This window comes from Strigops habroptila, chromosome W (genome assembly GCF_004027225.2).
Source record: "Strigops habroptila isolate Jane chromosome W, bStrHab1.2.pri, whole genome shotgun sequence".
In the NCBI taxonomy this organism is placed as follows: Eukaryota; Metazoa; Chordata; class Aves; order Psittaciformes; family Psittacidae; genus Strigops; species Strigops habroptila.
In genome coordinates this window covers 25832806-25976984 of record NC_044301.2, presented here as the reverse complement: position 1 = coordinate 25976984, position 144179 = coordinate 25832806, and the positions used below count along the sequence as shown (strand labels likewise).

The 144179-nt window shown below is 41.6% G+C and overlaps 1 protein-coding gene across 1 annotated transcript; it reads left to right on the top strand.

Moving 5' to 3' along the window:
- The first annotated feature begins 49701 nt into the window (after window positions 1–49701).
- LOC115618937 (nuclear factor of activated T-cells, cytoplasmic 3-like) lies at window positions 49702–136903 on the top strand. Its single transcript, XM_030510902.1, has 11 exons — window positions 49702–49911; window positions 64230–65361; window positions 87462–87624; window positions 110697–110896; window positions 112088–112260; window positions 113052–113192; window positions 115523–115578; window positions 116187–116313; window positions 117628–118680; window positions 127436–127537; window positions 136777–136903. Exons 1-11 carry the CDS (start codon window positions 49812–49814, stop codon window positions 136899–136901), a joined length of 3372 nt encoding a protein of 1123 aa, XP_030366762.1. The 5' UTR covers window positions 49702–49811; the 3' UTR covers window positions 136902–136903.
- Window positions 136904–144179: the final 7276 nt, after the last annotated feature.

Here is a 144179-nt window from a genome sequence, read left to right as displayed (position 1 = left end):
TATTGCCGCCGGTGCACTGTTGTGGTCGCAATTGGCACTTGTTGTTCTTCGACCTTCAGCAACCCCACAACAGAAGGATCCTCTGAGAGACCGGGTAAGGTGGACAGCTGCTTAATTTCCTCTGTCTCCAAGGCAGCGATACCAAAAGCCCATCTATACCCTTTTGGGTCTTTGAAATACCCTTTCCTGAGATAGTCTATGCCAAGGATGCATGGAGCCCCTGGACCAGTTACAATGGGGTGCTTTTGCCACTTCCTCCCAGTCAGGCTGATTTCAGCTTCCAGCATAGTTAACGCTTGGGATCCTCCTGTCACTCCAGAAATAGAAATGGGTTTCACCCCTTGATACCTTGATGGCATCAGAGTACACTGTGCACCGGTATCTACTAGAGCCTTATACTTCTGTGGGACTGATGTGCCAGGCCATCTGATCCACACAGTCCAGTAAACCCGATTATCCCTCTCCTCCACCTGGCTGGAGGCAGGGCCCCTCTAATAGTGATCACAAAATTCTCCACTTCTGTCTTGTAGAAAGGGATTAGTATTCCTTATCACAGGAGCTGGAGTAAAATCAGCTCTTTCGCTCCATCTGGGAAACTGCTCACCAGAGACTGGAGCAGCAGCTTTCCTGGGAGGATCATCCTTGACCATTGTTCTCCTCTTCAGTTCACGCACCCGTTGCTCCAGAGCTGAAGTAGGTTTTCCATCCCACTTTCTCATGTCTTCTCCATGATCCCGCAGGTAAAACCATAGGGTGGCCCGTGGCGTGTACCTCGTATATTTTCTTTCTCGAGCAGTAGGGCGCCTTCTGTTGATAGCTGAGACATGGGTTGGTACGCGTGGAGAGCTGGATAGATCGGATAAATCGTCTCTCAATTGTTTGAACTCCTGGGACAGTTTTTCCACAGCTGAAATGATGGAAGGGGTGAGATTGTCTTCGAACTCTCGGAGTTGACGAATCAGGAAATCCACTGTTGGTGATACTCCGTCATTCCAGGTCATTGATGCCAATGTGTGGGCATACGATGATGGCACACTCCGTGTAAGTTTACGCCACATGGGTCGTGTACATTCGACTTCATCTGGGTCTACGGATGTGTTCCTGGAATCCGGCCTACGATAGATCATCTCTATAATGGCTGATTCCCTCAGGGACTGGATGCCTTTCTCTATCGTGGTCCAGTTGGCTGAGCGATTCGTAATATCGTCTTTGTAGGGAAACCTTTCCTTCACAGCTGCCAGGAGCCGCCTCCAAAGACTGAGGGCTCGCTTCTCTCTTGCAATCGCTTTGTCAATTCCTCCTTCCTTAGCAAGTGATCCCAGCTGCTTGGCTTCCCTACCTTCTAGTTCATGACCGTCGGCCCCATTGTCCCAGGACCGGAGCAACCAGGTGACAATGTGCTCCCCTGGAAGACGGGTGAAATCTTTTCGCATATTCCGTAGTTCGGTTGAGGTCCGGGGTCGAGAAGTGACCTCTTCTTCTTCTTCCTCTTCCTCTGACCCACGTAGTAGTAACTCTTGTTCAGGTGCTGTTGCATATAGTAATGGCACTGGGTCTTCATCTTTCTTCGCTTCGCGGGTTGCTCTTTGTGCCTTTCGTTTGCTTTTGCTTACAGGGGCAACAGACATTGTCACAAACTGGACATTTGGTTTAGCTGCAGTGTTTGTCACTGTGGTTGGAGTGGCTGCAGTGTCTGCCACTAGGATTGGAGTGGTTGCAATGTCTATTGCTGGGGTTGGTGCAGCTGTTGTGCTTGGGAGTTGAGTAACACCAACAGCTGCATTATCTGTTGCTGTCGGGGTTTGAGTAGCTACTGTGCTTGTCACTGGGGTTGGTGTAGCTGCAGTGCTTGGAGTAGCCATATTGTCTGTTGCTGTCGGGGTTTGAATAGCTACTGTGCATGTCACTGGGGTTGGTGTAGCTGTGGTGCTTGGAGTAGCTATATTGTCTGTTGCTGTCGGGGTTTGAGTAGCTACTGTGCTTGTCACTGGGGTTGGTGTGGCTGCGGTGCTTGGAGTAGCCACATTGTCTGTTGCTGTCGGGGTTTGAGTAGCTGTTGTGCTTGTCACTGGGGTTGGTGTAACTGCTGTATTTGAAGTTGGAGTAGTTGCGTTGTCTGTTGTGGTCAGGGTTTGAGTAGCTGTTGTGCTTGTCACTGAGGTTGATGTAGCTGCTGTACTTGGAGTAGCTGTGTTGACTGTTGTGGTCAGGGTCTGAGTAGCTGCTGTGCTTGTAGTTGGCATAGCTGCGTTGTCTGTTGCTTTGCCATCAGATCCAGAGACATTTTTTTCCCTTTGAAGGTGCTGGATGGTGTTGAGCAGGGCTCTGTAGGCATAGGCCAAGCCCCAGCACGTTGCCAAAATTTGTCCCTCTCTGGTATAACCAGGACGACAGCACACCTCGTTTAAGTGTTTTACTAGTTTTTCCGGATGTTGCACTTGTTCAGGGGTGAAGTTCCAAAGCACTGGAGGGGCCCACTGGCCTAGGTACTTGCCCATACTATCCCACACACCCTGCCACTCATAACTGTCCAGCCTCAGGGAAAATCTCCTGGTGGTCCTCCTATATCGTCGTCTAACCCTAGACCAGATTCGAACCTGATACTGCTGAATTTTTGACATTAAACGAAATAGGATGTTCCTACGACGGGATGGCCGTGGGTAAAACACACTCCGTATGTTTGCCAACATGCTGATCCCCAGCACAATCAGCAGGCAGGTTTCAAGGGTACTCAAAGGCCATCTAAAACCTTCAGAACTCTCAATTGCTGTTGCAAATAGGCTGGTGGGGGAACGGGGGGTGAAAGAGAATGCTTCCTTCGTAAGTTTACCCCCCGAGGAGAAAAAAAAAGATATGCAATTGCTAAAATATTTCATTATATACCTCCCAATGTATAGTGGTGATGGCCACGCTGGAAGCACAAACCAGACCAGTTTCATGATCAATGAGTCTATTGTATTACAAGTCATTACCATGAAGTACAGTGAAACAAGAACCTTAGCCCAGGCCCCCCAGCCGATAAACGCTAAAACAGCAAATAGTGGCTGTAAGTAAGGTACAACATGCTGAAACTCTGAGATCAAGCGCAACACGTCTGAGAGCCAAATAATCACCATTGTGACGAGTAGTAACAATGAATGCTTATCACAAATATGATTAAACACACTCTGGTCAGATCTGTCGTTATCTCAACCTTTCGTGCCCCACGTTGGGCGCCAAAAAGAACTGTCGTGGTTTGAGCCCAGCCGGTAACTCAGAACCACACAGCCGCTCGCTCACTCCCCCCCCCCCCTTCTTCCTCCCCCCGCTCCCGGAGGGATGGGGAGGAGAATGGGAAGAATGCAACTCCCACGGGTTGAGATAAGAGCAGTCCCACAACTAAGGTATAACACAAAACCACTACTGCTACCACCAATGATAATAACGATTAGTGAAATAACAAGGGGAGAGGATACAATTGCTCACCACCCGCCGACCGATACCCAGCCCGACCCGAGCAGTGATCTGGGCCTTCCGGGTAACTCCCCCCGGTTTATATACTGGGCATGACGTGCTGTGGTATGGAATACCCCTTTGGCTAGTTTGGGTCAGGTGTCCTGTCTCTGCTTCCTCCCGGCTTCCCCTCCTCCCTGGCCAAGCATGAGACTGAGAAAGTCCTTGGTTGGAATAAACATTACTTAGCAACAACTAAAAACATCGGTGTTATCAGCGTTGTTCCCAGGCTGAAAGTTAAAAAACACAGCACTGCACCAGCTACTAAGCAGGAGAAAAAATGACTGCTATAGCTGAACCCAGGACAAGCATGTAATTTCTGTCTTGGGTCATAGAAAAGCCCACAAAAAAAATCAGTTGGGAGGAAGTCTGCCACTGCTGATGTGGACCTCTTTCAGAAAAGAGAGAGGATCATTCAGTATAGGAGCCAAGGCCTTCATGATGGTATTTGTAACTTTTTTTTTTTCTCTCCTCATATTTTGTGATGCAATGTGAACATGCATCTTTCCTGCCTCCTTAGTGAGGTGTAGCCCGTGTAGACCTGTTTCCTTCCAGCAACTGACTTAAAATGCATTTCAGAGCACATGTTTATGGTGAGAGATAGGTGACTGCAGTGGCACTTGAGAATATGCAACACTGGTTTTATGTTGAAGAGCTGAGCAGATTTCTGCAGCATGCTGTCAAAAATTCAGATGGAACTAGAGGTGGACAGATACCTAAACAGAAGTAGTGTAAATGCTCTAGCAGGTAGCTGCTTTACTAGTCATCTTATGTTATAGAATATGTGCCTTGGTTTGGTTGATGGAGAGAATTGGCTAATACTGGCTATATAGTTCTCTGTGAGCTGAAACAAATACTATGGTAACACTAGCCTGTGAAGCATATGTATTTATATTAAACGGGTGCTAAAAGTTTCAGGGGGTGTTCTGCTTTCTAATGAGTGCATGTTTTCAAATCGTTTCTTAAATTATTATGTGGTCACCAATGCTTACACTTATTCCTCTTAATTGATTGCAATAGTTGTACACATTAATGAGATTGTTTGGTCTAGCTATGGCCATCCATAATTACAGCACAGAGCATGTGAAAATGAGAGTGAGTTGTCACTCTGTTGGAATGAGCATTCAGGGCTAAATATAACAGGGCTGTAAATTCTGGTAAATGGCTAGAAAGCATAGCATGTTTGATACCCTTGATCTGGTTCAAAAAGAACTAAAGATAAGTTGCAGCTGTATACAGGTGTGTGAGCATGTCAGAATGTTTTGGTTTAATTACTTTGTTACATGCTTTCATTCCTCTTCACTCTATTACAACTAATGTGTGACTTATTACCCTACTTTGGTCATTCAGATCATCCTAATCAGTTCTACAGATAGGATAATTGTATTTTCCATGTATGTTCCCTTCTCAGCACTGCTTTTAAAGTAATTACTTCAGTGACCAGTGTTTTCCTTCTAGAAATTGTTCTATTCACATTAGTTTTAAAGAGCAAACCACACTGGTGACTCTTCTGTACAAGTTTCTCCTGTGCTTCTCTTTTTGCTGTACCTTTCATAAACAGAAGGTGGCAGATCGCTCCCCCCCCCAAAAAATGCTGACTTCTGCAGTATTTAACGATCCAGCCACTGCACTTCTGCATTCTTGCATAGGGTGGCAATTGAGACCACAGTTGGGTTGGAGGATATTTAGCTTCACTCTTCAGAAATCTTTCTTGTTTTTAATTTGAATGTGGTGAATGTCATACTTGGTCAATACTAACCAAACCTGTGCTCTATTTTAAGTATTTGCTTAGTGAAAATGTTTCACTATTAATCCTATGGAACTCGGTGAAGCAACTGTGGTTTTCTTCCTGTCACAAGGCTACAGCAAGCAAACAAAAAATCAGTTATATTTTGTTTCTTCGTACTGATGCTGCAGAAATGATACCTGCCAAAAAGTGTGATCCATGGGCATGGGGAGAATGGTAACCTGTCCTCCCTGCAGCCTACATGTATTCTGCTTATTAGCTTTGTGAATGGGAATGCAAAGATATTTTTACTAGCCTTCTAGCATGGATGTGCTCACTGTGGGGCTACCTCCGGGGCCTTGCAGGTTGGAATGCTTCTTGGAATGTCCTGGGGTCTGAGCCCAACCCTGCCCTGGAATGTGAGGTTAAATGTTGGCAGTACAGAGTTTGAATATCAAAATCCTAGAGTTCCCCAGTACTACAATTTCAGAAAGCTGGCAAGTGAACTACATGTCAGCTCAGCTGCTGTCTGATTCAAAGAGTAAGCATGCCTTGGGTTGCTGGGGGAGGAGGGATGATTTTTGGTTTGGTTTGGTTTTTACTTACCCCTTATGACCTGCAGAAGGGCATGCTTTTCAAAGATGTTAACTGGCAAGATTGCAAGAGGTCCCAAACAGGTGTTAGCTAGAAAGAAGTCTTCATTCATAGAAGCATTTTATCACCACTTCAAGCAAACCTACAAGCTCAACATACTTGAGAGCTGTTGCCTTATTAAACAGGAGTCTGCTTATATTTGGACTTCAAGTCCAGAAGCTATGTTGATGAGATGGCCTGTAAGGCTTAAGTTTCTATCATCTGTAGTACAGTGCAGGAGGCTGATGTTTGAAGCTTTTATTCAGAGTTTCTGATGACAAAGCTGATGAAAAACATTAAAAGTGAGACACAAAGCCTTTGGTGAGGAGGGTGAGCCTCGTGTATTGTCAAACAGCAGTTGCCTAGGTCAGTTAAGAATTGATGAGCTCCAAAGGGAGTCTAGTCCAGTCATCCTTACTCAAAGGAGCATTAACGTCAGTGTTTTTTATGAGAAGGCTTAAAAAATACACATTTGAGGTGTTCACTTAGCTCCCAAATGAGACTGTGTTCTAGGAGTTAATGTGAATGTCTGTTAAATATCCATTAGATAAATAAATACTTGTCCCTTGCCCTGGCATGGTGGGAGAATCTGTTTTCCATTTTAAAGAAGTCATTGTCTGAGAGAGAGCCTCTTGTGAGAGTTTACAAAGCACCGTGGTACAAATCTGATGCTTTACTCATTTTAACTTATTTTTCCTTGATAGTCTCCATACATTTGTTAGTGCTTCAGTGTGTCATTGTGTTTGATATGAAAAATGAGTTTCTTGTTTAAATGCCTTTAAAAATTATTGCTTGGTGATTGTAACTCCAATGGCTATAATCTATAGTTGTGAATGTGGATTTTTGATTAGGGGAGGAGTGAGCGAGCAGCTGCATGGTTCTGAGTTACCGGCTGGGCTCAAAACACGACAGTTCTTTGTGGTGCCCAACGGGGGGCTCGAAGGGTTGAGATAACGACAGATCTGACCAGAGTGTGTCTAATCATATTTGTGATAAGCATTCATTGTTACTACACGTCACAATGGTGATTATTTGGCTCTCAGACTTGTTGCGCTTGATCTCAGAGTTTCAGCATGTTGTACCTTACTTACAGCCACTATTTGCTGTTTTAGTGTTTATCGGCTGGGGGGCCTGGGCTAAGGTTCTTGTTTCACTGTACTTCATGGTAATGACTTGTAATACAATAGACTCATTGATCATGAAACTGATCTGGTTTGTGCTTCCAGCGTGGCCATCACCTCTATACTTTGGGAGGTATATAATGAAATATTTAAACAATTGCATATCTTTTTTTTTCTCCTCGGGGGGTCAACCTACGAAGGAGGCATTCCCTTACACCCCCTGTTCCCCCACCAGCCTATTTGCAACAGCAGTTGAGAGTTCTGAAGGTTTTGGATGGCCTTTGAATACCCTTGAGACCTGTGTCATGGTTTGAGCCCAGCCGGTAACTCAGAAGCACAGAGCCGCTCGCTCACTCCCCCCCTTCTTCCTCCCCCTGCTCCCGCAACTAAGGTATAATACAAAACCACTACTGCTACCACCAATGATAGTAATGATAAGGGAAATAACAAGAGGAGAGGATACAATTGCTCACCACCCGCCGACGGATACCCAGCCCGACCCGAGCAGTGATCTGGGCCTTCCGGGTAACTCTCCCTGGTTTACATACTGGGCATGACGTGCTGTGGTATGGAATACCCCTTTGGCTAGTTTGGGTCAGGTGTCCTGTCTCTGCTTCCTCCCGGCTTCCCCTCCTCCCTGGCAAAGCATGAGACTGAGAAAGTCCTTGGTTGGAATAAGCATTACTTAGCAACAACTGAAAACATCAGTGTTATCAGCGTTGTTCCCAGGCTGAAAGTTAAAAAACACAGCACTGCACCAGCTACTAAGAAGGAGAAAAATGACTGCTATAGCTGAACCCAGGACAGACCTGCCTGCTGATTGTGCTGGGAATCAGCATGTTGGCAAATCAGCATGGTGGTATCTAGGCCAGTGAGCCCCTCCAGTGCTTTGGAACTTCACCACTGAACAAGTGCAACATCCAAAAAAACTAGTAAAACACTTAAATGAGGTGTGCTGTCGTCCTGGTTATACCAGAGAGGGACAAATCATGGCAACGTGCTGGGGCTTGGCCTACGCCTATGGAGCCCTGCTCAACACCATCCAGCACATTCAAAGGGAAAAAAATGTCTCTAGATCTGATGGCAAAGTAACAGACAACGCGGCTACTCCAGCTACAAGCACAGCAGCTACTCAAACCCTGACCACAACAGACAACACAGCTACTCCAAGTATAGCAGCTACATCAACCCCACTGACAAGCACAACAGCTACTCAAACCCTGACCACAACAGACAACGCAGCTACTCCAAGCACAGCAGCTACACCAACCCCAGTGACAAGCACAACAGCTACTCAAACCCCGACAGTAAAAAAGTGGCTACTCCAAGCACCGCAGCTACACCAACCCCAGTGACAAGCACAGCAGCTACTCAAACCCCCGCAAGAGAAATTGCAGCCACTCCAATCCTAGTGGCAGACACTGCAGCCACTCCAACCACAGTGACAAACACTGCAGCTAAACCAAATGGCCAGTTTGTGACAATGTCTGTTGCCCCTGTAAGCAAAAGCAAACGAGAGGCACAAAGAGCAACCCGTGAAGCGAAGAAAGATGAAGTCCCAATGCCATCACTACACGGAACAGCATCTGAACAAGAGTTACTACTACGTGGATCAGAGGAAGAGGAAGAAGAAGAAGAGGTCACTTCTCGACCCCAGACCTCAACAGAGCTGCGGAATATGTGAAAAGATTTCACCCGTCTTCCAGGGGAGCACATTGTCACCTGGTTGCTCCGATGCTGAGACAATGGGGCCGACGGTCACGAACTAGAAGGTAGGGAAGCCAAGCAGCTGGGATCACTTGCTAGGGAAAGAGGAATTGACAAAGCGATTGCAAGAGAGAAATGAGCCCTCAGCCTCTGGAGGCGGCTCCTGGCAGCTGTGAAGGAAAGGTTTCCCTAAAAGGATGATGTTATGTGTCGCTCAGCCAACTGGACCACGATAGAGAAAGGCATCCAGTCCCTGAGGGAATCAGCCATTCTAGAGATGAGCTATTGAAGGCCGGATGCCAGGAACACATCCGTAGATCCAGATGAAGTCGAATGTACATGACCCATGTGGCGGAAACTTACCGGGAGTGCGCCATCATCATATGTCCCCTCATTGGCATCAATGACCTGGAATGACGGAGAATCACCAACAGTGGATTGCCTGATTCGTCAACTCTGAGAGTTCGAAGACAATCTCACCCCTTCCATCATTTCAGCTGTGGAAAAACTGTCCCAGGAGTTCAAACAATTGAGAGACGATTCATCCGATCTATCCAGCTCCCCACACGTACCAACCCATGTCTCAGCTATTAACAGAAGGCGCCCTACTGCTCGAGAAAGAAAACAGAGGAGGTACATGCCACGGGCCACCCTATGGTTTTACCTGTGGGATCACGGAGAAGACATGAGAAAGTGGGATGGAAAACCTACCTCAGTTCTGGAGCAAAGGGTGCGTGAACTGAAGAGGAGAACAACGGTCAAGGATGATCCTCCCAGGAAAGCTGCTGCTCCAGTCTCTGGTGAGCAGTTTCCCAGATGGAGTGGAAGAGTTGATTTTACTCCAGCTCCTGTGATAAGGAATACTAATCCCTTTCTACAAGACAGAAGTGGAGAATTTTGTGATCACTATTAGAGGGGCCCTGCCTCCAGCCAGGTGGAGGAGAGGGATAATCGGGTTTACTGGACTGTGTGGATCAGATGGCCTGGCACATCAGTCCCACAGAAGTATAAGGCTCTAGTAGATACCGGTGCACAGTGCACCCTGATGCCATCAAGGTATCAAGGGGTGAAACCCATTTATATTTCTGGAGTGACAGGAGGATCCCAAGAGTTGACTGTACTGGAGGCAGAAATCAGCCTGACTGGGAGGAAGTGGCAAAAGCACCCCATTGTGACTGGTCCAGGGGCTCCATGCATCCTTGGCATAGACTATCTCAGGAGAGGGTACTTCAAAGACCCAAAAGCTTACCAATGGGCTTTTGGTATCGCTGCCTTGGAAAGAGAGGAAATTAAGCAGCTGTCCAGCTTTCCTGGTCTCTCACGGGATTCTTCTTTTGTGGTGTTGCTGATGGTTGAAGAAAAACAAGTGCCAATCGCGACCACAACAGTGCACCGGCGGCAATATCGCACCAACCGAGACTCTTTGAGTCCCATCCATAAGCTGATCCGTAGATTGGAGAGCCAAGGAATGATCAGCAGGACCTGCTCACCCTTTAATAGCCCCATATGGCCAGTGCAAAAGTCTAATGGAGAGTGGAGACTAACAGTAGACTATCGTGGCCTGAATGAAGTCACACCACCATTGAGGGCTGCCGTACTAGGCATGCTAGAACTTCACTATGAACTGGAGTCAAAGGCAGCCAAGTGGGATGCCACAACTGATATTGCCAATGCATTTTTCTCAATCCCTTTGGCAGCAGAATGCAGGCCACAGTTTGCTTTCACTTGGAGGAGCGTCCAGTACACTTGGAACCGACTGCCCCAGGGGTGGAAACACAGCCCTACCATCTGCCATGGATTGATCCAGACTGCACTGGAACAGGGGCAAGCTCCAGAACACCTGCAATACATTGATGACATCATCGTGTGGGGACATACAGTGGAAGAAATTTACGAGAAAGGGAGGAAGATAATCCCAATTCTGCTGAAGGCCGATTTTGCCATAAAACGGAGTAAGGTCAAGGGACCTGCACAGGAGATTCAATTTTTGGGAATAAAATGGCAAGATGGACATCGCCAGATCCCCACAGACATGATCAACAAGATAACAGCAATGTCTCCACCAACTAACAAGAAAGAAACACAAGCTTTCTTAGGTGTTGTGGGGTTCTGGAGAATGCACATCCCAAATTACAGTCTGATTGTAAGCCCTCTCTATCACGTGACCCGGAAGAAGAATGATTTCAAATGGGGCCCTGATTACCAACAAGCCTTTGAACAAATTAAACGAGAGATAGTTCATGCAGTAGCCCTTGGACCAGTCCGGGCCGGGCCAGATGGGAAAAATGTGCTCTCTACCGCAGCCGGGGTGAATGGTCCTACCTGGAGCCTCTGGCAGAAAGCTCCAGGGGAGACTCGAGGTCGACCCCTTGGCTTTTGGAGTCGGGGATATAAAGGATCCAAGGCCAGCTATACTCCCACTGAAAAAGAGATACTGGCAGCCTATGAAGGGGTTCGAGCTGCCTCAGAAGTGATTGGAACTGAAGCGCAGCTCCTCCTGGCACCCTGGTTGCCTGTGCTGGGCTGGATGTTCAAAGGCAGGGTCTCCTCTACACATCATGCAACTGATGCTACATGGAGTAAGTGGGCTGCACTAATTACACAATGAGCTCAAATAGGAAACACCAGTCGTCCAGGAATTCTAGAAGACATCATGGACTGGCCAGAGGGCAAAGATTTTGGGATGTCACCAGAAGAGGAGGTGACGTGTGCTGAAGAGGCCCCACCATATAATGAACTGCCAGAGAGTGAAAAGCAATATGCCTTGTTTACTGATGGGTCCTGCCATATTGTGGGAAAGCATTGCAGATGGAAGGCAGCTGTGTGGAGTCCCCTGGGACAAGTTGCAGAAACTGCTGAAGGAGAGGGTGAATTGAGTCAGTTTGCAGAGGTGAAAGCCATCCAGCTGCCCTTGGACATTGCTGAAAGAGAGATATGGCCAGTACTTTACCTCTATACTGACTCATGGATGGTGGCAAATGCCCTGTGGGGGTGGTTGCAGCAATGGAAGCAGAGCAACTGGCAACGCAGAGGGAAACCCATCTGGGCTGCTGCATTGTGGCAAGATATCGCTGCCCGGGTGCAGAACCTGGTGGTGAAGGTACGCCACATAGATGCTCATGTACCCAAGAGTCGGGCCACTGAGGAACACCAGAACAACCAACAAGTGGATAAAGCTGTTAAGATTGAAGTGGCTCAGATGGACTTAGATTGGCAACATAAGGATGAATTATTTTTAGCCCGGTGGGCCCATGACACCTCAGGCCATCAAGGCAGAGATGCAACATATAGATGGGCTCGTGATCGAGGGGTGGACTCAACAATGGACACTATTGCCCAGGTTAGTCATGAATGTGAAATGTGCTGCAATTAGGCAAGCCAAGCGGTTAAAGCCTCTCTGGTATGGAGGACGATGGCTGAAGTACAAGTATGGGGAGGCCTGGCAGATTGATTATATCACACTCCCACCGACCCGCCAAGGCAAGCGCCATGTTCTTAGCATGGTGGAAGCAACCACCGGATGGCTGGAAACATATGCTGTGCCCCACGCCACTGCCCGGAACACTATCCTGGGCCTTGAGAAACAAGTCTTGTTTCAACACGGCACCCCAGAGAGAATTGAGTCAGACAATGGGACTTATTTCCGGAACAACCTTGTGGGATAATTACTGAATATGATTTAGAAATTAAACTTATATTTAAAAATGTAGCATTGCTCACACATAAAGGAAAAATGGACTTTCAGGGTAAGATGCAGCTGCACGTGGTATGCCAGGAATTCAGTCCACAGCGGTTCCCGTGGCAACATTGCTTGACGGAGGATGGAGCAGAGTGGAGATTCTGCGGCCAAACTCTGTCCCAACACCAGCAGAGATGGGAACTAGGTGGTACTTAAAACTGATAAGCTGCACACTTGCTGCCCTGAGCCAACGGTCTGTCATCTTTTGACAAAATGCTGTCCTTTGTGTGAACTTTGCTTCATTATAATGCATTTTAATATGAAAACACACCTCCACCTCCAATGCTACCCGCCTCCAAAGTGAGACCACCCCTCTTTGAGCATGCTCTTTGAATTTTTTGTGGCATATACCTTTAAAAGCGAAGCGAGGAAAATTTACACCAATAACAATAAAGGTATGTATGACTAGAGTCACTCAAGCTCCACCTTGAAAGTGAAAAATACTATAAAAATGACCCAAAAAGTGGGGGGCTTTAGGGAAGACATCATCGTGGACGAGCCGTGGAAGACCCCATCAGCTGACTACTCTCGACTCCTGGGACCGGTCGACGGGCTGGACCTTTCTTGCCCCCCATAGGGACGCCTTTGGGTAAGACTTGCACTGTATCCAGTGCTTCCCTGGGAAAATTAGGAATCTCTATATAGAGTTACTTTTTACTTTTATACTTTAAAGCCAGGCTGTATTATTCATAACTTTGTCGTGCGGTTGTTTACTTTATTATTTGCACGTGCTTTTGCAGACAGTGTATTTATCACCGGCAATCCACAAGAACCTGTATCTGTTGCTTTAATAAACTGCACTGTTTAAGTAGCTAAACGTAAATCTCTCATTGAACGCGACCAGCTCCCTCAGTGTGGCTGTGCTAGTTCGTGAGCACAATTAGACTGAAGGTGCAGTGCACTATTAGTGCATCCGGAATTGTGATTATTCAATATATTGAATGCGACCGGACTGATAGTGGCAAATTGGGCATCACTCAGAATCTAAGCCTAGCCACACCCAGCCCCTCTAATATCTGAGGACCAGCTGGAAAGCAAGGGGGTTTATTTTCTGCCAAATTATTTTACCCTTTCACGCATCAAACCTTATAGACACTTGGGCCAAAGAGCATGGCATTGAGTGGGTATATCACATCTCCTACCATGCACCAGCCTCTGGGAAAATCGAATGGTACAATGGGCTGTTAAAAACTACACTGAGAGCAAAGGGTGGTGGGACTTTCAAACACTGGGATACACATTTACCAAAAGCCACCTGGTTGGTCAACACTAGGGGATCTGCCAACAGGGCTGGCCCAGCCCAATCAGAACTTTTACATACTGTAGAGGGGGATAAAGTTCCTGTGGTGCACATAAAGAATTTGTTGGGGAAGACAGTCTGGGTTATTCCTGCTTCAGGTAAAGGTAAACCCACTCGTGGGGTTGCTTTTGCTCAGGGACCTGGATATACTTGGTGGGTAATGTGGGATGATGGGGAAGTCCGATGTATACCTCAAGGGGATTTAGTTTTGGGTGAAAACAGCCAATGAACTCAATTGTATGCTGTTGTCTGCTCTATAACATTTTTGTAGCCCACCAGCTAGATATCTTCAGGTTGTCAGCAACTGACCCTGACTTCCCTCCGATCATCACCTCAACAAAGAATGAATTTTGAGGAAACCAGATGAGCTCAGCAGTGACCAGATGAGTTTGGCAGTATCATCAGCAGGCAACAACCCAACACTACACACCGTCCCTCCTGCCCTGAAAGACTATTACAAGAGATGGAGCCTGACCTCATGGACTGGATGAATTCAGCAACTTTATAGGGATTGGTTCATGGACTAAGGAATGATATGTCTCTCTTTGGGTGTGGGTGTCTGTGTGGGTGTATATATATATAAAAAAAAGATAAAAGCGATGGTATATTGAAAAATGTGGGATCTGGGCATGACATGAATGGTATGGAATAAGGGGTGGATACTGTCCTGGGTTCACCTATAGCAGTCATTTTTTCTCCTTAGTAGCTGGTGCAGTGCTGTGTTTTTGACTTTCAGCCTGGGAACAACACTGATTGATAACACTGATGTTTTCAGTTGTTGCTAAGTAATGTTTACTCCGACCAAGGACTTTCTCTGTCTCATTCCCTGCCAGGGAGGAGGGGAAGCCGGGAGGAAGCAGAGACAGGACACCTGACCCAAACTGGCCAAAGGGGTATTCCATACCAGAGCACGTCATGCCCAATATATAAACTGGGGGGAGTTACCCGGAAGGCCCAGATCGCTGCTCGGGTCGGGCTGGGTATCGGTCGGCGAGTGGTGAGCAATTGTATCCTCTCCCCTTGTTATTCCCCTTATCATTATTATTATTATTGGTGCTATTAGTTGTGGTTTTGTATTATACCTTAGTTATTGGACTGTTCTTATCTCAACCCATGGGAGTTACATTCTTTTGATTCTCCTTCCCATCCCTCTGGGTGCAGGGGGAGGAAGAAGAGGGGGGAGTGAGAGAGCAGCTGCGTGGTTCCGAGTTACCGGCTGGGTTTAAACCACGACAAGTTCCTTTAAAAAGGATTTATGCATTTTAGTTTTCAACTTACTCCTAGCTCTGTATTTTTGTCTATAGGTTAAAACACCCCGAACATGCAGGATTACCTAGAGTCATTTCTAACTGGAAAGATTTGGGAGGGGAGGAGCAAAAGAAAAATGTCCCTCTGTTCCTTAAAATAAAAGCATATTCTTTAGAATCTCTTCATAAAGATTCTATATAGGGACCATATACATTGGTCAGTATGTGAAAGGTACTCAGTCCAGTCCCTTCAGAAAATTTACCGGGCTCTGGCAGTATCACTGGGGAGGCAGCTATGACCTGTAAACAGCCTAAGCATTAGGGATCACCTCCTACCTTATGCCAAAACAAGTACTGTATTATATAGAGTAATAACTCAGCCTTGTATTCATAAAAGTGGGGAATGAACAGCTGCTTAACAGTTCTTTTCTGAGTGTTACAGAGCCTTTAAAAATCTGTCTTTGAATTTTTCCTTACAAATGCCTGTATTGTGTAATCCGGTTTGGGGACAGGCGAACATACTGGATCTTGTAAGTTTGTAAATTTATGTGTGGTTATAAAATAGTCTGCATATTTTAATTTTTAATTTTTCAATAAACTGCAAGAGTTGGTAAAAAGCAGCTTGTTCATACAAAAGCAGCATGCAACTTGCAACAGTATCTGGGGTGGGAAGGACGAGGAGAGACCCCCTTGAAGACTAAGCAGACTGAGTTTGTTATAATGTGATATTAACTGTGTGACCCTTTTAAAGTGGATATCTCCTTGGTTCTCGTAACATACATCTCAATTATAGGTGGATGTTCTTTTTTGGAAGAAAAGGGCGATGCCATGTAGTTTGTGCACAGGCAAAATGCCAGCTGAACTGTGAGTTCTGAATACATAACACTGAGAGATATGACCCTTTAAAAATTCTGAAATTCTAATAAGAACTGTCTCTGCCACACAAGCCCTGTGTAAACAAGCCCAGTTTTGCACATTTACTAAATGTGCTTTAGTATGGGTTTGCAAAGAAGCAGCCAAAAGGAAGTTTCCTCCCAGCTTCCCCTCCTCCCTGGCAAAGCATGAGACTGAGAAAGTCCTTGGTCGGAATAAACATTACTTAGCAACAACTGAAAACATCAGTGTTATCAGCGTTGTTCCCAGGCTGAAAGTTAAAAAACACAGCACTGCACCAGCTACTAAGGAGAAAAATGACTGCTATAGCTGAACCCAGGACAAGCGCTTCATCCACAGAGTCCTCTTGATCAGGCGGCCTGTAACAGATCCCCACCGTAATGTCCCCCATTGCTGTTCTCCCTTTGACCCTGAGACTTAAGATATCCTTGGTCTGCATTGCTTATTGCAGCCACTCCACCCTCCCTGAACAGTTGTGCTGACACAGCTTTTTGTGGGGCCACACTGTGGATCAGACCAGGGAACTTCCCTGAGCTGAACAATCCTCCCTCTCTCCCCCCAAATCTAGGACAAGGCTGGGTCAGTTCCCTGGGACTGGCTCACAGGGTGGTCTCACAATTGGTCATGCCAAAACAGCTGAGCAGATGGCACACTTCTATGGTGCAGAGGGAAGGAAGAAACCATTAAGCTGGTATTGCCTAACACCATATTCTTATTAGTCTCAAAGTACAAACAAATGTAAATATTACATTTACTTCATAGAACTTGTTATAACTGCAATTTACCTTAATGGCTAGGTTGCTGATTTTAAGTATAAATGAATAAAGGAGGGGGGGTTGAGACTTAGCTGTTATAATTTATTATGTAGCCTAAATTAATTAATTTATTCAAATTGATTAAAGTGTTGTCAGAGAAAGATCTATACTTAATATACCCAGTTGACATTAATGGTAGTCTGACTAACTGGTGTGGATCAAAGCGTTGCTTCTTTTGCTAATTATTCTTTAATTGCTAAGTTAATATCATCTTTGGTCTGTTATCTGGCACAGTAAAGATACGTGTTTAAAACAGCAACAAAGGTCCTGCAAGTGGTGTCAGGTCTGTCTCTGTTCCCTAGATTAGAGTGTGCTCTGGCATTCAGTCAAGTTGAACCAATTCCAGTGATTTTTGTACTGTACCTGGCTTGGTCTGGCTTTTCCTGCAAGTTTTGTAGGTCAGAAACCTGGGATTGTGCATTTGCTGCCCTGCATTCATTCTCCATAGATTGTTCTTTGATCCAACCTGCAGATACCCCATGTTTTAAAAGCTTTTTTTTTTCCTCTTTGCACTTTAGCACAAGGCAAGCAATCAACAATTTATGTTGAAGCAGCAGGTTCATCCTTATCAGTACCTTTTTTTTTTTTTTTTTGAAACTGGGCATGTTCAGTTGGTACAAATTACTTTTTATTTTATGGGGAAGGTGTGTAGAAGGCACCACAGCAGAGGAACGGGAAACAGGAAAGAGCTATATGCAAAGCTCCGTCTTTCACATGTTTGTTGTGGCTTCATTGCAAAATAGGTGCATAATGAGAGAGCTCTGGTACACACCCATAAAATACCTCAGAGAACTGGCTCTGGGGCATAGGCAGGTGGGTTGTTGGTGAAGAAAACTAAGGTGATAAAGTTATGACCAAGATACAGGTTCCATCCTGATTTTCAAAGGCAATTAAGGAAGATCTGCTGTTTAAGCTGTGTGGGCTAATGTGGCTTATTTTAACTGTCGCTGAGAAGGGAGCGTTCAACACATTGCTGTGTAGGTTGCTGGCAGAGGTAACCACTGAACCTAGCAGCAGTCAGACTAGAATGGGCATTCATAGCCTCGGAGGCAAAGGTGGCAGGCTGAGCTGAGCTGAAAATAACTCCTGCTTCCGAAAGAAAGTGATTCCATTCCCACCATATACTGCCCCAGGCAGAGAATTAACACAGCAAAAGTGAGATGTTTCCATCTGGTTTAGTGAGTTAAGTCAGTTCCCTGAGGGTCATATGAGAGGAAGAATGCAGAAACCCTCCTTTCTGTAATGGGGAAGTGTTAGACTGGTGCAGCTATCTCACTGCACCTTTCCTCCATTGGTTCTAGCTAACAGTTTATAACAAGTCATGCTGGATGATTTGTGACTTTCTGCTGAAAGATGTTACTGTTCCCTTGTCAGAAGTACCAGGTTTAGTGAAGTTTCATCTGTTTAATTTACTATCTGCTGTATTAGTGGAACCTGGAGCTAATTATAGTTCAAGTCACTATTTAGACTGTGAGCTATGGGGCTCATATAAAGATGGTTAACCACTGACTGTTGGACAGCTGATGGTCCCAGGGGTTCTCTAGGACCTTATATCAAATGTGCATGATACTGAGCTTCCTGAGGTCCCTCCCTGGTGCCACTCATGCTACCATATAATGAGCCAGTTCAGGGAACTGAGACAGAATGTTGCTTTCTTTGGAGAGTTAGTTCTTAACTGGCTCAAATCCCTGAGCTGACTTACTGCACAGTGCTTACATCAGCACGAATCACTGAGCAGCTAAGGGTAGGGTGGAGCACCAGGCTATGGCAACTGTAAATTAGGTTGGCTTAAGGTGTTATTAGAAATACACCCTAAACTGAAGGAGGCAAAATATAAAAACTTCCTTTTAAGAATACTGTTTTTCTTGAGTGATTGAGCCACTACTTAGAAATGCAGAGATGTTAAGTACAAAGGAATTTAAACCCTACACAATTCTAATTTAATTTTTAATTTTGAGTCATATTTGGGCCAGTTATGTTATAAATATTGAAGTAGATTTCCCAAAAAGGAATTATTCCCACCCTTCTGTTTAAATATCTGTCATTCTGGTGATGTCATGGGTTAATTTGATTCTATGATTCTAATTCCTTCCCCAGAGGGTGCTCAGGCATTGGAACAGGCTGCCCAGGGCAGTGCTGGAGTCACCGTCCCTGCAAGTGTTCACACACCGTGTAGATGAGGCCCTCAGTGACATGGGTTAGTGGTGGCCTTGGCAGTGCTGGGGAATGGTTGGACTGGATGAGCTTAGAGGTCTTTTCCAACCTGGTTGATTCTATGATTCCATGGTCCATTATTCCATTTTTGGAATGTCATATTTGTCAGAAGTGAACGTGGTTGTAGGAAAGCACATTTGTTAGAACAGACCCGTGCTCTGCAAAGCCTGTGAAAAAGAGTTCCCAATATGTGCTGTTTGACAACATGGAATGCAATGGCCCCATTTAATTTGAACATGTCTGGTTTGCAATCCGAGTTAATTGGAATGAAAAGGTCAAAACTAAAATATGTTGCAAAAAGACTGAAACAAAGATTACAGTCACCCAAATAGTGTTTTTTTCTTTCAATGTATTTATTCCACACATTTTTAGAATTTTGATTATCAGTTTAAACTGGAAAACACTTTGATCCTTGTGGCAGAGTAACTATTTCCTGATTAGTGGTAATACTCAGGTTCATTAATGCATAACGGATCCAGCATAAAGCTTCAGCATTCCTCATCCCAGGCCACCAGACCAGACACAGCAGGGACTTGAACCCAGATCTATTTTGATTAAATGAAATTGGTCAATGAAAAACACTTTCCCCAAAGAAGGTTTCAACAAACCCTAATGAGAATCATCCACTGAGGGACATCCTCCTGTGACCAGAAGTTTGAAAGCTGCAAACCTCTCACAATCGAACAGAAAAGCAATTTTTCCATTGCGGAACCTCAGTTCAGCCCTGCGATGATTAACCCCTCATCCCTGGGAGCCTTTCCCTCTAGTACTCACATTTTATTTCAGCTAAAATTGCTTTCAGCCTTTATCAGCTTGCCTGTCCGAATCTGTGCAGCAGCTGCTGTGTCCATTGAAGAGTGAGATGCACGTGAAGAAAACAGTTTTGACCCACTAAGTCCTTCATGTCTGAGATTAAAAACCCACTTCCACATTTCCTTAGGGATTGTTTTACCTATCTCTGTTCAAACAATAAACAGCACCAAGGAAAGCAGCTCTGATACTGAAGGCAGTTATACCCTTACCTAACGTACTGCCACCTTCAGATGAAATGGTTTCTCTGTTTCTTTCATTCAAATTGCATGGATAAAAGGACCTCTCCGTAGCTGGATCAAGCTGTGTTTCAAGGGGGGCTTGTGTTGTAGCAGGAAAAAACCTTCAAAAAAGCTCATATTCCCAAATTGCTCCATCCCTCATGGGCTCCATCCTTCCCTGAGCACAGCCTCCTCCACGGCTTGCTCTCCCTTTCTTCCTTCCACTGTCAGCTACAGCCTTCAACTGAAAGATCAACAGAGCTGCTTCCATACAAAAAGGAAAACTCAGGATGTCCCCTGCAGTTACAATACATCTGATTTAAAACAAAACACAGGAAATTCCCTAAGTAATTATTGGAGGTGGCAGAAACAAAAAAGAAACTCAGCATTTTCCTTCTATTGACATTTTCAATGTTCAGCAAGGAGCTGGGTACATTTTCAGATTCAATTTCTAGTCATCACCACACTGAGACACAAGGGGAACTCAATCTACAACAGAGCTAGCTTTGTGCTTGAAAGCAACCCGAGCTGAGTAAACCAACTTGCCCACAATTTCTTCAGCACTTCACTAAGCCTCTTTTCAAGAGTCATCTCCGTGTTGCTTTTACTTTGTGAACTTTTAAACCAAACTCACTCGATGTCAATTCACACCATGTGGTTTTATCTACAGAGGGGAGAGATCTGTGCTTGTTCTAACAAGATAGTGGCCGCAGGAATCCACATCAGCAGTGGGAAGATAAGCAATACTGTGGATCGTTGGGAGACATGGAGAGAGCATGCTGCCAAACTGCTTATTCTTCACATCTCCTCAACCCTTCAAGTACCTGTGTCACCAGACCCAGAGAAACAGGGTAGACACCTGGGCAGAATCACAGAATGGTTTGGCTTGGAAAGGACCTTGAGACTATCCAGTTCCAAGCCCCTGCCATGGGCAGGGACACCTCACACTAGACCATGTCTGAAAGAGAAGCGGGCTCAGTGTCCCCAGGTATAACAGCAGAGAACAAATCCTCTGCTGGGAGTGACTGGTATAGGACAGCATTGGAGCTGATGCTCAATTGAGACCTAATTGTTAGTAAATAATGATTACCATTCAGTGATACTTAAACCTACTTTGCATGAGAATCTGCTATAAGAATGACAAATAGCAACTGTTACGGAATGAGCTTGAATTCATTCTTATAAAATCATGAACTAACAATCCTATCTATGCAGACCTCATTTACTAGCTGGTGAAATGAGCAGAAATAAAGTTAAGCTAATAGATAAATCCCCTAAATATAAAACTACTGCAAAACTCCACAAAGTAAAAGGCATTATTAGCTTAGACTTCAGTCTGTAACTTTACAGTATGCTGATTCGAATAGTGCAACTTTCCATTAAAAGTCACAAGTTAATGAAACTAAAAATCAATAATAACAAAAACCTGCTCAAATTTGGTATTTTTTGCCAACTAGATTAAGAAAAAAGATTTTGTTTGACAAATTCTGATTTCCATCAGAAGGAATTCTCACAGCAAATCCTCACTATCAATTAGCAATTTCCAACCCAAGCATCTGTAATGGGGCAAGTGTGGCAGTCCTCTAGCGACTTTTTGTTCTTAGCAAAGACAGACAGACAGTTGAGAACAGGCTGAGTCCCTGTAATTAGCACTGAGCAAAGAAAAAAGCAGCAAATAATGAAATGTTTATCAGAAGTGATCACTTGAGCACATCTGCCACAGCTCCTCTCTCTCTCACATTCGTTTCCCTTTTGATTTTACGGCGACACGTTCAAACAGCACTTTGTTCCCTCTTTTATTTCTGCATGTCCTGTAAATTCCAGCTCCGCAGAGAAGGGCCGCTCCATCCTGCGCCGTGGCTATTGAAGGCGTTTTCAAGTGCGCGGCTCTGTGAGCAGTGGAACTAATGATATCTGGCTTCCAGCAGCTCTGTGTCTCCTGGTTGGGTTCTCTGACATCTAATAAGGTGTGACTGCCAATTAAAGCCTTTCCTGTGGCTGACACAGTCCTAACAGCACTGTCCCATGTGGATTCTCAGAGGTCTAATAAAGGTGAGCTCATAGCGTGCTCGCGCTTGTAGTGAAGGAATGCAGGAACATGCTCTCCTCTGCCTGACTTCTTTGTTTTCTCAAAACTTGTTACAGCAAAACACTTTCTATCTTCCAGCAAATTTCAGTGAAAACGGCCACAAAGCTCAAATGACACTGAGGATACTCAAAACGACATACAAACACATACCGAGTTTCTTCAGGAATATAGTCTAAAACCTGCTATTTCTAAATGAGACTACATATATCTCAATAAAAGGTCTTACATCAGAAAAGTGGTTTTTGCCTTAAAATTGTTGGTGGATGTAAAGTGCCATTCCTTGAATCTCATCTTGTATCATTTTGGCGGCCTGCCACCGCATCCAGCAATCTATTCTTCACTCATCAATTTAATTGGTGAGAGAAGAAATAGCCCAATCTTAACTTCTCTGTGTCATGGACAGGTTTGTACAGAATGGTTTTGTTCTTCTACCCCTTGAAGCACAGCCTGCATTAGAAGCTTCATGGTGTCCAGCTGGTGTCGAAGTATATTCATATTTGAAAAATTGTGGCAGTCAGGTGAAGTTCCCGATGACTGGAAGAAGGGTAATATAACCCCCATTTTCAAGAAGGGGAAGGTGGAAGACCCGGGGAACTACAGACCAGTCAGCCTCACCTCTGTGCCTGGCAAAATCTTGGAACAGTTTCTCCTGGAAAACATGCTAAGGCACATGAAAAACAACAAGGTGGTTGGTGACAGCCAACATGGCTTCACTAAGGGGAAATCCTGCCTGACCAATTTGGTGGCCTTCTATGATGGAGCCACAGAACGGATGGACGGGGCAGAGCAGTTGATGTCATCTACCTGGACTTGTGCAAATCACTTGACACTGTCCCACATGACATCCTTGTCTCTAAATTGGAGAGACATCAATTTGATTAGATGGACCACTCAGTGGATAAAAAACTGGCTCAATGGCCGCACGCAAAGAGTTGTGGTAAATGGCTCGATGTCCAGTTGGAAACCAGTAACGAGTGGTGTCCCTCAGGGATCGGTGTTGGGACCGGTCCTGTTCAACATCTTTGTCGGCGACATGGACAGTGGGATTGAGTGCGCCCTCAGCAAGTTTGCTGATGACACCAAGCTGTGTGGTTTGTTTGATACGCTGGAGGGAAGGGATGCCATCCAGAGGGACCTTGACACACTTGAGAGGTGGGCCAATGCCAACCTTATGAAGTTTAACCAAGCCAAGTGCAAGGTCCTACACCTGGGTCGGGGCAGTCCCAGGCACTGCTACAGGTTGGGTGGAGAAGAGATTCAGAGCAGCCCTGCAGAGAAGGACTTGGGGGTGTTGGTTGATGAGAAGCTTAACATGAGCCAGCAGTGTGCGCTTGCAGCCCAGAAAGCCAACCGTATCCTGGGCTGCATCAAAAGAAGCGTGACCAGCAGGTCAAAGGAGGTGATCCTGCCCCTCTGCTCTTGTGAGACCTCACTTGGAGCGAGTCTAGAGGAGGCCCACGAGGATGATAAGAGGGCTGGAGCACCTCCCGTATGAAGACAGGCTGAGAAAGTTGGGGCTGTCCAGCCTGGAGAAGAGAAGGCTGCGTGGAGACCTCATAGCAGCCTTCCAGTATCTGAAGGGGGTCTATAAGGATGCTGGGGAGGGACTCTTCCTTAGGGACTGTAGTGGTAGGACAAGGGGTAATGGGTTCAAACTTAAACTGGGGAAGTTTAGATTAGATATAAGGATGAAGTTCTTTACAGTGAGGGTGGTGAAGCACTGGAATGGGTTGCCCAGGGAGGTTGTGGATGCTCCATCCCTGGCAGTGTTCAAGGCCAGGTTGGACAGAGCCTTGGACCACGTGGTTTAGGGCAAGGTGTCCCTGCCCATGGCAGGGGGGTTGGAACTAGATGATCTTAAGGTCCTTTCCAACCCTTACTATTCTATGATTCTATGATTCTAATTAGTTCATTTTCTGAAATGTATTTCTGGGATATTTTCCCTTTAACTGCTTCAACCCATAACCTCATGTTCTGAGAATTACTTAACCTTTGGTCTTGTACAGTTTACTGGCAACTATTCCTTTCCTGTTAGGATCTTTCTTATTTGTGATTCTTAGTAGCTATATGTGGTTTATATTGCTATTTCCTAAAATGAAGCCTCACACAGTGAATTGATGTTATATTTAATTAACAGAAGAGTTTTAGATATTTCACAAAGTTATTGACAGCAGGAACACTGTAAATTAATACCAAATGTTTGACATCATTTACTGTAATAAGAGATTGTAATCCCAGATTAAAATCATATTAAAAATTGATCCAATTTCCAACTAAAGGACTGCTATAGGAAAGAGTTAACATTGCTTGGATATACTATATGAAGCTCTATGCCTTAACAAGTTTGGATTTCTTTCAAGTTTTACTCTAACATTTCTTGGCTTACAATTGTTTTCTACTCTAATTTTAAAGCTTAATTTTAAACTCTTGCAATCAATTTTATAACAGCCTCAGTATAATTTGTTAGGGCATTCCCAATGAGGAAAAGTCCAAGAAATCCAGCAAGACTGTTTTTAATACTCCGAAGGTATATACATACCAATGTTGAAACTATTTTTAGTTTGAGCTTTTGTCTATTCACTGGTACATACCAGTTGTTCTGTATGAAGCACACAGTCAGAGTCTGGTAGCCAGTTGAACTGGGTTTACAATTTTGGAAGCTGTTAGACGAATAACTTTCATGTACTGTCTTGACTGGAAAAGATTCATTTCCAGTTTATGGTCATACTGTAGCAGACACACCCCTCCCTTTGTGATAATAAATAAGAAGCAGTATTCTGTGATATGGATCTTTAAAATATAGATTGGTTTTGGAAGGTGCTACTGTAAAGATTTTAAAAGCATAAACCACACTTTTCCTTAATCTAGGTAAAACTTTGAGCAAGCAGTTTCCTATTTGGTGCCTCTGGTGCTTTAGAAGGCTTTTCCTCTTAATGTTTCTTGGACAACTGCGAAAACCCAGAGGATTAGTCTGCCTGCAGGAGAGCACCAAGAAGGGCAGCTGTTGTTCCCTTCAGCATTTTCCTGCTGAGCAAAAGCATGTCAAAGTCATCAGGATAGCTTAATACTACTACATGTTAAAAAAGTCATGCATTACAGTGATTGTGGGTACATATAGTCCTGATGACTACTTCCTGCTGAATCCCTGCCCAGCAGAAACCATTTCATGGCTGATCAATTATTACTTCTTTCTTAATTGAGCAAAACTGGAGAAGATGTATATAGAATCATAGAATAGTAAGGGTTGGAAAGGACCTTAAGATCATCTAGTTCCAACCCCCCTGCCATGGGCAGGGACACCTTGCCCTAAACCACGTGGTCCAAGGCTCTGTCCAACCTGGCCTTGAACACTGCCAGGGATGGAGCATCCACAACCTCCCTGGGCAACCCATTCCAGTGCTTCACCACCCTCACTGTAAAGAACTTCATCCTTATATCTAATCTAAACTTCCCCAGTTTAAGTTTGAACCCATTACCCCTTGTCCTACCACTACAGTCCCTAAGGAAGAGTCCCTCCCCAGCATCCTTATAGACCCCCTTCAGATACTGGAAGGCTGCTATGAGGTCTCCACGCAGCCTTCTCTTCTCCAGGCTGAACAGCCCCAACTTTCTCAGCCTGTCTTCATACGGGAGGTGCTCCAGCCCCCTTATCATCCTCGTGGCCCTCCCCTGGACTCACCCCAACAGCTCCATGTCCTTTTTATGTTGAGGACACCAGACCTGTGCACAGTACTCCAAGTGAGGTCTCACAAGACCAGAGTAGAGGGGCAGGATCACCTCCTTTGACCTGCTGGTCACGCTTCTTTTGATGCAGCCCAGGATATGGTTGGCTTTCTGGGCTGCAAGCGCACACTGCTGGCTCATGTTAAGCTTCTCGTCAACCAACACCCCCAAGTCCTTCTCTGCAGGACTGCTCTGAATCTCTTCTCCACCCAACCTGTAGCAGTGCCTGGGATTGCCCTGACCCAGGTGTAGGACCTTGCACTTGGCTTGGTTAAACTTCATAAGGTTGGCATTGGCCCACCTCTCAAGTGTGTCAAGGTCCCTCTGGATGGCATCCCTTCCCTCCAGCGTATCAACCGAACCACACAGCTTGGTGTCATCAGCAAACTTGCTGAGGGCGCACTCAATCCCACTGTCCATGTCGCCGACAAAGATGTTGAACAGGACTGGTCCCAACACCGATCCCTGAGGGACACCACTCGTTACAGGTTTCCAACTGGACATCGAGCCATTTACCACAACTCTTTGCGTGCGGCCATTGAGCCAGTTTTTTATCCACCGAGTGGTCCATCTATCAAATTGATGTCTCTCCAATTTAGAGACAAGGATGTCGTGTGGGACAGTGTCGAATGCTTTGCACAAGTCCAGGTAGATGACATCAACTGCTCTGCCCCTGTCCATCAGTTCTGTGGCTCCATCATAGAAGGCCACCAAATTGGTCAGGCAGGGTTTCCCCTTAGTGAAGCCATGTTGGCTGTCACCAACCACCTTGTTGTTTTTCATGTGCCTTAGCATGCTTTCCAGGAGAAAGTTCTCCAAGATTTTGCCAGGCACAGAGGTGAGACTGACTGGTCTGTAGTTCCCTGGGTCTTCCACCTTCCCCTTCTTGAAAATGGGGGTTATATTACCCTTCTTCCAGTCATTGGGAACTTCACCTGACTGCCAGGATTTTTCGAATATGATGGACAGTGGTTTAGCAACTTCATTCTCCAGCTCCTTCAGGACCCGTGGATGGATTTCATCAGGTCCCATGGACTTGTGCACGTTCAGGTTCTTAAGATGGTCTCGAACCTGATGCTCTCCTACAGTGGGCCTAAGGTCTTCATTTTCACAGTCCCTGCATTTGCTTTCCAAGACTTGGGTGGTGTGGTCAAAGCATTTGCTAGTGAAGATGGAGGCAAAGAAGTCATTAAGAACCTCAGCCTTCTCCAAATCCAGGGTAGCCAGTTCTCCTGATAGCTTCCGGAGAGGGCCCACATTGTCCCTAGTATGTCCCTAGTGTCCCTATATGTTTTAATTCAAATGGAAAACCAAGTAGCAGATTCTGGAGACCTCGCCTTTTCTTGTCTGTGAGTACATTTAGTTCAGTAAAGGGGCTTATTAAGTTAATGAAGAAATTTTCATGAAAGTACTAGCACCTCCCTGCATTTTATATTTTTATGTTCTTTTATAAATATTAAAATATTTTTTCAAAAAAACCCCTTAGTTCCATCCTTTTGTTTAGAAATCTGTCATTTTGGTGATTTCATGAGTTAATTCTTTCCTTTTTTTTCAGCTCTTGCTCTAAGAGGAACTTAACCAAATGCATATTTGCACACTACTGCTAAAACACGTGTTATTCCTCAGGATCCTCCCCTGGGTTAAAATCTTTTTCTTTACATGTTTCAGAAAACATTTTGGAGTATTCATTTGCAGACTGAACAAGACTTGGAGAAGAGGCATGTTCAGTTTTATTTAAATAGGAAGTAGGCTGATATCATCCTGATATTTATTATCACCAGCTAGTGTGCCATGAATGCAGCCCTGCCCATGGCAGGGAGGTTGGAACTAGATGATCTTAAGGTCCTTTCCAACCGTAACTATTCTATGAATCTGTGATTCTATGATTCTATTTACAGTGACAGTGTCACAGTCAAACTACTGCAAGCTTTTGAAAACATGTCCTTTCTTGTCCTATATTGGATCTCAGTCCAGTACCCTCTATTCCTGCTGTCTCAGTAGCTGACCAGGTAAGAGTCTGTATATAAGGCACCAATTTCCTTTAGTTTATTTGCTGTGGTTCTGTGGAGGGCACTATCAGTGCTGCCTACATGCAAGTGCATTTACTCATCTCTTTACATTACTCTCCTCTTATAACATCCTCCTCTTCTAGATGTTTACATAAAATCCCCTTATATCTACAATCTGCCTATTTTCTTTGCTTATAATCATAGAATAATATTTTATAATATAAGTTAGATGTCTCGTCAGCAGTAGATATTTTACCTCAGAAAATTATCCATCTTCTTGAGAATGTTTTGCTTGGCTTTTAGTCTATAAAAATAGGAAGAGTAAAGGGAGACAGAATAGGCAAAACAATAGTCTTCAAGCTTTTTTCCCTTGCAATTAGATGAATTCCCAGTTGGTGGATCTTTCTTGCTGTTCCTTGATTTTTTATTTTTATTTTTTTCTTTCTCAAATGGTCATCAAACTCCCTATTGTATTATCTTTATGAAAAACTTATCTTTAAAACCTCATTATGTCCCTATGAAAGAACATTTTACTCTGTGTCATGAAATAGTTCTGACTTTTTTTAGATATTCAGGGGTTTTGCGTTCCTTTTCATCCAGATACTTGTCACTGCTAAAACTCTGTTCTGTTTTAGTCTTCCGTCTGTAGAAAAGGCCTTGAAGATGGCTTGCAGAAGTCTATGGCATCTTTTAATCTTCAGGATATCGGTTGAAGCCATACCAAATCAGTTCTGACCAGAATCTGTTTCCAACCAATAGTTTAGCGGTGTTAGTCTGCAGATGGCAATATACCAAAGACACCTCCATCTCTGGTATCCATATTGCAAATGTCAGTCTTCCTACTATGGACTGAAGATCACTCGAGTGTACTCATTGGAGTTCACAATATAGGGCACCGGTTCATTTATAATTTGCTGCCTAAACCAGGTTTTGTGCTAATTACTTTTCTTTGGTGTTGTCAACTCAGCATCTTTCACAAACCTTGTCTCCCTCTTGTTTTTGTTTAAAGAAAGAACTTAATTTTTCAAGAACGGAACATCATTTTGCTGTGTTTCTGCTACCTCATGAATATTACATATAAAGTATATAGAGATTTTCTAATATACTTTTGGTCTTCCATTATACTTTCTCCCTAAATAGCTTTTAACTTTGATATAGTGCCTTTCACTTAGGGATATTAAACTACTTGTTACCAATCACCTTTATCATGGAGATGACCAGTTTCCATTACCTTATATTCTTTCCCTCCCAATTGCTACTACCATTCTGGATGTAACTGCTATGCCATTTTTGCCTAACAACAACAGAAACCAGATGTAATTGACAGGATTAGAGAGTAGCCTGCATGCTGAGCAATTTTCCAATGACACATTTTGCAATTTTAGGCTGGGTTTTGATCAATCAACAGATTGCAAGCCTTAGTATCAGCAAATGCTTTATAAAAAAATCAAACTAAGAAAAAATAAAAATGAATAGTTATTTTTTTTACCAGTAACCAGTGCAGTCTTGAACACTTTAAATGTAAAGTGGATGACATTTTAAGTGATAAAGGCACATAACATATTGTACACTTAAACATATCTTCAGTCTGTCAATCCCAAGCAATTTTAATGCCTCAAAAGGATATAATGCAGTGAAGTACATAAGAAAAAAAGATTTTGAACCCTCAAAAGTCTGTATCATGCTTTAGAATGGATGTATTCTTTATTTTAACATGAATCATGTTAATGTCATGGCTTATACAATTGTTTCAGACAAATTTCATTTTATAATGGGAAGATAATCTATTTAAGTTTGGTAAGGACTTCATAGAATTATTTACTGATCAAATAATAATGTCATAATATTGAATTTAACAAGTTTAATCTTTTCTTACCAGTTTTCTTAATCTGAAAATATTTATTCTGCAGCTTATCATTAGTTTACTTCCTTGTGGCTTATTGGTATTATTTCTTTTTAACATATGGGAGCAGCAGGCCCTGGTCTCCAAAGGAGTAAGCAGCAAGTCAAACGTTTTATTTTGCATCTGCAGACAGATAATTTGTGCATATTCAGACATCTGTGGCCTTATTTATAATGAAAGAAAAAGGACTGACCATATGATTTGGTTTTGCTCACCACCTAGATGACATAAATCCTTGGGATAAAATGGATTTTTAACATGTATTCAAATAGAAGTCTTATGTGAGCATTCATTAAAACTCTGCTGTTTTGTTCAATATAAATTAACAGCTAAACCATTCTTATACATCTCTGATGAATTAATATACAAGATCTGCAAAGACAGCAAAAATAAATTAATTTTAAATGGGTGAACCTTTACTGAGTGATATTCTTCCAGAGCTTACTGTGATCACTTCATTAATGGCATAGCTCATTCTCCAGCTTGGAAGAATACTTAGTTATTCCTTTCTGTGTTTTGTCTTTTCTACTTTCCATACATTTTTAATATACAGCAGTACCTTTATCCCAGTCCAATCTGACACATAAGGAGCCAGAGGTTGCAGCTAAGCCCATTCCTGGGAAGGGGTTAGGGTAGAAAGATATGGACCCAGACCAGCACCATAATATCAGATGACACACTGTAATGAGGATTGATTCTGTGACTGAATTAAACCTCCCAGCCCCTGCTCTGTCAAAGAAGAACCAACACCCTTACACACAATCTGGACAGCAAGCCAGGCAGAAACTCAACTAAACAATTGAGAGGCACAAGCTGCTAATGAAAACTACTGCCTCTATTCCAATGCAAAGTTAAAAATAAATGCAAACCACCTGGCTGGCCTGTTTGACTTTATACTGGAATGGATCACAGCAAAAAAGACACACAAGCACCTGCCACAGTTGGGATATGGCAATGCTGCTCAACACTTCTTGCCTCTCAGCTGAAACTTCTTGTAGCCAAATTAAGATGTCGGGTCAGAAAGCTCATCAGGCAAGTGGTGTGAGCATATGTGATCTAATGACTACAAAATGGATCCAGTTCCATGAAGAAAAGGTTAGACGTCTGTGTTAGATGGGTCTAACACTGTGGAATTGGTCCGTGGTGGAACACCCCAATCATCTAGAATGAGTGTGTACGGCAAAGGGCCGGCAAGGCCACTCCTCCTTGTGCAGACTAGCCCCCTACGTTAGAACGAGTGTGCGGGGAAAAAGAGCCAGCAAGGCCACTCCTCCTGACACAGGTTGGCCCCCTGCATCAGGATGAGTCTGCACTTTTGACATATAAAAAGCCTGGGGGTTCGAGAGAGATTGAGAGGGAGGAGGATCCAACTACCTTTTATGGTTGACTTTACCTCTACAGGGATGCCCGCTGAAGTAGTGCCTGCCACCCCATCTCTTCACAAGGCACCTCGGAGCTGGCCTCTTGGTCATTGTATAAGTGTGTGGGTCGGTAAGAATCTGTGCCTAACCTAGTTTTTGGTAGCCTTTAGTTATCTCTCTTTCTAGCTGGTTATATCTCTGGATTTTATATCTATTCTGGATCTTGTAATAAATGTTCTAGCAGTTTGGGGTGTGTGTGTGTGCGTGGCTTATGTCCTTCTCCGCCCGGAATCCTTCGATCCTGGAACATAAATTGGCAACGAGGATGGGATTCCGGTATTGAGAAGGCAGCCACACCTGGGTTTGGTGGATAGTGCGGCCGAGTAGTGGAGTGCACAGCTACCGGATCGCGCCACTGTCGTACGTGTGTTTGCCTGTTGGGGGTTGCGTAATCATGTTTAAGAAAAAAGAGTCCGGCAGCGACCCCTGCCTCTCCACCGGTGGAGCGACCGGGGTGGGAACCGGAACCCTGAAGTACTTTGTGGGATAGGTGGGAAACCTGTACCCAAGTAGGTCTAGAACCCTGGAATGAGCAGACCCCCATGGACTTATTAAAATATTGGGGACAATTCGTAGTGCTGCCCCAGACAAAAACGAAGGAGAGGTTACAGCATGCTGGATGCATTGGGGGGCAGCCTCCTCAGTGCCTTTAAGATCATTTGGGGACATAATCAAGTGTTAGAAGAAAAGATAGGACAATTAGAAAGAGAACTGCAGGCGGAAAAGGCCAAAGGCATTATGCAGCAACAAGCTTTAGTGGCTGCCACCCAGGTGGGGGTGGGGTGGCAGGAAAAATTGGAAAAATTAGCTGCCTCCTATGCGGCACGACACTGAAGAGGGCGTCCCAAAAAAACCAATGACCCCGGACCGTGAGTACGCGCAGTCATCACCCAGCCAGACTGGGATCCAGAAACGTGGGATGGGAATATCTGGAGCTCCTCGGAGAATGAGGAGGAGGAGAAGGACCCAGAGCAGGGCATTGAATCAGTTCAGGCCGCTCCAGCGGTTAAGAGAAGGGGGGCACTGGACCCCCTCTTGGGGCGGTGGGCAAGGGCAGATATTATGGAGGATTTTTCACCAGAAGATGTTAAAAACCTACTGGCCAAGTATAGTCAGCGGCCGGGTGAATGGCCACAACAGTGGCTAGTACATCTGATGGAGGAGGGTGCGGACAGTGTCTTGCTGGACAGTGTAGACGCCACCCGTTTTAATGGATTGTCCAATGATCCCTATGTGCAGCAGGCACTATGAGCATTACCAGCGGGGGCGAATGTCCCCCTCAGTATTGCGATAGCCTAAAACAAGCCAAAGTGTTCCAAACACCATTAGGGAAAGTGAAAAGGGGATTGAGAGGGGGAGAGGTCTGGCAAATTGACTTTATAGGGCCACTACCAGAACATAAGCATCAACGTTATGCCTGTGTAGCAGTAGATACCTATTCTAGTGTTGTGGTTGCGATTCCCACTCGGTATGCTAATAATTATGCAACCATAAGATGTTTAGAAACCATCGAACTATACTATGGAATCCCAGTAGAAATACAGACACTGGCACCCACTTAAAAAATGTTAAGGTAGCCCAATGGGCAAATGAACGAAACATCTCTTGGACGTGGCATTTGCCACACCATCCACAGGGAGCCGGGCTGGTAGAGTGCATGAATGGACTCTTAAAAACACAACTAAAACGTTTGGGTGGGGGAACCTATGTGAAACGGGTAGACCATTTGAGTGAGGCACAACAGGTATTAAATAATCAAATGATATCCCCCACCTTAATGCCCCTAATGTTAACGAAGGGCGAGACCCGCGCGGTGGCATGGGTTGCCCATGGTTCTGTCATGATTGTAGGAGGAAAAGATTATTCAGTATAGCCCGACAAAGGTAGTATTGTATTGGCACGAAAGCAGCCCCTAACACTTGATCCACAGCAGGAGCAATGGCTCCGAACTGACGTACAGGTCCATTTAAAACCCAGTTCAGAGATACTAACGCGAGTCATTGTTTTACACCCAGATTTGAAAAGGCTAAATATACAGCTGTTGAATCCTGTACAAACAGATCTTGAAAAACCCATCTTACTGGGCCTAAAAAACAAGTCCACCAAGCAACAGGTCCTCCCCCTTGAGACGTGGTGTAACATTTATTATGTCACCGGTTTAGGAGAGTTACGATCTCCTATCAGAACCTTTCCTGGCAGTCAGGTATGGTATCAGAAACCTGGAACCTCCGCTCCGGTGGCTGCAGAAGTTATAGCAGCAGATGATTCACACGCGGTCACCATTGTATGTCCAAATTCCACTCAATGGCTTCGAGTCCCGGCTGAGCATTTACAGAGAAGAGAATAATGATGGGGGGGGAGCATAACAATTTTTTGTGTTCTATTCCCTGCAGACTTTTAGCCTGGCCTATGATACAGCCTCGAACCAATGTATGGATCACCCTTGCCAATCTCACCCACCATGACACTCTGTGTTTAAGTACCGCGACACCATTGGATCTGTTTTCGATATGTCTAGTGGGTGTTCCCTTGTCGATAGAAGAACTCTGGAACGTTGTTAATAATTCCCTCTAGGGAGCACACTCCCCACCCACCCACGCTCCCCACCCACACCTCTGTCTCCTCTCACCCACCCACCCCCCATCCCCCCCCGCCACGCAGTGCCGCAGAACCCGTGGTGGCACAGCGCGGCAGTCTGACATCAGGCCAGGCTGGTGCTGCTTGCATACGCTGAAGTTGGCAACTGGGTAAAAAATAAAAAATAAAAAAAATTGGAAACTGAATACTCTCAAGAAAATATAACTGACTCGATGCAAATTGATGGCACCATCATGATTGTCACTGCCCTTGATGGCCGCAAGTGGGTCATGCCAGTAAAATGCCTCCGTGAGAGCAAAACGCTTAATAGATCTGAATTAGGTGCAGAAGCTTCCTGGCATAACCAGGATTATGGAGTCGGTGCACACTTGGTCATAAATCTCCAGGTGTGGTATCGAGGAAGCTTAACCATAGACATGTCCCCTGAGCTTGGAGGGAAGTGGTGGATAGGAGGTCCTGACGGATTTAAGAAGGAGTTTACCATCATTGCTGTCTTATGCTCCTTCCTCTCCAAAAATAGGCCTTTATGTAATCAAGCAGAATCACATCCAAGAGCTATTGACGGGGCCAGTTCGCTTACTGAAGAAAGTGGTGGTGTTTCTATTCACCATCAACATGTCATCCATCAGACCTCACTGCGCCCCCCCTTCCTCTCCATGCTCCACATGGCCTGGCTGGCATGGCTCCACGGTCGCTCCATCCAGGGCACCCGGGCCAGGAGAGACCTGCTGGCCATGACGCTAGAAGGAAGAGGTGCTGGGCTGAGAGTTTTCAACACTATGAACATTGAGGTTTTAGCCAACAAATTAGAGGCTATGGGGCACTGGCTTGTGTTAGAGGTGTTGCCTACCAGGGAATTAACAAATGAGAAAGACCACTAGATGCAGCTGTGAGTGTTGGGCATTTTAAAAATAACATCTCTCTTGCTCTTCGCTGCATCCAGGCCCAGATGTGGATGCAGACTGTTGTTGCAGGTGTCCTGAGAGAGGGGGATAACGGTATCCTCCCCACCGAGATCCGAAAGATCGTGTGAGATGCGGCCACAGAGAAGGCGCGGCAGCTCCAAGCCTGCTGTCGGCTTGTCAACTTCACCCACGACCAAGTCCTCAACGCAGTCATCACCTACATTCTGATTGTTACAGGGCCATGTATCAAAAAGATCTACCCCGTTGGGGCCCTGGGGGTTAACACAAATGGGTCTGTGGTCTGCCCCCTGGACCACCACCTGTGGGCGAGGGTGGGAAATGGTGGTCGGTAGATGGGGAAGCTTGCATTTTGGAAAAGGGGCTGGGATTCATATGTAAAATGATGCCCTTAAGGCAAGCGCCAACCCTTATCGGTATGGATTTGTTACTTGTAAAAGAGATGTTAGAGTATGTAAATTTACCGCAGCTGTTAAACTGTACATCATGATGGTAGTGTTATAAAGCAGATAATGGAACAAATTAAGGAGGTGGGAGTACACCACTGGTGGAAAAATTTTTCTTTGGCTGGTCCCCCACGGCCACCAGCATCCTCAACGCGTTGTTGCACCCTGTAGCAGTTATTTTGCTAATGCAAATTTGTGTGTGCATTGCCATGATAGTGACTTGTTATTGGATGAGGCAGATGAAACTCTGCATTGACAAAGAGGTGCAAGGACTGAGCCTGGCCAAACGCCTCCTACCATAGTCAAGGGCAAGACTGGGTTGGCCTCTGTGTTTGCCACCAAGAAGAACCTTTAGCTCTGCTGCTGGCTGCAACCCAGTAGGCGTTGAGCGGTGGGGACATATGTCATGCCAGACCTTGATGTGAGGGATGGCCCATCCAGGAGGGAAGGGTAGGCCAGGCTGACTGCGGTTGGCACAAATCACAGAACGCTGAAGGTTGGAAGGGACCTCTTGAGAGGAATTGGTCCATGGTGGCCCCCTGCCCAAGCAGGGTCACCTAAAGCAGACTGCCCAGGACTGTATTCAGCAGGGTTTTGACTTTCTCCACAGATGGAGAAGATTGGTTTGACTCAGAGATGGACCACACACGGACCACACGATGGTATGAATTAGAGGGGTCTAACACATTGGAATTGGTCCATGGCGGCCCACTCCCAATACTCCGCTAACTTCCTCTATTTGCTGGAGCGGTTACTGAGGTGATGACGAAGAAGGAAGGGGAGGAGGAAAATCTCCACAGATGGAAATGATTAATTTGACTCGGAGATGGTCCACACAGGGACCACGCAGGGGTATGTGTTAGATGGGTCTAACACTGTGGAATTGGTCCATGGTGGACCACCCCGATCACCTAGAATGAGTGTGTACAGCAAAGGGCTGGCAAGGCCACTCCTCCTTGAGCAGACTGGCCCCCTGCGTTAGAATGAGTGTGCGGGGAAAAAGAGCCAGCAAGGCCATTCCTCCTGACACAGGTTGGCCCCCTGCATCAGGATGAGTCTGCACTTTTGACATATAAAAAGCCTGGGGGTTCGAGAGAGATTGAGAGGGAGGAGGATCCAACTACCTTTTATGGTTGACTTTACCTCTACAGGGATGCCCGCTGAAGTAGTGCCTGCCACCCCATCTCTTCACAAGGCACCTCGGAGCTGGCCTCTTGGTCACTGTATAAGTGTGTGGGTCGGTAAGAATCTGTGCCTAACCTAGTTTTTGGTAGCCTTTAGTTATCTCTCTTTCTAGCTGGTTATATCTCTGGATTTTATATCTATTCTGGATCTTGTAATAAATGTTCTAGCAGTTTGGGGGGTGTGTGTGTGCGTGGCTTATGTCCTTCTCCACCTGGAATCCTTCGATCCCTGGAACAGCGTCCAAGGTCCAAACTACCAGGGAGCCTTTAAAGTTTTCTGCAGCATTAGAAGCTGTTGTTTTATGTTGGCTTAGTCTGAACTAAATAAGGACAAAAAAGTGATTTGCAAAAGGCTCACAGTCCTTCTCACTGAACAGTGAGCCCATCAGGCTTCACAAAGAAACCTGGGAATATGCCTATCAAGAAAAGATTAGTAATATATTTATTCTGGTTGCTTATTAGGAATTATGGTGACAAGCTGTAATGAGGGAAAATGTTATTTTGCTACCTGTCCTGGGTTCAGCTGTAGCAGCCATTTTTCTCCTTCTTAGTAGCTGGTGCAGTGCTGTGGTTTTGACTTTCAGCCTGGGAACAATGCTGATAACACCGATGTTTTTAGTTGTTGCTAAGTAATGTTTACTCCGACCAAGGACTTTCTCAGTCTCATGCTCTGCTAGGGAGGAGGGGGAGCTGGGAGGAAGCAGAGACAGGACACCTGACCCAAAGTAGCCAAAGGGGTATTCCATACCACAGCATGTCATGCCCAGTATATAAACCTGGGGGAGTTACCCAGAAGGCACAGATTGCTGCTTGGGTCGGGCTGGGTATCAGTCTGTGGATGGTGAGCAATTGTATCCTCTCCCCTTGTTATTTCCCTTATCATTATTATATTAGTGGTAGTAGTAGTGGTTTTGTATTATACCTTAGTTACTGTACTGTTCTTATCTCACCCCATGGGAGTTAGATTCTTCTGATTCTCCTCCCCATCCCTCCGGGAGCAGGGGGAGGAGGAAGGGGGGAAGTGAGTGAGCGGCTGAATGGTTCGGAGTTACCACCTGGGCTTAAACCACAACAGTTCTTTGTGGCGCCCAACGTGGGGCACGAAGGGTTGAGATAACGACAGATCTGACCAGAGTGTTTCTAATCATATTTGTGATAAGCATTCATTGTTACTACTCATCACAATGATGATTTATTTGCTCTCAGAGTTGTCGTGCTTGATCTCAGAGTTTCAGCATGTCGTACCTTCCTTACAGCCAGTATTTGCTGTTTTAGTGTTTATCGGCTGGGGGGCCTGGGCTAAGGTTCTTGTTTCACTGTACTTCATGGTAATGACTTGTAATACAATAGACTCATTGATCATGAAACTGGTCTGGCTTGTGTTCCCAGCCTGGTCATCACCTCTATACTTTGGGAGGTATATAATGAAATTTTTTAGCAATCACATATCTTTTTTTTCTCCTTGGGGGGTCAACCTATGAAGGAGGCATTCCCTTACACCCCCCATTCCCCCACCAGCCTATTTACAGCAGCATTTGAGAGTTCTGAAGATTTTGGATGGCCTCTGAATGCCCTTGAGACCTGCCTGCTGATTGTGCTGGGGATCAGCATGTTGGCACACATGCGGAGTGTGTTTTACCCACGGCCGTCCCACCCTGGGAACACCCTATTTCGTCTGATCTTGAAAGTTAAGCAGTATAGGGTTCAAATCTGGTCTAGGGTTAGACAACGATATAGGAGGACCACCAAGAGATTTTCCCTGAGGCTGGACAGTCATGAGTGGCCGGGTGTGTGGGATAGTATGGGCAAGTACCTAGGCCAGTGGGCCCCTCCAGTGCTTTGGAACTTCACCCCTGAACAAGTGCAACATCCAGAAAAACTAGTAAAACACTTAAACGAGGTGTGCTGTCGTCCTGGTTATACCAGAGAGGGACAAAACATGGCAACGTGCTGGGGCTTGGCCTACGCCTACGGAGCCCTGCTCAACACTATCCAGCACCTTCAAAGGGAAAAAAATGTCTCTGGATCTGATGGCAAAGCAACAGACAACATAGCTACTCCAACTCCAAGTACAGCAGCTAGACCAACCCCAGTGATAAGCACAGCAGCTACTCAAACCCCGACAGTAACAGACACTGCAGCCAGTCCAACCATAGCGATAGACACTGCAGCTAAATCAAATGGCCAATTTGTGACAATGTCTGTTACCCCTGTAAGCAAAAGCAAACGAGAGGGACAAAAAGCAACCTGTGTAGTGAAGAAAGATGTAGTCCCAATGCAATTACTACAGGGGACAGCATCTGAACAAGAGTTACTACTACGTGGATCAGAGGAAGAGGAAGAAGAGGTGACTTCTCGACCCTGGACCTCAACCGAGCTGCGGAATATGCAAAAAGATTTTACCCGTCTTGCAGGGGAGCACATTGTCACCTGGTTGCTCTGATGCTGGGAAAATGGGGCCGAAGGTCACGAACTAGAAGGTAGGGAAGCCAAGCAGCTGAGATCACTTGATAGGGAAGGAGGAATCAACAAAGTGATTGCAAGAGAGAAATGAGCCCTCAGCCTTTGGAGGTGGCTCTTGGCAGCTGTGAAGGAAAGGTTTCCCTACAAGGACAATATTATGAGTCGCTCAGCCAATTGGATTACGATAGAGAGAGGCATCCAGTCCCTGAGGGAATCAGCCATTCTAGAGATGATGTATCGTAGGCTGGATGCTGGGAATGCATCCGTAGATCCAGATGAAGTCGAATGTACACGACCCATGTGGCGGAAACTTAGACGGAGTGCACCATCAACATACGCCCACTCATTGGCATCAATGACCTGGAATGACCTAGCACCACCAACAGTGGATGAAGTGATTCGTCAGCTATGAGAGTTCAAAGACAATCTCACTCCTTCCATCATTTCAGCTGTGGAATAATTGTCCCAGGAGTTCAAACAACTGAGAGACAATCTATCCGATCTATCCAGCTCCCCACGAGTAACAACCCATGTCTCAACTATTAACAGAAGACGCCCTACTGCTAGAGAGAAAATATAGGAGGTACATGCCACCGGCCACCCTATGGTTTTACCTGTGGGATCGCGGAGAAGACATGAGAAAGTGGGATGGAAAACCTACCTCAGTTCTGGAGGAACGGGTGCGTGAACTGAAGAGGAGAACAATGGTCAAGGATGATCCCCCCAAGAAAGCTGCTGCTCCAGTCTCTGGTGAGCAGCTTCCCAGATGGAGTGAAAGAGCTGATTTTACTCCGAGTCCTATGATAAGGGATACTAATCCCTTTCTACAAGACAGAAGTGGAGAATCTTGTGATCACTATTAGAGGGGCCCCGCCTCCAGCCAGGTGGAGGAGAGGGACAACTGTGTTTACTGGACTGTGTGGATCAGATGGCCTGGCACATCAGTCCCACAGAGGTATAAGGCTCTAGTAGATACCGGTGCACAGTGTACCCTGATGCCATCAAGGTATCAAGGGGTGAAACCCATTTATATTTCTGGAGTGACAGGAGGATCCCAAGAGTTGACTGTACTGGAGGCTGAAATCAGCCTGACTGGGAGGAAGTGGCAAAAGCACCCCATTGTGACTGGTCCAGGGGCTCCATGCATCCTTGGCATAGACTATCTCAGGAGAGGGTACTTCAAAGACCCAAAAGGGTACCGATGGGCTTTTGGTATAGCTGTCTTGGATACAGAGGAAATTAAGAAGGTGTTCACCTTGCCTGGTCTCTCAGAGGACCCTTCTGTTGTGGGGTTGCTGAAGGTCGAAGAACAACAAGTGCCAATTGCGACCACAACAGTGCACTGGCGGCAATATCGCACCAACCGAGACTCCCTGATTCCCATCCATAAGCTGACCTGTAGACTGGAGAGCCAAGGAGTGATCAGCAGGACCCGCTCACCCTTTAATAGCCCCATATGGCCAGTGCAAAAGTCTCATGGAGAGTGGAGACTAACAGTAGACTATCGTGGCCTGAATGAAGTCACACCACCATTGAGGGCTGCCGTACTAGGCATGCTAGAACTTCACTATGAACTGGAGTCAAAGGCAGCCAAGTGGTGTGCGACAATTGATATTGCCAATGCATTTTTCTCAATCCCTTTGGCAGCAGAGCGCAGGCCACAGTTTGCTTTTACTTGGAGGGGCTTCCAGTACACTTGGAACCGGCTGCCCCAGAGGTGGAAATACAGCCCTACCATCTGCCATGGATTGATCCAGACTGCACTGGAACAGGGGCAAGCTCCAGAACACCTGCAATACATTGATGACATTATTGTGTGGGGTGATACAGCAGAAGAAGTTTTTGAGAAAGGGAGGAAGATAATCCAAATCCTGCTGAAGGCCGGTTTTGCCATAAAACGGAGTAATGTCAAGGGACCTGCACAGGAGATTCAATTTTTGGGAATAAAATGGCAAGATGGACGCCGCCAGATCCCCACAGATGCGATCAACAAGATAACAGCATTGTCTCCACCAACTAACAAGAAAGAAACACAAGCTTTCTTAGGTGTTGTGGGGTTCTGGAGAATGCACATCCCAAATTACAGTCTGATTGTAAGCCCTCTCTACCATGTGACCCAGAAGAAGAATGATTTCAAATGGGGCCCTGAGCAACAACAAGCCGTTGACCAAATTAAACGAGAGATAGTTCATGCAGTAGCCCTTGGACCAGTCCGGGCCGGGCCAGATGTGAAAAATGTGCTCTATACCGCAGCTGGGGAGAATGGTCCTACCTGGAGCCTCTGGCAGAAAGCTCCAGGGGAGACTCGAGGTCGACCCCTTGGCTTTTGGAGTCGGGGATACAGAGGATCCGAGGCCAGCTACACTCCAACTGAAAAAGAGATACTGGCAGCCTATGAAGGGGTTCAAGCTGCTTCAGAAGTGATTGGAACTGAAGCACAGCTCCTCCTGGCACCCCGGTTGCCTGTGCTGGGCTGGATGTTCAAAGGCAGGGTCTCCTCTACACATCATGCAACTGATGCTACATGGAGTAAGTGGGCCGCACTAATTACACAACGAGCTCGAATAGGAAATCCCAGTCGTCCAGGAATTCTAGAAGTCATCATGGACTGGCCAGAGGGCAAAGATTTTGGGATGTCACCAGAAGAGGAGGTGGTGCGTGCTGAAGAGGCCCCACCATAGAATGAACTGTCAGAGAGTGAAAAGCAATATGCCTTGTTTACTGATGGGTCCTGCCATATTTTGGGAAAGCATCGGAGATGGAAGGCAGCTGTGTGGAGTCCCCTGGGAAAAGTTGCAGAAACTGCTGAAGGAGAGGGTGAATAGAGTCAGTTTGCAGAGGTGAAAGCCATCCAGCTGGCCTTGGACATTGCTGAACGAGAAAAATGACCAGTACTTTATACTGACTCATGGATGGTGGCAAATGCCCTGTGGGGATGGTTGCAGCAATGGAAGCAGAGCAACTGGCAAAGCAGAAGTAACCCCATCTGGGCTCAGCATCAAGAGGTGGACTTAACAATGGACGCTATTGCCCAGGTTATTCACGAATGTGAGACATGTGCTGCACTTAAGCAAGCCAAACGATTAAAGCCTCTCTGGTATGGAGGACGATGGCTGAAGTACAAGTATGGGGAGGTCTGGCAGATTGACTATATTACACTCCCATCAACTCGCCAAGGCAAGCGCTATGTGCTTACCATGGTGGAAGCAACCACCGGCTGGCTGGAAACATATGCTGTGCCCCACGCCACTGCCCGGAAGACTATCCTGGGCCTCGAGAAACAAGTTTTGTGGCGACACTGCACCCCAGAGAGAATTGAGTCAGACAATGGGACTCATTTCCGGAACAACCTTATAGACACTTGGGCCAAAGAGCATGGCATTGAGTGGGTATATCACATCCCCTACCATGCACCAGCCTCTGGGAACATCGAACGGTACAATGGGCTGTTAAAAACTACACTGAGAGCAATGGGTGGTGGGACTTTCAAACACTGGGATACACATTTACCAAAAGCCACCTGGTTGGTCAACACTAGGGGATCTGCCAACAGGGCTGGCCCAGCCCAATCAGAACTTTTACATACTGTAGAGGGGGATAACGTTCCTGTGGTGCACATAAAGAATTTGCTGGGATAGACAGTCTGGGTTATTCCTGCTTCAGGTAAAGGCAAACCCACTCGTGGCATTGCTTTTGCTCAGGGACCTGGATATACTTGGTGGGTAATGCGGAATGACGGGGAAGTCCGATGTGTACCTCAAGGGGATTTGATTTTGGGGGAAAACAGCCAATGAACTCAATTGTATGCTGTTGCCTGCTCTATAACACTTTTATAGCCCACCAGCTAGATATCTTCAGGTCGCCATCAACTGACCCTGACTTCCCTCCGACCATCACCTCAACAAAGAATGAATTTTGAGGAAACCAGATGAGCTCAGCAGTGACCAGACGAGTTTGGCGGTGTCATCAGCAGGCAGCAACCCAACACTACACACTGTCCATCCTGCCCTGAAAGACTCTTACAAGAGATGGAGCCTGACATCATGGACTGGATGAATTCAGCAACTTTATAGGGATTGGTCCATGGACTAAGGAGTGATCTCTTTCTCTGTGTGTGGGTGTGGGCGTATATATATATATAAGACAAAAGTGACGGTATATTGAAAAATGTGGGAACTGAGCATGACAAGAATGGTATGGAATAAGGGGTGGATGCTGTCCTGGGTTCAGCTATAGCAGTCATTTTTCTCCTTCTTAGTAGCTGGCACAGTGCTGTGGCTTTGACTTTCAGCCTGGGAACAACATTGATAACACCGATGTTTTTAGTTGTTGCTAAGTAATGTTTACTCCAACCAAGGACTTTCTCAGTCTCATGCTTTGCCAGGGAGGAGGGGAAGCTGGGAGGAAACAGAGACAGGACACCTGACCCAAACCAGCCAAAGGGGTATTCCATACCACAGCACGTCATGCCCAGTATATAAACTGGGGGGAATTACCCGGAAGGCCCAGGTTGCTGCTTTGGTTGGGCTCTGTATCAGTCGGCAGGTGGTGAGCAATTGTATCCTCTCCCCTTGTTATTTCCCTTATCATTATTATTATTAGTGGTAGTAGTAGTGGTTTTGTATTATACCTTAGTTACGGGACTGCTCTTATGTCAACCCGTGGGATTTACATTCTTCTGATTCTCCTCCCCATCCCTCCGGGAGCAGGGGGAGGAGGAAGGGGGGGAGTGAGCGAGCGGCTGCGTGGTTCCGAGTTACCAGCTGGGCTTAAACCACGACCACTTACCGGCTGGTCTTAAACCCTGAAGACAGCTAATATACTGATAAAGAAGCCTTATTTTACTGATAAGCTAGGGCTATGTATCATTTATTAAATTACAATTTAAAAGGAGTGAGAAAAGCACATGAAATTGTGGTTATATCTGAACTAATCAAAGGACATCAAATGTATATATGGAATACAGATAAACTGGTGCACCTTAAACTGCACAGGCATTACATTTGAAGAAAACCAAACCAAACCATATCACAGGAGTATCACATTATATATAGATCCTACAAGAGAATAGCTAAAGGCTCAGAGACTGGGGTTCCATTTTGCTCTAACAGTTGTGTGATGCTTCTCCTTTTCCAGTACAAAGAGAAATATTAGCCCAAATCATCTAGCCAGGCTGCTTGACTCTTCAAACACTGTGTATAAGAAGTATTCCAGACTTGAGAGTTCTTACTTGGAGCCATTTGCAATCTAAGTGAAAAGAGGAACAACAGAAGTTTTATTACCCTCACCTTAGAGGGAAATGAAAGCTGTGTTTTCAGTGTCTATATAAAGCACAAGTTATTTGTGCTGATTTGAGAAAGTCTGAAAATTAGACTACAAGAAATTGGAAGCTTGAAACAGAATCTGTATTTTCTATATCCCAGTCCTGTACCAGAGGACTGTCTGCTGGCTAATGAACAGTCAAAAAAAAAAAAAGTTAAAATATAGAAAAGTAAGTAAAATGCCACCTTAGTCTTTGTATCAAGCCTAAGAGCTTTTATGAAACCTCATTTGAGTTTCCACAAATATTTATCTGATGCAAACATCACTGTGCATTAGAGGAGTTTGTTCTTGTTCTAGTAGCAATCTCAGTTGTCATCTGATTTCACTCACAAACCACTTTAGGCTTTGTAATAAGACTCTAAGGTATCTGTAAAAGCAATAATTTCAGAAGCAAATCCCCATGCCTGGAGAGTCCTTATATATTGATATCAGTAATAATGTAGCTGATAATTTTCTGTTGCTTTCACTTGATGATCTGAGAGCAAAATACTATGAATGTAAATCTGTAAAGAGAGCCATGCAGTTAAGTGCCAGATTTCCAGACCTTCCAGTCTTATTAACATGTGTGATGGGGGGGGGTTCCAACCTGCTCCATAAAACTATAGGAATATAAAGCAGCAGCAAACTTTATGAGGTAATGTCTGCTTTACATGGCAGAATGTTAAACAAACAATAAAGCAAAGCAATGATTGTTTAATGTAAAAATATACTGAAGAAAAAGATATTAAAGTGTACTAATATGACTGCAGTAAGTTTAGGAGAGCAATGAAACTTCTTGGGGAAAACTGTAAAATGGTTAAATGAGACTGTGTGATCTCATTAAGCTTTTATGTAGGTATGGTTTTGTCAACACACACCTTGTAGGCAATCTTTGTTTTTCTCTTTTAAACTTTGTAATCGCTATTACAAATGCCCCATTGATCAAACGCTGAGCACAAGATCTAGATAGGAGTGTTGTAATTAATAGTCATGGCACAGGAAGTCTGAAAAGGATGACTGCAGATTTTCACTGGAAACTTAAAATTCATCCATATTCAGTTACATTACTCCCTTTTACTCTATCTTCTGTTACCATGTATTCTAATGCCTGAATTAGGACAATTCCCAATTTTCCTACAAAACTTTCCAATGCTATACAATCTACTTTTGCTTTCCTTTTAATTCCCCAATGGCCGAAGTTTCATATTTCACCCAGGCACTGGTAATTAGCCAAGGAAATTATTTTAAATGCCAGATGTCACATATTAAATATAAATAACCTATGACCCTGCATGCAGAAAGCAAGCCCCTTTTCTATATGACTGCTCAATTTAACTTTCTTGAACGTAGCCTCTATACTGAAATAGCGTCTTTCTCCCACATAACCCCATTCTTCATGCATAAAAAATGGATGTGCCTCGTTAGCTGTAAGAGACATAAAGGCAGTGATAGTTTTGTTTGTATGCCATTTGCAAATGAGTTGAAGTGTGTAAGTATACATTCACACTGGTCAAAAAAATTCCCTTGTTGTACCCGTGCTTTCTTCAATAGCAGCTGTAAAAGGCATAACCATAGACACAGCCAAGGAACACTATCTGCTGATTCCAGGAGTCTTCCTCTGTGCTTTCTCATATGCCCTTTCTATGCCACGCTGGTATGTGTGGCTTCTAAACAGGTCCAGATTCAACCACAAATGGGAACGAGATCAAGCACATGAAATGCAACATTATGCTTTATATTCTTAATTTGAGGCTGTTTGGTTTATTGAATCATGCAGAACAAATGCCTGACCATGCTTCTTCCAAAGCCTACTCTGGCTACAATTGCACAGCTGGGTTTGATTTGCTACCCATAGGAAGGGGAGAGGAATCCCTATTGCTCCAAGACAAATACAGATCTGGGATGTGGCTGAAGATCCAGAATTCCTAGCTATCCAGCATAGGATGATGTGTGGAAAATGAAACACAGCACAATGCAGCTCTTAGGTTTTTGCAGCCTGTCCTGGGTTCAGCTATAGCAGTCATTTTTCTCCTTCTTAGTAGCTGGTGCAGTGCTGTGGTTTTGACTTTCAGCCTGGGAACAACGCTGATAACACCTATGATTTTAGTTGTCGCTAAGTAATGTTTACTCCGACCAAGGACTTTCTCAGTCTCATGCTCTGCTAGGGAGGAGGGGGAGCTGGGAGGAAGCAGAGACAGGACGCCTGACCCAAACTAGCCAAAGGGGTATTCCATACCACAGCATGTCATGCCCAGTATATAAACCGGGGGGAGTTACCCAGAAGGCCCAGATCACTGCTCGGGTTGGGCTGGGTATTGGTTGGCGGGTGGTGAGCAATTGTATCCTCTCCCCTTGTTATTTCCCTTATCATTATTGTTATTGGTGGTAGCAGTAGTAGTTTCGTATTATATCTCAGTTACTGGACTGTTCTTATCTCAGCCTGTGGGAGTTACATTCTTTTGATTCTCCTCCCCATCCCTTCTGGAGCGGTGGGAGGAAGAAGAGGGGGAGTGAGCGAGCGGCTGCATGGTTCTGAGTTACCGGCTGGGCTTAAACCACAACACAGCCAAAAGTCACAACATGCCTAGAAAATAGCCCCAGTTTGTAAAGGATTCAAATACCACAGGAAGCACATTCCTTCCTTCTTGAGACACATGCAATAACTCCAGCTTCTGACCAGATCAAGGTGTATCCCATCTGGATGCAATAACGCAGCCTAAAAGCAGCAAGGACAGAAACCACCTATGCATATTAAATAAATGAATAAATGAAAGCACCCCTGCTCACAAAACCACAAGTGAAATAAAGTTGCCCTTATTACTGCCACTGTTTCACCTCTCAATAGCAAGCAAAAGCCGAATCAGCCATCCATGCCATGGACCTCAAGCACAGAGTTTGACATAAGTCCCTGGAAATTGATGCAAGTTCACGTCAGTCATTTTAGGCCTTCTGCCAACTCACTCTCAGTCACACCCCAATTGTTCTTTAGCTGTATAGAAAGGGATTGAAAATAGTTTTCTTTTTACAAATTCAAATGGGAAGGATGCTCATTTTGGTGCAGCAGGACAGGGACAGCAAAATGAAAAATAGGGTGAAGACAAGACAAATAGAAAGGTTATTGCTGGCAAGAAATAGAAGTTCTGAACACAGATATATCTGATTTTGATGTAAAAAGCTGAATGAAGATGACTGTAAATAGCTATTAATTGCTCACGATGCCACCTTAACTTCCACATATTCTGTAAATTCTTGATAGCTAGATGGTCATGACATAATCAGTTATTCTATTTTAGGATGTATACTTCTTTTTCTTTTTAATTAACAGCAGTAGGTAGCACTGCCTCATGACCTGCATGTATCATAGTTTTCTGAATGAATACTATCTCAAACAGGGGAGAGAACATTTGTTTTACAGTCAAGGGAAAGGAACAAGACAATAATATACATATTTTTCATGTAGCATTCTGTTCAGAAATATACTCGGAGCATCTTACTAAAGAGAACATGGATCAAATACTTGTCTTCACATTTCCCCTTATGGAGAGAACAAGTTTGGTTGTATTTTTCTCAGGCATAACGAATAATTTACTGCTATAGAAGAGGAAACGGCTATGGTTACTCCACATGCTGTAATCTGACACAACAATTACTTAACAATAAGAAAAATTCTAATATATCTGCTTTAAAAATGTAAAAGATCAGCCAAAAGTTTTTAGACAAAAATAAGCTGCTAAGAGCCATTTTATATACAGTGTATTTTACTGAATTGTTCATCGTAGACCTGTTTTCGTTCAAGAATGCATGAGGGTTTGTCTTAACCATGGTTAATCCAATTACACATTCTTTTCCAGCTTCTCTTGCTACATGACCTTGAATTTAGAGGTAAAAAGAGGCTACGGGCCAATGGGCTTCCTTCAGGAAAGGGAGTTGGCTACCCTAACAAGAGCATCAACCATTACATATTGTAGGAACAGTAGCTGTAGTTGCTCATGCATTTTAGATAAAGAAATAGCTAGTGGTGTGGGGGAAGTGACAGTAGAAAGGACAGTGCATTAGAAGATTAAGTAAAAGATAAACACATGGCTGCTTTGTATTCTGGGCACTAGAAGCAGCTTCCCATTTTCACTTGGGCAAACTCCTCCTGTCCCAAGTTCTACACAGTGTTTTTTAATATGATGCTTTCTGTTTCCACTAGAATTGCAGGGTCACAAAGTAATTTTTCATTTAGGCTTGCTTTCTTCAGCATAGATTACCCATCTTCCTCTAGGAGCGCACAGACAGTTAGAATTAACCAAACTGTTGTAGAAGCCTGCTGGACTGAGAATTTTGCACTGTAGCCAATTTCTCTTCATGTTAGCCTTCTTTTCTCACTTTCATTCAGAGTCTATAAAGAGAACATCTAGATACAAATCCATGCATGGGATTATGATATGCCTAAACAGCAACAAACACAAAAAGACCCTGTGCATAGAAACAATTTGAATTAGTTATTTATGACTCAAACAGTATAAACCGATAAACCTACAATTTCCACATGCCTGTACTCCAGTTAATTTTTCAACCAAGTAATTTAACCTGGTCTTTTGATGTTTAAAAGATACAGCAATGATATTTTTGATTAATATGAGTTTCACAGTCCATAACATAAAGCTGTGCATATCACATAACTGCATATAAGCAAATGTGACTGGCTGTGAGTAGCTTAATTCCTATCAATGCCCAGCTTTCAGCAGAAAGCTAAAATCTCCCCAAATTCCATAACTGAGGATTAATCTTTTACTAATTCCACAGCACTCAGCGATGGTTTCATTAAGTTGCTCTGGGATTTCTTAAACTGCAAATTCCAGACACATCAGGCCAGTTATGGTTTCTGCACCACCATCTGCTGCTGGAAACAGATGCTCCTGCTAGAAAAACAACTTTTTTTTTTTTACCCTTTTGTTTTTCAACCTTAATGCAAGGCAAAACAGTAGGCGATGGTATGTTATTGTGCAAGCATAGTATTCTGAAACATGTGTGTTCTTTGTAACATCTCCATAGCTCCCTTCATCAATGCCACACGTTGCTAAGGAATTTTTTAATTCGTCTCTTCGCAGTTGCTTTAGCACTGCTGCTTCCAAGGAGCCCAGAAAGTAAGTAGCTAACGGCTTAGATTCCTTCAGCTATCATTTGTTATGCAAGCTGCATTCCTCAGCTCATGCCAACCTACCTAATTACCCAAGTCGTTAATTGGCACCAAGAGCACCACCTATTCACACACAATGCTTTAGCAGACTAACACGGAACCCGCGTCCCAGGGAGGCAGGGCCGGACCCACCGAGCGCAATCCCAACAAAACCCCCACACCCCACTCTACTGCCCCGCCCCTTTATGTCAGCTACAACCAACTACAACCCCTAGCGGCCACTGCGGCTCGCTCCGAGGCGGCCTTTCCGTGCCATGTGACCTGCCGCGAGGCGTCGGCGCGGGTCATGAGGTATCGTTGGTGTCGCTGACGTCACCGTGCGAGGTTGGGAGGGGGGGAGGAGAGAGACCGTGTGTGGGAAACGCCGGTGTGGGGTGGGGGAGCTGTCTAGGGGTGCGGCCAGTTATGGCCCGTAGCAGGCGCCCTCCCCGCTGAGTGACAGAAGGTGCTCGGGTACGGGAACTTGCGCTGGGGCCTGAGCCGCTGCTCGTGCCGCTGCCGCCTCCCCCCCGCGCCCCGCTCCCCCCCCCTCAGGCCGCGGCGCCATCCGGTGTTATGAGGCAGCCCTGAGGGGCGGTGGCGGCCACCGCAGCCCGGCGGGGTTCGGCAGGGTGACGGCGTCTCGGTTTGTCTTGCCGGCCAAACCCATGACTACGGCAAACTGCGGCGCCGACGACGAGTTCGACTTCAGGCTGATCCTCGGGGAGGACGGGCAGCCGGGTCCCGGGCCGCCGCTGGGGCCTGCAGGTGCGCTTCTTCGCTGCCGGGGGGGGGGGGTGTCGGCTTTCGCCTTCCTGTTTTCCTCACGACGGGGGGGGCTGCCGCCTGACCCGTCGCCGCGGGATTGGGGGCAGCGGAGGGGCCGGGGCTCCCTAGGCCGCCCGCAGTCGGTACAACTTTCTGTGGAAAAAGAAACTCCAGAGTGGACGTCGCGCGGGAGGAGCCTCGTCGGGCGCGGTGCTTTGGCGGCGGGGGGGTGTTTTGAGTTGGATCGGATCGGGTGGGCCTGGCCCCCTCCCGCACATGGGCGGCCCCGCGTCCCGGCGCGGGTAGCGGTGGGGACCCGCCCGCGATACCCCTCGGTGCCGGCTCCGGTGGCTCCGCAGGGTTTGGGGAGCGTGCCGTTAAACTTGGCACAGGGCACGGAGCGACAAAACTAATGGGGATGTGCTCGAGACTTGTCGGGGCTCTTGCGATGGAAAGTTTCGACCCAACTGTTCCCCGTACGAAAAGCATCGTAGTTACTCCAGTGTGTTCTTACAAACTTCGTGTACGTGCGTGTATATACGTGTGGATGAGCAAAACACGGCGTGTGAGATGTGATGGCTGTTTGGGTCCGTATGGACGGGTATATACACATATTTCGGAGAGTTTCCATTTTATTCTGTTTTGCAGTGTTGGAGCCTGAAAATCCCATTAAAAAACCCCTCATATTTCTTTAAACTGCAGAAAATAAAGTATTCCCTGTGAATCGTGATGTGGGAAATCAATAAGTCAGCTGTGCTGTGTGTAGCTGTACTAGAGCTTGATGGCTGTGTGCTGTTTTTTCTGACCTGCTTGAAATAAGTATTAATCGGTAATGCACTATCTTAAGTCTAACTGGATAGATGATAACGTAGGTCTGGAACATGACTGTCCAGGCTAAATTATGCAGCCATGTTTTGTTCTCTGACTTGGTTGTCTGCATAAATTGATTATAAAAATATTTGATACAGTCTGTGTGTAATCCAATGTGAACACTTGGGATGGATTTCTTACAAAATTACTAACTTTCTTGATGCTGTGATTTAGTTTTTACAGATTTCTTCAGATAAGGAGAGATTTCATTTGCCTGTTTTCTAATTTAGTGGAATAAGAGATGGTGCTGTTGGGAAGGGGGCCTGAATTCTGCTGGCTAAATAAATGCATTACAGGACTGGAGGAAGACAATGGGGAATGTTAACAAATTACAACAAAAGTAATTATGACACCCCTATTACTATTCTTTTAATATAAAACTAGTGGTCTGAGCTATGTTTCTCTGTCAATGATAGATGAGAATGAGAAAACAAGTTGCTCAGAAAACTGGAAATACTAGTGGTACTCAATTCACTTTAATATTTGTATTTTGGTAGCGTTCCTTAACAAGCACTTCAGATTTTACTCTGAATATAGAGAATTTTCCATGCTTGATAAGTTAAAACTATTTTTAAGGCAAATTTGAAAATGTGATCTTTGGACCATGAATGATCTGTTTGCAGTAACTTTCAGTAAGAAATCCTGCATCTGTAACTCAGTAATTCCACTGCTTTGCAGAATACTGGAGATGGTCTCGCCTGCTGTGCACAAATGTGGCTTTCAGGGGCAAGGTTTAGAATAGGTCTCTGTCTTCAAGTATCCTCTTAAAAGGATTGCCAGAGTTTAGCTGTTGATTCTGCCATGTATTTTACGTATGAAGAGCTAGATTGCATATGAGAGGACTTGTATTGGAAATCTTATTAATTTTTTCCCTTTCCCCTTTTCCAAGTATATTAGTTAAATGAACAAAAGTTCCTGTTTCTCCCCAAAGCATATATTGAATAATCCCCTATTGCTTGCTTCAGTGATGATGTCTGTTGTGCAGCAAAGTAAGCATAAGGGCATTTTTTTCTAATGTATGCTAATAATAAAACACATAGGTCACGGGAAGTTGCTGAATTTGAAATAAATAATATTAAAATTACTGAGTCTTCCATGATCATGGAGAACACTTGACACTTTCTCATGCTTCATGCTGTATCTCTAGAAGTTTGGGGTTGGCATCCTTGTAAAAGAGGTGTTTAGTACCAGGTTCTTGTGTAAATAACATGAAAATCTACATTAATGCTTTCTTTTATGCTGAGACTACTTTAGTCTTCCAAGGGTTTTGTTCTTTTATATATGAGCCTATATAAATATATATATAAATCGTTAACTGATTTTTTTAATCAAAAGCAAGAAAAAAGTGAGCTATTCTTTCATTTCCTGTAATATACTTTTGATTTCTGAACTACTAAGAAAATGCTAGTCCCAGGCAGTAGATTACCCTTTTTGTGACATTAAAAGGACAATAAGAGAAATTAAATCAACTGGGATTCTGAGTAGTTATGCAGGACAATTTTAGTGGGTTGCAGAATAGTAGAACTAACATATTTAGTTTTGTGCTAAGTGCAGGACTAATATTCTGCAGTAGTGCTTGTGTGCTTGATCTGAAAGTTGTGGCTTGTGCTGCAGAGGGGAATGCATGAAAGGTGGTTTAAGGATGTTGAAAATCTGTACTCTAATATTGCAGTCTTTGCAGCATCCTTCACTTGGAATCAAAGGGATAGCCTATTTCATACAGTTTGTGAGCTGAAGTAGAAATTTGCTCAGGTGATTGCTAAATAAGAGATCGTCAAAAGTTTTTTGGCTACTTTTAAGTGGAAGTTAGGTACTAAGCACCTTCTGCAAAATCTTGCTCTCTTTTTCTCTGATAGTTTAGTGTCATTGTCCCAAGGAAAAAAGAAATTGTCACTTTGATTTTTGTGGTGTTCAGCACTCAAAACAGGATGTACAGTTCTAGGTACTATAAGCTTGATCTTTTTCTGACAAAATAATTCAGGCTCCCAGTGCCCAAAAGTAAAATGCTGTAGAGCACTTGGAAGGGAGCCAAATCTCTTTGGTCTTCTCTTTCTTGCAAAACTGTTTGGTTAGTTGCAGTAGCATCTTACTGCATCTTGCCACCTTATATCATTTACATTTGAAATGCCTAAATAGGCATTTGAATTACAGTATTGTTCAGGTCCTGTACAGCCTACCAAAATAGACTGTCATGTAACAAACTTTGTCAGTTGTTATATTTAAGATGCCACCATGTTTGGCCTTTTTAATGAAGAGATTTTGGGGATGTAATATGTGACATTGGAAAAATTGAATTTATCTTGAATATTTTTCTAATGATGCCCCCATCCCCTTCACCCCCAGTTTTGCAATACTATACAGTATAATTTTGGGAAGTTTGCCTAGAATTTATTAAGCAAACAAACTGCATTAAGGTCTTCACACTACTTTAAAAATCTCTGCTGAGAATGCAGTGTGCTGTTTAATGCCAAACTGTGCAAAAGAGGAGCAAATACAAGTTGCTGTGATTGTTTTTTTTAGCTGAATTTTTATTTTAAGGGTTCACCTTCTAACTTAACAAATGAGTTTTTACAAGGTATCAGCTTTTAAAGAACTTGGAATATGTAGTACTAAGCTGGGAATTCAGGATCTTGTAAGGTTCTGTAACATTCAAACTTTATTTTTTGTTGGTGTGTAAAATGGGGACTGACTTAAAATTAGAGGCTGCAAACGGTTCAATATTCAGAAAATTATTTAATTGGGAAATTCGGAGTTATGAATTATTGATACTGCCGTTTAGAATCCTGTCTAAAATGTGCCTTATTTCTGATGCAGTAAAAGAAAGACAGTAAAACAATAGTACTGTGTGGAATTTTACCCTTTTGTAAAGGGTAAATTCATATTATCTTTTAATATAAGTAATCATCCATGGTTTATTTTATTTGTTTTCCCATAACATTAGTGCTTTAAAAATACTGATAAAAGTACCCTCCTTGGACTTCTGGTTTGTAATGTCTAGTTTATTTTCTTGGAAGCTATGAAAGAAGCTGAAAACAAGGTTCTGCATATTTCCTGTGACTTAATATTTGGTTAAGTAATACTGTTTAGTAATCTTGTTACAGATGAGTCTTAGAATCTCTCTTTCTTTTCTCCTGAACAGTATGGTATGAAAAGTATTGAAAATATCCCCATCCTGTGATGAATTCAGTGACAGTTCAAAACATCTTTGTGAGCTGGAGCCTCACTCTGGATAAGGACATTTGATCTGGCTTTGGATCTTTAGTTTATTTGAAAACTTCTTATTCCCCTTTGAGTTTTTCCCCTCTAGCTTAGAGCTGTTAGTTTATTGGTTTGAGGTTGTTACTGAACATCGGGATTGAAATATACATTTTGCTGTTGTGACTGTCAAAGTAATACCCGATCTTTTAATTTGAAGGTTTCCCTCTCTGACCCTCTTTCTCTATGAGATTCTGCGAGCTGCTTGGGCTACTCAGCATTTGCCTCCTGCCCATATGTTAAGTGCTCGGAAGTGATAATGGGCACTGTTTTTTTCTTAGTAGCTAGGCAGAGATCTCTGTAGAACTGGCACTACATATGTGTCATTTAATTTAAATGTGTAGTAAAAGTCTTAAAACTAACAATTTGTACTGAAATACCATCATAAAACTAGTCTTTATAGCTTTGCCTTGATCATTAATATGTATTCTTCTTCACTTCTTAAATGTGTGTTCATGATGGGGATTGCTGGTAGAGAATAGAAAACAGTCTAAGCTGTTTACAGAAGTTTGCAGTATGCTTGAACTTTTTGTTGTTTTCCCTAAGATGGCGATTAAGGTAAGCAATACTAAGAAAGCCAAGTTGTGGTAGGAAAGAGAGTAGGCTCATAATTTGAGTGGAAAACTAAGGGCTGGATGCTGGCAGTAATTGTAAACTTCAGGTGTGAGCTGACTGAGGGTTGCTCTTGGTAAAATTCATTTTTGTGATCACATACTTTTGATCCAGAACTGCTGCAAAGTGGGAGTTGTTGCCTAAAGCTGCCCTAGTGGGCCAGAGAAGTATGTGGAGCAGACTTAGCAGAAAGCCCAGCCTGTAAACCAACATCCAAGTCCTTGCATTTGTCTGGGCATGCCGTGAGGGGTTAGAATGACAGTGGAATTTGAGTGAAATGATCAGTAAGGCTAAGTAAAATTGCAAGGCAGGAGCAAGCTTATTAACAAACCAACATTTTCTTCCACCTTTAGTACACCCATCCGTGAGTATTCTTGTGAAATATTGGCAAAATAGAACATTAAGAAAATTGTAGAACTGTTCAAAGTCATTCAGGGAAGACCAGTTTAAATCTGAAGAACTGCAGAACTGGTTGATAAGCAGGTGTTCAGGCTGTGTTGTGGCCTGCACATCTTGTGAGTTAACCAAACAGCTGAACTTAATCATTTACATGGCTCTTCTGATTAAATGTCTTGGTGGCATTGAATGCTTATGGTTTACTTTTCAGACAAAGGATGATAGGTGTGGTAGAAGATACTTTTGTCAGTTTTCTTTGGGGAGCCCAGTCCTCATTTTTATGTACCTGGGGGAAGGAGAGAAGAATCAACTTTCTGGGGATCTGACTACAAACCTATGATCTATCAGCAATAAATTCACGAAAATAGAACTCTGGGTTTAGTTTGGGTTTGTGTTGTGTTGCTGTTTTGGTTCTTTGGATTTTTGTGGGGTTGGGTTTTTTGTTTGGTTGGGGTTTTTTTGGTGGTGGTTTTTTTTTTTTTTTTTTTAGCAGAAAAAAGCTTCATTTGAGGCTGCATAAAACATGTTTGTAGGTAGAAATGTGAGCAGGTACATGCAGCTAATTTATTACTCCCAGAAATTTAGAATTATATTATATTAATCTTTAGATTAATAGGAATTGCTTGTTTAAAAAATGGCTCTCAGACTGCATTTTGAAGATTAATCATCACTTCTAAAAATGAGAAATATTTTTAATATAGCAAAATTGCTGGATGGCATTGAATTGTTCTGTGTTTTTTTTTTCTTTTTAACGGGTTGGTGGAGAGAGTTATTTTTGAAATATAAATATTCCTCTTTGGACTTAACTCTTAGGTCCTTTCAAACCGTTATCTTTCCATTTTCTTATGTATGAGGCTATTCAAGATTGCAGGAGGCAAATAATTTTCAATTCACTGTTTAATGAGAGTCTTCATGTTTTAGTGGCTGCTAACTGCATTTTGGGAACAAATGCTGGGAGAAATGTGGTGTGGTTTTTTATTTTGTTTGGGTTTTTTTTTGTTGTTGTTGTTTTTAATCCCAGATCTTAATTTTTTTTTTTTTTTTTTGCTTTGGTAAATAGAATAAATGGGAAGACTGCTTAAACGTAAATTGAGTGATAGGTAGCATTTGTACTGTGCTGGAGAGGGAATGGAATTGTGACTGTAGTTGGGATAGGGCACAAACTTACCTTCTAACTGAAGTTGTTTTGCAGAGGAACCCTTCATACCCAAAACAAAAGCATACACTAAAAACAGAATGAGAAGCTGAAAACAGTCTGTTTATTAACCATTAGTAACAATGATTCACTGTTTGTGATGGCTGCATAATGGGCTGTAATAATGTCTACGGTGATTTATAGCTACTCACGTGTATCTTGGATGCTTTCTAGTAGTTATTCCCTACATCAGAAACACAAAGTTAATGAGGAGATGGAATAACTCTGTGATTACAAAAGGCTTTAATGGTGTCATTTGGGATAACTGTACTCAAGTGACAAGGCCACAAGAGAATATCTGGTTTAATCCAAAGAAACTAAGAAAATCTGTCACCATTTTGTATGTTGCATAGCTTCTTTAAATCAGGTCAGTGTCTATATTTTGTCAGTGTAATTTGTCAAATTTAGGCTTTTGAGAGCAAATGCTACTGTCTTTCATAGAATCATAGAATGGTTAGGGTTGGAAAGGACCTTAAGATCATCTAGTTCCAACCCCCCTGCCATGGGCAGGGACACATCACACTAGACCATGTCACCCAAGGCTCTGTCCAACCTGACCTTGAATACTGCCAGGGATGGAGCATTTACCACTTCTTTGGGCAACCTGCTCCAGTGCCTCACCACCCTCACTGTAAAGAACTTCTTCCTTATATCTAACCTGAACTTCAAAAAACCTCAAATGACATTAACTCCATTTACTGCAACAGAAATACATAATTTTCTGAAACGTGCTTTATGGCTTAAGCAGATGCATTTGATTTTTCATGTGTGTTTAATCTGTTTTTCTTACACACCAAATAAAATTTTATGACTGTTGCTTCTCTATTTGGAACTCAGTTCTGTTACTTCAGCATGAAGCTGGATGTACACTGACAGCCATTCTAGTTTAAATGCATACCAGGTCACAGCCTAAGGGTTATTTGCATGTTAGGTTTTTATTTGATAGTGAAAATGCCTGCAGTTCCTGGCCTGGTTGGTTTTTCCTCATGTCCCAAAGCTTGCCATCCTGTCAGTTGTATATATACAGGTGTTTACATTAGTGCACTGCAGATCTGATTGCCAAAATCATCTGGGTTAAAAATACCTCCCTTCTCATTTCTCCCTCCCCTTTGCGTGAGAGTGTGTGTGTGTGTGTGTGTGTTAGGGTAGTTGCTGCTTAAAAAAAAAAGTAACATGTAGTTACACCCTGGGAGCCAGTATGTTCTTATTTTATTCCATGTCAGTTGTAAACATTTCTTATGCTGCATTATTCTCTTGCTTAACCTAGTGCAGCTTCATTATTCTTCTGTATTTCTACCAAGGACAATGAATTCTCATCCAGACTAGAATTTGGAAAAGATTCATTGATGAGCTCCCACTGTTGAGAAGATTGTTTTTCTTATATGTTTTCAGTATTCTTGCTTAACACAAGAAAATGAGTCAAGTTCTGATGGGCATGACAGAGCTGCCCCTTGTGTACATGATTGACAAGTAAAATTTATTTTTATCCTCTTTGAGTAATCTGATATGCCCATGAAACAGCACAAAATCATTGAAGAGAGAACTGCTTCATAAAATGACAGTTGTTCTAACTTGTTGAATCACAGACTGGTTTGGGTTGGAAAGGACCTTAAGATCATCTAGTTCCAACCCCCCTGCCATGGGCAGGGATACCTCATACTAGACAATGTCACCCAAGACTCCATCCAACCTGGCCTTGAACACTGCCAGGGATGGAGCATTTACCATTTCTTTGGGCAACCTGTGCCAGTGCCTCACCACCCTCACAGTAAAGAACTTCTTCCATATAGCTAACCTAAACTTCCCCTGGTTTAGTTTAAACCCATTACCCCTTGTCCTATCACTACAGTCCCTGATGAAGAGACTTTTCTGAAAGCATGAACTTGCACTACTGTGTTGTGTGTTGCTAAACTTGGTCTGTAAGGATGTGTCTTCCTCCTGCTCCACCTTGCTACCTAAATTGCTTTCACAATTTATACTTTTTTAGTATCATATTTGGTGGCTTACTAGCCAGTTATACTCTTATAAACTAATGCATTGCTGTGTTTTTTAGGGGGGTTTAAGTTGTGTGTTTTAAGTTGCTGTTTAAGCTTGTAGGAAGTGTCTCTGGAGAACTTACAGCTTGCAATGGAAAAACTGGAGTTAAAATATGCAGTTAGAGAGCTTTAATGTAGTAGCATACCAGCAAGAACTCTGATCAGTTGTCTTTTTAAATGCATAAAAGGAAAACTATGGCTATTAGGTATTTTGGGTTCTTTGTGAGGATTAAGACTCCTCTCTCATCCCCAGAAGTATATGAACTGCTGCAAATCAGTAGGATACTGGAATTAAAAAATGGAGCTGCATATGCTTTTTGTTCTTATTTACAGATATTTCTGTGGCATTCTTAATAATACCATTGTGTTCAGAAAGAGATCATGGTAGCTGTCATGACAACTGAAAACCAGAAGAGGTTGTCATTCTTCTAAAGGTTGGGAGTGGAGACAGATTATATGATTTGCCTGAGAACACACGTCGTCTGTGGTAATGGTCGAGTCTTTCCTCATGCTATTTAAAAGACTTGATTGATGATCCTGTTTTCACAGTAGTATTTTTATAAGACCTAGGTTGTATTGCACTTTCTTAGTACCTTATAACAACTCCTGTTGTCTGAACCTGTTTGCTTATGGGCTCACAAACCTAGAATAATAAAGTGGTTTGGCACAGTGTCGTATTCAGGCATTTGATAGTAATTGATATTCCTTCTGTGGAGAAGTCTGGCTCACTGCACAGCTGCAACATATGCATGTGCCAGTACATCGTTGAGGAGTGAACAACTGGTGGGCAAGCATTACAAGTCCTGAATGTGCAGTCTGATATGGCAAATAGTGAGCAAAATGTACTTTAGGAGCAGTTGTTCTGGATATTATTTAATTATATTCTCCAGTTAGACAGCTTATGTCAAGTGTAGTTAGCAGCTTAGTAAGGGATGAGCCAGTGTTGTTTTTAATACTGAACAGGAGCTTCTGTAAACTAGTCTCTTTCCTGACTGTAGCAAATGTACATTCAAAATGACAGATCTCCTGGTTCTCATGGATTAAGGATGACACAGGTGCCTGATGTAAGGTTGGTGGTCTACAGCTTTATATAGCTTATAGGCACTATGTGAATATAGAGCATCTGCTAACTTTGCGACCCCTCAGCAGTAAACCTGATCTCAGCAGGGTGGGGAAGAAGGACTCAGTGGCTTCTCTTTGCGTGGTAGTGTTAAAAGTCCTAAGTTAAAACAAAGCTTGAGCTTCTTTCTATGCTAGCTATCCAGAAGACCTCCTTTGATAGTAAAACAAAATTTGTTTGACATGGTTTTGTTCTTGGCAAACATTGACTTGTTTTGTTTCCCCGTCTCCTTTTAAATGCTTACTGGAATAAATAGACTATTAATACTACTTCTAAACCTGAAGTTAAACTTACTGGCCCATAATTTTTCAGTACTTTTTAACCTTTTATTTAGTCCAGTTTTCTTGACTCTGCATTGCTATTAACTTTGTAAGCAATTTACTCAGTTGACTTTACTAAAGAAAAAGCATTTAATACACCTGCCTTTTCAGAGTCGTGGCAGGCTTTTGATGTGAATGGCACTGCTTCTCTTGGTCTTTGTATTTTGTTGTGTGCTTGCGGTAGTTTTTATGCTCTGCCTTAGTAATCTGACCTAGTATCTGTTTCTTGAATGTTTCTTATATTTTATGGGCAGTAAAGGCCTCATGACTTGGCCAACTCCATGTCTTCCTTTGCTCACCCAGTAGGATTGTTTGGATGTAATGGTTCTCCTATTAAGTAACCAGATTTCCATAACTCAATTTTTTTCCCCTTTGGCTTCTCCATAACTTTTTTTGCCTTGCTTATCGTGAGACTTGCCTGAATTTGTTTACTCTCTGCTTTCTTGAAGACCTGTGTTGGATTTTTTTTTGAGCCATTCTCACTCCTTTCTGTCTTAAGGGTTATCAGCTAGGTTGGGGTTGGGTTTTTTTGGTGGTCTTTTTTTTCCTTTCCCTTTTTCTCATTTCTTTCTCCCAAGTTACATTCATCTTTGTATGTTTACCAATTCCTTCAAATTTTAGTGCTCTTCCAGATTGGATTCTCTCTGCAGTGTTTAAAAGGGCAAAAATAATTATTGGTAAATGGTCTAGTAGAATTAATGACATGATTTGTAAAGGTCATAGTAGTTAGTGTTTTCCTTTGTATGATCAACTAACAGGTTATTTTAACACATGACTGTAAGGGGGGGGTGGGGGTTGTGTGTACAAACTCAAATAAATCTACCTGTTTAATGATTGTGTCTAAAAATGGTTCACGTGATTTAGACTTCCAAATATATTGTTTCCACAGTCTTAAGCATGCTTTTGGGATTTGGTGTTCGTTAGATGCATAGTTCTTACCCTAGGTTTCTAGCTGCCTGTTTTTTGAGCGTGTGCTGCTGGGGAAGGGTAATGGAAGAGCATGGCGCCAAACTCATTAGACATTGTTTGTCGTGGAGAGGGACCAAAGAAGCCTGAGTCAGAAGAGTGCTCTCCTGCCTTCTCCACCTCTTCCCTAGCTCTTCCCAGCTGGTGTTGATAATTCTGTGCTAGTCTGACCTCTCCACCTCAGCTCTGTGAAACTTAAATTTTGAATGTACATCTGCGTTTTGTAAATCCCAGTGAAATTGAAAGTGGACAAATTGTCTTAAGTATTTTAAGATTTCTTGAATATTGATGCATGCAAAGTAGGACTCTGCAACAGTGAGAGTTTAAGCACAAACAATGTGCTGGTACTGTTCCAGAAGCCATTAATGGCGGTTAATGGTTATGCACAGTTATCCAACTGTTGTTTTCCTATAAGATTTTTATTATTATTTCAATTTTTTGGTACCTATAACCATTTTATTTCTAAGTTTTAGCTGGATAATTGTTGTTATTAGGGTTACCTTTTTCATCCCTTGACCTACTGTTCTGCCGATAGACAGGGTATGCCACAAAGTGACCACACACTAGCTGTATAATATGCAGAGTTTATTAAGCAAGCACACTAATGTGAATTAGGTAAATATCTCTCTCTCTATAGTGAATAAGTATAATAAAGCAAATCAGAGATATAGGTATATAAGTAAAGTACCAAAGAAAGTTAGCAATGCATTAAATCATTACTGTATAGAGAGAACAGAGATTAAGAAGAAATACATTGCCAAATACCACTGAATCATCATCCAGGGCCACACTTCCAGCTGGGAAGCCCTGTTGCAGCCGATGCCAGGAGTCCCAGGTAATTGGGAAAATTCCTACGTGGTGTGTCCACCCATAGGTGAGGCTTCTCCCATGGCCACAAGAGGGTCCTGCTTTTATACCCTTATCAAAACAACTGGCTTTATGCCAGATCTCAACTTGTTTACTTGTGGGCCCGTGCAGTTTCTCATGATCTCACCATTGTCCACTCTGAGAGCATTGGCCAGGTGCCCCAGCGCAGCCAAGTATGAAGGTCATAGAACAGCTGCACACCTATGTTTTCCTGCCTTTCTCTTTCAGATAAACAGTCACAATGAACATAAACATATATACTCTACTGAATACACTGTGGTAAACAAGATACTTTGTTATGTGTCTCAGTCATGAGAGGGAATCAACTCTCAGCTAGGTTTCCATCCATTACATCTACACTTCTAATACTAATAATGAGTTAGGAAACAAGGACATCTGTGATCTTGCACACAAATACACTGATAGATGTGGAAAACCTGTAACTGCCTGCTATCTGCATTTCATGTTTTGTGATGGGAAATGTCAAAAAGAAAGACTCCCAATTAAAGTTTTAAAAAAATATATTTGTTATCCTAGTGAAAGGATAGGGGAATGCAGTTTTGATGGTGTTCAATGTAGTGAGGTTGTATTAATTATTTGTACGATACACAAGAGTCCTTCCTGAGTATCCTGATCCTTTTAGAGTACGCATATTTAGAAATTAACCTATACTGATTTTTTGGTGCTCATAATACATAATAGTAGTTAATTATATAATAATATGGATAACTGTTATATATGACTATGTAATATATATGAAATCACACATTGCTTATAAAACTTAGTACTAGTCTTGAATGCAATTTTATGTCTCCTTTAATAGGTAAATTACTAATAGAGCTGCTCCCTGCCCATGAGCCTTCATCAAATTTTTATTTAAATTCTTTTTAAAGTCTGAGGAACATAGTCCTTTCCTTGGTAATAATATGATTTCTCTCCATTTGAAAATGCTCCCTTGTTGTCTCTGAGGAGATGCTGTTTTGCTTTGTTAATTTTAAGCTGATTGCTATTAGTGAAACTGATAATAGAATGACTTCATCAACATACTAAATTTATTTTTTTGTTTGGTTTTTTTTTTTTGTTTGTTTGTTTGTTTTTGTTATGGAAGACCTAAAATACATGGCTTCCTGTCTGGATATTTTAACTGATTGTGAGGGAGACTGGACTTATTTCAAACCAAGTATTAATATTCTACAGATACTCAGAATAAAAACCATTTTAAAAAGAAAAAAAGAGCTAATACCCAGAGATACAATTAATGCCATTCAGTCTGGGTTTATGGAAAATAATTGTATGGATGTGGTGTCTCATTGTCATATTTGACACAGGAGCATTTTAGTTTGCAGAAACATTTATGCTTCTGCATAGTATTCCCCTAATGCTGAAAAAAAACCCCCTTTAAAAAGTAAGACTCCACACGCAAAACACTAGAAACTGTATAATTTTAATGAAGAAGTTAAATTTTAGTGATGGGTCAAAAGCTCTCAAAGTGATTTGGCATTAAAATATATTACTTGGGTTGTAGAGACAATATTGTTACCAGATTTTGAGGCTAGTTTCAGTGTCTAATGGGGATGGTCCAAGAACATTTAATTTAATCTGCCAAGAGATGATAAACTAGTGAACTACCAGAGGTCTCCTGCATACTTACTTTTTATAATTATAGGGGGAAGACTCTATTTTACAAGGGGAAAGAAACACGAGTGGAAGTATACTGATTACAAAATAAAAGCTGTGTTTTCTACTCTTGTTTCAGACAAATGTCTAATACTGGCAGTTAATTCAATATTGAGAAGTGGGGCAAGAAAATCTGCTTTGGTTCTGTGAGACAAAACTGATTGCATTAACTGGACTTGCACTCCCTCCTCCCTCTCAATTGCTTGTTTTTCTTTGGAATATTTCCTGTGTTCTGGATAAGTTAGTGAGATCTGATAATATTTTTGGGGTTTTTGTTTTGGTTGTGTTTGGGTCCCCCCCCCGAACAACTCGTGCTCAAACTTCGTGAAACTGCACTTGAAAAATTATATTCTGTGGGATGGGCACTTGAGAGTTTCTAAGCAACAAAAAAAGATCTTTGGAGTAAGATTCTTCGTAATATCTTTAATAATAATCTTTGTTAGGTCTCTTTTGAATGTTTTTAGTTGTTTGTAGTCTTCATTGAAGTTTGAGTCACTGTAAGATGCTTTCTGGTGTTAAATTCTGGTGCTTTTATCTCCTTTAAGTATTGCCTAGTGGGCTTGCAGAAAGTATCATAGTATGGTTCATGTCCAAAATATTAATTTTTAATAGATTATGATTAAAAATGTTTATGAATGGAATGTAGTTTTGATATAGAAAGTTTGAATTGAGTGTTCCAGCTTAGATACTTTCAAGATTTTAAACCCATTTTCTGAGTATATTATATTTTCAATCACTGAAGATGTGTATAAACTGTGGAATCTGGTTGAAAACAAGATTTATGACACAAAACTATGCTGTAGTCATATTCAGCTGTAAATATGGCTGGGGAAATTTTAAAATCAAGCATTAGCTTTATTTTGTGTGGCTAATGTGATGGGAAATGCCTAGAATGTTGAAAACAGACCATACCTGGGAAACATTTTTACAAGCATTTTTACAAGTATTGCATTCTGACTCTGTTCTTTTTTTATTTTTTTTTTTGTTGTTAATGTTGTTTTCAGATCTTGAGTCAGATGACTGTGCATCCATAGACATCTTTAATGTAGACCAACCATCATCCTCTGTAAATCAGCCAATTTGTATTCCTCGCCATGCATTGCAGTCTCATTTCTCTCCTCTTTCACTACCAACAAGACTTCAGAGTCATAAGAACTATGAAGGAACTTGTGAGGTACCAGAATCCAAATATAATCCACTAGGTGGACCCAAACCCTTTGAGTGCCCTAGTATTCAAATTACATCTATTTCACCTAACTGTCATCAAGGGATTGAAGCCAATGAAGATGAATTGCACACAAATGGCACAGAAAATGAGTATATGGAAAGGCCTTCACGGGACCATCTCTATCTTCCTCTTGAACCATCGTATAGGGAATCATCCCTTAGTCCAAGTCCTGCCAGCAGCATTTCATCCAAAAGTTGGTTTTCAGATGCTTCCTCTTGTGAATCCATTTCCCACATTTATGATGATGTAGACTCAGAGCTAAATGAAGCAGCTGCTCAAATTACCCTGGGCTCTCCTTTGGCATCCCCTGGTGGTTCTCCAAGAGGCCTCAGGGATGAATCTTGGCAGCAGCCTTATGGATTTGGGCATGCCTTGTCACCTAGACAGTCTCCCTGTCATTCTCCTAGAACTAGTATTACAGATGAAAATTGGCTAAATCCTAGACCAACATCAAGGCCCTCATCAAGACCTACATCCCCCTGTGGGAAGCGACGACACTCCAGTGCTGAGATTTGCTATGCTGGTTCTCTCTCTCCTCACCATTCTCCAACTCCATCACCTGGCCATTCTCCCAGAGGAAGCATAACAGAAGACACCTGGCTAAACACTTCCATCCATAACATACAAGGCCTTAATTCTGGCCTTTCACCATTTCAGTGTTGTACAGAGACTGATATTCCTCTAAAAACAAGAAAGACCTCAGAGGATCAGACTGTCACTTTATCTGGAAAAATAGATATCTGTCCTGAAGAACAGGGTAACTTACCATCATCCCTTGAAACTGCAGTAGATGACTGCTCTGGATCTCAGCACACCTTGAAAAAAGATTTGCCTGGAGACCAATTTCTTTCTGTTCCTTCACACTTTACTTGGAACAAACCAAAGCCTGGTCATACTCCTATATTTCGGTAAGTGATTAGAAAGTCCTTCCCTCCCATTTGTCCCCTCCTGTGCATCTTAAATAGACATGTAAATGTGCTTGTATTTCAGTGATGCATTAAGACTTCTTAAAGAAAACTTCTAGGCAGGTAGATGATCTAATTAGGGAAACCAAGTTGAGACACCAAACACTCATCTTTTTCTTCTTTTAAGAATACAGTAGATGCATTGTAACATCAGATTAGTTTTATTTAAAGATAGTTTGCTTGCATACATGCACAGAGCCCAGCTGAATCAAATGTCTGCAGATTTTGTGCACTCTTTGCTGTTCCATCTGAGCAGTTAACATTTTTAGTATAGCTAAAGAAATACATGAGTTTGCAAAACTGTGAAACTACAGAAGAAGTGGGGAGTTTATTTGCTTTTGGTTTTACTTGCTTCTTTGGGCTGATAGAATTCTAGAAATAGAATAGAGAAAAAAATTTGCATGCCATACTGAAAATCATCCAGAAAGAATTGATTGCTGGGCTGTAGTTCCAAGGGTATTTCCACCATCGTGGTGCTGAGTTAACTAGCTCTTTTCCTTTTGTAGTCCTGTCATGTGCTAGCAGGAGGATTTGTGGAGGTTCAGAAGAGGGAACTAGTTCACTCTGGGGGGAAAATTCACCCTCCTTCCCATTCTGTTACCTTTTAGATGGAACAGTTCTGTTGATCTTTCCAACTATATAGCAGTGGGTGGAGTAGAAATGAGAACTCCTTAAGCAGCATTGCTGTTGGATGGATGGATGCTATGATTACTCGCTCAAGTTATCTATTTGATTCCTGAACCTTTTCCTTGCTTTACTAGTTTTTAAAAATAAGGGGTAGGGAGGTACTGGGAGCTGCAGGCATATTTTATGTGGACATTTTGTAAGAAAGTTAATTTGATTAATGTCTGTAAAGCGCAATTATCTGTATAAAAGCTATATTATAGGTTTAAATGTCAGTGCTTCCATGCTGTTCTGTATTGATTTTTAAATAACTTTGATTAAAATAGTGTCATTCTGTCCACAGGCAGTGCTTAAGATTTGCTCTTCAAGGATGTAGTGGATGAAGCAATTCCTCTTTCTTAAAGTGGGGGCCAGGGGATAGGGTAGGATCCTCCACATACATACTTTAATTTGAAAAAGGCAAAGCTTAAATACTGAAAGTTAATGACAAAATATAATGTTCTCATTGCAAAGTCATCCTTGCAAAGTGCTTGTTTTCATTCTGTATTTTTAATTTTAGAAAGACTGGCTCAGAAAATATTAATGGTTTTAAAATTCCACTACCTCCTCCCCCAAAGTAAGTGAAGCAAAATAAAGAACTGTTTCTGACCATGCTGCAGAGATGCCCTATAGGAGGTTGGGGGATTTTGGTTTGGTATTTGGTTGTGTGGTTGGTTTGTTTGTTTTTTGTTGTTTGTTTTTTGGGGGGTGTGGGTGTGGTTTTGTGTGGGTGTTTTGTTTTTGTCTTTTTTTTTTTTTTTTTTTTTTTTCCTCCTCCTGTCTCAGAGTTTTAAATTCTTAGAAGAAATCTGGAATTAACTATTGCCCTGTAAGCCAAGCTTACTGAAGAGGTGTTCTTTTTGGGGACCTCCCTCAAAAGCACAACTTGTTGAAAAGTGCATGCTGGCTTTTGTGGCAACATGCTAGTTTTTATGTAATTTCCATTTCTAGTGGCTTTTTCCAAATTCAGATATCATTCTTGCATCATTTTAACGTCTTGATGTATTATTTCCAGATGAACAAGCCTGTTGAAAAAATGTTTTAGAATACCTGTTCCCATTCTCTGAGTACATGAATATTCTCAGGGGTGTCCATCTTGTGGAATATAGAAGCACTCAGTCATCTTGTAAAGATTGCTATAGCTGACCCTTTCCAAGTGTGCTTTAGGCAAAGAAATAATGGAAAAAATTCAGCTGTAATTTTTACTATTGAGTACCTGAGAAGGAAGTTATGAACACAAATGGGAGAGATATAAACCAATACTTTCAAGGTACAGCAAAATATTCTTAAAACAAGTGAATAATAGCTTTAAGAGCTTCCTGAAGGGTAGATTCTAATGGGTACAGATTTCAGTGTCCGTTTGATTTGTAACAATGAACATTTTAGTTTTACTGCTGAATATATTCCTGTGTGTTGGGTTTTTTGGTTTGTTTTTTTTTGGGGTAGTTTTTTTTTTATTTTATTTTTATTTAATGTCCTTCCACATATCTGTTTATGAACATGACGTTTAACAGTAAAGACTCAAAACTGCTAGATGGAAAATTCTGTTTTATTAGATCTGAAACTACTGTGTTGACAGATACATTTACTGTCATAGAATCATAGAATAGTTAGGGTTGGAAAGGACCTTAAGAGCATCTAGTTCCAACCCCCCTGCCGTGGGTAGGGACACCACACACTAAACCGTGTCGCCCAAGACTCCGTCCAACCTGGCCTTGAACACTGCCAGGGATGGAGCATTTCCCATTTCTTTTGGGCAACCCATTCCAGTGCCTCACCACCCTCACTGTAAAGAACTTCTTCCTTATATCTACCCTAAACTTCCCCTGTTTAAGTTTGAACCTGTTACCCCATGTCCTATCATTACAGTCCCTAATGAAGAGTCCTTCTCCAGCATCCTTGTAGGCCCCCTTCAGATACTGGAAGGCTGCTATGAGGTCTCCACACAGCCTTCTCTTCTCTATGCTGAACAGCCCTGACTTCCTCATCCTGTCTCCATATGGGAGGTGCTCCAGCCCCCTTGAAGTTGTTTTTTGGGTTTTCTTTAATTCTGTTGCAGTCTGCTCATCTCTTAATAAAAAGCGTTCAGCCTGTTGCTAGAATCTTTGAATTCTAACTAAAACAACAACTGTTTTTTTATTTTTTTTTTTAATTGTGTGGGTTTGAATTGTATTATAATTATGTAAGATACTCAGCAGTCTGAACTTGGCATTTTTGTCAGCTCACAGGCTAACATAGTTTGTTAAAGGTGAGCAGTACTGAAGGGTAAAAGCACATGAACATATAGGCATGTGGCAAGATGGGGTGTGGATCTATGGTCCTTCTGTGGGATGACTAAAATAGTTACAAAAATAGATATTCAGTTAAGTTTGCTTCCTCTTGTAGTGGGGAGAACTGAGCAGAACTGAATAAAAATCAATTTTACTGTTTTCATTAAGAAGTAAAAATATTTTTTTAAATGTCAGAATTTATTTAAAGTCGGCACTGAAGAACTCTAAATATAAAATGGGCAAACAGGCAGAAGACAATAAAGACTTACACCTATTCACAAGTAAGCTAAATAAAATTATTAAGCTGTATACATTTGCTGCCAAAAATGTAGTCTGACTATTGAATTAGCAGAAATGGCTGCACTGGCAGCTGTATCCTCAGTGAAATGTTGAATTACTTAGTAGTTGTAGCCTGTTCCACAGGTGCTATGAAGGTATGCATCTTCAGTATGTTAAAATATTTCTTTCTGCCATATAATATTTTATAATTTGATGCTTATAAAGTAGGGGAGCTAAGTTGACTCTTATGTTTTATGAATAAAAATAAAATGCAAGAAGATCCACTGTTTCTTAAATAGTTTATGGCAGTTGCCAGAAGTGACTACCTCAGTTGTCATAGTTAGATATTAATTGCAATTTATTTATTACGTATTTTATATAGCAGTATATTAATTGTTATATAAATTAAAATGTATATTAAGGTTAATACACTTTTTAAAATGTCTTGATTGTATTGTCGAGCCCAAAGTAGTGCATGAAGTAAACTGGAGTATTGATCAAGCAGTATGCACACTCAGCAGCAATAACCTGACCCCTGGTAGAAGTGGGGGTAACTTGCCTCCCATGTGACACAGTGTGAAGTGTGTGGATAGCATCTTCTTCTCTGAATGCTGGCTGAAGGTTTGTGATCTAGTTCAGCTATCAAGTCCCGACCATGTTTTCCTTTCTTCTGTGTTCAGTAAGTGTGCAATACTTAGCAACATTTAAAATTGCGGAATGTGCTTTTGAGCTTTTTAATAGTATTTCAGATGCCATCCAAACAATTTTGTTAGTTGACAGCTTGTTATTTGGTCACAGAAACCCATAATCTGACAGCGTGTAGCATATGAAAAGTGTGTATTATGTGCCGAGTCGCACTTCTGCTTCCTTGTCAAAGGTAAGTCTAGATGAGTGAGGATGGACAGAACCAGTGCTGCAACAATTCCTTTCAAATAGGGAAAAAGGAACTAGGTAGTGTGTCCTGTATCTAGGAATATATATATATATATATACACACACACACCTGGGCAGATGAGCACTCCTTTGGTGGCAGATTAAATTGGTAATTTTACAGAATATTCAGCATTGAAGTTATTTTATAATTTTATTTATTGCATAGTTACTCTTTTTACTGTTATTTAAGCCTCCCCCCAGGATGATGGATAAGAAATGGCTATATCTGTGTGTCTCATGTTTCCCTCCCCTCCACTTGGAAAATCTCTTTCTTTTGGGTATCTTGATGTAGTGATGGTAGATGTGACCTCCCCATTTGCTTGTTACCCCAACATTTCATTAAGATGCTGATTTTACAACTGTCTTGCACATCTACTATTAGAGCTTGAGTTTTACTCACAGAAAAAAATCAAGGTGTGTGTTTGTTTCTCACTAAATCTCTTTGAGACGTATTTCTGGGCTTTCACATATAGTTATTTCAGATTCTTTTATTAATCGGATTCTCTTTTTCTTTCACTCCTTTCCCAAATTCTGTATTGGCTGTTGGAAGGGAAACAGATGCTTCAAGTTCACTTTCTTAGATCGCCTATGTCAGTCTAAATAGTCTATAAGAATACCAGAGAAAGTGTTTATTCTAGAGCGTGTTCATATTCAAATATCTAAATTTGATCTGCTGGCTCACACTGAGGCACCATCTGAAGGGGGTTAGTATGCTCATGTGAATTATCTTAAGTGTGTCCTTAAGTCTTTGAAACTTTGTGAAATTTCTATTTAGTACCTATTTCATAAATATTAATGGACCCATGTAATATTGGGAAGCTCTTCAAGACTGATCCCTTTTATCAACATTTTCTTATTTAGTTTCCAGTCAGCCTTCTCAAGTACAAAGTTGCTGTATGAGGAAGATGAGTAGCAAATAGTATTTTGAAGTGATATATATATACTTGTTTTACAGAAGTTAATGTTCTCAGTTACAAGATATATAGCTCCTGTGAGAAAGTCTGTTTTACAAACTTGATCAAGGGGAATAAAAAGAATATAGGGATGATCCAGAAACCTCTACTGAGTGATCAATATAATATAATGCCTTTGGTGAGGACTTGTGACTAAAAGTACAATTCATAAGAGACCAGCAACATTTATGATGTTAACAACCATGGTTGGGGTATTCTGGACTTAACAACCATCACAGACCTGGCCAGCACTGATGTAGGTAACATGGGGCATTTTGTCAGAAGAGTGGTCAATGATGATGCAATTGAAAATTATGGAATCTGTTATTTTTGCCTTTAGGCTTGTTGGTTTGTTTGCTTTAAATATGAATGGCTAGTGGAACAGTAAGTTTCAGGTTATGTAAAGTAGATAGAATCTACTTTGTGTCTCAAGCAAATAGGCACTTTGCAGGGTAGTAAATTTAAGGAATAGTTCATTTTTTTTTTTTTCTTTCTTTCTTTAACCCCTGAAGTATTTGATAGGAACAGATGGCGTTTCTGTGTCTGGTAGATAATCAGGCAATATTCAGTAATGCTAAAAAATTTTGAAATAAAACCTAGTTTCTTTTACCGTGTCTTCCCTCATGGAATTCTTAGACACTTAGACATTGATTTTAAAAACTACTGTATAAATTGATGTTTGTCTTCAGACTGCTGCATCACAAATTTAATCTAGAGCACTGAGAAGTGATGGGATATCAAGTAGTTTATTTGTTCCAGTGGTGATGAACAAATAGGCTTTGACAGATGTATCCACAGTCCAGGAATCTCTTTAGCGATGGACACTTAATGGCAACTTGAGAGTATGTTATCTGCAATTATCTGGTGGTTACTGCTGGAAACTAGGATTGCCAGCAACATTGCTTACTCTGACAGAAAAGAAGTAGTTTAGATATAGTGGTAGACGGCCAAATACTTGGAAAAGTTGCTTCTCTTATCTGAGACCCCACTTGGAGTACTGTGTGCAGTTCTGGTGTCATGGAGCTGTTGAAGCAAGTCCAGAGGAGGGCCAAGAGGACGATAAGGGGGCTGGAGCACCTCCCATATGAAGACAGGCTGAGGAAGTTGGGGCTGTTCAGCCTGGAGAAGAGAAGCTGTGTGGAGACCTCTAACAGCCTTGCAATATCTGAAGGGGGCCTACAAGGATGCTGGAGAGGGACTCTTCATCAGGGACTGTAGCGATAAGACAAGGGGTAATGGCTTCAAACTTAAACAGGGGAAGTTTAGATTAGATATATGGAAGAAGTTCTTTACAGTGAGGGTGGTGAGGCACTGGAATGGGTTGCCCAATGAAGTTGTGAATGCTTCATCCCTGGCAGTGTTCAAGGCCAGGTTGGACAGAGCCTTGGGCAACATGGTCTAGGGTGAGGTGTCCCTACCCATGGCAGGGGGGTTGGAACTAGATGCTCTTAAGGTCCTTTCCAACCCTAACTATTCTACGATTCCTCTTGGAAGTCAGGGAATAGAGAGGAACAGAATTAGGTTCTGTTTTTAACATAACTATTGGGACTTTGGTCTTAATTTTAAGAAGACTAAATCTTTCAATGTGAGTGGACTGTAGGCAAGCTTAGTCTGCTAAGTACTTATTTTGATGAATAGAAATAACACCAGCTATGATATGTTAGAAAAACTTGAAAGTGAAAATATTTGCAAATTGCTGACTTTGAAGATAAATAACCACTTAAATGAGACAAGCAAGAGAACTTTCAATCTCTTAGATTTTTAATAAGCTAGGCTATTGCTGTAATGTTCACACTCCATTAATGGATCCAGAGAAATTCAGGCAGTGTTTAATATGGGACCTTTGAGCTTGTCCTGGGTTCAGCTATAGCAGTCATTTTTCTCCTTCTTAGTAGCTGGTGCAGTGCTGTGTTTTTTAACTTTAAGCCTGGGAACAACACTGATAACACCGATGGTTTTAGTTGCTGCTAAGTAATATTTACTCCGACCAAGGACTTTCTCAGTCTCATGCTCTGCCAGGGAGGAGGGGAAGCCGGGAGGAAGCAGAGACAGGACACCTGACCCAAACTAGCCAAAGGGGTATTCCATACCACAGCACGTCATGCCCACTATATAAACCGGGGGGAGTTACCTGGAAGGCTGAGATCACTGCTCAGGTCGGGCTGGGTATTGGTTGGCGGGTGGTGAGCAATTGTATCCTCTCCCCTTGTTATTTCCCTTATCGTTATTATCATTGGTGGTAGCAATAGTGGTTTTATGTTACACCTTAGTTACGGGACTGCTCTTATCTCAAGCCGTGGGAGTTACATTCTTCCGATTCTTCTCCCCATCCCTCTAGGAGCGGGGGGAGGAAGAAGGGGGGGAGTGAGCGAATGGCTGCGTGGTTCCGAGTTACGGGCTGGGCTTAAACCACGACAGTCCTTTGTGGCGCCCAACGTGGGGCACGAAGGGTTGAGATAACGACAGATCTGACCAGAGTGTGTCTAATCATATTTGTGGCAAGCACTCGTTACTACTTGTCACAATGGTGACTATTTGGCTCTCAGAGTTGTTGCGCTTGATCTCAGAGTTTCAGCATGTTGTACCTTACTTACAGCCACTATTTGCTGTTTTAGTGTTTATTGGCTGGGGGGCCTGGGCTAAGGTTCTTGTTTCACTGTACTTCATGGTAATGACTTGTAATACAATAGACTCATTGATCATGAAACTGGTCCGGTTTGTGCTTCCGGTGTGGCCATCACCTCTATACTTTGGCAGGTATATAATGAAATATTTTAGCCATTGCATTTTTTTTTTTTTTTTTTTCACCTCGGGGGGTCAACCTACGAAGGAGGCATTCCCTTTCACCCCCTGTTCCCCCACCAGCCTATTTGCAACAGCATTTGAGAGTTCTGAAGGTTTTGGTTGGCCTTTGAAGACCCTTGAGACCTGCCTGCTGATTGTGCTGGGGATCAGCATGTTGGCACACATACGGAGTGTGTTTTACCCATGGCCATCCTGCCCTGGGAACACTCTATTTTGTCTGATCTCGAAAGTTAAGCAGTATAGGGTTCAAATCTGGTCTAGGGTTAGACGATGATATAGGAAGACCACCAAGAGATTTTCCCTGAGGCTGGACAGTCATGAGTGGCAGGGTGTGTGGGATAGTATGGGCAAGTATCTAGGCCAGTGGGCCCCTCCAGTGCTTTGGAACTTCACCCCTGAAGTAGTGCAACATCTGGAAAAACTAGTAAAACACTTAAATGAGGTGTGCTGTCGTCCTGGTTATACCAGAGAGGGACAAATCATGGCAACGTGCTGGGGCTTGGCCTATGCCTACAGAGCCCTGCTCAACACTATCCAGCACCTTCAAAGGGAAAAAAATGTCTCTGGACTTGATGGCAAAGCAACAGACAACGCAGCTACTCCAACTTCAAATACAGCAGCTACACCAACCCCAGTGACAAGCACAATAGCTACTCAAACCCCGACAGCAACAGACAATGCACCTGTTCGTGTTATTCAACTCCCAAGCACAACAGCTGCACCAACCCCGGCAACAGACACTGCGGCCACTCCAATCCTAGTGGCAGACAATGCAGTCAGTCCAACCACAGTGACAAACACTGCAGCTAAACCAAATGGCCAATTTGTGACAATATCTGTTGCCCCTGTAAGCAAAAGCAAACGAGAGGTACAAAGAGCAACCCGCGAAGCGAAGAAAGATGAAGACCCAATGCCATTACTCCACGGAACAGGATCTGAACAAGAGTTACTACTACGTGGATCAGAGGAAGAGGAAGAAGAGGTGACTTCTCGACCCTAGACCTCAACCGAACTGCGGAATATGCGTAAAGATTTCGGCCATCTTCCAGGGGAGCACATTGTCACCTGGTTGCTCTGATGCTGGGACAATGGGGCTGACAGTCACGAACTAGAAGATAGGGAATCCAGGCAGCTGGGATCACTTGCTAGGGAAGGAGGAATTGACAAAGCGATTGCAAGAGAGAAATGAGCCCTCAGCCTTTGGAGGCAGCTCTTGGCAGCTGTGAAGGAAAGGTTTCCCTACAAGGATGATGTTATGTGTCGCTCAGCCAACTGGACCATGATAGAGAAAGGCATCCAGTCCCTGAGGGAATCAGCCATTCTAGAGATGAGCTATTGAAGGCCGGATGCCAGGAACACATCCGTAGATCCAGATGAAGTCAAATGTACGCGACCCATGTGGCGGAAGCTTACATGGAGTGCACCATCATCATGTGTCCACTCATTGGCATCAATGACCTGGAATGACGGAGTATCACCAACAGTGGATTACCTGATTCGTCAACTCTGAGAGTTCGAAGACAATCTCACCCCTTCCATCATTTCAGCTGTGGAAAAACTGTCCCAGGAGTTCAAACAATTGAGAGACGATTCATCCGATCTATCCAGCTCCCCACACGTACCAACCCATGTCTCAGCTATTAACAGAAGGCGCCCTACTGCTCGAGAAAGAAAACAGAGGAGGTACATGCCACGGGCCACCCTATGGTTTTACCTGTGGGATCACGGAGAAGACATGAGAAAGTGGGATGGAAAACCTACCTCAGTTCTGGAGCAATGGGTGCGTGAACTGAAGAGGAGAACAATGGTCAAGGATGATCCTCCCAGGAAAGCTGCTGCTCCAGTCTCTGGTGAGCAGCTTCCCAGATGGAGTGAAAGAGCTGATTTTACTCCAGCTCCAGTGATAAGGAATGCTAATCCCTTTCTACAAGACAGAAGTGGAGAATTTTATGATCACTATTAGAGGGGCCCTGCCTCCAGCCAGGTGGAGGAGAGGGATAATCGGATTTACTGGACTGTGTGGATCAGATGGCCTGGCACATCAGTCCCACAGAAGTATAAGGCTCTAGTAGATGCCGGTGCACAGTGTACCCTGATGCCATCAAGGTATCAAGGGGTGAAACCCATTTTTATTTCTGGAGTGACAGGAGGATCTCAAGAGTTAACTGTACTGGAGGCTGAAATCAGCCTGACTAGGAGGAAGTGGCAAAAGCACCCCATTGTGACTGGTCCAGGGGCTCCATGCATCCTTGGCATAGACTATCTCAGGAGAGGGTACTTCCAAGACCCAAAAGGGTATAGATGGGCTTTTGGTATCGCTGCCTTGGACACAGAGGAAATTAAGCAGCTGTCCACCTTGCCCGGTCTCTCAGAGGATCCTTCTGTTGTGGGATTGCTGAAGGTCGAAGAACAACAAGTGCCAATTGCGACCACAACAGTGCACCGGCGGCAATATTGCACCAACCGAGACTCCCTGATTCCCATCCATAAGCTGACCTGTAGACTGGAGAGCCAAGGAGTGATCAGCAGGACCCGCTCACCCTTTAATAGCCCCATATGGCCAGTGCAAAATTCTCATGGAGAGTGGAGACTAACAGTAGACTATTGTGGCCTGAACGAAGTCACACCACCATTGAGTGCTGCCGTACCAGACATGCTAGAACTTCAATATGAACTGGAGTCAAAGGCAGCCAAGTGGGATGCCACAAGTGATATTGCCAATGTGTTTTTCTCAATCCCTTTGGCAGCAGAATGCAGGCCACAGTTTTCTTTCACTTGGAGGGGCATCTAGTACAGTTGGAACCGACTGCCCCAGGGGTGGAAATACAGCCCTACCATCTGCCATAGATTGATCCAGACTGCACTGGAACAGGGGCAAGCTCCAGAACACCTGCAATACATTGATGACATGATCGTGTGGGGTGATACAGTGGAAGAAGTTTTTGAGAAAGGGAGGAAGATAATCCAAATCCTGCTGAAGGCCGGTTTTGCCCTAAAACGGAGTAAGGTCAAGGGACCTGCACAGGAGATTCAATTTTTGGGAATAAAATGGGAAGATGGATGTCGCCAGATCCCCACAGACGTGATCAGCAAGATAACAGCAATTTCTCCACCAACTAACAAGAAAGAAACACAAGCTTTCTTAGGTGTTGTGGGGTTCTGGAGAATGCACATCCCAAATTACAGTCTGATTGTAAGCCCTCTCTACCACGTGACCCGGAAGAAGAATGATTTCAAATGGGGCCTTGAGTACCAATAAGCCTTTGAACAAATTAAACGAGAAATAGTTCATGCAGTAGCCCTTGGACCAGGCTGGGCCGGGCCATATGTGAAAAATGTGCTCTATACCGCAGCTGGGGAGAATGGTCCTACCTGGATCCTCTGGCAGAAAGCTCCAGGGGAGACTCGAGGTCGACCCCTCGGCTTTTGGAGTCAGGGATGTAAAGGATCCGAGGCCAGCTATACTCCCACTGAAAAAGAGATATTGGCAGCCTATGAAGGGGTGCGAACTGCTTCAGAAGTGACTGGAACTGAAGCGCAGCTCCTCCTGGCACCCCGGTTGCCTGTGCTGGGCTGGATGTTCAAAGGCAGGGTCTCCTCTACACATCATGCAACTGATGCTACATGAAGTAAGTGGGCCACAGTAATTACACAGCGAGCTTGAATAGGTAATCCCAGTCGTCCAGGAATTCTAGAAGTCATTATGGACTGGCCAGAGGGCAAAGATTTTGGGATGTCACCAGAAGAGGAGGTGACATGTGCTGAAGAAGCCCCACCATATAATGAACTGTCAGAGAGTGAAAAGCAATATGCCTTGTTTACTGATGGGTCCTGCCATATTGTGGGAAAGCATTGGAGATGGAAGGCAGCTGTATGGAGTCCCCTGGGACAAGTTGCAGAAACTGCTGAAGGAGAGGGTGAATCGAGCCAGTTTGCAGAGGTGAAAGCCATCCAGCTGCCCTTGGTCATTGCTGAGAGAGAAAAATGGCCAGTACTTTATCTCTATACTGACTCATGGATGGTGGCAAATGCCCTGTGGGGGTGGTTGCAGCAATGGAAGCAGAGCAACTGGCAACACAGAAGTAAACCCGTCTGGGCTGCTGCATTGTGGCAAGATATCGCTGCTCGGGTGCAGAACCTGCTGGTGAAGGTACGCCACATAGATGCTCATGTACCCAAGAGTCGGGCCACTGAGGAACACCAGAACAACCAAGAGGTGGATCCTGCTGCTAAGACTGAAGTGGCTCAGATGGACTTAGATTGGCAACATAAGGGTGAATTATTTTTAGCCCGGTGGGCCCATGACACCTCAGGCCATCAAGGCAGACATGCAACATGTAGATGGGCTCGTGATCGAGGGGTGGACTTAACAATGGACACTATTGCCCAGGTTATTCACGAATGTGAAATGTGCTGCATTTAAGCAAGCCAAACGATTAAAGCCTCTCTGGTATGGAGGACGATGGCTGAAGTACAAGTATGGGGAGGTCTGGCAGATTGACTATATCACACTCCCACTGACCCACCAAGGCAAGCGCTATGTGCTTACCATGGTGGAAGCAACCACCAGATGGCTGGAAACATATGCTGTGCCCCACACCGCTGCCCAGAACACTATCCTGGGCCTTGAGAAACAAGTCTTGTGGCTACATGGCACCCCAGAGAGAATCGTGTCAGATAATGGGACTCATTTCCGGAACAACCTTATAGACACTTGGGCCAAAGAGCATGGCATTGAGTGGGTACATCACATCCCCTACCATGCACCAGCCTCTGGGAAAATCGAACGGTACATTGGGCTGTTAAAAACTACACTGAGAGCAATGGGTGGTGGGACTTTCAAACACTGGGATACACATTTACCAAAAGCCACCTGGTTGGTCAACACTAGGGGATCTGCCAACAGGGCTGGCCCAGCCCAATCAAAACTTTTACGTACTGTAGAGGGGGATAAAGTTCCTGTGGTGCACATAAAGAATTTGTTGGGGAAGACAGTCTGGGTTATTCCTGCTTCAGGTAAAGGTAAACCCACTTGTGGGGTTGCTTTTGCTCAGGGACCTGGATATACTTGGTGGGTAATGCGGGAAGATGGGGAAGTCCGATGTGTATCTCCAGGGGATTTGATTTTGGGGGAAAACAGCCAATGAACTCAATTATATGCTGTTGCCTGCTCTATAACGCTTCTATAGCCCACCAGCTAGATATCTTCAGGTCTCCAGCAATTGACCCTGACTTTTCTCCAATCATCACCTCAACAAAGAATGAATTTTGAGGGAACCAGACGAGTTCGGCGGCATCATCAGCAGGCAACAACCCAGCACTGTACACCATCCGTCCTGCCCTGAAAGATTTTTACAAGAGATGGAGCCTGACATCATGGACTGGATGAATTCACCAATTTTATATGATTGGTCCATGGACTAGGGAATGATATCTTTCTCATTGTGTGTGGGTGTGGGTGTATATATATGTGTATATATGGGACAGGGGCGATGGTGTGTTGAGAGATGTGGGATCTGAGCATGATGTGAATGGTATGTAATAAGGGGTGGATACTGTCCTGGGTTCAGCTATAGCAGTCATTTTTCTCTTTCTTAGTAGCTGGTGCAGTGCTGTGTTTTTTAACTTTCAGCCTGGGAACAACACTGATAACACTGATGTTTTTAGTTGTTGCTAAGTAATGTAAGGACTTTCTCGGTCTCATGCTCTGCCAGGGAGGAGGGGAAGCCAGGAGGAAGCAGAGACAGGACGCCTGACCCAAACCAGCCAAAGGGGTATTCCATACCACAGCACGTCATGCCCAGTATATAAACCAGGGGGAGTTACCTGGAAGGCCGAGATCACTGCTCGGGTCGGGCTGGGTATCGGTCGGCGGGTGGTGACCAATTGTATCCTCTCCCCTTGTTATTTCCCTTATCATTATTGTTATTGGTGGTAGCAGTAGTGGTTTTGTGTTATACCTTAGTTACTGAACTCTTCTTGTCTCAACCCGTGGGAGTTACATTCTTCCAATTCTCCTCCCCATCTGTCCGGGAGCAGGGGGAGGAAGAAGGGGGGGAGTGAGCGAGCGGCTGCGTGGTTCCAAGTTACCGGCTGGGCTCAAACCACGACAGAGCTGTTGTTGTGGTTTAAGCTGTGTGTTATTAGCACTGTTCTTAGACAAAAGTCGAAATCACAGTACTGCATCAGCTACTAAGAAGGAGAAAAATGACTGCTGTATCTGAACCCAGGACAGTATCCACCCCTTATTGCACACCATTCATGTCATGCTCAGATCTTGTATTTCAAAATGTACCATTGCTTTTTGTCTCATATATATATATACACACATGTATATACACACACACAAAGAGAGAGATATCATTCCTTAGTCCATGGACCAATCCCTATAAAGTTTCTGAAGTCGTTCAGTCCATGATGTCAGGCTCCATCTCTTGTAACAGTCTTTCAGGGCAGGAGGGACGGTGTGTAGTGTTGGATTGTTGCCTGCTGATAACACCGCCAAACTCATCACTGCTGAGCTCGTCTGGTTTCCTCAAAATTCATTCTTTGTTGGGGTGATGATGGGAGGGAAGTCAGGAGAGTCTTTCGATTCTCCTCCCCATCCCTCTGGGAGCCGGGAGGGAAGAAAGGGGGTGGAGCAAGCAAGCGGCAGCATGGTTCTGAGTTACTGGCTGGGCTTAAACCATGATAGTTGTACATGCAGTTCGGCTTTCTGCTTTGTTCTGAAATGATAGAATATAGATTTTTACTTGGCAGTATACTATATCAGTCCTCTGAAAGCACAGTTAACTGTGGGTCTGCTAGCAGCAGAACAGTGATGTTTGAATGTAAAGTGTTTAAAAAGTCTGTTGATAAGCCACTGTGGCAACTGGAATAACCCCAAAATTCTTAACTCCAAAATTAGTCCACCAGGGAAAATGTTGCTTTGTTCTAGGTAGCAAAGAGCATCCACAGCAGTGTTTTTGGCACTGCAAGTGTTCTTGAAAAGAACCATAGTATTGGATCATAGCTATAGTTTGAGATTCTCAGGGGTTTGCTGTGTTGCAGCATTGACTTGTCACAGGATATGCTGTTGGTTAATCTCTGCAAAAATTTGGGATGAGGAAAAGATGTGTCATGTCCATTGTATGGTTAGTGAGCTTTTCCCCTGTTGATGTGTTGGGAGGAGCTGTAAGTGGAAAATGTTACTTTTGCTAAAACGAAGAAATAATAAAAGAATCACTGTAGGAGAAGTGAATCTCAATCAGCAAAAGAAATAAGAACTGGAGTTAGTGATTACAGAGGCAGGAACATGTTCATAGAGTGGCTAAATTTTTTTTTTATCAGTTCCACCTGTGTTTAAAAGAGTTCTAATCAAGGAGTCCAGGAGAGCATTAGACTAACTGAGCTAATTGCACATGTGCTTCAGCTGAGGTATCAGCATTAGCAGTTTGTTTGCACAGAGCCCTGGCTATTTGTCCCATGAGTTACTCAGGAAGCCTGCTACGAATGAAAGGTGTGTTAAGTTTTTTTAACTGAATTATTTTTAATGGCTCTTATAGGCTTTGTTTTTCCTTCTGTCCCTCGTGTACTGCTGTGGGGCCATGGTCAAATGCAAACAAGCAATCTTGTTTTGGGGGTTTGTCTCTTCCTGCACAAGAGAGGCATAGTCAGCCCATGAGCTGGGCCTTGACTTCTGCAGGTCTGAATACTGAAGTCTATATGGACGCATTTGGCTATCCTAATGATGAACATTAGATGTTTCCTCATCAATTTGTGCAGCCTGAATCAGTTCTGTTTTAGAGATAATGTTAATATTGATAAAATTATCACTGAAGTGATAATTTTAAATGCAGTGACTTCTGCTGAGGATGCTACCGAAGGGTTCCTTCTTCTGAGTTTCCTTTAATAGCTGCTGTTCTCTGAAGCCTTTAGTCTTGATGTGATAGGAGTACGAGCTTTTGGAAGCTTGCGTTAATCACATTACAAACTCCCTTGGTATTACTGGTAGAACACTTGTAGGTTTATAGGTTGGTGCTGCTTCAACAACATGCTAAGATTTGATTTAATCGAAGTTTTAGAATGACTGTCACTCATTATTTCTTCTTCCTGATGTGATTTGATGCTTTACTAGTAGGTTACTGCATTGTTAATAAGGTTTTTACTCATTTAAAGAAAACAAAAAAAAATTAGAGAAACTTCTGTAAAAGACTAAGTCACAAGCTACTGTAACAGTAATTTGGTGATGAACTGGGTAGAATTTTGTAATGAAACGTGGAAATGTCTACAAATGTGCTTCTCCACCATCAAGTCTGAAAAATTAGAGGGTTTAAATAACAGGGGTTCTTATTTCTTTTAATCTTTTGATCTAAAATTATTTGGAAAAAACTCCACAGTCAGCAGCTGATCTGTATTCTGGGTTCTGAAAGTAAAGTTAGATGGCTTTATCAATAATGCAAATGCTACTGTGCTGTGTGTAAGCTGGAGGAGACAGAAACCTTTAACCTTTTCACAATACCAAATTCTTGCTCATTTCTGAAGCAGCTGAGTTGCTTATTCTTAAATATGTTCCAGGTATTTTAAGAGTAATGCAGCACTAAACTTCGAACTTAAGTAAGTTCTGAACTATCAGAGCTCATTGGAGTTCAATGCACAGTTTCCAACCGATAAAATAGCTGTGGCGAGTTAAACATATAGCACTTTTACTGCTGATCCTCACCTAATAATGCAGACCGAACAGTATTTTATTGAGAACAGATCTGTAAATGCAGTAAAGCTAGCAGCTTCAGACTTACTTTACCATATTCAACATCTGGTACAAAACTAACATTGCTTCATATTGAAAAGTGCTCAAAATATATGCAAATTTGTTACCTCTTGCCCCCTGAACACTGACTTGAAGAAGCTGTATAGACAACTGGGGCTCTGATAAATTAATAGGATTCAAAAATTTACCTTTTAAAATGAAAAAAAGTTAGATGACTGTTGTGGTTTAAGCCTAGCCAGTAACTCGGAACCACGCAACTGCTTGCTCACTCTCCTCCTGCTTCTTCCCACCCCCACTCCCAGAGGGATGGGGAGGACAATCGAAAGAATGTAAATCCCATGGGTTGAGATAAGAACAGTCCAGTAACTAAGGTATAATACAAAACCACTACTACTACCACTAATAATAATAATGATAAGGTAAATAACAAGGGGAGAGGATACAATTGCTCACCACCAGCCGACCGATACCGAAAACTACTACTACCACCACCAATGATAATAATAAGGGAAATGACAAGGAGAGAGAATACAAAACTAAAAGGGGAAAAGGAAAAGAAAATAATAAACCCAAGTGATGCGCAACACAATTGCTCACCACCCACCAACTGATACCCAGCCTGACCCAAGCAGCGATCTGGGCCTTCGAGGCTACTACGAAGGAGAAAAATGACTGCTACAGCTGAACCCAGGACAGCATCCACCCCTTATTCCATACCATTCACATCATGCTCAAATCCTGTTTTTTTTTTTTTTCAATACACCATCGCTTTTTGTCTCATATATATACACACACACATATATGTACACATAAACACACGCACACACAAAGAGAGAGATATCATTCCTTAATCCACGGACCATCCCTATAAAGTTGCTGAATTCATTTAGTCCATGATGTCAGGCTCCATCCCTTGTAACTGTCTTTCAGGGCAGGAGAGACGGTGTGTAGTGTTGGATTGTTGTTTGGTGATGACACCACTGAACTCGTCACAGCTGAGCTCATCTGGTTTCCTCAAAATTCATTCTTTGTTGAGGTGATGATTGGAGGGAAGTCGGGGTCAGTCGATGGTGACCTGAGAACAGTTCTGCTGCTGCTGGCTTCTCTCATGACTTTATATTCTCTGCTGATGATCAAGACAGCACATACCTTCTTTTCAAAGCCCGGAGTGGTAGAGATGGGCATCTAGCTGATGGGCTATAGAAGTGTTATAGAGCAGGCAACAGCATATAGTTGAGTTCATTGGCTGTTTTCCCTCAAAATTAAATCCCCTTCAGGTACACACCAGACTTCCCCATTTTCCTGCATTACCCACCAAGTCTATCCAGGTCCCTGAGCAAAAGCAACCCCACGAGTGGGTTTGCCTTTACCTGAAGCAGGAATAACCCAGACTGTCTTCCCCAACAAATTCTTTATGTGCACCACAGGAACTTTATCCCCCTCAACAGTACGTAAAAGTTCTGATTGGGCTGGGCCAGCCCTGTTGGCAGATCCCCTAGTGTTGACCAACCAGGTGGCTTTTGGTAAATGTGCATCCCAGTGTTTGAAAGTCCCACCACCCATTGCTCTCAGTGTAGTTTTTAATAGCCTGTTGTACTGGTAGATTTTCCCAGAGGCTGGTGCATGGTAGGGGATGCAATATACCCACTCAATGCCATGCTCTTTGGCCCAAGTGTCTATGAGGTTGTTCCGGCAATGAGTCCCATTGTCTGACTCAATTCTCTCTGGGGTGCCATGTAGCCACAAGACTTGTTTCTCAAGGCCCAGGATAGTGTTCTGGGCAGCGGTGTGGGGCACAGCATATGTTTCCAGCCACCCGGTGGTTGCTTCCACCATGGTAAGCACATAGCGCTTGCCTTGGCGGGTCAGTGGGAGTATAATATAGTCAATCTGCCAGGCCTCCCTATACTTGTACTTCAGCCATTGTCCTCCATACCAGAGAGGCTTTAACCATTTGGCTTGCTTAATTGCAGCATATGTTTCACATTCGTGAATAACCTGGGCAATAGTGTCCACTGTTAAGTCCACCCCTTGATCACGAGCCCATCTATATGTTGCATCTCTGCCTTGATGGCCTGAGGTGTCATGGGCCCACTGGGCTAAAAGTAATGCACCCTTATGTTTCCAATCTAAGTCCATCTGAGCCACTTCAATCTTAGCAGCTTTATCCACTTGCTGGTTGTTCTGGTGTTCCTCAGTGGCCCAACTCTTGGGTACATGAGCATCTACGTGGCGTACCTTCACCACCAGGTTCTGCACCCGGGCAGCGATATCTTGCCACAGTGCAGCAGCCCAGATGGGTTTACTTCTGCGTTGCCAGTTGCTCTGCTTCCATTGCTGCAACCACCCCCACAGGGCATTTGCCACCATCCATGAGTCAGTGTAGAGATAAAGTACTGGCCATTTTTCTCGTTCAGCAATGTCCAAGGGCAGCTGGATGGCTTTCACCTCTGCAAACTGACTCGATTCACCCTCTCCTTCAGCAGTTTCTGCAACTTGTCGCGGGGGACTCCGTAAAGCTACCTTCCATCTCCGATGCTTTCCCACAATATGGCAGGACCCATCAGTAAACAAGGCATATTGCTTTTCACTCTCTGACAGTTCATTATATGGTGGGGCCTCTTCAGCCCTTATCATCTTCTCCTCTTATCATTGTTCTTAGGATAGAGTCAAAAACACAGCGCTGCACCAGCTACTAATAAGGAGAAAAATGACTGCTACTGCTGAACCTAGGACAATCACTGATGCAGTTCACTTTATATTTCTGCAGCATTTGTCTCGGGGGAAAAAATGAAAGGGTGATGTGGAAGCAGAAATACATTAAACTGATATCCACACAAGGCAGAAAGGTGGCTGTCAGTGTACCCTAGAACTTTTTAAAAGATTTCACTGTTGTTGAGAAGTTGAGTGATGGAGAGAGCAACTAAAATAATCAGAGAGAAACCACAGCTTGGGTATCCAACCTCAAACTCTAAAGGGAAAGCAGCTGCAACTCTCTAGCCTGCTCCATCTTGAAAACATTAGTTTGATGCAGCACTGCACCGAAGGCTATGTAATTTATTCGGAGAACTGTATTTTGAAATATTTCAAATGTTGTGATGTTTTAGGCATCTGTGCATGCGCTGTGTGCTTGCTTTTTCTCTCATGCTGATGTTTTCTCTTTGTTTTTAAAGAATAACAAAATCTTGAGACTTGGTTATTTTCTTGTCTCTGTTTTTGTTTTAGTATTCCAAATATTTTTTCAGGAGATAATGAAAAGTCTGATACAGCTTGTGCCATGTTTTTATTAGCTAATTGCAGAAGATGTAAACCTCCCTGAGAGGCTGTATGGAGAGTAGTTGCAAGCAACAAATACCTTTTTACTTGACTGAGTTTAATAATAAACTTTCAGTAATACCTCCCAGTAATTTGTACGTAGTCTGTTGTGTGCATGTTATTATACCAAGTTCTCTTAGCGACTGTTATCTGTTCACTCTGTATACCAACTATTTTGACATAGAATATTTGGTTATATGAGGGGGGGAGGTTTCCAGGAATACTAAAGAAAAATTTCTCAAATGCTACGTTTCTTTTTAAACTCTTTTTAGTATCTCCTAATCCTGGCATTTTCTTTCCTTTTCAAACTGAAGACTTGAGTTGTTCTCTTTCAGTAGCTATTAAAAGGGAATGGCAAGGTCTAGTTGATAGCCAATAATAGCATTTAGGTAGTATGTCTTGCCCTGGGGTAAGTATCTGGAAGGATTGGGCTTACACTGCATTGCTGTCAGTTTCTTATCGCTGACATCACCTGTCCTCTCCTACCCAGTAAATACTCTTGCTGTGGAAGGACCAGTCATCAGATCTCCTAACTGGGGGAAGAAGAGTCTTTGCTGTACACTGAATGCTTGTGGAGATGATTTACTGTTCATGTTTCTTCCTTTCAGTAAGAAGAAAGGGAAATACTCCTGTTCCTCCCATTACTCTTGGAAAGGTGCTTCAGGAGAGAAGGCTTATATTACAGTGTTAGCTCTCTCCTGAAGTGCACAGGAGAGGTACTTCGTGAAGCAGCAGGACAACAGGCTTGGAGGTTGATCTCCTGTAGGAGGAGGCCAGCAAGTGGTGCCATTCTTCTCCCTCTTTCCCATGCTTAGTGACTGTTTTTTGTAGTAAAAGGTAGATGTGTGGTGCTGCAGGCTGAGCCCAAGTCCATCCAGATATTTGCTAAAGGCAGAGCTTTCTTTTCTTTTTTTGTTCAGTCCAAATATTATCTTCTTTCTCAACCATGGATATGTTTTATAGGTCTTAGCTAAATTCTCAAGAAGGTATAATTTATCTTTCTTGGACCTGTGGCTATTCATGTTTGTGGAAATTTGCAGGGATTGGTGGTGGGTGTTTTCCTGACTTCCTTTAAAGCAGAAAGAAATGGATTTGAGCTTTCTCAAATGATGATACAAAACAATATTCGTCCATCTCTTCAAAACCTCATTTGCTTTCCCTGTTGGTCAGAGTAAGATAGTACAAAACTATTTTAATAGAAGCTTATTATTACTGTAAATGTTCTTGTTTGTTTGGTACACAATGCTCTAAACATTCACTTTTAAATGTTCATAAAATAATTTGCTCTACCAGGTAGTTACTGACTTGAATCTGACCATTCATCTTATTAGAATCATAAGTCTATAAATTTATGCAGGTAAAAGGGTAGGTACGAAAACACTAGTGATACCATGTGGCTTATTTTCCTTTGAGATTCTTCCATTACTGTATTTTGTTCTTCTTCCCTGGAGCGACTTTGCTACTGTGTGTAAGGGTATATAGAATCTGTGGATAAGCTAAACGTGCTGTAGATGTCTTTGTTGTAGTAAGTCTTTATGCTTAGATAGGACTACTAGCTTTAAAATTTTCAGTCATCATATAGGGTTCATTTTAATGATTGTTAACAAAGTGCAGTGCTTACCAATCTTAGACAAACCCAAACCAACAAGCTGGAAGATCATAATGCAGAGAGTTAAAACTCTATGACTTGCAGATTGACTTTAGACTGTTCTCTCTAAATAACATTTGAACTTGCTTGCTGATATGTATGGGGATAAAAAAATTAATGTTAAAGCCATTATAGAATAGTACTGGCAATGTGGGGCGGGGGGTCATACAGTACTGTTCTTTTAATCGGGTATTGGAAGGAAGAAATTCCACTCTAACAACCCCAAAGGAAATACTTAATTGAAGATTTTAATGCACCAGCAAAATTTTTGAATTTTTAAGTAACAGTTTTAGGCTAATAGCTATTCTTACTTGGTCATCATTTGTTAGGAAAGTGACATCATTGTCAGTATTTTACAGTGAAGTTACTTTGTACTGTGGCCAGACAGCATAGTTCATTTCATCATAGTGTGCTCATCTTAATTGCAGCACATCTTCATTGCCACCTCTTGAGTGGCCTTTACCAAGTCATTACGGGCAGTGTGAACTGAAAATAGAAGTCCAGCCTAAAACTCATCACAGAGCTCACTATGAAACAGAAGGAAGCAGAGGAGCAGTAAAAGCGTCTACTGGAGGACACCCTGTAGTGAAGGTAGGAAGTCTGGTTTTCTTGAATAGAAGATATTTTTTTAACTACAATTATTGGTATTTATAATGCTGTGAATTGTTACCTTGTGTGAAGCTTACAGTCCTTCCTGGGTAAGATTTTCTCCCTTAAATGTAACTTGTTCAATACAAAAGTTATTTTTCATGTTCAAAAACTTAGTTTGCTACAGTTACAGTGAATGTCACAATTTTATGCTTCATATAGTTTTATGCTTGTGAATGGATTCACTGTGCAATAGTGTATTAACGTATTCAACATGAACTTTAAGGAAGAAGGGGTACACATGAGGGCAGATAAGAAAAATCACAATAATAGATTAGTTGAAGCTATACTGAAGTGTGATATAGAATCATTTGAATCAGAAATCATCTATCTTTTGGTGTTGAGACAGCTTCTGAACGCTGTAAATGCCTTGTCTGTGTTTTTGTTAGGTTATTTCTGTGAAATGGTACCCATACATTCTGTTAACTTTCACTTAAATGTTTGGAGTAAATTAAACTTGACTCTTTTCAGCATGAACCAAAGGTTATTACTCACAGTTTAATGGTAGCTATCACCTTTAAAAAGCAAGGTATCACCTAATTTCATTAGATTTGGACTGGTTATCTATAAGGGCAAGTAGGAGTTGTTCTTGCCTTTTTTTGTTTGTTTTTGTTTTGTTTTGGATGTCATTTCTATTGTCTTAACAGAATCATGCAAGTTTTATTGTCTCTTAGAACAGTTTAAATCACAGAATCATAGAATGGGTTGGAAGGGACCTTAAAGATCATCTAGTTCACCTCACACTTGACCATGTCACCATGTTCCACTAGACCAGGTTGCTCCAAGCCCTGTCCAACCTGGCCTTAAACAGTGCCAGGGATGGGGCAGCCACAGCTTCTCTTGGCAACCTGTGCCAGTGCCTCCCCACCCTCACAGGGAAGAATTATTTTTTTTCCCTAATATGTAATCTAAATCTGCCCTCTTTCACTCTACCCTCTTTTGAGTTTCAAGAAAATCCAGTAGTGCAGGCAACAGTCCTCATCTGGCTAACAGAGGATGGTGATGTACTGACTGTTTTGATAACTGGTACCTGCCATTACTGGTTGCTTTGGCTGGGTTCTTTAGCTAATGCTAAATATTTCAAATGCTAATGGCATCTAAAGTGTATGATTTAAATACTTTGCAAATATCATCCAATTATTGTTGAGCTCAGAGTTAGATGTAAGGTCCTGGTAAATCAGGCTTGGCTCTCATAAGAAAGCTTTGCTGTCATATTCTCTTTGAAGGGAAGCATGTGTGGGTTTGGCATATGCAGGTATAACTGTGCACAAGCTGTGATGTGTTTCTCTCTGACTTTCGGAGTTCAGGTGTGTACACAATATCTTACTCTATGCTGGGAAGACTTCTGGACTAGTTAGGGGTAGTCACTGATGTCTCCTTTAATATCTACGGTGCCAGCTGGCTCATGCAGCTTGAAAGGGAATCCACCCTCTCATTCACTGGGCATGAGGAAGATTGTGCCAAGGAACTGTGGGACTTCTTAAGTTGCCTTGATTTATCAGTTTGCCACATTCTTGGGTGAAAGCAATATCTCTGCACTTATTCACCTCAATGTTGCTTAATGGTCTTTATCTTAATTCCAGTCCAGGTTAAGGTAATATTTAACTGTTCATTTATAAGGCAAATCAGACAACAGTTATAAAATATTTATAAGACAAATAGGAAAGGAAAAAAATAAATCTGATGACATCCAGGTTACAGTAGGGTTTGTCTTCCCCTAAATCCAGGATATAATCCATGATATTTCCTCTTCTAGCAAAATGTCAGACAGGGTTTCAGTCCTTAATCTTTCACTATAGCAGTCTATACTTTAAAAATGTATTTGATTTGCTTACCCTATTCCAGTGGTTGGAAGTAACTCACCACTATGTGAGATCAGATGCAAAGTGCTGATAGGATTGGCATAATCAGTCCCCATTCTTTTTCTCATACTCATGCTGTAGTATAAACATGTTATCTCTTTTTCTTTTTATAGTTTATTCCTCCTCTCTGGCAAGTAAATTCTGTCATGCTTTATAATTACATCAGGTTTGGAACAGCTCTAATGTTATATCTATATAAATAAAGATTACCAGTGCAATTTAAATGTCTTGGACTATCTGCTCCATTTTCCTTGCCTAAGCAATCTTCTCCCTCCAAGCTTTTCATCTGATGAATTTCTTCTCTCAGTCTGACTCCTAATCATATTCTTTGGGCTATTTATCAAACTCTGCTTCTTCTCTAATAGCTTACATTGAAATTTTTCATTCCTTCTTTTTTCCTCTTAAGACTTCGTATCTTTCCTTTCTCTTCCTCCAAAAAAAAGGCTGGTTATCTGTGTCCCATCTTTTCTTGAATGTCTTTCCTTATCCTTCCATTTCCATTCTTAATCTGAGCTCGTAATCCAACTTTCATGTTCCCTACAAAGTTGCTCAATGTTTTCCTTCTCATCACAATACCATGGCCTAACCAGCTCCAACTTTCTCCTATTGTCAGACCTGCTAAATTTTGTAGCACAGTAGAGACAAGGTCAAGTGTTTATCAGGGAAGTCTGTGTTGCAGTCTAGAGAAAATTGAGGATGCCTGGACTAGGCTGGAATCTGAAAGTTGGCCAGGCACATTTCTTCATGTGGAGCATTGTGTTGCTTTAGTCGTGGAGAAGTAGACACAACTTTCACAAGCCAAGGTGCTGACACTGAAATTTAACACATCATTAATGAGGGCAGAAACTTGAGAGATTCTAGCTGACAAGTGTCTGCTGAGCTTTTGTGAACTGCATTCAATTTTTTAATTTTCTGTTTTTCCCTTGGGTGCTTGTCTTGCTCTAATATTTGCATTAAGGGAACTTGTTTTGCTAATGTTTTATAGGATTTGACAAATGCATGTAAGCTTTCCTTTGCTTACAGAACTAGATGCTTCTAAGCTGCAGTACTAGGAAAAAAAAAAAAACAAATGTGTAATCTGTGACTTACACCAATGATTTAGAAAGTTATTTATTTGCATTAAAATTGTGAAATACCTTGCTATGACAAGAATGCTGCTTTAAAAATGTGGATGGTCTTTATGTGTCTGACAGTCTTGTGCTTAAAAACATGGATTGTACCATGTCTCTCTAAAATGAATACAAATGCAAATCAGTATTTTATTTTACAATTTGGTCTCTCCCAGCTGGATTAGAAATTAATTGCTGTGCTTGATGGGAGAGAAGAAGATGTTAGGAAACAAACCATCCATTTGTAATAACTTTTTACTCACTGCTGGGAAAAACAGTATGCTAAAGGCCAAGTTTGGTGAAAGGTAAGTATTAAATAGCTGTGAGCAGATGAAAATTACTTTATTTAAATACAAAAGTGAAATCTTTTCCAGCACTTCCAGAAGCTTATTACACAAATCCAGTTGTTATTACAATATACATTACTATTTGTTTCTGAGTTGACTTTTCTTTTTGGTGCTCTCAGCTTTTATACCAGTCACTTCCATTTGTGTGATCATTGCAATAAAGTACTCGGCATTTTCTTGTGTGAAATAACTGTATGTTAACCAGTGTCAGAGACAAGAAGGGATGTGGGTGAATAGAGTATTTCAGTTGGAAGGGACCTACAACAAACATCAAGTCCAAGTGCCACATCTTCAGGTGCCTAAAGGCCTGTGTGCTTTTGCTTCCTACACAATTTGTTTTGCTCTTGAACAGTATTTTATAGAAAGCTAGAATATTTGATTTCCAAACTGTGAAACTAGATTTTAAGGTAGTACATAGCTTCAAGCCATTAATCTATTAGTGTCATTAATCTATTACTAATACCGTACCATACCTGTTGCTAGGAGACTAAGCTTCTGACAAATTTGGCATCATCTGTTGTGAGTATGTTTAATCAGCTTATTTCCAAATGCGAGGAAATTAAATGTGTGGGGCATTGTGTTTTGCTTTGTAAGTCCATTGACTTTAAGAAACAAAGTCTGTAATGAAATTCACTCATTTTCAGCTGTTTTAATGCAAAATGTTCTAAATAGCAGATAACTGTCATTTTAATCTCTGCTTTCTTGGGAGTATGTTCCAGCTAATTCATGTCATCTGGAGCAATTTCTTTTATGTTGGTAGAGAATTTGCAAGGTAATGCTGACAATTTTCACAGGGAAGGAATAAATGACTTAGCAGAATGGTTAGCAAGAAGAAAGGTGGCATGTTGAACTTTTGTCATCCAAATTATGTGAAAATTTTGTATTGCATTGTCAGGAGACAGAAAGCCTCTGAGCACTGTCTGCATTTACCATTCTAATTCAGTAGATTAGAATACTTACTTTACCCATCGACGAAGTTTTTAAACAAATAGCTGCCACATTTCATCCGACTAAATGAATGATCATCATTGGCTTGAATTTGCCACCCTTCCCATAGGACAAATTGTATGTAATAAAATAATATTTACCCTTGCAATTTGTTAGAATGAGGTTTTACTGTTATCTAAAATGGTTAGGGCTCTTCATGAGACTTCACTTGGATAATGCTTATGATCAAAAACAAGCATTTTAGAGCAGGTGGGCACACAATAAGCATCTGTCAGGGATAGCTTGTGGGGTTTTATTTTACTTTTGTATTTTAGCTTTCTGATCTGAAATGACTTTGTTTTGAAAAGAAAAAAACTTGTTTTGTACACTGTATTCCTGCTATTCATCTCGACTTCTGAGTTTTCGTATTTTAAATTTAATGTTATCTTTTGGTAGTAAATTCTGTAAGCAGTGTTGTGCTCAACAAGTAGCATTTCCTTTTTATCTTTTATCCTGTTGCTAGTGAAGAAGGTGATCTACATGATACTCTTCTTGATAACCATACAATGTGATGTACTGAGGGACTGTTGAGCTAACCACTACTTGTTAGCACTGTTCTGTATGCAAGAAGGACTCTGTCCTGTGGCCATTTACCAGGGGTTGTAGATGTGAGCTATCATAAGGGTAATTTATTCTAAAATCAATGGTGTATCTGGAACAGACACTGTAGAATCCACTTGGGCCCCATGCATGCAAGACAAATTTGGGGCAGTGATAGCTATTAAGAATTTGCCTGTACCAGAAGTGGTTTTTTACCCTACTGCAAAGGGTCTAAGGATAGAATCATTCATCAATTCCTTTGCCATAAGCAAAATTCTTACTGTAGTTGATTCTGCAGTAACAGAGGAGGGGAAGCATCATGTAATACATATGGACAACTCAGCAGTGTTACAGCCGAAGAAAGGCTTAAGGTCAAAAATTAAGGAAATGTTAAATAAAACCGAGTTTGTTTAAATGGTTATAAACGTCTAGTCACTGACGAGCAAACGGTAACCTCCTGTGTGAGGTCTAATGGACACCTGTGAAAGAGGGACTGAATGTCAGCTCTATTTAAAGTGACTGTAGAGCTTGGAAGTCATGACTGAAGAGCTGCAGTGGAAGAAAAAGTAAACTAACTAAGCTAAAGTAAACTAATTTTGAACTACTTTGAAAATTCTGAAACAGGAATGTGTTCTCAAAAAGTCTGTCAAGCTCTTCCTGAGTTCTGGTGGAAGAAACTGCACCCTACAAGAGAGGATCTAACTGAACAATGTCAGAGATGATCTGATAAAAATAAATTAGCAAAGGATTGTCTAAATGACTGTTTCCTGGCCTGTAATTCTGTGGCTGTCACCTTTTCCCAGGTCTTCTGTGTGGCCAATTCATGTAACTACTTGAATAATGGGTATAATATCAGAGTTCTCCCTGTTCTCTAAGCCCAGTAAACAGCACACTTTTTCTGTGTTTCATGACCCTTCCTGGTCTTCTGGCCTTTCACGTTTTTATTTTTCTCTTGAATTCTTCCCCGTTTTGTACATCACCAGAAGGCAGGCTGTATCCCAGCTCTAATTGCCTACTGTTTTTTGGTGACAACAGCCCCCAAATAAATGTAGGAGGCAGAAGGTAAGTCTCAGCCAGTGTGAACCATGTAGTGGGCTGCACTGGGAAAAACACTGGCCTTTGGTTGAGATTCTAAAAGTACGTATCTTTCAAGAACAGTGTGATGACTATTTAGGCAGCTTCTGTTCCAGAATCCCCAAAATTGATATACTATATGTTTGAATACTTAATCTAGAAAATGCAGTGATTAATATGAAAAACAATAAAAATGGCACACTGGAGGAGACAGTATCATGTTTACTATAGTGTGGAAAAGCAGTAATTTTTTTCCAAAGTAAAACCAATTTATTGGCTTTTTTTTTTTTCCTATAGGTTATGTGGAAATAACCTATTTCCATCCCAGAAATGCTTCTCCAAAACCTGGCCATAGTGCAATGTAGCAGTGGGAGTTGGTGTTTCAGGAATAGTACTTTCCCCCCCCCCCCCCCCCCCCCCCCCCGCCCAAGACCATAGAGCAATCTGCAGCTGACAAGTGTATAGTGATGGCTATTTAGATGTGACTGGCAGTTCAGCACTGTGTGAAGTGGAACTATTAGTGTAACACTATTTTAGCTATGAATTGATCTCCTTTTTTGGGTAGTGTAGAATGGGACAGGAGTCAGAGCTAAAACACTCTTCAAAATATGTCTGAAATCAGTATTTAAAATCCTGTCTGCAAGCAGTGAGTGTGTAAAAGTGGGATTTCAGAAATAGAAATCCAAGTTTTTAAACCTTGAAGGATGTTCTGTACATTGTGTAAACCTATGGTATCATGACCAGTAATGCACTGATATTTGCAATTGCTTGTTTGCTTTACTTTGTTTGAAGGACCCATTTGTCTTTGTGATGACCTTTTAGAACATGTTTAAAATTGGACTTGTGCCACTACCTAACATAAAGTTTGTTCCTTTTACGACTCATTATTTTTTTTCAGAATTGCAAACATCTGTACTATTTTAAATTCTCCAAGTCAGTCTACTCAATAAGTTATTTAGCAAAAGAGGAAGGAAGATGCTTTTTTGATGTGCATCGTTTTCTTTCTTAGTACTCAGAAAGGTACATCAAATAATCGAGTGATAGAAAATAGTACTGCCCCTCAGGAAGAGGAAGTAGATGTTATTTTCGTTTAACATTTAATTTTGAAATCAGACATTTAACTTTTATATAACATTATAATCTTTGCAGAATCTGAATGAATATGAAAATTCCCATGTTAGTACTTTGAGCCAGGGGTTGGGGTGTTGCCTAGTAGATCTGAATGGAGTTTTCTTCCATGAATTTCTTCAGTTTCTTTTAAACAGTGCACTGAAGATGATAAGTCAGCACTCACTGCACTGCTGCGAGCCACAGGGGATGGCTGTGGTCAGTCTGACTTCCAATAACTTCCCTGAACTCATAATTTCTTGGGTTTATGTATATGTGTTTTTTCAAGCATTTCCAAATGCAACTGTTGATAAATTCATGATAAATGGTACCACTGGTACTAGTCATTGTGTGTCTTTTTTGTTTCAAATTATGTCATCTTCATGCCTTTGGATCTTTGTCATCCCTTGCTTTTATTCCCAGGTCACTGTTAATAGGTATGGTGTTCAGCTTGGCAGAGTAGCCCTTCAGGTTTAAACCAGCAGCCTTCACAGGTCTTTAGGGAAGTTGCTGCACACCATTCGAAAATTAAGTTCTTAGGGAGAAATGTCTGAAGAAAAAGGTTTGGTTCTTCAAAGCTGTGCACCCTGGTATTGCTATCCCAAAAAATTCCAGGCTTGTGGGTCACATCTCCGTTGTCTCAGAGGGCAAAAATTTCAAAGGCATGGTTTGCTTTTTTTATCTTTAAATGAAATAAAAAAGTATTACTTTACTTTTAAAGTGGGCTAAAATTTAAGCAGTTCAAGTTCTTTTCCTTTAGGATTGCTTAGGTTTTGTAGTGAGTTAGACCATATCTTTACTGATACAATCTTCCAAAGTAAAAGTGGAAATACCAAATTCAAGAGAACAGCTTTATCTTTCCTTTCCCCCCATATAATGGAGCTCCATTCTCCTCTTTTGCCCTCCTTCCCTTGTCACTTTAGGGGTGTTCTAAGGGATACAGAAGTCACTGAAACGCATCCAGCTGCCATGAGACTATCAAGGAGGAAATAACTAGTTACAATGTGCTTTTCATATCAAGGTGTTGAAAAGCCTAGGAAATGTCCATCTCAAGTAAATGCTTAGTAAGTGCTTATAGTTATTTACATGGCTGAGTGTTTCCTTCCCTGTTCTTCATGTTTGCACTGAGGATTTTTATATGGATACTGGTGCATTTGGTGAAGGTAGAGTTGTTAATCAAGTCTTTTGTTCACTGAAGTTATCCCCAACTTTTCCCCTGACATGTCTTGTATTTCAAAACTATGCCCTATTTTTAGGGAGGCCTATTTGTATGTATAAAACTTTCTTTCTAATCAGCCTATTGTACCAATCCAATAATGCCATAAGCAGTGAGTTAATTGCACAAAGGTGAAGAAGCACTGAAGTGTTGATAGAAACTTTATCTTCACTTAGCAAGCAAAGAAAAGGCACATGGAAGATAAAACATGAGTATTTTATAAAGTCTAGTGAAAGTTTGATTAAGCATGGCAATTTCCTAATAAACGCTGGAAAGTTACGCAGGAAAAATGCTTTAAAAATACAGTCAGATGAGTTTTGGCACTGTCTGAATGTCATTAGTATCGTAGTATTGCTTGATTGCTGAGCATAAAACTTAGCTAATGAAATGATTTTTCTAACACACACACAGAGATCAGTTCTGGTTTTTTGGTTTTTTTTTTCCCTTTAGTTTTTAGTCTGAAACAGTAGGCATGTGAAACCCTGACATTACTTCTGGATTCATTGACACTATTGGGTATTGGGTTTTGTAAATAAGCAAGGGAGTTTGGGCTTTGAAAAACAGTTTATTTCAAAGTATACTATTATTGTCTGCTGTTTACTGTGAAGTGTATATTTTCTGTTGGATATCTTTCCCAAGTCTTGTTACATGTCTTAAGAAATCAATCTTGTGGATAAAGAACATTTACATTTGAATCGAGATTGTTAATGCTTGGCCTGCAACAATAAATGGAAAACATAGAACTTTCTGAATTTTAAAGAAAGGCAGGCGGGGGGGGGTGTGTGCACACGCGCACGTGTGAAACATAAATATTAGAGACTAAAAAAAGTCTTCTCACAAGCTTGTTGAATGTTGCAAGCTTTCCTTTAAATCAGAGTGTGGAACTGATGAGATGGGAGCCAGGTTACGACCCTAATATAATCTGCATATAACCTGGAAAAATGCTAACTTCTTTTTTCCAGGTTGATGCCTCTCATTTAATGTGACCTATTTGCTTTCCTCAGCAAGGAAAAGGTTCTTCCCACTGCCACAAAATTCTAGGTTTAAATGCTGCAATCTTCAGTGATTGAATTACTCCGTATAGTCTCTAGTGTTACACATTTTTAAAGGATTTTCATATGTGCAATAAGAATGTACGAATGCTTTGGTAATATAAAATACAACTTCTTGATAATCCAAAAATTCTCTCACTAACTTACTGTCTTTGTAGTTCCTTGGTAAAATTTGTAAGACAAGTATTGACATGGATGCATGAATTAACTGTATGCAGTATAGTAACACAGCTGGAACTGCTTTGGCTGAAGCCCTTCTGGCTTATCCTGTGGTGACCTTCAGTCTTCAGCATTCCAGCTTTAGTTTCACTTATGCATTCACTGACCTTTGCTATGGAAACGATATAGAAACACAGAAACACAAAAACAACTTGGCTGAGTTTGCTTGGCAGAGCAGTGTGTGGCGTATCAGTGTTCTGTTACAGCGGAGGGTTTCTAGAGGTCAGTAGTGACAGTGTGCAGTAACTTGCTGGTTGTCTATGCAGTTGGTCGCTCACTCCCCCCCTTCTTCCCTTCCCTGCTCCTGGTGGGATGGAGAGGAGAATCGAAAGAATGTAAATCCCACAGGTTGAGATAAGAACAGTCCAGTAACTAAGGTATAATACAAAACTACTACTGCTACCACCAATAATAATAATGATAAGGGAAATAACAAGGGGAGAGAATATAAAACAAAAGGGGAAAAAAAAATAAAAATCCAAGTGATGCACAAAACAATTGCTCACTACCCACTGACCGACAACCAGCCCGACCTGAGCAGTGATCTGGGCCTTCCAGGTAACTCCTCCCAGTTTCTGTACTGGGCATGATGTGCTGTGGTATGGAATACCTGTTTGGCTACTTTGGGTCAGGTGTCCTGTCTCTGCTTCCTCCCGGCTTCCCATGCTCCTCCTCTCTGGCAGAGCATGAGAGACTGAAAAGTCCTTGATCGGGATAAGCATTATTTGCAACAACTAAACTATTGGTGTGTTACCAGCATTGTTCTCAGACTAAAGTAAAAAACACAGCACTGCACCAGCTACTAAGAAAAAGAGAAGTAACTGTTACAGCTGAAACCAGGACGGTATCCACCCCTTGTTCCATACTGTTCGTATCATGCTCAGATTCCCCATTTTTAAATGTAACATCACTTTTTGTCTCTTGATATATATGTACATACACACATACAAAGAGACACCTATCGTTCCTTATTCCATGGACCATGCCTATAAAGTTTGCCGAGTTCATTCAGTCCATGATGTCAGGCTCCATTTCTTGGAAAAGTTGTTGCCTGCTGATGACACCGCTGAACTCATGTGGTTTCATCAAAGTTCATTCTTTGTTGGGGTGATGATCGGAGGGAAGTCAGGTTCAGTCAATGGTGACCTAAGGACAGTTCCGGGAGACTCCTACTGCTGCCACCGGCTTTTCCAATGATTTTTTTCTCTGCTGATGATCATGACAGCACATATCTTATTTTCAAAGCCCAGAGAGGCAGAGATGGGCATTTAGCTGATGGGCTATAAAACTGTTATATAGCAGACAACAGCATATAATTGATTTCACTGGTTGTTTCCCCCCAAAATTAAATCCCCTTGAGCTACACACCGGACTTCACCATTTTCCCGCATTACCCAAAAAGTATATCTAGCTCCCTGAGCAAAAGCAGTCCCACGAGTGGGTTTGCCTTTACCTGAATAACCCAGACTGTCTTCCCCAACAAATTCTTTATGTGCACCACAGGAACTTTATCCCCCTCTACAGTTCGTAAAAGTTCTGATTGGGTTGGGCCAGCCCTGTTGGCAGATCCCCTAGTGTTGACCAACCAGGTGGCTTTTGGTAAATGTGTATCCCAGTGTTTGAAAGTCCCACCACCCATTGCTCTCAGTGTAGTTTTTAATAGCCTGTTGTACTGGTAGATTTTCCCAGAGGCTGGTGCATGGTAGGGGATGTGATATACCCACTCAATGCATGCTCTTTGGCCCAAGTGTCTATAAGGTTGTTCCGGAAATGAGTCCCATTGTCTGACTCACTTCTCTCTGGGGTGCCGTGTCGCCATAAAACTTGTTTCTCAAGGCCCAGGATAGTGTTCCGGGCAGTGGCGTGGGGCACAGCGTGTTTCCAGCCATGCGGTGGTTGCTTCCACCATGGTAAGCGCATGGCACTTACCTTATGAGGTCAGTAGGAGTTTCATATAGTCAATCTGCCAGGCCTCCCCATATTTGTAATTCAGCCATTGTCCTTCATACCAGAGAGGCTTTAACTGCTTGGCTTGCTTAAATGCAGCACGTTTCACATTCGTGAATAACCTGGGCAATAGTGTCCATTGTTAAGTCCGCCCCTCGATCACGAGCCCATCTATATGTTGCATGTCTGCCTTGATGGCCTGAGGTGTCATGGGCCCACTGAGCTAAAAGTAATTCACCCTTATGTTGCCAATCTAAGTCCATCTGAGCCACTTCAGTCTTAGCAGCTGGATCCACCTCTTGGTTGTTCTGGTGTTCCTCAGTGGCCCGACTCTTGGGTACATGAGCATCTATGTGGCGTACCTTCACCACCAGGTTCTGCACCCGGGCAGCGATATCTTGCCACAGTGCAGCAGCCCAGATGGGTTTACTTCTGCGTTGCCAGTTGCTCTGCTTCCATTGCTGCAACCACCCCCACAGGGCATTTGCCACCATCCATGAGTCAGTATAAAGTACTGGCCATTTTTCTTGTGACTCAATTCACCCTCTCCTTCAGCAGTTTCTGCAACTTGTAGTAGGGGACTCCACACAGCTATCTTCCATCTCCGATGCTTTCCCACAATATGGCAGGATCCATCAGTAAACAAGGCATATTGCTTCTCACTTTCTCACAGTTTCTTTTCTGGTGGGGCCTCTTTAGCATGCATCACCTCCTCTTCTGGTGACATTCCAAAATCTTTGCCCTCTGGCCAGCCCATGATGACTTCTGGAATTCCTGGATGACTGGGATTTCCTATTTGAGCTCACCGTTTAATTAGCGAGGCCAACTTACTCCATATAGCATCATTTACATGATGTGTAGAGGAGACCCTGCCTTTGAACATCCAGCCCAGCACAGGCAGCCGGGGTGCCAGGAGGAGCTGTGCTTCGGTGCCAGTCATTTCCAAAGCATCTCAAACCCCTTCATAGGCTGCCAGTCTGTGTTTTTCAGTGGGAGTATAGCTCGCCTCAGATCCTCTGTATCCCCGACTCCAAAAGCCGAGGGGTTGACCTCGAGTCTCCCCTGGAAATTTCTGCCAGAGACTCCAGGTAGGACCATTCTCCCCAGCTGTGGTGTAAAGCACATTTTTCACCTCTTGTCTGATCCGGACTGGTCCAAGGTCTACTGCAAGAACTATTTCTTGTTTAATTTGTTGAAAGGCTTGTTGGTGCTCAGGGCCCCATTTGAAAACATTTTTCTGTGTCACATGATAGGAGGCTTACAATCAGACTGTAATTTGGGATGTGCATTCTCCAGAACCCCACAACACCTAAGAAAGCTTGTGTGTGTTTCTTATTTGTTGGTGGAGACAATTCTGTTATCTTGTTGATCACATCTGTGGGGATCTGGCGACGTCCATCTTGCCATTTTATTCCCCAAAATTGAATCTCCTGTGCAGGTCCCTTGACCTTACTCCGTTTTATGGCATAACCGGCCTTCAGAAGGATTTGAATTGTTTTCCTCCTTTCTCAAAAACTTCTTCCACTGTATCTCCCCACACGATGATGTCATCAATGTATTGCAGGTGTTCTGGAGCTTGCCCCTGTTCCAGTGTAGTCTGGATAAGTCCATGGCAAATGGTAGGGCTGTATTTCCACCCCTGGGGCAGTCAGTTCCAAGTGTACTGGACGCCCCTCCAAGTGAAAGCAAACTGTGGCCTGCATTCTGCTGCCAAAGGGATTGAGAAAAATGCATTGGCAATATCAGTTGTGGCATCCCACTTGGCTGCCTTTGACTCCAGTTCATATTGAAGTTCTAGCATGTCTGGTACGGCAGCACTCAATGGTGGTGTGACTTCGTTCAGGCCACAATAGTCTACTGTTAGTCTCCACTCTCCATGAGACTTTTGCACTGGCCATATGGGGCTATTAAAGGGTGAGCGGGTCCTGCTTCTCACTCCTTGGCTCTCCAGTCTACAGATCAGCTTATGGATGGGAATCAGGGAGTCTCGGTTGGTGCGATATTGCCGCCGGTGCACTGTTGTGGTCGCAATTGGCACTTGTTGTTCTTTGACCTTCAGCAACCCCACAACAGAAGGATCCTCTGAGAGTCTGGGCCAGGTGGGCAGCTGCTTCATTTCCTCTGTATCCAAGACAGCTATACCAAAAGCCCATCGGTACCCTTTGGGGTTTTTGAAGTACCCTCTCCTGAGATAGTCTATGCCATGGATGCACGGAGCCCCTGGACCAGTCACAATGGGGTGCTTTTGCCACTTCCTCCCAGTCAGGTTCATTTCAGCCTCCAGTACAGTCAACTCTTGGGATCCTCCTGTCACTCCAGAAATATAAATGGGTTCCACCCCTTGATACCTTGATGGCATCAGAGTACACTGTGCACCAGTATCCAGTAGAGCCTTATACTCCTGTGGGACTGATGTGCCAGGCCATCTGATCCACACAGTCTAGTAAATCCGATTGTGCCTCTCTTCCACCTGGCTGGAGGCAGGGCATCTCTAATGGTGATCATAAGATTCTCCATTTATGTCTTGTAGAATGGGATTAGAATTCCCCCTAGTATGGGCTGCTGGAGTACCACGAGAATCATGAAATGTAGAACCAGTAACTATTAATGTGAAACAAAACATCAGATTGGGAAGATAGAAACAATATCCTATAAAACTGAAAGCAAGAAAAGGTCTAGAGTCTCTAAGAGAAAAAGAAAAGCAGTCATTGGCTTTCCCCAAGCAGGCTGTTAAAATATCAGGCTGTGCTTTTAGAACAAGGGGACGTAGAATTGAAAGTCACTAAGGTTTTGAACCCAGCAGTGATTTTGACAACTGATCCAGAAGCAGGAGAGCTGACTCACAACTGTTTACAGACTACTTAGTAGGTATATTGCAGTCGTACTGACCTGCAAGATACATCCCTGAAGGATGTGGATTACGAACTATTTGTGGATGGTAGCAGCTTTCTGAAAGGGTGGTATTGACTGTGTAATAATACTGCTAGAAAAGCCCTTCCCCCAGGATGGACTGGAACATGTATGTTGGGTGTTGTAGTCCCAAATATTACAATAATCAAAACCCTAAAAAATGAAGAAGGAACCTTCCTAAAACGGACCAAGAGAACTCATAATGCTATTGCAGATCGTCACAGTTTTGTTAGGTTTCTCCTTTGGTTGGGAGTGAATTAGAAAAGATGATTGTAAATATATCTGCAGTAATTGAAAACATTGAAAGCAAAATTATAGATGCTATACAGGCATTACAGATTGAGGCATCCGGCCTATCTCAGGTGACGTTGCAAAACCATATGGCCCTTGATCTGCTATTAGCTTCCTAAGGAGATGTTTGTACAGTTATAAATACAAGCTGCTGCACATACATAGATCAGAGCAGCAAAATATCTACAGATTTGGCCAAAATTTGGGAACGGACAAAAATCTTGCACCAAGTCACTAGAGATGATACCTCATGGGGTTTTGAAGAGTTATGGTACAAACTTACCTCTTGGCTACCAAATTGGACATGGTTAAAGAATTTGTAATAATTATTATTATAATTCATGTTTGTACCCTAGCATGCATCATGTCCATGGTAGGGGGTTTGAAACTAGATGATCTTAAGGTCCTTTCCAACCCTAAGTATTCTATGATTCAATGTTGTAGTTGCTGTTCACAATGGTGTTTCAGAATAAATATGGGAAAATGATATATGAGACTTATAGCATATATGTGTATACTATAAGTCTCAAAGGGGGGAATTGTAAGATAAAATGCTAAGTTGTAAATTAAAACTGCTCTGTTAATTGTAAGCGAAGATGTTAGGTTGTAAATTGGGACCACTCTGCTGAGAGCAAGATGGGCCGGTGCGGCCTTGGGGTATGTATAAACCAAGGGTAGTCCTTGAAGATAAGGAAGGAGTAACCGAGACAGATGGGGCTGGTTCACCCCTCCATAGTCAACTGACTGTGAAGACAAGTGTCCTGGGTTCAGCTATAGCAGTCATTTTTCTCCTTCTTAGTAGCTGGTGCAGTGCTGTGTTTTTTAACTTTCAGCCTGGAAACAACGCTAATAACACCGATGTTTTTAGTTGTTGCTAAGTAATGTTTATTCCGACCAAGGACTTTCTCAGTCTCATGCTTTGCCAGGGAGGAGGGGAAGCTGGGAGGAAACAGAGACAGGACACCTGACCCAAACTAGCCAAAGGGGTATTCCATACCACAGCATGTCATGCCCAGTATATAAACCGGGGGGAGTTACCCGGAAGGCCCAGATCACTGCTCGGGTCGGGCTGGGTATTGGTTGGCGGGTGGTGAGCAATTGTATCCTCTCCCCTTGTTATTTCACTAATCATTATTATCACTGGTGGTAGCAGTAGTGGTTTTGTATTATACCTTAGTTACGGGACTGCTCTTATCTCAACCCGTGGGAGTTACATTCTTTCGATTCTCCTCCCCATCCCTCTGGGAGCGGGGGGAGGAAGAAGGGGGGGAGTGAGCGAGCGGCTGTGTGGTTCTGAGTTACTGGCTGGGCTCAAACCACGACAACAAGAAAGGAATGACCAAGACAGATGGGGCCGGTTCTTCAACATAAGGAACAAATCAGAATAAACCGACCTAAAACACAGACACAGTTGTTAAGTAATTCACAAGAGTCTTTTGCACATGTGCAAGCACAGAGGTCAGTCAGCGGACACAGTGAGGAAGACTATCGGCGACCACCAGAGACCCCTCGAGACCACCACTCAGCAAGAAGGCACATGCATAATTAAAATGCAAATATTACAATTAGTTCCAGGAAATCTAATGAATATGTGAAACATTTCCTGGAAAGGCTGTAAATATGCATAAGCTTGTTGGATATATGGATGCTGCTTATAGACTCTAGGTACACTCACCTTTGTGAAATGATTCGCATGTGCGCCCAGTGCTGCAATGAAGAATGCCTGCTTTCTAAAACTCCACATCAAGTCTGAGTTTCTTCAACCATCTTTTGCAGTAAAATACCTAGTGCTCAAACAGTAGTTCAAGTTGCTGTCTTGCTGTAAGTGACCCATGACTGAATCTTGAGCACACTGATATTGCAGCAGTTTATTGTAATGCATCTGCATCGTTGCGATTGCAGCACTTACCAGTAGGTTGTAAATGCTGTTAACCACCTATGGTCTGTATGGAGACACTATGTTCTTATTTGTATACACTGTGTATTCTTTACGAATGTGAACTAAAGCTACCTTGGCTTTATTAGGCTCTTTCAAGTTAATTATGTAGGTATTTTCATTAAACAATTAGCAATTATTTTTTTACTGACTTAAATGTTTGGGCTGTTCAACGTACAGAATTGTGCATAAAGCAGATGAGGTAATAAGAAAGTGTCACCCCAATGTCAGTGGAACTAAGAACAATCAATGGGTTGTGGGGTTTTTTTAACTAGAACAAAACTGTATTTAAAAAGAATGTATTTTAAATTTTTATTTTTAAACCTTGAATAAATGCAATAACTCCTCTGTAATGCAAAGTATAAATTTATGAAGTCTCTGCTACCTTGCTAATGTGTTACTATTCTATCTACCCATGTGTACATATATATATATTTATAGATACTGGAATATACTATATATATGTGTATATATAGTATATTCCAGTACCTTTAACAAGACTTCATTGCAGATCCTTTACAGCAATTCATTTGAGACAAAGCTGTAGTGTAAGCTAGAGTGTGGCTTTTTTGTTTGTAGACTGCTTTATACTGTTATAGCTTTTAAGTATGTATGAAATTTTCAGGGTTTTGTCCTGATGTTATTGCAGCTAATTTTTAATTATGAGATGCCTTATTTATATGCTTCTGTATTATAATATGCATAAGTTTCTTCTAAATTACTATCAAAGTGTATTCTGTTATGTTATAATATTTTTTCTTGGGGTGCTGGATTTCTTGTTTGTTTTGATTTAATTTGATATATAAACCAAAGGAAAGTGACTAAAGGTGGTGCTACTGTGTGGGGTCTTGTTGGGGGGTGTGTGTGTTATTATTTCTTCTGAAGATGTAGTAACATAGTTTCGCATCTCTACTCTGGTATAGCTAATGTACTGCAGTGATGTGAGACAGTCAAGAAGCTCAAGAGCTTGTATTGCAAGAGCATTGTACATAAAATGCACTTGAAAACCTATTGATACATAACTAATCTGTTAGTGGGGTGGGCATTTTTGGTCAGACTTCCACCCCCCACTGTGCTTAGCATAAACCAGGCCCTATATGTCTCCTATCATAGCATATCTGAGTGAGCACCAAGGAAAAATGGAAGCAAAACTAGCTTTAGACATGGCTTTGAGCAGTTCAAATGTAGCATATGGCCATAGAGTCCCATAGGCAATATCACTGCAACTGCTGGCATGGGGTAGATTTTGCTTCACTAAAACTCCTGCTGTGTGTAGGCTTGTGTAGAGGACAGCTTCTCTACTGACTGCAGACACACCAGCCTAGTTTTACAAGTATCCCTATCCCCCACCCCTCTCTCTCTCTCTCTCTCTCTCTCTCATATCACTAGTATCTCTTGAACTGTTGTGTAGACATCAATTGTTAAGGAAGGGGAAGATAGCTTTAATGGGAAATCAGCTTTGTCACAGTGACCTCATTTGGAAGCTATTCAAATTTTTTAATAGGTCTGGCTTGTAATTTATATAATTCCCAGTATTAGAGTGAACACATTTAATGAACGTCACATTTAGGGTGTATTCAATTGAGTTAAATCTTTAACTTTGAGGAAAATGGATGGTGTTGAGAACTTGGAACAAGATGTTTGCTGTAAATGGTAAATTAATCCATGTTCTTAAATTTTCTTTAAACTCCTAAAATAATTCAGACTCAGAAAACATGAAAATGTTCATTTGGTATTTAAAAAATAAAATCTTTTGAAAGATGTAGATATGCATTTTTATATTCGATGTATATTGATGTAAGAGTCCCTGTGCTCTACTATCACCACAACGATAAAGAGCAAAGTTTGTTGTGGTCCAGCTGTGTTCCCGTAGTTTACAGGTGACTGAAAGATGGAGAGAAAACTGTCAGTACACTGATGGGCACAGGAGGTGCTTCGTCTCCACTGTAACATTTGTAAATGCTCAAATATCACATTTATTTACATAGGAAATGACACTGATAACCTAGACTGTCTCCGCTCAATGTCTGAGGGGTTGCATTGGTTTGGTTTGGTGGGGTGGTTTTTTTGCTGGATTTAGCTCTGTTTGTACTGAGAACTCCAGGGAGAACAAAAAGATTTTACGTATTTGACAGAACATAAGCCTGCAAATAAGACATACATACGTAAACACAAAAAAATTGAATCAAGTAAGAAATTAGTTGGCAATATATCAATTATAGGACAGGACATTTGTCCTCGGTTCAGCTGTAGCAGTCAATTTTCTCCTTCTTAGTGGTGCAGAGCTGTATTTTCAACTTTAGCCTGAAAACAATGCTGATAACGCACCGATGTTTTTAGCTGTTGCTAAGTAATGTTTACTCTGATCAAGGACTTTTCAGTCTCATGCTCTGCCAGTGAGGAGGGGCACAGGAAGCCGGGAGGAAGCAGAGACAGGACACCTGACCCAAACTAGCCTAAGGGGTATTCCATACCACAGCATGTCATGCCCAGTATATAAACCGGGGGGAGTTACCTGGAAAGCCCAGATCGCTGCTCGGGTCAAGCTGGGTATTGGTTGGTGGGTGGTGAGCAATTGTGTTCTCTCCCCTTGTTATTTCCCTTATCATTATTATTATTGGTGGTAGCAGTAGTAGTTTTGTATCATACCTTGGTTATTGGACTGTTCTTATCTCAAACCGTGGGAGTTACATTCTTTCGATTGTCCTCCCCATCCCTCCGGGAGCGGGGGGATGAAGAAGAGGGGGGAGTGAGCGAGCAGATGCGTGGTTCTGAGTTACCGGCTGGGCTTAAACCATGACAGCTCTTTTTGGCACCCAACGTGGGGCGATACAGCGGAAGAGGTTTTTGAGGTGGGAGGGAAATAATCCAAATTCCTCAGAAGGCTGGTTTTGCCATAAAATGGAGTAATGTCAAGGGACCTGCACAGGCGATTCAATTTTGGGGAATAAAATGGCAAGATGGATGTTGCCAGAACCTCACAGATGTGATCAACAAGATAACAGCAGTGTCTCCACCAACAAATACGAAAGAAACACAAGCTTTCTTAGGTGTTGTGGGGTTCTGGAGAATGCACATCCCAAATTACAGTCTGATTGTAAGCCCCCTATCATGTGATGTGGAAGAAGAATGTTTTCAAATGGGGCCCTGAGCACCAACAAGCCTTTCAACAAATTAAACGAGAAATAGTTCATGCAGTAGCCCTTGGACCAGTCCGGACTAGACAAGACATGAAAAATGTGCTCTACACCGCAAGTGGGTAGAATGGTCCTACCTGGAGTCTCTGGCAGAAAGCTCCAGGGGAGACTCAAGGTCGACCCCTCGGCTTTTGGAGTCGAGGATACAGAGGATCCGAGGCCAGCTATACTCCCACTGAAAAAGAGATACTGGCAGGCTATGAAGGGGTTCAAGCTGCTTCAGAAGTGATTGGAACTGAAGCACAGCTCCTCCTGGCACCCTGGTTGCCTGTGCTGGGCTGGATGTTCAAAGGCAGGGTCTCCTCTACACATCATGCAACTGATGCTACATGGAGTAAGTGGGCCGCACTAATTACACAACGAGCTCGAATAGGAAATCCCAGTCGTCCAGGAATTCTAGAAGTCATCATGGACTGGCCAGAGGGCAAAGATTTTGGAATGTCACCAAAGGAAGAGGTGACGTGTGCTGAAGAGGCCCCACCATATAATGAACTGTCAGAGAGTGAAAAGCAATATGCCTTGTTTACTGATGGGTCCTGCCGTAATGTGGGAAAGCGTCGGAGATGGAAGGCAGCTGTGTGGAGTCCCCTGGGACAAGTTGCAGAAACTGCTGAAGGAGAGGGTGAGTTGAGTCAGTTTGCAGAGGTGAAAGCCATCCAGCTGGCCTTGGACATTGCTGAACGAGAAAAATGGCCAGTACTTTATCTCTATACTGAGTCATGGATGGGGGCAAATGCCCTGTGGGGGTGGTTGCAGCAATGGAAGCAGAGCAACTGGCAATGCCGAGGGAAACCCATCTGGGCTGCTGCACTGTGGCAAGATATCGCTGCCCAGGTGCAGAACCTGGTGGTGAAGGTACGCCACGTAGATGCTCATGTACTCAAGAGTCGGGACAGTGATGAACATCGGAACAACCAAGAGGTGGATCCAGCTGCTAATATTGAAGTGGCTCAGTTGGATTTAGATTGGAAACATAAGGGTGCATTATTTTTAGCCCAGTGGGCCCATGGCACCTGACCCAAAGTAGCCAAGGTGGTATTCCATACCACAGCATGTCATGCCCAGTATATAAACTGGCGGGAGTTACCAGGAAGGCCCAGATCACTGCTCAGGTCAGGCTGGGTGTCAGTCGGCGGGTGGTGAGCAATTGTGTTCTCTCCCCTTGTTATTTCCCTTATCATTATTATTATTGGTGGTAGCAGTAGTAGTTTTGTATTATACCTTAGTTACTGGACTGTTCTTATCTCAACCCATGGGAGTTACATTCTTTCGATTGTCCTCCCCATCCCTCCAGGAGCAGGGGGAGGAAGAAGAGGGGGAGCGAGCGAGCAGCTGCGTGGTTCTGAGTTAGCAGCTGGGCTTAAACCACGACAACATTGTCTGTCATAAAAGCTTCCATGACTTAGATTGCTTGGCTTTTTGTCACAGATATTTTTCCTTCATTGTAATGAGGGTCTGAAGAGGTTAAGGACTCTTAAACCGGTGAGGAGCTGCAACTTTGATTTAATGTTAAGTCAGTTTGTTGGGGTTGCCTATGCATGCATGACTTCTCAGTGGTAGCTGGAGTCAGGTGGGGAGACAGATGAAAAGTCATTGAGTTTAAGGACAGAAACCAGTCTGCTTTAGCACAACCTCATTTGTAGTCTATGTACAGTATAGTACCAATGTAGTCTACGTACAGTATAGTACTAATGTAGTCTACATTTTATGGTAAAAGTTGAACTGGACTGGTCTCAAAGGCATGACAGCTGGGAGACGTATAACATTTATGGAAAGGAAATAAGACCATGCTGTTGTATCTAGGTGGATTAATTAATGAGTATTACATCTTAGACAAAAGCATTCACATAAGGCTGAAAGCTTCGAGAATGGCTATGTAAAGTTCCAGACTTTGTTGGAAACCAAATTTCTGTTCTTGATTGAGAAAGCTCTAATAAAAGTGATGAGACTGGTATGTAACTTGAATGTAGAAAACAGGCATTCATTTGGTGTTCATACACCTTCCTGCCAATAGTAGAGCATCAAGGTACAAGGAATCCACAGTGGTGCTTCTGATTCCTGGGTGCAGGTGTGCTTTGCGTTTTTGTACTGCTGACTACCAGTGTTAAATTACTCTTCTAAGTAGGTTAAATTGGTTTTGTTTGGGTTTTAAGTGTTTGTTCTGTAAAGAGCTTGGATATTATTGTTGTGTGACCAAATAACTCTTCCCTAGAGACAAAACTATTGACATGACAAAACCACATTTAAAGAATGAATGTCTGGCCCTCCCTCCCTTTGAACATCAGTTGATGTCCAAGTGGATGAAATGTACATTTGCTCCATTGCTTTTTAGAAATTGCATAACTTGCAGTGTGTATCAGTCTGCCAGCTGCAGGAAGGGGAAGCGGACTTCATGGATGTGTAAGACATTGTATAGGTTTCAGATTTAAAACTGCATGTTACGGTTGTTTAAATTTGTTTCTTTAAATCATCTGGATAATTGTTACCAATGTACTTTCATAAAACTAGCATTTTCCTTTAGAGTTTGTTAATTTTTTTCCTGATGTTTCAATGTGTTTTGTGCCTAGAATTACCATTTTTAGCTCAAGCAACAGGTGGTTTTATGACAACCGAGTGCATTGATGGTTAGTCTTATATTTAAGAAAAGGAAAGATGCATGAATTAATATTTACCAAGTTTTGCTTTTTAAAACATTTTATTTGCCAAAAATAAACCATACATGATCTAGTTATGAATTAAATTTTCTTTGTCCTAACATGATACATTTGCATTCACTGAACCTCTTAATTTTAACAAAACTCATTACCACATTCTGTAATAGAAAAGCTAAACTTAAAAATAGTTTTTGTATTTCTATAAACTAGGTGTATCTTAGTACAATTGGTAATTTGGCTTTGATTAAAAACAATATCAGAAACACACCTATCACATAGCATAGCTTTGCTGTAGAAATCCTGTACATAAGGATTGAGAGGTTTAAAAGTAATAAAGATATTTTGATATTAGTTTGTTCTGGTAAATGTTGTTCCTGATACTTGTAATGGAGGACAGACAGATGCCTGTACTCTGTTTTCTGATTTCTGAAGAGACTGAAAAAGTTTGTAATTAAGTGCTACTCTTTGACTCCTAAGCCTTTGTACTAGTTGTGCATTTATATTATGCACATGCAAGTGCAGTAAAAGTCAACTAATACTTTAATATTACATCTACTTTTTCATCAGCTCCTGGGCTACAGCAAAAAGCCAGTAAACCTACAGATGTTCATTGGCACAGCAGATGATCGGTACTTAAGACCTCATGCATTCTACCAGGTGCACCGAATCACTGGAAAAACAGTTGCAACAGCTAGTCAAGAGATAATAATTGCCAGCACAAAAGTTCTGGAAATACCACTTCTTCCTGAAAATAATATGTCAGCCAGGTACGTCACAGTGTAACTTAGCTGTGTAGTTGTATGTGCCTTTTTCTTTTTTTCTTTTGTGCAGAGGTGAAAGAAAATCTTGTAGAATAGCATATTTTTTGCAAATATGGCTCATGGTTAAGATAGACACATCTATTTAAATGTGCCAGTGTTCAGGTAGTCAGAAGTAAAGGAGGAGAGAGACAGGGAAGCTGGTAAGATTGACAGGGAAATAGACGAGCGCTTCTGGGATTGTTTTTCCCCATACGATCCATACATACATATGACTCCACATTTGTAGCATTGTATGTGGGTTAATGGTAGTGAAGATTTTCTTTGATTTTACAGAGACATAAAACTTTTTTCTATGAAAATACAGTCATACAGCTTAGTTCTTTGTTTCTTGACTGAATGTGGTGATTTGACTTGTGGTATCATAGTAGGCCTTCTCCTTGTTCTGATTATTTTCTTTTTAGCAGTTGCATTATTCTGACTTTTCAGGTCTTGCCAGATAGAATGTGCTAAGTAATAGTTTAATGGTTAGTTATAGCAACAATTAAGTAGCTCCATTCTAGCTGGAGGGTCAGGGAACAGAGCAAAGCACAATTATTTGTTTATATAGCGCATTTATTTCTTATGTAGACTTCTGAAGTCAGCCTAAATTTTCCTAGTTGCAGACTTCATGCTAGTTCCATTGAAGGCTATGAACCCACGATAATGTGCAAGAGAACACTCCTCACAAGTTTACATATATGTGTTACTTGATTAAAGTATGTGTGTCATATGAATAACCAAGAGTTATGTGGAATGGTAACTGAGATTTGATGGCTATGCTTTTGTCATTCTCTAGTCCTTCCTAAGGCAGAGCCACATATAGGTCTCTTGCTCCTGATGGTGTTTATTATGTTAAATAACTTACTATAAAGGTTAAACATTGTACAATAGCACATAATCTTTTAAAGGCTCAAAAAGCAGCAGCTAAACATTTACAAGGCAAAATGTTTCAACAAACAACAGACAAAATGTTGCTGCCATTTTTGACACTAGCAGATCTTTTAGTCTCAGACATTTAAAATAACATTTAAAATAGCATAACATGGGGTAAAATAGAATGCTGTTCATTCTTTAACAAAAGAAGGGTTTACAGAGTCAATGGTTTGATTAATTTTCTTCCATTTCTCTTCTGATCTATCTGTCCTCACCTACCTCCAGTATTGATTGTGCTGGTATTTTGAAACTTCGCAATTCAGATATAGAGCTCCGTAAAGGAGAGACAGATATTGGAAGAAAGAATACCAGAGTGCGGCTTGTGTTTCGTGTTCACATCCCACAACCTAGTGGAAAAGTCTTATCCCTGCAGACTGCTTCCATACCTGTTGAATGCTGTAAGATTGCTTTAACTGTACATAATTCGTACTCATGTTTTCTGCATGTGTTAGTAGCATTGTCATTCTGACAATATTTATTGCCAGAATTACATGTAACAAGTGTATGTAAAAAGCATTGTGTGTAAAGAGCTAAATTACCAAAAATTAATACAGCTTTATATAAAGATGGGACTTGCCAAGTGGCAGCCTGAAGGTTTGGAGGAAAACCAATGTTATAGGCTTTAGACCTAATACTGCAGTCACGCAGCTAGCAGCTTCAGTGGTTCCTGAATATGAGCAGAGGCAGCTGATGTATCTCAGTGAAATAAATACTAATTTCAGGAAGAACTAATACCATTTCATTTAAAAGAGTCTATACCATTACTTGTCTTCATACAGTATTATCTAATGCACAGCTGAACTTCTAGAGAGTTCATTTGTTAAATGCTGGCACTGAGGAATCAAAATGTGACCTTAAACAAGCTGAATTTCTCCTAGAATTAATTTTGTCTATAAAACAGTAAAGTAATTTTTAAATTAATATTCCTAAATTAAATATATCATTTGCTGTAACAGTAGAGACTGTTGGGATTCATGGCTTCTTAGTGTTTCTTTTCTATATTTATAAAATTTCAACATCATTTTAAAAACAAAGATAAATAATACAAAAAATATTATTTATTATTATTATGTAAATAGATGGTCAGTTTGGTTTCACCCCTGATTCTTCAAGATAGGATCATAAAAGACATGTCAATATGCTTAAAGTTGAGAATAATACTTTTTCCCTTAATTGTGTTTTTTTAAAGCTCAGCGATCTGCTCAAGAACTCCCTCAGATTGAGAAGTACAGCATCAACAGTTGCTCAGTAAATGGAGGCCATGAAATGGTGGTGACAGGATCCAATTTTCTTCCAGAATCCAAAATTATATTTTTTGAAAAAGGACAAGGTAAATGCTATCTTAGGTTTTGCTTCAAAACAAAGCAAAAACCACAAGCCTGAGCTTGATTTTAGGAAGTAAGGATGTTTTTAAAAGTAAAAAAAAAAATAGTCATAAGGAGTAATCTGAAACTCCAGGTTGGGCATTGATCTACATGCTGGTTGGCAATTATTAATGAAGTAGTACTTGTGATTCAGGAAGACAATTACAGGCTAGCTAACTGTCCTGGCCTGTTACCGGCTGGACTTAAACCATGACACTAACTTGGAATTGTGTGTATTTGAAAGATGCTGTTGACATATCTTACTGTGTATTTTGTCATTAAAAAAAAAAATTCTAAAAGGAAATGTACTATTTGGCATTGATGTTACATCTGATTTAATCATTGCACAGGAACTGACTTACTCCTAAGCTAATGCAATAAATATTAGTTAGAAAACACTACTGATTTTTTTTTTTTCATATATTTGCATAAGATTTTCTGTAGAAGTTAGTCTTCAGGGCTGCAATTTTTAACAAGTCTCAAGATCTGGCTCAGATTTGGGGTGCAATGTATCCTTCAGCTGTGTCTATGTCCAATTTGTAAACAGGCAAGTGTGCATGTAGGTAAAATACTGGCAGTAAGCAGTGGTATGAACGGTAGTGACCTCTTGTACATGTGTTAAACATCAGTGAGCTTGACACCTGTCAATTACTTAATTGCCAAGAAATCAGAAATGTTATAGTTAGTTTACTACATGATTCTCATTCTCTAGAATCCAAGTTCAGTCTTCTAGGCAGCACGTAGTCATGGGTGAGAACTGCAGTAGGCTTACATGTGTGTATTAGTACAGTAGAGTTCACAATTATATTGCAGGCACATAGTTCAGGTGTACTAAAGACATAGTGTGTCCTTCATGCAGTGAAATTGGTAGGAAAATTTAACTGCTTCATACTGACCTCATGAAATAAAACCAATATTTAATTTTTCAGTCTAACATATAGGACATAGAATCTCCAAGTAAGCAAGAAACTTGCAGATTTTGGATGAATATTTCTAAAACATCTTTCTTTAAATGCAAGTACAGGTTTGAAAGCTGCTTTTTTTTCCTAAACCCATGTTCTTTTCTCTCTTCTATCATTTTTATAATGATGCAACTCCATAAACTAGAGAATTTACCACCAAAAAACCCCTATCAAATATTTTTACTACAACCAGATATAACGAATTTATTGCAAGTTTTCTTAGTTTTGTTTTGTATTATACACACACTTAGGTATATATATACATATTACTCAAAGATCTTCAGTTACTCAGCATTCCTTCCTGCTTATGCAGCTCTTCTGGATATACATCTTGATCTTCATATTTCTTTCTTAGACTAAAATGCATGAAAATTAGTTGAAAATTTAGGAGTAACTGTCTTAATACTTCTTTAATATAGAGAGCATAAAATTTGAACACCCTAAATTATCATTTGCTGTGACTTGAATACTTGATTTGAACTTTTGGGAAAACAGTAGCAAAAGTCAATCATTAAAAACAGAAGTTGGCAACCAAGTCCAATTCTTCTACATTGTTTCCTTAAATATTTAAGTAAAAGAGCTGGATCTTTTTTAATTAGCAAATACAAGGTAACTGGAGGTTTTATGTAATAATGTATTTGGACACACAACTTGAACGCCTTTTGAAGAAGTACTGCTGCTAGACAATAGGTTCCCTTATAACTTGTACAAAAATCAGTAACAAAGAGCACTGAGAGTTACGTTCAGGCTAAGGGGTTATGCAAGGTCAGAGCAGAAAGAGGGTCACCGGGCAATTTACTTCCCTCACACTTCACAACAGACTGCTTGCCCTGCGTTTGAACCACAGGGCCTTTCAGGTCAGGGGAGGGTGTTTGTTTTACATGTATAACCTGTGGGTATGTGTGTGAAGGTCTGTGTTATCTCTTACATGGTGACTTGGCTTGGAAGTCATCAGCATGTTTGTTGGATAATCACAGGTGTTAGCAGTAATTTAGCTACCTTTCAAAAAGGTTTTTAGAAAAATGGGATAAAAAAATCCCTCTGTATACTTACGGTGCACACTGCCTCCTTTGGAATTGACTCTAACTGAACGTAAACAGCAGCTTCTGTTCAAATGCAGAATCCTGTGCAACAGTCAACTTGTGAACATTGTAGAAGCTTCTAAAGCATCTCTATACTTCACACTTTGTTTACAGTATCTCTGTCAGTTGAATGGTCTCTTTATGACTGAAAATAAATGCAGTTTTGTATTAATTAAGTATTTTTAAGATTAAGTATTTAAGCGTTTTAGAAAATGCTTTTTGCTTGAATTGCTTGTAAATTTCTCTCAACAGATGGACGACCTCAATGGGAGGTAGAAGGGAAAATAATTAGGGAAAAGTGTCAAGGGGTGAGAAACAATTTTTCTTACTTTAGGAAGCTTTCTGTTTTAAAATAAGAAACTAGACATCTTCATTGTTGTTCTGAAATTTAGACTTCATTTAGTGAAGTAGATTATTGACTGTTTCAGATAGACAACTGGAGACTTCCAAATTGGCTTAATACTATAAAGTAGCCATTAAGATGATGCTTTGAAGGAACTGGAAATAGCATGCTTGTTGTGAATGCAGTGAAAAAAGAAATTGAAAAAAAGAAAACTGAAGATAATTTTGCTAAGATGACAATTTCCAGTGCATTAAAATTTTTCTCAAAAGCTAAATGATACAAGATGCAGTTCTTTGACTGCTAGAGGGGTTTTTTTAATGCTCTGGCAGATAAAGCATCCTTTAGATGATGTGTCTGTTTAATTAAAAGTATTACTTTCAGAACACTTGTTTAAAAGAAGAAAAGTCTCCATATAAAAGTTTGCTTATAGTACTGTTTTACTGTTTAATGCACGTAAACTTGCAGTTTACCAATTTAAAAATATCAGCTCTCTAGTTTTGCAATAAGTGTTTTAGTTTTTTCTGTAATTAATAGCAGTTTCATTTGCATTTAAAACTTTTTTGTTTCATACAGGCAAACATCATACTTGAAGTTCCTCCATACCATAACAAAGCCATTACAGCCGCAGTTCAGGTGCAGTTTTATCTCTGCAATGGCAAGAGGAAAAAAAGCCAGTCTCAACGTTTTACTTACACACCAGGTATTAAATAAAAAATTAAAAAGTTGCATTTTAATTTCTGTTTCAAAGTAGACATTTGAATGTAATTCAGTCAATCTTGTACCTTTGACAGGTAGGTAAGATTAGCTTTGAATTATTTGTAAAACAACTTACTTAAGCTTGTCTAATTGAAAAGCTGAATTCAGAGCAATAAGCTACAGTGCTATGATTACAGCCAGGTATTTCTTTGTTAATGCTTTTTACAGAACAATTTGCATTCTACTTCTCTTTGAGAATGATGATGAATCTCAGAAGCTGCTCTTTAAGTAACACTAGTGATGACATGGAGAATAGCGAGATCGTAGAAGAGCAGGTTTTATGTATTTTTCCCCCTTCAAATGTCAGAACCCCCCAACACAGGTTTAGATACAAGGAAGACCAAAAAAAAAAAAAGTCTGCTCCTTTGCCTGCCACTTACAGTCTTTTCAGAAATTCATACCTCTTCAGAGTAGTTGGAGTTCACAAGGTCCCAGTGATGGGGCTAAACCCTGTAGTACTGCTTGGAGGATGTGCAGTTGGATATCTGAAGGAGTCTTTCAAGACAGATACAAATATTAATATAAACTTCTTGAAGCTAATGTTTGTGCTGGCAAAGCCAACTTCCATTAGTTTACACGATTTAAAATAGTTTTGCTCACTTGTGCTCTAAAATTAGCGAGGTATCTGATACACTAAGTATACATTAATTGTGTTATCAGATTTATGGGGTCTTTTTCAACCATTCTTAAGAATATTGCCTTCTAAGAGAGTTACAAGATACATCTTAAAACTATATTTTTGTTTGAGAAATCCATATTTAAATTATTTAAATGATGGAATTAAGTAATGACACTGCTTAAATAAGAAGCAAATTTAATTATAACTGCAGCTATTATTGCACAAACATTTTAAAATCCATTTTATCTATAAATATATATCACAGTTCATTTAACAGTGTATTTTATAAAGTAGTAATTAGGAGTTAAGAGTGTTAGCATTTTTCTGCTATTTCTACTTAAAATCAGTATCTCTTCATGAGACTACCAGTAGCTTAAAAAAAATAAATGCTGTGTGTCAGTTTCTAACTGTATTATAAGAACAATTGTTGCCATCATTGAAATTGGGGGATATGCTGAAAGAGCTGCTGTAATTAAAACAACACACACAACTCAAGCTAGTTTATAACTGTGTTGCCAAAGTTCAGCAGTCACCTTGCTCAGAGGCTGAGGAAAGTTTGAAGCCTGGTAGCAATTTCTGTATATTTATCACAGGGTACAAATGGGTTAGGTTTGTAATGCAGTGTTTTACTTTTTGTAGTTATAATGAAGCAAGAGCACAGGGATGAGGTGGATTTGTCTGCCATTCCATCTTTGGCCCTGCCTCACACAAGCAACATCCAGGGCCTGCATTCTATCCGAACTCAATTGCCTTCACCAGAGCAAGGGCATCCTCACAAAAATTTACTGTCTACATCACCCAGGAGCCTCGTGTGTCCCGTTCAACCACCATACACAGCCATGGTGACCTCAGCAGTATCCCACCTGCCACATATGCAAGGTAGAAACCTTAGTCCAAGTGAAGAGTGTCATGTTTTGCCTCCTGCTGTGGTTCAGTCTTTTCAGGTAACATCAGCACCCCCTGTGAGGCCTTCTTACCAGCCTATGGAGTCTAACGAGGCATACAATGGACAGTCTGGTCTTCCTATGAACTCTGCCTCCAGCCAAGGATTTGATGCTATTTCATTTCAGCAAGACACAGCTGTACCTCATTTGTTAAATCTTAGCTGCCAAGCCCTACCACAGATGCAGTTTCATTCTGCAAGCCCAGGTTCTGTGTCAACACCGAGTACAGCAGGACACCCGCTAGCACACCCAGCTCATTCAGGACAGTCATCTTCTCACCTGCCATTGATGGGATATCACTGTCCAAGCGCTGGGCAGGGCTCCATCCCATCTGCAATGAGTCGGTCCCTTGGGCAGTCTTCTCCCCAGGTGCAGCAGGTCCCATATAATTCTACAAATCCAGCATCTGCTTCATCCCCATCCCCAACAGCTTCCCACCCTTTGGTCCGCTCACCACTGTCTGGACCTTCTTCATCCCAGCTCCAACCTATGCCTTACCAGTCTCCTAGCTCAGGACCTGCCTTGTCTCCCCCACCAGCCACTGTAAGTCACTTGGGACAGCACTCCCCTCAAGCACACAGTCTGGTGCTGGGCAGTCTGAACACAACGTCATCCCTGGTGCACCACCCCACATGCGATTCGTCTCCGTTCTCGCCAGATAGGACAGCTATTAACATTAAACCAGAACCTGAAGATCGAGAATTGAATTTTCAAACAATAGGACTACAAGACATCACACTAGATGATGGTAAGTGGATATAATATTTTAATACCAGGATATAATCTACATTAAGCTACAGAGTGGGTGTGGGAGAATTGTTTTGTTTAGAATATACTCCTCTTCACAGCAGCAAATTTGTGTTATCAAAATGGAGTCATATTTTTGTGTCCAAAGCAACAAGTTAAAACTGCTGTAAATTTGTAGTTACACAGTTCAAGTACTTTAGTCTAATTTGCCCATAGACTTTTTCTTTTTTTCCATAAAACAGGGCTTGAGGATTAACTCGTACACATTGACACCTTAGGTACAGGAATTACTTTGAAGCTTTTTCTGATGGTCTTGTTGGTAGGTTTCAGTGAGAGTCATAATAATATATGTTAAGTTGCAATAAATGTAGTTTGGAGTCTTGTTTCTTGGAGGGGTCCCAGTTGGGAAGGGCAGGCAAGTTTTTGAAAATATTTCACAGACATTTTGGCACTGTCTTAGTCTCTACACGGACATTTTGTAGATCTGCTGTCATCATTCAGCACATCTGCTCACAGTAGCTGTTAGCTTTCTCCTTACCACTTCAGCCACCCTTTTGAGGAATTCACGTGCTTAATACCAACAGAACAAGGACATTCTAGTGCTAAAGGCCAGGCTGTAAAGTTCTTTACTTCAAATACTTGGACAGTGTTCACTTACCAAACATGTCCAACCAAGCAAAAAAAAAAGAGATCAGATCCTAAATGTCAGACTGTTTGAGGCATAGATGAAAAGCAATTTCAAGAGCGTGTGTCGTGGTTTGAGCCCAGCCGGTAACTCGGACCACACAGCCGCTCGCTCGCTCCCCCCCTTCTTCCTCCCCCCGCTCCTGGAGGGATGGGGAGGAGAATCGAAAGAATGTCAACCCCACGGGTTGAGATAAGAGCAGTCCCGCAACTAAGGTATAATACAAAACCACTACTGCTACCACCAGTGATAATAATGATTAGTGAAATAACAAGGGGAGAGGATACAATTGCTCACCACCCGCTGACCGATACCCAGCCTGACCCGAGCAGTGATCTGGGCCTTCTGGGTAACTCCCTCCAGTTTATATACTGGGCATGACGTGCTGTGGTATGGAATACCCCTTTGGCTAGTTTGGGTCAGGTGTCCTGTCTCTGCTTCCTCCCAGCTTCCCCTCCTCCCTGGCAAAGCATGAGACTGAGAAAGTCCTTGGTCGGAGTAAACATTACTTAGCAACAACTAAAAACATTGGTGTTATCAGCGTTGTTCCCAGGCTGAAGGTTAAAAAAACACAGCACTGCACCAGCTACTAAGAAGGAGAAAAATGACTGCTATAGCTGAACCCAGGACAGCGTGTCATGTTAATAGGACTGGAAGAACAGTAGGCCTGGCCTTAAAAGGTGTTTAAAAGCTCTTTGGTGTTGATGATGTGAATCTTTTCCACAATAGCTTTAACTGTTGTGGTTTGTTGGGTTTTTGGGGTCACGTTAGAACCTACCTTTTTCTCATCTTTCTTCCCTTCACACTTTTAACCTCATAAGCAGAAGTGTTTGGCATTTATGAGCATCTTGGCAGTTAGTTTGTACTGGTTCAAAAATTAAAATCAATGGACAGTAAAAAGAAAGGAATTTATTTTTTTTTCCCCATAGCACAAATACTAGTTGCTTTTAGAAACTATTCCCACTGCTTAACACAATGAAATGACCAAGTTGTTTCTGTGCTGGCAAAGACATGGAATCATGGGAAAATCTGCAAGAGCCACGCTTAGAGCATGGCCACTTCCTAATAGATTAGAGAAGTATAACCAATACACACGAGTCAAATGGCCACAGTTTCATTGGTTTCTTTTTGCAAATAACACTTGCTATAGAGGTTTATAGTTCAATCACCAGCTATCGGACCTTCTTTAAACTTCCTATATGGAAAACTGAACAGGGTTTTAAACACTGAACTAGCAGTTGGCAGCAGCAATATGTTTGCAAGTGTAGAGATTGCCTTCAGTTGGGTTTCACAGTACACCCACTCAATGACTGCTCAGGGGTTGGGTTTGGTTAGGTTTCTTTATTTCCAATCTGCAAATACAAATCAGATGTCTAACCTGAAACCTGCCGTTCCAAAAATCTCAAAGGACAGAGTGCCAAGAAACAAGCTGCTCAGTTCTCTCAACATGAGTAACTTCTCCTTCTGCTTAATCAGCTTAAATAAAAAACATGTTTGGGCAGGAACACTTTTTTATAATGTCTCTAATGATTACTGTGCTTTAAAAAATAATTGCAAAGTTTTTCTTCTGTTTGTAATCAAATTTTAGTTTCTGTACAAATAGAGCTAGACACAAATAGCAAATCAGTTACTCTGCATTAATAGTATAACAATTAAGGAAAAAAATCTAAACATAATTGCATACATAAATGAATGTTGATACATTATGTTCTCCCAGCTAATATATCAAACCTGAAGCTGTATTCAGTTGGAAAGTAAGTTTTTACGGGTTAGCAATTAAGGCAAATAAACCTCTTAAAATCCTAAGGCAAAACCAATTGAGAACTGTATAAATCATGTCTGGATTACTGACCTTAAATATTTAAGTCAGTAGTCTTAAAAAAAGTAAACAAAAACCTCAAAAAAAAAAAAAAACCCGAAAAACCAACCCTGCCAGCATAAATAATCTTCTTTCTTTTAACATAATTTGAGTGTAGTATAGAAGTACTACCTCATGCTAAAATTAGTCCTGGAATTACAAAGTTCTTTAGGCTTGATGGAGTAGGATTTAAAATTCTTTAAAAAAAAAACACCCCAACACATTCTGGGTAGTAGTTGCCTAATCCCTTTAAGCAAGACTCCTAAAAGTAAATCTTACTGCCTCTTCTTACATCAGTCAGGCTTTTTTTCTTCAAAACCCCCAAATCCACTACTTAATACAGAACTACAAAGCTGCTTCATACATCAGTACTCAAGGCAAGAGCATCTGGATTAGTCTTGATCTGGCATCTCCTGGAAGGTGTAACACATCTGGATTCACCACTTACTTACAGCTTCTCTGCAGAGCCAGGCACGCTTGCCAGTGACCAGCATGGGGTAACTTTTTGTGTTCCTTTGCCCTTCGTCAGTCAGAGCAAGCTGGGCTCTGTTCAGACTAAGAGTGAAAAGGAATTACATCATTTAAAGGCAGATCCTCTGCCTGGGTGTCTGCACAAAGTACACATTTTACCTTTTTTTCCCCCTCTGATAAAGAGTAGGTGGCTCTTTGTTTTCTTGTTTTTCAACAGGATCTGGTTGATGTCTTTAGGCTTTTCTCATCTCCACCTTGAATTTGCTCTTTCGTTTGGCTTCCCCTCTTCCCATACTTGCTTCCTACAGGAAACACTTTCACTTGAAGAAACGAGGGATCAAAATGTATGAGGATACCTAGATATTAAATTTAAATGATATTACAAAAAAACATTTAAAATATAACACAATTTTAAAGTAATTTGTACTGTATGCTACTACTTAAAGGGTGTTCTGAAAAACAGTACTTCTTTCTGCTTAGGTCTTTGCAGTAGTCAATCTGCACAAGCGGGTAAACTTTTGGACTGGAAGTATGTAAAAATACCTTCTTGCTCTTTGTCCCCTCCGCTTTTACTCCACCCACCCCGGTATGTTGGACCTTCTTTTTCCCTTGCCATCTTTCAGGAAGTCTGCCCTCTGCCCAGCTCCTCAGGCTAACCACCTCGTTATATAGACCATGGAATATTTAGGGCTGCAAATAGGTGTAAACAAGGCAGCTGAAATGACTAGAAACAGGCAGTTGGCGATATCTGTCCTTTCCCACATCCATTATCCATCCTGTGCTCTGTTTGTTGTACGTTCCCCTAATATAGGTCCCATCTCTTCCCCACTTGAAAAAAACATGAGTCAAAGTTAGACTCAGTCTAGTTATATGATTTGCCCACTGTTTTTGAAAAGTGCTCCTAGTGTGGTGGTTTACCTATCCCACTGTCAAGTTTTAGATTTAAATCTATTCTAATACTGTTGATCTAAAATTTAATCTCTTGTGGTTTGCAGTTTAGGAGTAAGTTTACCTTGGATTTCATAGCTTTCTACAGTGATGAGATTTCTAACATGTACAACTGTATTTAACCATTTTTAAGGTATTATTTTAGGCTGTATTCAGCAAATCAGGATGACCTTCTACTAATCCTCTTACATTTTGTTATTCATTGCATCTTCATTATATAAAGCTGGAGATTAGAAAATCCTGTGGATTTACTATAAATCATAACTAGAAATCCTCTAACAGTTTTGTGTACACAAAGCAATAAGCTGCTTTGTCAGACACATTCCATGTAGAATTCTAAGCCATTTGTATTCATTAATTTTAGTAGTTCTGTGATAACTCTCTAGTTGATGAATTCTCTTGCTGGGAAGCTCAGAGTTTATCCTGATCTTTGCTAGAGAATTTGTGCATCTTCAGATAGCTTTTTACTGTAGCTTCAGCTTAACTTGTGGAGACTCACAGGAATAACTAGTAAGAAAGCATTGGAGAATGACTGTATCCTGTATTTCTCTCTATATTTAAAACTTACTCATTAACAAGTCATTCTTAATTAAGGCAGCATCCTGCCAAACAGAGCATTGAAGGTCTATGGAAACACAAAAAATACTGAATGCTAAAGTCTAGCTTAGTATGGAGGAGAGCAGCTCAAAAACTTGTCTTCTTGCCAGTGCAACTCCAACTTGAGATGTTTGTCTGCAACTCCAGTTTTTGTTTTTTACTATCTCATAAGCACAGAACAAAATGTTGCATCTTGTAGCATGCCTGGCAGGATTTGTGTGACAAAAACTCTAGCTTACATTGTACACAGAACCCTCAGAATATTCCTGTTGATAACAGGCATTCCCAAAATTATACTAGTATAAATTCTTAGTAAGGTTGTGTTCAAACTCCTCCTTTCTTAATATTCTGTATATTAAATATATATTGTCAAGCAGTCTGGAGATAGCAATAAAAAGCAGTGTGCAATTCTAATTCTCCTCATAAGCATATGGTGACAAGGCAGAACCTGAAATGTATTGGAAGAGAATGAGAATTTACTTTTAGAAATGGGTGGGTGTTATGAATGAAACGGAAAGATCCAGACTGAGCAGTAGATTAAAAGGAAAAGGTTGGAACAGTGAGGAAAGGTGAAGAGGATGTTATCCATATGGGCTGTCAGTGGTTAAAGGATGCTACAATCATATCTTCTAGTGGGTTCATTCACTGTGTTCATAAAATGTGGGCCAGCAAGGCACCTGGTGAGAAGACCATTTAGATACTGCTGATGTGAACTTCAGCTAAATCCTCAGCCATCTATGATACTAACATATGATACTTCCTATTGCCCCGAGAGCCACAGAACACCTTGTAACAGATTCAAAGTAAGCTCAACTAGTTGCACCACTGCAAAAAGATTCCCATTTAAGACCTAGAAGAGTAGAAACTTACTCTGTGAACGCAGGTGGCATGTCTACATCATGGTGCAGATGCTCGCAATAGTAGCGGAACTGGAAGGCGTTAGGCATGCCCTGGTGACACCAGCTAAAGTACACTTAGATGCTTTCACGCTGTTTTCCACTGCGCAGCATGTGTCCTCCAGCTCCAAGGTTCACGCTTTATACTTACTATGTTAGACTCTATCTTCTTGCATAAGAGAAAAGGGTAAATATATGACACTGAGATGAGGTGGTTCACTATGATACATAAATTCAGAGTGTGATGACATAACCATGACATGAACAGGGATATTTGTTACTGAACCAAATAACTGCAGAGCTTATGCTGTGACTCTGCAGGCACATTCAGTCTGTTTATGTAGCTATAAACATATGCACAGGAAAACTATACTCCTCCTAACATTTCAAACAGCCTTATTTTATCAGTTAATTAAAAAAAAAACAACAAAAAATGTACTTAGTAAAGTTGGCATTGAACCTGAAATTACTCGAAGAAACCCTGTCTTATGGCTTGGGATGGTAACTTGCAAGGCAACCCACCACATCCTCGATAGCTTGCCATTGCGAACACAGCCGGCCATACAACTGGCTTTGATCACAGACCAACAGAATGAGCTGGCTGCTCCACAGCAGAGAGCACTGAGGGTTAATTATAGCCCGGCAGAGCCTTTTGGGGTTTTTTTTTAGGGAAAGTTGACACTGTACTGGTTGCTGGTCATGTGGAGTCAAAACCAGGCTAAATATACTGCACTAACCCCTGTGATGTAGCTGCAGGGATTCTTCACATGAATGCATCTTATAGAGTTCCATCTGGAGTTGACAAAGGCCTGTCCCCAAGGAAGTGTGCACTGCAGTCTAGCCATGATGTTCTTTGAGGTTTACTGATCCTCATTACCTGTAGATACAGCAATTCACTCACCTGTCCTCTAAATCACACAAACTCCTAGGCAGATGCAGCAAATACTACAAAACCTAGACAGTTGATATGATCTGCTATACAATTATATCAAACATCTTTTTGCAAAGCATATTAAAATCCCCACTCTCTGCTTAAACCACAACACCACTGCAAACAACCATGCATTCTAGAATATTTTTGGGATCCACTTTTCTTAAACCAGTACATCTTCTAGGCCTAGTCCCATTGCCCACACATCCTGCTTCAGTTCAGTAGCAGTAAAGGATAGACAGGCTAAACTTTTAACCAAATAGTGCTACAAAAATGAAGTTGCTTGACTTCTGTAGGAAGAGATCCTTTGACCCAAAGCTGGTGCATATAATTGAGGGTTTAAAGTTTTTCTTAACCTTTCTTTACTTAAGAGAGGAGCCAAGACAAAGAGGTGGTTCATAAAAGCATGGATTTTTGACCAGTTAAATAGATAGATCTACAGGATGTCAGTTTTCTTCATTTCTAGTTCAATGTAATAGTTTTGATTTTAGTGTTATATTCTTTGGGTATGAAACACATTATAGTATTGCTTAAGGAAGTAAAAACCTCTCTCAAATGTTTATGAAATTACGAGGTAGAAAGGTATTTTAATGTATATCTGCTACCTTAAGTTCTGTTAACTGCAGTGCGTGTTGAACAAAATATTTATGCTATATTGCATGCTTTTAAAAGGCTGTTGCTTTATTTACCATGTTTCACAAACAACAAATAAATATTGGGTGCCCGAGGCAAGTGCATGCTTCATTCCAGAAGGTGCTGGCTGGAGATGTGTTACACATGACATGTTTTGTCAGGGATTTGTAAGAGCAAAGCCTCAGTGCTGTCAGCAGCTTCATTAGGAGCCCTCAATGTGCAAAATTAATTAGAAAAACTGCTTCGAAGTGTATTTCTCTGCTAAAGTGACAGATAATCCTTATCATATAAGCTATGCAGAGTTTATGGTGCAGAGGCTGTTGCTTATAAGAGCTAATTAACTCCACTGTTCTTTCTAGAGGCTTTTTGTCAGCGTTTGTTCTCTGCTCCTTTGAAAACCTGAGATTTAAAGAGGATTGCCAGTAAAAGTTAATTTGTTTCATCCCAAGGTAGTTTTCTGCCCATCTCCCTGGACTCATTAGATCTTTATTTAAATGTCACTTTCTTGCTGGTTCTATCATAGCTGGTGGGAAAAACGTTCTTTTCTTAATCTCCTATTATTTGACAATAATTTGTCTTTTATCTACTCCTTTCTTTCAAAATGGCAGTGGACATTTTCATTGAAACCCAGATCATACTTTCCACTTCCTCTAACTTTACGGTTTAAACAATTAAGCATAAGAAGTCATCCAAAGAAGTAATTTGAACTGCTTGAATTTCAGGAGGAAGTAAGAATAGACTCTTTCATTCTCCCAGGAGTCACCCCTAAGCAGGGCTTAGAAATCATGCTGTCAAAGCAAATGTGTGGCTCTATCCAGAAGACACAAATTAGCCATCTTTCAGAGTAATTTTGTTAATTGTATTAAAGCCTGATGTACTAAACTTGCAGCTCTCTCTTGGGCAGGGAAAAACCCCAAAACCAAACCCAACCCAGTATACTGTTGCACTCTCTGCACAGTCATGGATCACAACTGAACAAACATGCATTTGTTGGTTAAAATAATAAATACACTAGTCTACATTCATTTTTCCTCCAGGAAAAACAGTAGAAGGGAATTCAGTTCTCCACTTCCTCCTTGGTTTCTGACTTTGCCTTGGTCTGCCAGAGCCACCTCTACCAAGATCATGCTTAGGTTTCCAACACTTCAGCCTGCATGTGGCCTGACTACAGATCAGTACCTGGGGCAAAATGTGCAGACAGCCTGACAAGCAAAGGGGAAGCTAACACCTGTTTTCAGCAATGGTTTCCTCTGGTGAAAAGCTAGGAAAAATAAAAATAAAGGTGTTATTTACTAGTACTCTTTTGCCTGTCTTGTTCAGTGGAGGTGCTGTCAAGGGACATAAGCACTTTTAATTTGACCACAGTAAGTAAAGCAGATTGAGAAAATTGCAGGAAGAATGTTCTAAACTAACACACATACTAAAATGAGATTTATGTAGTATAAAATTCATCATGATACAACTAGGCAGACATCCAAAAATATTAACCATTACCTTTATGGCTCTGGCTGCTAACTGAAAAGTAACTAAATATACAAGATAAGTGATATTGTTTTTAATAGGCACTCTGATAATTTATAAATAGTTACTTATGTTGACATATGTAGTAGTTGTGAATGAAAGTATTTAAAGTTAGTGCTATTAAAAGAAAATTGAAAGTCACTTCCTGGTTGAGTGAACTGTAACATCTTGGTTTAGTCCAGTCAGTAGTTATGTCTGTCTTCTTCTCTGACACAGACAGTTTTATCTCTGACCTGGAATACCAGCCATCAGGTTCAACAGAGAAATGGACTCAACATTCAGCACTCATGTCCAACTCCTATGTGGAAAATCTAGAGGGTGAGTCTGCTTACTGAAATGCTTCAATGTTTGAAATTGGAGCACGAAGGAAAGGGGAAAGTGTTTTATTAGTCTTAATATCTACAAGTGAACAGCGCTATGTAATACTTAAGTATTGCTATAATTGCACACTGGTGTATTCTGAAATAGTTGGAAATTCAGAAGCTGTGAACCAGGTGTACACTTATTCAGTAAAAATCCCCACTGAAAGCATATGTAGCTGCCACAGAACTTCCTGAGTGCTGTAGGATCTAGTACAACAGCAGAAGAGGATATGAAAATCTTAAGCCAGATATGGGCAAGGCTGTAGAGTGGCCAGATCAGTTAACTGTGACAAATTTAGAATGCTTCCCCTTTTTTAAAAAGAGGAAGTGATGTCAATTTCAATAGATGGAATGCAGTGGCGTGCACTGTCAATCCAAGTATTTGGGATACAGACTCATAAATAGATTTCTAGTTGAATGTGCACTTAATGGGGAAGAATTGTCTGGATTTATTTTAAGATGCTTTCAGCTTCTTCATGTCACATATAAAGGAGATAATTTTGCACTGTGACTTTTAAATAATGATATTAGAAATTGATGCATGGTATATTGGTCGTGTTTGTGTTTATACTCATTCTTCTTAAGTGTTTTTCACTTTATTACAAACATGCCAAAAATGCTAAACTATACTGACCTTTTTTTTCCCTATATATATATATAAGCACATATAGAATCATAGAATAGTTAGGGTTGGAAAGGACCTTAAGATCATCTACTTTCCCCATAGATTTTTAAAGGGGGATACCTGTAAGTTTACAGTCGATTTGGGATTGTTACCAGGAAAGTGACCAAGCTCTGCGTGTAGCCTTAAAACTCTCACACAGTGAGTGTGTAGACTGATCTTAAGTTTACCCATGAACCTAAAATAAATCACAATGCACCTTTCAAAAAACTGACATAGTTCTGCTTTCCTTACATATCAAAATGTTACTAGTAAAGCAAGTAGCTACTCTTCAGAATGGCAAAACTAATTAACATTTCTACATCTTGAAACAGCAAAACAATAAGATGATAGCAGTTATGTCTTAGATTAGTGTTCTAGATTTTAGCGTTAGATTTAGTGTTAGATTTTAGTGTTCTAGACTATGTCCTGTGCAACTCAATCTGGTAGATACAAAGTAATTGTTGAAGAGCAAACCCCCAAATACCATTACCCTCAACTGTGGACACACAGGAATGTTAGTAGAATGGTTCTGTACACTGAAGAATGCTTAGCATCAGACAAGCTGACTGTATGAACTAGTAGTATGGAATGCTTACAGACTCAGCTTTCAGGCTTAAATTAGGAAGAGCATAGGTTCTAAATTACACTGCTGAACAGGAGAGCAGCTGTAAACATCATGTGTGGGAGGATATCAGCCAATCTGCAAAGACAGGAAATACACTAATGGAATATTTGAGTCATACTTTTTAGAATGGGTGTGATGACTGCTTCATGGAGCACTAAATCATAAGAACCCACAAGGGGAAACATCTCTTTATTTGGTCCAAAGGAGCATACAGGAACTGCCTCAAAAAAAAAAAAAAAAAAAAATAAAAAATTGAAATATCTTACTTTGTTTAGTAGCAGTTTCAGCATTACAGGCTGTGATGAACTTCAGAAGGGGAATTACAGGAAAACAATAAAACTTAAGAAAAAAAGGGTGCTCAAAAGGGTAAAGTAGTTGTGAGCAGTATGAGAACTATTTATGAGGGTTCAGATTAAGTGTACAACTACTCTGCAGTGAGAGAGACTACAAACTGCTTCCAAATGCAGAGAACAGAAGAGAACATGAAAATTACTAGGTTAAATGTGTTGGGTTAACCTAGCCAACAGATGATAAATCAGGAATTCAGTTAAAATTAGATAAATGAACTTAGAAAGGCTTTTTTATTGATGTTCAGAGTTGTGTTGAGGAATCCACCACTTCCCTGGGGAGATTATTCCAGTGGCTGGTTGTTCTCAGTGTGAAAAATTTTCCTCTTGTGTCCAGTTGGAATCTCCTCAGGAGTAACGAACTTGTGCCCATCACCCCTTGTCTTTTCCATGTGACTTCTTGTAAAAAGAGAGTCTCCATCTGCTTTGTAGCCACCCTTTAAGTGTCAGTAAAAAAGTTTCAGAACAAACAGATCAACAGACAGTGACAGTTCCCCTGAACTAGATGACATGCCAGACAGCAGCTCTGAAAGAGTAAGCAGCAGTTGAACTATTAACTGTAATGTATAACCTCTTGCTTAAATCTCATTTGGAGCCAGGGTACTGGAAGTTGGTAAATGTGACACTGCTGCTGCTCAGCAATTGAGAATAGTGAAATAAACCCAAACTGTCTAGAAACCTCTACAGGAAGACCTCGTGATTAAAGAAAATCAGTTAGTTAAAGGAGTGGAAATTAGGTTAAGCAAAGGACAAAACCCTGCCCTTATTCCATACATACAGAGATAAGCTCTTTGAACTGTTCTCATTTAAAGCTGTCTTAAATTTAAAATGCACAATTCTATGAAAGCTTGCTCCATAGTGTTAAAAACAGTCTTAAAAGGGTGAATAAATGCTAAGAATATTTAGAAAGCCAGCAGGAATGAAGAAATGCTACTATATAGATCTGTTACATGCCCACATCTTGTCCCTGATGTCCCAGAAGCATTAGATGTTGTGTTGTTGGGCGCTTTGGTTAAGGACAACTAGCACAGCCAAAGATTTGGTAAAGAAGTTACGTTGAATCCACTAGGGCCCTCCAGCCAGAAAAATGAATGAGAATATGCCAAGTATAATAAAATGAATGGGTGGCATGGAAAAAGGTTATGGAAAATACTTCTTGGGAAAGAAAATAATAGAAGTGTCCACCACATAATCACGTGGCAAGCTCAACACATACAAAGCATTGCTACAGCGATACCTAGTTAAGCTTTGGAATTTACTGTCTCAGAGTGTTGTGGGTGGCAGAATTTTGCACAGACCTCAAAGACCATAGGGAGAAAAAACCAACTGGGACCATTCAGCACCAAAGATACTGTCTCTGGCTCAGGAATTCCCTAGAACACATTTTGGAGGCTGGTGGACATCCTGGGGAAGCAGCATGATGTGTTTTTGCTAGGTGTCTACTATTGCCAGTTACATACCTGGTTTGTAATCTGGTTTCCTTGTAGTTCTCCATGGAGGTTTTCAGGCAGTATTTTTGACCTACAAAAACCTAAAATGCTTCATAACTGCCTATTGGAGAGATCCTCTCACCCTGTAGAAAGTATAGATGCTGATTATAGATTACCAGCTTCCTGCAAGGGGAAAGAGGTCACTTGTACCATTCCCAGAAAGGCCTGCAGGTTCAGGAATTGCTTATATTTTCCTTTGTGCTCCAGAACAAAATACTTGTCTCCTAGCATTCACAAAGATAGTGGGAGTTAAGTACCGAGCAATTTAGAGGCATGCTAATATTTAGAAAGATTTGATTTAAAAAGATGCTTTTACTTCTGATGTTAGAACTTCAAACACCTATCTTGGAGATCACGCTACATCTAAATGTGTTTTTATTCTACTATAAAATATTCAGTGAAGTGGTACAGCTATACAAGTTGACTGACAAATTATGGATTGGTCTCACACTGATAAGATCACTACCCCTAGCTGTATGTGTCACTCACTGCACAAATAGCTGAGCTGTTCCACCTAATTTTAGTTTATCTTAGAAGTCTGGATTGCAAATTGCAAGTTTTAAGAGAGAGATCTTCATGACCAGTCTGACTGTTCATGCAGCAAACAGCTGTAGTAGTAACTCTGTCAGCTGTCCCAAGCGAGCCTTCAGTGACCAAGAGGCAAAGCCCTTGGCTTCGAAGATAAGGAGAGAGGGGGAGGCCTCCAAGGGGCTGTGGCCCAGCTTTCTGTCAAACTCAATAGCTTGGCTGTCATGCATGTGTGGGTCAGTAGGGACTTAAAAAAGCAAACAGAACACTACGTAAAATCAAAACAGTGGGAACAGCCCAGTCAAACAGAATTGATGGTTGCTCTGATTTTACAAGCTTGACAGCAGGTCCAGAAGTCAGAGCTGGTTATCTTTACTCTGTTCTTCTGCTGGTACTGATGTTAGTATGCTGCTTCATTATTTTTTTTGAGAGGTTATAGGGGCTTGAGCCTCCAGCTGACTTCCAGGGCTTTTCAGTACAGCACAAAAGAGGAAGAACAAAACAAAACAAAAACCACCACAAAAAAAACCCTTTGCAATACAAGACTACAGTATTGCTAGTATTGACAGGTCCAGTCTAATCTGTCTGTAGCAGAAGGATTTCTCCCCACCATGTTCAATTCTGTTTTGCACAATCTATTTTTAACTATTGGTATAAATTTACCAGCCAGCTTACACGATGCATAAACACTGGGGAAGAAAAAGGTGAAACTATTGCAAATAAGGTAACAGCTGAAAATCTGAAATTTGGGGTAACTGCCAAAGAGGTCAGTTAAATAGACATAGGAAAGGTGTTAAAATAATTTCCATTTCACAGCCCCATATAAATAAAACAATAAAAAAAACCCCTGCATTGCCATTTGATCCATGCCATTTCTGACAAACAAGTTTTCCAAGTGCAGTTATCACTTTTGTAGTGGATGAATCTGCCACACCTCTATGCAGTATAGTGTGTGCCACCCCTCTCTTGATCTGATCCAGTTATTTCAAGATTAGCAACCTGGCCTGTTACCACATAAAACATTTGATAACACTTTTGATGTTATCCACTCACTTGACATTGGTCATCCAAAACAATTGTAGGTGTGTAAAATTTAGTGTGTAACACATTTCTGGTTCCTCATCTCATGATAGTAGAGCTCCAGGGCATGGGGTTAGCAGTCAGACCACCTGGCACCAAGCATACCCAACAGGCAGGAATTTAATCTGGGGGCAGGAAGAAGGCAGTAGAGTGAAGGAGTCAAGGTCCTGCTCACATAACTGTTCACCTCTATCTCAAGTCTCATGAGATCAGCTCTCTTCAAAGAGGCAACAGAAGTATAAACTACACAACACAAATGAACCTGTTGGACAGACCATACAGATACTTAACAACATACTTGAGATTCACATTCCTGACTCCAGAACAAGCTCTGTAGCTGTCCCCTAGAAACTTGTGCTAAAGAAAGAAAGGAAATTCTATAAAAAAATAAGGTTATGTATTAAAAAAGCCATGCATCTTGGTTTCTCAGTATCTAGTTGCTAACTGGATGGCTTTTAAGGTTAAGCAAAAAGGCATATGAAATCTTTCTAGCTGTATTTCTAGGACAGCATAGCCCATGCACCACATAGTTGAAAATAGGAAAGGTGGGATAAATGTTCTTCTGGAAGTATAGAAGTTTTCTTTTGTTTCTAAAGCATCATTGGTATAGCCTGAGCTCTGTCCTTGCTCAGGACTGTTGCAGTTGATTTCCTCTCCCAATTTGTCACCCAAGAACTTGGATTTTGCTAGACAACATTATAGAAAACCTGTGTTTATGCTCATAAGTTAAGTTTTCAGCTTTAATCACAGACCATTAAACATTCTGTGATTGACCCTGTGTGGAAGAAAGTAATATGTCCTGCATTCAAATGCTAACCTATGGATTTTTGTTTAAGCCTTTAAACAAATACGATTTTCTCCATAACAAATTAGTACAAAAAGGAAAATGCAATAGGTATAGTTTTATCTTCAGTCTTGTACATTTCTATGCAGGATTTTAACTCTTCTTACTGACTACATGATTTACATTTTAAGTGTCTTTAATTTATACCACTCCACTGTCAGAAAGACAAGTTAATTACACCAATGCTGGTAAACACAGAATGACCTTCATATAAAGCTAAACGTTTCCCAATTAGATACACGGTGGTGTCTCAGGATTTGGTGCCTTAAAGCCGAGTTGTGCAGCTCTTCAGAGAGCTGTTCCAAAGGACTTCCAGGCTGCCTAATGTTGGTAAATACCCAATATGGCTTCTTTGCAATGTTTTTCTCAGGCTGTAAAAACCATCCTTCTCTAGAAAAGCTGCTCTTCTGGTTTAAACACCCATTTGCCATCTGCTAGCCTGCATGCTAGCTCAGGACTCCCCAGGTTCTCACTCATCCCTTCCACAGCTCCCAAGCATGTTGTGCACAGCCCATCAGACAGCCGGCCCTTGCCCCCAGCCTGTCACTGCATCACACCCAGCACTGCCCTACCCAGCAGCCAGGCTGCTGCTCCGCAAAGACTGGAGCGCTTTGATCTTGGCTGTTGCCTTCTGCAGGCAGGGCTTTCTTTGAAACACTTTTACCATCATCTGTACATATTCTAAATCAACATATAGCCTTCCCGAACCTGCAGGCTTCCCCCATCCATTTGTTGCTTACAGATTTCCAGACAGCTGAAATGGGCACTCTTGGAAGGTATACAATAGGGAGGTGTGTTAGGCAGGAGGCTACGGTCTGTGAAAAGTGGAAAAACACCTTTGCCAGGCACAGCAGAAACAGGACTCTGGCCTTTTATTTAGGCCTGCATGGTGCTCTGACAAACACCCAGTGAGATACTCATTAAAATAATAAAAAAAAATGCACACTGGTTGGGTTTACAAATGAGCAATCCTCACAAAATCACTGTGGCAAGTAAAACTACTCTGCTAGAATTTTCTGTTGGGAAAAAGACCAGACACTGCATTTCCCTTACAAGTGGTAGATGTTTCTAATGTAAATCCATATAAACCCAATAAGTCTGTATTGGCCACATGCTAAGAATGTTGCCAAAAAAAGTTCTCTAACTGCAAAAGTATGACAGAGCCTTTAAAGTACGACTGAGCTATAAAACAGCTTCTTGTAAACAAGCCCATGATTATTTTAAAAACAACACAACACAAACTAACCTGTAACTTTAATTTCATACTCTACATAATGAATTATGCAGAACTTTGGCAAATAAAACACTACATGAGCAGCTATTGTATTCCCAGTTTAACGTGTTTTAAGGAGGATTTACTGCCACATGGCTACATGTTGATCAGTTAAACACCCTCACCTGTGGGAACTACAAAGCATTGCAACAGTATAGTCCAGTTTGCCCTGATGTTGCCAGTACAGATACATGTCATCTATCAAAACTTAAAGGAAGTAACCATCCAGGAATTACAAAATATAGAAGGTGGTTTTATTTAATGTTGGTTTTTATTGTACCACTCAAAGTTTTAGTAGTACTGAACAGCTGCAATATTAGATTTGCACAAAGCAACTGTTCGGTCGCATAGAATAGATTATAGCGGTGAGAGGTCCTGTGGTTACAGCAAACTAAGAGTGCCTGACAGAAACTGATGGAGCATAGTTCTTGTAAGTGAACATCTAAAATCTGTTTAAAAAATAAGTCTTGTTTTTTAACAGCTGTTTACTTATGCATTGTGTTGGCATAATAAAAATACTTGAAAGAGGATCCTACCTGCAGTCACACAATTTTCAGTGTCATAGTGAAAGTGAAGTTTATTGAATGAAAGATTTTTTGAAGCCCAATAAATTGTAAGTCTCATGATGCTCGAGGGAGTTGGTTACTACATATCTCATCTGAACCTTTGGGCTGCAATAATGTGCATTTTTAACAAGCTGTCCTTGCAGTCATGCAAGAGAACGCCATTGCCATTGATTGACCTTTAGATAACAAGTACCTCCTTCATGGTTACATGCGGGTGCATGACATAAGGTGATTTTAAAGCTTTCCTAAGTAAACTAAAAGAATCTAGACTAAACTTGATTTCAGAGTTTGGTTTTATGCACATTATACATACTTCAGAGCATTCACAATATTACTACATTTTCTTTCAAACTCACTCATGCTAGTGCTGCAGCAAAAGGCGAAGCTCAGACTGTTGAACACTCTATAAACATTAAGAGCAATTGACGCTACCTGTAGATTCATTTTGTTATGCTTCTACCAGACAGGAATGGTTAGTAGGAAGCTAAATCCTGCTATGGAAAATGAAGGAAGCATTAAGGGTGGTGAAGTATATCAATATTGTTCTGTGAAGCTACCCAATGGGGAACAGAAGAGTGAAAGCCTAGGTTCCAAATCTGCTAAGATTTTAAACAGAAGCAGCTAACGAGCAAAACGAAATTTCTTATTTTTACTAGGAATGGTCCTTACTCAACAAAAGGATCCCGTTAAATGCCTGTTTATAGAAGGTCCAAACAAATTCATATCAGGGGTTTCTTTTATTACTGTAATTCATAGTCTTGCTGAAGAAGAGATACTGCATACCTATTGCCACTCAGTCATGGAAAACAAAAAACAGGAATGACTACCTCTTCTATTAAATAATTTATATTTTGGTTATCATCTAATATTTATCTAAAATTTGTCATTACTATTTAATGTGATAATTTTCATCTCCATTTAAAATATTATTCCCTTTTCTTAAACTTACCATTGCCCATTTAGTAAAATGGACATTTATATCCCTGCATTTATGTATATCTATTAAAATAATTATCTTTGTCATCTTCCAAAGTCAATTGGACTGGAATTGATTACCCAGGCTTTAGTGTATCACTCCAAAATTGTCATCTGTTGATAACTTAAGTGCTGCTTTATCATATTCACCATGGTGTCCGTCACTTGTAAGTAGTAATGGTTGACTGATCTCTGCTGAATTTGACGCACACGCAGACACACAGCCTGATGCAACCTGCTATTAGTCAATCTTAATTCTTCACTGGAGAAAAGTTGACTGATAACTAAGGAAGATTTTATTACTGCAGTTTCAGAAATTGAAGTATTCAGAAAACTGGCCAATTAAATAGGTATCTGTGTTAAAAAGAATATAATATTAACCCAAATCCAAGTTCTGAGGAAGTTCTGTAAGTAGCTTGAAAGAGCCAATAGTTACTTGTTGTGCCTGTAACACCCTTGAACAGGAGGAGTTCCATGGGAAAACCTGTACTAGACTGCCCTATGCTGTGCCTTTCAATTACCTCGTTGTCATGAACATGTACATACTTATTTTCTTCAAGTGTTTTAGGGATTCTCCAACATGTATTATGGTAAGTGCAAAGTGTAATACTAAGAGAAAATATGATCTCCCCTCCCTTGCTCAACTGTTACTGAAGTTAAGTTCCTCATTAATCCTCTGTTACTTAACTGCATCAAGGCTTAGCACTGAAATATTTCTTTTTAAAAGGGATACACTGATGAGTTCTGCCTTTTGGAAAGCATAAAACCAGTCAATTTTAATTTTTTTTTCCTTTTTTTTCTAGTGAATGAGATCATAGGAAGAGATATGTCACAGATCTCAGTGTTACATGGAACAACAGCGGCCAGCCAGTCTGCACGTACATGTCCTGGATCTCTGGAGACAAGAATATCTGATGGAATCCAGTAACGGATAAGCTTACAACTAAATGTCCGTGAAAACTCGCAATTTCTCTGAATGTTTCTTCGTCCTCTTCCTCTTTAGACTTACTGTGCTTCCAACTCTGTGGCCTTTACGAAATGGAACAGTGGATCCTTGCAAAGCCCTTTCAGTGGGTTACATTTTTGATGTAGAGACAGAGCATTTTAATTATAGTTCCTCAAATGCTGTAAAGAGACTTCTTAAAATGGACACAGAGAATCTACACCAGATATTTTAACTGTTTTAAAGTTACAAACAAGCTTTGCTTTTTGCATTTAAATAGAATACTTTTATATTGTAAGTGCTTCAGATGTGTGGAGATGTTAGTTTGCTCTTATAATATTCACAGTACTGAATGTGGAAAAAGATTTAATACACATCTTCAGTGTGCTCCTTTCCCTTAGAGGTAGTATAGTTTGTAATTGATGATTTGTAACACCTTTTGGTCATTTTGGAAAGCCTTTAAAGCTTCTATTGTATATTTTTTTAAATACAATCTTCCAGTGGCAAATCATACCTGTCATCTGAAGCCAATGCCACGGAAGCCATTGTGTATATAAATACTGTAGTGTTTTCTTTCTTAGATTCATAGGAAGCAAAGCCAAATGTAGATTTGCACTTGTTTATAAACTGAAAATGTTACTTGATAGGCTGCAAAAAGACCATTCCATCATGAAAGTGTTGGGAAAGGACATTCCAAAATTTAACTTATATAACTTTGTGGATAATCTTCCTGGCTCCTTCTTGAAATAGCTTTTTAGAAAGTTACATTTGTAATCAAATTTGAGCAGTAGGATTTTAGATTAAAGAACAACATCAAAGCCATGATAGATACAGGAGAAATTTCAATATTTGCTGAGGATCTAGGTGTTCCTGTTATCCCTGCAGAATACAGTTTTGAAATCACCGATTCAGTGGCATTCAAGTTTTCCATGCAATAAATTGTTTGATCACGTGTATCTTTTATATGCTGTATGCCTAACCATGCCACTTGGAAGTCCTGAGGAGATGACAATTACAGTTCCTTAAATTTAAGATGCTTATAAACATCAGTTTGCTAAAAAGTAATTTACTGTGAATTGGGGATTAGGTAGTGTAATTTGCCCTTGTTTAATTGTGAATGTGGGAAGCAGAAACTACCAAAGAAACACACAAGATTCATAGCAGCAAACTTTGTGCTATGCTCAAAGGATGCATCTCCCTTACCTGCATAATCTGACACATTTGAGACAATCTGTTTACATAGTTATTAAAAATCTCAGGCCTCTATGATTAGAAACCTAGGAGAGGATCTGAAACTGCCTACACAGGCCACAAATGCTTCCCTCCCCCAGAAGACACTGTTGTTTACAAAGCTTTCTGACATGGAACGCACAGGGTACAGCAATCATGGCAAAGTAAGATCAGAAATACATGGAACCTCAAAACACTGAGGGTGTTAGTTCTAGTTCCCCATTTGGGTGAGCCATGATGCTCTAATGAAAATTAAGAGTAAATACACTCTAAAATCTCCAAATATAGAAAGTGTATTTGCATTGAAACTAATTCAGAAAATTGTGGACATTTTAGCTGTTTAACACATGGAGCGCATGACTCTTTCTGTAGAAAATTTACCAGAGATTCTTAAAGTGACGGTAAAATGGTCTTAAAGTGGATACCAGAACTGCATTCTAATACCTGTGAGAGCAAACACAGATTCTACTGCTGTTGCATTTTGGCAGATGGTCACAGGGAAAAATTTCCATTGAGCCTTTTGCAGGCACAACATTACACCTACATTTAAGTCAGCACCCAAGTAATACCATTAAAGTAGCTGTAACTGTATCTTTGCAATAACCTGAATCATTAACTTTTTAGAAGACCATACATTAAGTGGGTGAAGTTATTACTCTTTATCATGTACTTCCTTTTAAGAGTGCAGCCTAAGTCTTGATGTTTCATAGTTATTTCATACAACTTAATGCAGGCCACTATGTGCATGCTGGGAATCTTGAGCATCCTTTTTGTGAATGTATTGTTCAGTGGTGCAAATCTTCAAATTCGCAGAAAAAAAAATGGGCAGGGTTGTAACCTGAAAAGTCTGATATTGTAATTGTCCCTCAGCAACGGTGCTTTACTCTGTCCTCTACTCATTTACGTTAAAGAACCTAGAAAAGGATTCAAGTGCTCAGAAATACATCTACTAACATTTTTAACACCTTCAAAACAAAACAAACTAAACCACACAACATTGTAATCGACGTATAATCATCTTCAGACTGCGTGCTGGTGGCAAGGCATGTTCCAGTTCTCATTCGTGTATTGGATCTTTTGCATTAACCGTTGTTTGTAAGAGAAATTTAACTGAAAAGCTTTTCATGCTGTATGGGATTTATGCTCCTTAATCCTACTGGTACAGACTCTCCTTGTAAGTTCTCCAAGTAGCTTGAATTCACACTGTACCTAAAATATAGGAGCCTAAACAATCCAGAGTTGCTATGCACTAAACTTTCTGATGCCTTTAAATACCTTGATGCCTGTAGACATAGAGATGCCTTCCTATTTAAAAATGAAATTAAAAAAAAAATATAGCTTTTGATACTAAAGCAGTTTTGTATTTGCCTTGTAAAAGCTTCAATACAGGGGTCTTTATTTTAGCTCATATGATAACATAGGTAAAGACTGTTAATCTTGTATAATTTTAGTGATATAAAAAGCACACAATCTCTGAAGGACTTGGGGGTGTTGGTTGATGAGAAGCTTAACATGAGCCAGCTTCAGTGTGTGCTCGCAGCCCAGAAACCAACCACATCCTGGGCTGCATCAAAAGAAGCGTGACCAGCAGGTCAAAGGTCATCCTGCCCCTCTACTCTGCTCTGCTCTCGTGAGACCTCACTTGGGAGTACTGTGTGCAGTTCTGGTGTCCTCAACATGAGGACATGATGCTGTTGGAGCAAGTCCAGAGGAGGGCCACGAGGATGATAAGGGGGCTCGAGCACCTCCTGTATGAAGACAGGCTGAGAAAGTTGGGGCTGTTCAGCCTGGAGAAGAGAAGGCTGCGTGGAGACCTCATAGCAGCCTTCCAATATCTGAAGGAGGCCTACAAGGATGCTGGAGAGGGACTCTTCATCAGGGACTGTAGCGATAAGACAAGGGGTAATGGGCTCAAACTAAAACAAGGGAAGTTCATGTTAGATACAAGGAAGAAGTTCTTTACAGTGAGGGTGGTGAGGCACTGGAACAGGCTGCCCAAGGAAGTTGTAAATGCTCCATCCCTGGCAGTGTTCAAGGCCAGGTTGGATGGAGCCTTGGGCGACATGGTCTAGTGTGAGGCATCCCTGCCCATGGCAGGGGGGTTGGAACTAGATGCTCTTAAGGTCCTTTCCAACCCTAACTATTCTATGATTCTCTGCAAATAATTGAATTAAACCACAGAACTCAATAACTGTTGATGTTTTGTTGACATCTATTTCCTTACCCTTAAGTCCTTTCTTCTCCCCCAGTACTTTTCCAGAACTTTTTAATAATTTAGATTATTCATTAGGAAAGCCTTAATGATGAGATGATAGCTTTTCTAGAAGGAGGGTCAAAGGTCAATGCTAAAACCAAAAAAATTAAGGGGTAGTATATTCATCTAGTGGGATAGGGGTGTGATTTCTGAGATCACCACAAACTAGCAATCTGAATTTCTGTAGTAAAACTTATGTGTTATCAGGGTAACTACCATCCTTTTAAAACCAAATAATGAAAATAACATCATGGTTGTGTTGTGATACAAACAAAGCTTTGAAACTCTATTTTTGATACTCTTAATGGATGTCATTCCTTGAGGTTTGGAAATTGTTCAAATTGAAGTTTTATATTTAAAAATGTGGAACAATAAAGATTAAGTTCTAGATGTTTACAGAGCCTTGTATTGTAATTTCATGTACATTTTGTATTTTAAACATTTTTCTAAGTTATGATTGCAGTGCTACTTGCAGAAATAAAGGGAAAAACTTGCATTTAGGCTCTTAAATCATAGTGTTCAAATAAATGAAAAGAATGCAAATGCATTGTCCTTTATTTAAAATGCAGACCCAAACGCAGGGTGGGAAGAAACTCCCTATTTGCGATGCAACAGTAAACAGCTATGTGCAGTTGTGCTGTAGGAAGTGAGGGACGTTTAACATTTCCCCCAGAAGAGTGGTGATTTTGAAGCAATATGAGAAGAGTTTGAGGCTCAACTTTGAGCCAGCAGCAGTGAGCCCATACACACGTAATGACCAGCAGTGCTGACAGCGTATCAGATTGCACAGTAACTGGTGATCTATTTGCAAGTATCTTAAGGTCTTTTCCAACCCTAACTATTCTATGATTCTATGATTAGACAATCAGGATTATTCTGAGAAATTACTCCAGAAATTACTATTCAGAGAGCACATCATAAACAGTAATTGCCATTCCTGAGGGATATTATCATAGGGAAGATGCAGTTAAACTGTTTCAGAAATAGATGTAAAATTCCTATTATTCTATGCAATTTGCCAAGTCTTGACTGAACAAGCAGTGCTGAGGGAAATGCCTTTGGGAATGGTAGAGTCAGGCCTTAAAATCTCTCTCTCATCTCAGTGATATTAGTGCTACTGAAGAGATTTTTATCTCCCTTGAGCTCTGTTTACAGGGTCTTTTACTTCTCTGTGGACTCCCTGTTAACGTACACAATTGTTCCAAACTCAGCACTGAAGCAGAAGCTCTGGCCTTTGGTTGGCAACACACACCTGCCCAAGCGCAAAAAGGAGCAGCAATCACACAGTGATCTCCTACACATGTTGCCCAGGGAGAACACAGGCCAGTTTGGGATTAGCCTCTTTGTCTTAGAGTGCACATCCCAACTGATTACCTTCACCAATGTTTTTTATCTATAAATACAGCAGAAAAGGGTGGCTACAGTGCCAGTAAATGAATGCAAAATAATTATATCTGTTTTTTACTAAAAATAGCACAAGCTGTTCCACATGTTTTCTAGTATGATTACCCAGTATATAATTAGCACATACCAGCACTAGTAATAATCCATGGATTGACAGCATATACTTTACTGTCAATTCAAGTCTTCTATCAGACACAAATAGGCTGAAGGCTGATTCACCAAGATTGATGGGACAGGAGAGATGATAGGATATGCAATCATGCCAAGGTATTTATAAAGCAGAGCATGGCTAACCCTGAGCACTCACACTGACACCTGGATCTGCTGTACTTTATTCCAGGCATTGTGAAATCATTTCTACCTTGCAGAACGCTGTTTTGTAACTTCAGGTAATCAAAGAGAAGGAATGTCAGTTCCTTTAGAAGAGTAACCAGAAGTTCCTGTTCATTTAGGACCCAAACCCAAAGGAAGTGCTGGCAGAAATCAAGGCCTTTTACTTCTCTTACTGCAGATAGTATTTCCTTACAACATTCCACTGCATTACTTGTGCTACCTACTCACAATGCCGCTGTATACTTTAAATCCAGCACTTGCTCCACTGTAGGCAATTAGGGAGGATTGAGATCTTTTCCAAATGGTCCCCCCACCTTTCTTATTTGGTCTTTGGCTTTAATTAATTTACAAGAAGAACATTCAGGAACTAGCCACTGCTGTAGTGATTAAAGTATTAAGGTATGTGAAAGGCCATCTTACTCAGTCCAGCATAGAAAAGAGAAAGTAATTTAATATATTTCAATTACTGTGTAGCTTTGCATACAGACTTCTCTGGTAATGGAAGTTTATTCTGTCTACTAAAAAGGATAATGTTTATCCGTCATTCTTGGCACACAAAAAGCACTGTAGTTTGCCAATATTTTCTAAGAAACAAATTATTTTACAATAACCTACTGTCACCTTTGTTACCAGTAACATCTGTTACATGTAAAAGAGAACAGACCTTAAGATTAAGAAGCAATAGAAACAGGATACTTGTTTTGCAAAGACTTGTATGTGCCATGAATTTTGTTTTAGAAAAGATTCATCTGCTAGAGAAGTCAAGCTATTCAAGTTGTCTGAGCTGTTTCTGCAAATTTAGAGTGGGGTTTTTGTTGGTTTATTATTATTGACATTTATTATCTTTAAATATTGTCTGGAAACAGAAAAACAAAGCAAGAAACGAACCTTATTTGTTCCTTACTGTCATTGTTGTGACACCTGCTGGTAAGAGTTGGAAGAGTGTTTGTAGTCTGTGCTTGCTCCCATTACAAGGGCTCTCCCCCCCCCCAAAAGCCATTCTGTGACATTTCTTGCTTGACACTTTTATTCATAAAAATACCGAGTTAAGTGGTGGCACAATTGATGTATGTCACAAAGAAATGCCTACAGTCATAGGCAGAAGAAAACGCCAGTAGCTCATGTCTAAATGAGCAGAATAGAAGGCACCTCAAGCTGCCTGTGCATAACTTAGCCCATTAGCAAGCTCTGGTAACTTAGTCCTTCCTGGCCTCTTAAAGCACTGCAGAAAGAGTTAAACCTTCCATAAAGAAACACTCAGAACGTCTCCCGGAAACCCAATCACAAATACACGGTGATAATGAAATGCAAGCATTTAAGAGGAGGGTAATAAAACTGGGTGGGCAGATAAGCAAAGAACAAAAAGTCTTAGAGTCACCATTTGTTTTGTCGGCAAGGCTGTGTTTTGGTGCAAGGTTATTAATTAACCAACCCAGTCTTGTTAAAAGTAGTTTTCCTGATGCCTAGAAAGCACATATATATAAATACATATCTTTCTCAAATCAATGATTTGATGCCTGAGGGCCTCAGCCATTGCAGATTTATTTCAAAAGACAATGTTGCCATTCAACTTTTCTTACAGAAAGATTCACCATGACAAAGCAAATAAAAAAGACAAGTATATTGATGATAAACACTGCTGCATGTAGGAGCTGGGTTATCCATAGAGATAAAAGGGAAACAATGAAAGCATAAAAAGTTGGGTCTGGAAGAAATCAAAAAGATGTACAGTACAGAAAATTCTGGAAGGCTGGACATACTGAGGCTAGGTAAGAGGGGAGGGAGCATGGGCTAAAGGGCCTGAAAATGAGATAGGCAAGACAGCCTGAAAATAACACAGAGCAGTTCTGATCAAAAAGAGGTCTGGCCCCTCACATCAAGAAAGTCAATGTCAACAGATAACTCTATGATAGTTCATATTGCAAATAAGTGACTATTTAAACCCCAGATGTTGTTTGTTGGGTGTTTGCTTTTTGGTTTGCCCCCCCCCCCCCAAACAGTCATAATAAACAGACTCCACTTTTGTTCCTAGGATCAATGTA

Excerpts from the sequence above, each read along its gene's own strand:
- LOC115618937 (XM_030510902.1), top strand. The coding sequence starts at position 49,812 with ATGACTACGGCAAACTGCGGCGCCGACGACGAGTTCGACTTCAGGCTG. Across the intron at positions 65,362-87,461 it reads GGTCATACTCCTATATTTCG|CACATCTTCATTGCCACCTC; the intron begins GTAAGTGATTAG and ends TCTTAATTGCAG. Across the intron at positions 115,579-116,186 it reads TTAGGGAAAAGTGTCAAGGG|GCAAACATCATACTTGAAGT; the intron begins GTGAGAAACAAT and ends TGTTTCATACAG.